Raw genomic sequence first — 129,504 nt, 5'->3', positions numbered from 1 at the left:
AAATAAAATACGCTCTTAATGTAAATCAAGTTAGTAATTTGATATGACTTTTGTATCTTGAATGACCTCTTGAAACCCCTGCCCTTTTTCAAAATCAATCACACCTGCCCTTCTCAGAGAAATATCAATGATAATATTGAGGTCAATAAAACAAAAGGCTGTTATGAAATTATGCAGGACTTTCCCAGCTGTCTTCTGCTGGATTCATGAGGGCAAATAACCTCACAACAATCAGAGATAGAGAGAGAACATGAGTGTGTGTGTGTGTGTGAGAGACAGAGAGAACATGAGTGTGTGTGTGTGAGTGTGTGTGTGTGTGTGTGTGTGCTTGCCTACAGCCTCAGGCATACGACATCCACACTGAGATCTATCAATCTCCACTGTCCTGATCCAACCAGTGCTTATACAACTTCATCAAATCCTTTCACTGTGACACTTTTAAAGTCCAGAATATAAGTTCATCCTGCCAGTGTGTCTTTGGTAATGAAATCCCCAGCCACTGTGCTTCATGCAATGGTGCCCCAGGAGACATGGAAAACCTCACACTGTAAAAAATATTTTCAAGGTTTGTTATCACAACATATTTTCTTTTGTCAAATCAACTTAAATAATTTATTTAGTTCAGATAACATATAATTTTGAGTTTCTGATGGTTAAATTAATCTCCTTCATTGTATTAACTCACTTTTTCCAGTTCAATGAACTTAAAATTTTAAGACAACCAGGTTACTTACTTTTTTAAGTTAAACCATCAATATTTTTTTACAGTGCATCAAATCTGGTGTAGTTGGCCAGTATCAGTGTTTTATTATGATTATCCTGTTTTTTTATATTTTTATTTTATGAGACTTTTATTTTGACATGCTATCTGTAGGGGGGACTATATCTTCTCTGTGTTCGCACGCTCACGCGCTCACTCATGAACGGTGTGAACGCGGGAAGCTATGATATGAGACAATGCATGTCTGAGGTCGAAAAATATTAATGTAATCTTAAACTAAAATGTTAAGTGTTATTCCTTTGTTTGGCAGTAAAGCTAATTCACGAAGTTTGTCCAAGTTAAGTTAAATGGTGGCAGAAACCCCCCTGGATCACTATTAGCACCCTTTGATATGCGGAGCGAGGTATGTGGTTCATTGTAATGTACATTTGCATACTAATTCATTTAATATGTTTATGTAAATAGAATGAGATTCATTTTGTGATGATTGTTGCCTGCTATGCTGTTATCTATCTGATGCTAGTTTTCTAGCATATGTGTATTTGTCAAAGGATTATTTGTATCAAGCTAAACTGCCTTTGTTATTTTCCTTTTAAGTTTTCACGGTGTTGATGCTATGCACACTTGTCGGAATAAAAGTACACCCGTATGGAAACACTCCCAAGCCTGTTTATTCCAAGTTGAAGGGCTGCTACATCTGGCTCTGTCTTTATCAAGTTATCTATTTTAGATCAATTACCAGGGAAACTTCAGGATTTTTGTTAGTCTTTGAATTACAAATGGTCAAGGACAAAGCGTAACTCACAAAACATTGAAGACGTATTTGATGGCACTATGTACAAATCTATCGATGCACTAAATGACCCAAAATTGACGAATATTTCCGTGACATGGAAGATGAATGGTTTTCCAGTTTTCAAATCTTCTCGTCTTTACATCTGGCCACTTCAAGTTACAATCAACGAGCTCACATAATCTATGTCACCTTTTAGCTTAGGATCTTATCTTTCAAATGAGACCATTTTCACGTTTCTGTGAGCTTTCTTTGGTAAGAAATACCTTTTCGCAACATGACATCATGACTTTTGCGTAAACATATACGCCACTTTCGAGTCAGGTGGCGTGTTATCTCCACGCATTTTGAGCTATCCGCGTGTATCCGCGTGTATGCGTATATGTCTACGCCATTAACGTCCGCGTCATTCCGCGTGTCTGTACACGCAGTCAAATCTCCAGTCATAAATGCCATTAACCCCAGTGACGGTTAAGTTTAGGGATGGGGTTGAGGTAAGTCATATCTTTTTTTTTTCCTAGGATGGTAAGGGAACAGTCATAAATGCCATTAACCCCAGTGACGGTTAGGTTTAGGGACGGGGTTGAGGTAAGTCATATATTTATATAACGTTAAGTCAACGGCGTTCATAAACACGCTGAAAGGTGATTATGCGTCTTGATGGCATGCCAAAAATGGAAATACGAATTGGCGTGTCATACACACGCTACTTCATGAGATCAGTCTGCTTTTCGAATGAACTGAGAGACGACGCGCTCTGAGCGGGCAAGGCGCAGGCCCCCTGAGGTCTCCAAGCCATCTCGCGCCAGCTTACTTGTGCCACTGCAAAGACACTTCCATTTGGTATACACATCTAACCGTTCCTGACGCGCAGACTCAAACCGATTCAAACAGAGCTTGACGACATAGATGTGACGCGAACAACCCGTCTGTCTTCTAGTGGCTGTGGCATGAGAAATCTGAATCATTCCCTTCCGAAACTCACAGAGGCGGAGAGTGTGAGTAGGAGCTGTCCATGAGCGAGGAGAAGGAGACAATTCTGCTAGGTATTCTGATTAATTATTTTGTCATTTTACCTCCACGTTTCCCCGATTGCGCGCGAGCTTCTCCTCCTGTGCATACGGTAATCTCTCTACGTGCGACAGAGAGTTGCTTGGGAATGGCGCAATCGTTAGCCTACTTTCACTAAAACTGCTTCTACGGGGCCATAACATAAGCTACAAGGTAATGGAGCATTTTATACATTGTCGTGTTTCTTTAGAAATAAATAATGGACAAATGGAGTCATCAAACGCCTCAGATGTAAAGTTATTCGCTGTCAAAGTGACGCCAAAATGAATGGGAGTCAATGGAAATGCTAACGCAAGTGAAATTCTGGCAGCACCCGGCCGGCTTCAACTTCCGGTCGATAGATTACCCCCTTGATTGAGAAGGGGGTAATCCATTTTATACACTTTCAAAAATGAATTTAAAATGAAAATTTAGAAGAATATCAGTAACCAGGCAGTTTCTGGTCTCATTGACTTCCATAGTATATACAGTATTTTTTCCTACTATGGAAGTCAATGAGACCAGAAACTGCCTGGTTACTGATATTCGTCTAAATATCAGAAAATCGTCTGAATTGATTCGAAAACGGTAAAACTCAACAGTTTAACTCTGGGGGAGTTGTAAAATGAGCCTATTTCCAAAAAAGTGGAATATCCCTTTAAAGGATTAGTTCACTTTTGAAAAAACTTTTGCTGATAATTTACTCACCCCCATGTCATCCAAGATGTCCATGTCTTTCTTTCCTCAGTCGTAAAGAAATTAAGGTTTTTGATGAAAACATTCCAGGATTTTTCTCCTTATAATGGACTTCAATGGGAACCAGGTCCAACCGAGGTCCAAACGACAGTTAATAACAGTTTTAGATGCAGCTTCAAATGCCTTTAAACGACACCAGACGATGAATAAGGGTCTTATCATTCGAAACGATTGGTTATTTCAAAACTTATTCCAAAAATGTAACTTTTCTAAGGACAAATGCTAGCCTTGTAATATATTATGAGGCGCGTTTGCAACGTCACGTAATACATAATTACGTTCAAAAGGTCACGGGCGACGTAGCCGGAAGTACAGAATCAAAATCGTCCGACATCGTTGTTTTACCTTTTAATTCCTTTTTTGTAAACGGCGTTTGAGTTAGTTTTCACGTTCAACCTTTGCGTTCAACTTGTAAACACCCTGACTCTGTACTTCCGGCTACGTCGCCCGTGACCTTTTGAACGTAATTACGTATTACGTGACGTTGCAAACGCGCCTCACAGAATAGAGCAAGGCTAGCATTTGTCCTTAGAAAAGTTACATTTTTGAAATAACCGATCGTTTCGCATGATAAGACCCTTATTCATCGTCTGGTGTCGTTTAAAGACATTTGAAGCTGCATCTGAAACTGTTATTAACTGTCGTTTGGACCTCGGTTGGACCTGGTTCCCATTGAAAGTCCATTATAAGGAGAAAAATCCTGGAATGTTTTCATCAAAAACCTTAATTTCTTTTCGACTGAGGAAAGAAAGACATGGACATCTTGGATGATATGGGGGTGAGTAAATTATCAGCAAAAGTTTTTTCAAAAGTGAACTAATCCTTTAATTCAGGTATTAGGACATGATTATTCATGTACTATAATTTTAAAGTGTTACCACTGTTACTGTCCTATTAAGGACTGTGTCTTCCATGTCACCCAAGAGCTGGATATACAGGGGTTGGACAATGAAACTGAAACACTGGCCAATGTTGGAGGTTTCACATCTATATGCCTGGCGGCCAGGCATATAGACAATCCTGATTGTATTTGATGGACACGACACTGTCGAGGACTACCAAACCCTTCTGGAGGATCATGAGCACCTGATGCTCAAACCGCATGATCATGCACCAACACACACAGCAAGACTTGTGACAGAAGGGTTTGATGAAGATGAACATGCACAGTCACCAGATCTAAATATTATTGAGGTGTTTTGGAGGAGTGAGTCCACCAGTATCATATAGTGACCTGGACACTGTTCTGGAAGAGGAACGGCTCATAATCCCTCTGGTCACTGTGAAGGACTTCTACCTGTCAATTGGTGCTGTATTTGGATGCAAAATGAGGCCCTCACCATTCTAACAATTTATTGTGTTGTAAAACCAGGTGTTTCAGTTTCATTGTCCAACCCCTGTATGTTCCATAAACAGCTTTCAAAACAACTGGGTTTAGAGCGACAGGCTTGTTTTACACGCGCCCCACCAACATGCTCACATCTGTGTCACTTACATGTCTGGAGGTCAGATTAATAATAACAAAAATATGTATAATAACTTGGGTATAGTGGATACAATGATAGTGGCTCTAAAAACAATGAAAAAAAAAACATTGTTAACGTACGGATCTGTCTGAAACACTGATTAATTAAACAGGAAGTGTTTGTCCGAACCCAAAAAAGTTTTGAAGAAATAAAGTAAGACTCAAGAGTTTTATAAGTAATATTCCAGAGTTATGTGGCTCCTCACTTGTGTTGTGTAAAGTGTCAGGGGAAAATAAAGAGGATTCTCCAGTTGATAAATGAAACCTTATCATGAAATCTGCCGCTGGTTACAGCAATGCCACCCTGACTGAAGATGCCAATGAGAACAATGACATCTGTCAAGCGGACACTGCTGGAACAGTGGATATCAGTAATAAGGAACATAGTTATGCAGATTCAACTGATATATGTGCAAAACATGACTGCTTTAACCTAGAGCAGGGGTTAATCGCTGACACGCAAGCAAGAGCGAAAGAGGTGTATGTATTTAATTCAGATAAAGTGGCCTACCTCCCACCTGCATACAGATACATACATTTTGATTAAATAATTCCTTGTAGTAAAAGCTTGTTTTATTAAGTTAGGAGTTATTAATACTACTAAAGTGTGAGAATTAAACTGCACAAGTCAATGAAAGCCTACAGCTCTAACAAACCATTGGCGCGACCACTGCGCACCAGTGCAAACAAGTTATCCAACTGACAGCTTACAGCTCGTTCCCTTTGTAAAAAGTTAACGCTAAAAATTTCAACCAAGTGTAACGGTTAGTTCCAATTCTTGATTCTGATTGGTGACCGCTTCACCCAATGGTTCTATTTATCACTGTGCCCTTAGCAACACCCTTAGCAACCACACGTATCAACATAAACATAGAAAAAAACCAAAGAATTAAAAAGGCTAAAATGTTTAAAGTAAATTTCGATTTACTAGGTGGCATGACGATGGATAAGTGGTTTGAGGAACAATTTGTAGAGACTTCTACAAATATGAGCCGTCATGCTGAAGTGCTGAAAAGTAACATTGATCCATTCGAGAAGACCGTGCAGCAAACCCAATGGGCAGGGAAATGCTTTGGTGACTGAAGGGTTGCAGCCTAGATTTTAAACAAATCACCAAGACGGAACTCAACACAATTCTCCGTGACTTCTACGGAACTGTACCATAAAACTGTACCACACACCTGAAGGACTCGTACACAAAGTCTGGTTTGACGCACAGCTACACTTCGGACGTAGAGGAAAAGAGGGGAACCGAGAACTCATTCCAGACTCATTCCGCATTTTAACAAATAGAAATAACAAATAGAAACAGAAATAAGGAGAGCAGGCGTGGCTTCATGTTCCAACAAGCTTGGAACCCGCTTTGTCCCGTCGCCTCTCTAGAGAAGTTTGTTTCTCTTCTTCCATCTAATCCACTGCTTTTTACCTTCATCCCAAAAAGCAAAACCTTTCTAAATGATCACGCAGCGGCACATTTTTGCAGGGACACAAGAGTGCCTATGGGTGTGAACTACCTCGTAACAATGTTGCAGAGAATGTGTAAAGCATCAGGCACCTCCAAGGTTTACACAAATCACTGCCTTCGCTGCACCATTCGCCTTATTCACCTGGCGGCCATTTTGAAAACGTGACGCCGCTGAGGGGTACACTCACCCAGAAGTATGCTTGCGACGCAGCAGCACATGCGAGAGCGCATCATAGCGGCTCCGTTTACAGATATGACTGCGCTGCTGCAACACGCATCACCTCAGATATCGCTGAGCATCTCTTCAGCAAGCCGACATGCAAACTGCTGCAAAGGAAACTGAAAGTTCAGCTTGCACACCGAAGCTCAACACATAATTGTCTTCATTAAAAGTAAAAATTAAACGCAGCTCATATCTTGCTTTCATTGACGTGAACGTGTTTCCGAGGGCTTTGAATTCAGGCCCAAAACAAAAAAAAGCAAGAACAACAGGAAAAAGCTTAGAAGGCAATGCCACAAGTCCGTGCGTTTAACAACTCATGTTGAAAAACTGGTTCTATAAGTTTACTGAAAAATTTCTGGTTGAACAGGTTTATGTTTAAGTTTTAACTCCACAGTCTTTTACGGAAATACACGTTTAAATGAGTTTCAAAGTAACTTCTGCTCAAGACAGTTCAAGTTCAGTGGAGGAACGAGCAACACCACATCGTCATTATTCATGGTTAGTAAATACTATTTTATATACTAATGCTAGATATAGATTTAAAAGTGTCATGTATCCATTCACATTGATTCAGACTTAAAGGAACACTCCGACTTTTTGGGACTTTAGCCTATTCACCTTACCCCCCAGAGTTAGATAAGTCCATGCATACCTTTTTTATCTCCGTGCGTGCTATAAGTCTGTTTGACGCACCCACCGCTAGCCTAGCTTAGCACAAAGACTGGATGTGAATGGTTGCAGCTTTCATACTAATCCAAATGAGTGACAAAATAACGCAAACGTTTTCCTATTTACATGTTGTGGTTTGTATAGTCACAGAGTGTGCAAATATCAAGGCCATATGAGACACAGACATCTTTTAACCGTATAAATACTATATTTTCTGAAGGCGAAGCACTGCTACTTGGGCAGAGTGATAACCATCACCTGAGACGCACCGTGACGAGGAGCAGAGAGTTCGCTTCGCTCAGTGTTGGAATAAAGAGTCAGCAATTACTAACGTTAGATAGAAAAGCATAGTTTATCATGGGTGTTTGCTAATTATTGTATGAGCTGTGACAATAAACAGGGGAGACCAGGTAATACAGTACCATGTTTCATTGATTTCCAACCAAAAACGCACCCAGATTTATAAATATCACAGAACATGAATAAATAATTATTATTACAGGAATCAATATATTTTAAATGCAATTTATTAGCTGAACCAAATGTATTCAACAGTATATAATATACAGTATTGCATTACTATAGGATAGAGTAAGGGGAAAGTAATAGCACAAATTGTTTTTGCACAATGAACTCACAGCCTATCGTACCCTTTTGCACGCTCAAGTTCGTTATTTTCATGGTTATTTCAAATTTAGGCTAGCAGCTACTAGGCGCGCCGCGCGCAGGGTGCAAGTTCAACGCGGTGAACGTGCTTGTTTTTTTCCAAGCGCGTCCGCACCGCATCAAGATAAAAACATATTCATACCCTAATCATATAATAGTGTCACTAACGTTACATTAGATCTGGCTAATGGCACTGTTACAGTAGGTCATCTAAAAACACTTACCTCAGCCGCAGGTGATCCACTTGTCCTGTGCTATCGATGGGATGGCCGTATCCTTCAGCACATTATGGTCCGTGTGGCAAATTCCATTTTTTCAAAATAGTCGTCCTCATTGAAATGTACCGAGCAAACATAATGTCCCTTGATAATCTATTTAGTTGTGTTTGGATCAATATCCAGAGTAAGTAAGTTAGCCATTTCTTCATCCAGTCAGCGTTTTTAGTTGGAATTCTGTGAAACATGGTATTACCTCCCCTGTTTACTGTCGCAGCTATTTACAATAGAGCGAAAACCCATGACTCTAAACTACGCTTTTACTATTTATAAATTGCTGACTCTGTTACCCAAACACCGAGCGAACTCTCCGCTCCTCACCACGGCGTGTCTCCGGTGATGCGGTTATTACGCCGTCAAAGTAGCAGTGCTTCGCCTTCAGAGAATAGTTCCCAGGTTTTATACGGTTAAAAGATGTCTGTGTCTCATTTGACTTTGTTATTTGTACATTCTGTGACTATACAAATCACAACATGTAAATAGGAAAACGTTTGCGTTATTTTGCCACTCATTTGGATTAGTATGAAAGCTGCAACCATTCACATCCAGTCTTTGTGCTAAGCTAGGCTAGCGGTGTGTGCGTCAAACAGACTTATAGCACGCACGGAGATGAAAAAGGTATGTATGGACTTATCTAACTCTGGGAAATAAGGTGAATAGGCTAAAGTCCCAAAAAGTCGGAGTGTTCCTTTAATAAACAGCATTGACACATTGTTTATATACAGTTTTGTATTGCTTAGCACTAACAACTTTAGAGTTGAGCTTGACCTGAGTTTGTGTGGCTTTTATTGTTTGAATTTTGCATAAAATTAACATAATTTGAAAGTTAAGACTTTTTCATATCAAAGTAATCTACTCTGTCTCGTCTGTCAGTGTCAGTGTCTTTGTTTCATGATTTTTTACTGCGTGAGAATATGGTTGTGTTGTAAACTTGTCTAGACTTTGAATTAAACTTTTCTCCCTGAATCAGAAGTGAACACCAAGAGACACCATGTTATTATTAATTATAATATGTCAAAACAATTTATTGGTTTTCATTAATCAATACACAAAGGTTGGGCATTTCTTCATTTGTCAGTTCTCAAAAGGTTGGGCATTTATTTGCTGACCAAAGGAACTTAACATTATCTTTACAATGTAGAGAAACGTGTGTTCATGTTTAAAACTGAATGTATATCTCATGCTACACAATCCTCCCAATACTTAAATACTTCAGTCAACATATGTGTCAGTGGAAACTATGCTAGATTGCACACATTCCTGTGTGTTCAAAACTAACTCCTCTCAATGTCCTTGGCATGTGATCCTCACACACACACTTATTGACAGATAAACTCGAAAACTTTGAGTATCACGTAAAAGATCATGTATTTCAGTAATTCAAATTAAAAGGTGAAACTAATATATTTAGTATATATTTCCACGACGCATGCGCGAGAATTGCGATCTGAAGTAGTGTAAGCTGGTGTAAGCAGATCGCAAATCTTGCGCATGCGTCGTGGAAATCTAAGGAAATCTCGTTTCTGGCCTACAAGGAAGAAAAGAAATAGTCGAATAAATTCGTTATTTTTGTTTGTTTTTTCGCACAAAAAGTATTCGCGTCGCTTGATAAACATATAGTTGAGCCACGGTAGTCACTTGGGATATTTAAACATTTTCTTCATTGACTTTCTGGGCCGTCAAGAGGCAGTCCTTTAGGAGCCAATGTGGTAGTTATACAGCTCTCAAATTTAATCAAAAATATCTTCATTTGTGTTCCGAAGACGAACGAAGGTCTTACGGGGTTGGTACAGCATGGGGGTGAGTAATTAATGACTTAATTTTCATTTTTGGGTGAACTAACCCTTTAACAGAAGATTTCAAATTCATAGGCAACACTACAATAAGTAAAAATAAAACTTTTTATGGCCTTAAATAAAAAAATTGGAATTTAAGACTTTTTAAGGATCCACAGGAACCCTGACATTTTGTTGTGTGTGTGTGTGTGTAACTGCCTCACATTCTTAGTTAAGTGTATTACTGTTTTTTGGTTCCTACCTGAAAATAATAGGAGACCGTAGAGGCAGAACTAATTAGCGACGATCTTGTGTCGGCACGTAACTAAAAGGGTACAACACCTGCAAGCAAAGCATTACCATAACACAGCAAGTGCTCTCCAAGCTAAGTAAATATTTAGAATATAAACTGTAAGAGCCATAAATCATTTTTCTTTATATAGATGTGGAATACATATTGTGTGCATTAAGCAATCAATAAATAATTAGCAGTGAATAATTTTATATGTGTAATATTATATTTTGTATTAACAATGATGTCATTTCCGGCAATGATGGTTAGTTTTTCTTGTGAAGCAATGTTGGAGCGACACAGTTTTTTGACTGTGCAGCTTTTTGACTTTCCAGTTAATTTTGTTATTGAACTTGACCGAAAAGAAGTTGCTGGACTATGGTATGTTATTCGAGTTCAAATTATGCTCAAACAAAGATGAATATCAAGATGGATTGCTATCACATAAACATATTTAGACGTATATTATCAGAAGGCAATGAGGAGGACTAAGATTTAGCCCCTCTTAAGTAGAAAGCAGCCTATGAAGTATGTTTCTTTTGTATCCAGTTTTCTGTGAGTATATCATGTGCATAGCTTGTGTTAACAAGTGTGTAACCATAACGGTTATAGTTGGACATACATACGCATTGTATTCATATTATCTTTTATTTTTTTTCTCCTTCAACCCAGTTCTCATGGTTTGAGGGTTGACATGATATGTTGGAGAAATAAACCCTTTATTTAAAAACAAGACATCGTGTTTCGTGTTGACTACTGGGCGAACTACAGTGTGTGTGTGTGACTACTGGAGGGAGCTACTGTGTGTGTGTGTGTGTGAGAGAGAGAGAGAGTGAGAGAGAGAGTTTGTCTAAAAGTGTGTGTGTGTTTACTGATTAACTGTCACTGTGTTTGTTTTGTAGTGGGGATCATGGAGGAGAGATAAGGATTAAAGCAGGACTACGAAAATGTATGTCTACACTCACACACTCACACAAACCATCATTTACACATACTCACACACACACTAAGGGGCAGAGCGATGTGTTGTCAAGGCTCGGCCCCCCTGCTGCCCCCCCCCCCCATCCCAACCTCAAGGCCCCACCCCCTGTCTGAGGAGGGGGGAAATAAATTTGATAATAAAAAAAACCTCCTGAACAGAAACGGTCTAAAAGAAGCTGAAATGTATGCATTATTATTTTTTGATAAAGTCATTTGTCCCTTACGCTACAAGCCTCATATTAGCGACATTGGGTCACGCCCCCATCAACAGTGCAAGACATTAAGTGCCTGCATTGTAAGGCAGAGCTTCTACTTGGAGTGTGAGTGTGATATCCCGGACGAGCCCCCAATTGTTACAAACCCTAACCCTGCACTTACTGATGTGTTTTCTCTCCATTAGATTCTCATCAGTTCACCCCCCCCCCCCCCCAAAAAAAAAAAAAACACACACACACACACTCACTGATGTGTTTTCTTTCCATCAGATTATCGTCAGTTCACTCTGGATCCAAACACAGTGAATAAAAACCTCCGTCTTTCTGAGAGGAACAGAGTGATTACTCACACTCACACAATCTACAGTCCGTATCCTGATCATCCAGACAGATTTAATAATCCTCAGGTGTTGTGTAGAGAGAGTGTGTGTGGACGCTGTTACTGGGAGATTGAGTGGAGCGGGATTGTGTGTATATCAGTGTCATATAAGAGCATCAGCAGTAAGGGATCGGGTAATGACTGTGTGTTTGGATTTAATGATCAGTCCTGGAGTTTGAACTGCTATTCCTCTGGTTACACACTTAGACATAATAACATAGCGACTATACTCCCTGTAAAGTCCATCAGCAGGAGAATAGGAGTGTATGTGGATCCCAGTGCAGGAACTCTGTCCTTCTACAGCGTCTCTGACACAACGAGCCTCATACACACAGTCCAGACCACATTCAAACACACACTCTATCCTGGGTTTATGGTTTATCCTACATCATCAGTGAAACTGTGTTGATGAGTGAGAACAGACTGTAGAGAGACTCTACCCATAATGCTTTGGGCCGCATGATAAACCAGCCACAGTGAGATGTTTTAGAGTCTCTTATTGTCTCTTGATTCCAGTAATACTACAGTAAAATAACATCAGAATAAATGTGTGTAATGAATCCTCATACAGACAGAAAGATCAGTGTGTGTGTGTGTGTGTGTGTGTGTGTCACGATCAGTGATAGTGTGTCTGTGCTTTTCTCAAACTATATTCAGATGTTATTGTAGTGTCACACAAATCATTTTTATTATTACTATCAAAATTATCTTTTAATTAAATGTATCATTCAATAAAACATGTTATTTGTTGTAAAATTGATACATGTCAATGTATTAAATGTGAAAAAAATAAACCCAAATGATCTGATCGTACTGTAAACACGTGATCAATTATAATAATAAAATCCAGTTTACTTTAAATAAACCTCCTGAACTGAACAGCATTTATAGACCTGGTGTTATTGTTAAAATGTCTCATCTTGAAATATTGGTCATTTTGCCAATCCCACAATGACATATAATATTAACATTTCTTTTTTAACCCTTGTGCATCCTTATGGACATTTTTGTCCTTTTCAGTTTTGTTTTTTTGATCACTTTGCCTGTGTTAAAGCTAACTGCAAAAAACTTGGCACAGGTGTGTATTTTTATTGGAATTTTACTATTTCACCGTCATTTTCTTAAAAAAATATTTTTTGCATTAGGTACAAAAAATACTCAACATTTTCCTGTTTTCTGGTTCGGCATACTATAGAGCCAACTGGATAAATTATGCAACAATATTTGTGTGGGTGTGTTGGTATGGATGTCAGAGTGTGGTTAGCATGTGGGTTACAAAAAATATGTGTGTGTGTGCGCATGTGTGTGTTTGTAATAATGAGAGAGAAAAACTGCAAATTCAAATCCAATCACTGTGAGCTCCAGTGGGGTTTTGCTGGCACCCAATGGGGAAAATATGTTACTACGGCCAAACAAACTGTTACCGAAAGCTCATTTTTTGAGATATCATCCTCAAATTTGGAACACAACCTATTTAGATTTATGGCTTTGATTTTATTGCAGTTTTGAGTTCAACCCGATTTATAAAATATATATTTTATGTAAAATATTTTTTATAAATAATTTTCATAAACTTCTAACTATATAACTTTTTTTGTATTTACTTATTATTATTTTTTTACTTCAGCAATAATCTGCAAAGGGTCTTCTTTAAAATGATACCAAACTTAAGTCTGTGCTCCAAAGCGTCACATTTTTATGACAGTTTTTTGACATGGACATTTTTGTCCTCTTTTTACCTATGTGTAACTTTTTTTAATTGATGCACAAGGGTTAAATCATCTACTGTTTTAACATGTATTTTTAACTTGTTAACTACAATTGTAGCTATTTGCATATTTCTAGCATAAATGGTTTCTGCACCCAAACATTACAGTTTTCCCTGTATAGTTGTATTGAGGATTGAGGAAGTGGCATAGTTGCAATCGTTGTCTGACGTGTGTTATGTGGGTAAGCTAATCACTCAATAAAAAATAGGCTCATGGTACAAATTACGTTTTGTTAGATGAGCTTGCTGAAATATTTCAAAAGAAGAAGAATCAAGAAGAGCTTCAGCAGGTAAGCTAGTCACATAATCAGTTGTTTGTTAGCAAAAAGAAAAATGTTACACTAGGCTACCTATTCATTAAAAAATGGAAAGTGTGCCATCCAACAAAGTCCTTTTAGGCAAGTCCTGCCACTCGGCCGCCATCTTGGCAACGCCTCTGGGCAGCTATTTCAGACTAACAAGACCAGGCTCCTATCTAAATGAATGGGCAGAGTCAGAACTACACTTTCACTGGTCACCAGGATTATTTTAGCTACGCGTTCACAGTATCTAATAGAATGTCAAAGTATAGTACCCATATAAGTATAGTCTGGCTATGTGTAAACCCACTTCTAGCCTAAATAACATGGCATTTTTTACAAAATAACTTGCGAGATGTAAGATATTCCATCATGTTAGCAAAGTCAACTGTAATTAAAGCTGCAAACAGCGATGGGCGGGCCCTCACACCTGTAGCACGTTGGGGTGTGAGGCGGCCGCATTGCATATTCTGGAGCTCAGCCGGTGCAGCTGTGAAATTGCTACACATCCAAATCACCCAAAAATTTACGTAAAATTCAAAATGGTCACTTCCTGTTCCCAGCAGGTGGCGCTTTGACTGTGGTCTAATTTTGGCATGTGCATGTGTTCAGGGCAGGACTGTTGTATAACGTATAAAATTTCGCTCAGGTCTGAGGATGTACACTGAAGTTACAACAACTTCCTGTTTCATGGCGAATCAGACGCCACGGACACGCCCACCGACGAAAACACGCAGATAGCACAACTTTACATCATCAATGCCTTTAGAAGGCACAGCAGAAATTTGAAGTCGATCCAACAAAATCCTTAGGAGGAGTTAGTTAAAGTACGTAATGAGTAAATCATCCAAAAATGGTGGAAAAACTAGAATGGGCCGACTTCCTGTTGAGTTTAGGGCATCGCTCCAAGAGACTTTTCTGTGCGTCTGGACATGGTAGATGTACCACAGAAATTTTGTACATGTCGGTCAAACATGCGGCGGGGGCTGCTTTGTTAAACGTCACTTCCTGTTGCCAGCAGGTGGCGCTATGACTGTGGGTGAATGTTGGCATGTAGATTTGTTCAGGGCGGGACTCTTGTCAAATGTGTAAAATTTCGTGCAGATCTGGGCATTTACAGCCAAGTTACTACAACTTCCTGTTTCATGGCGAATCATCGACGCCACGGACACGCCCATCGACGAAAACGCACAGATAGCACAACTTTACATCATCAATGCCTTTAGGAGGCACAGCAGAAATTTGAAATTTGAATCGCGGACTTCCTGTCAAGTTTAAGGTATGGGTTCTTGAGGCTTTTTTGTGCGTCTTGATATGATACACGTCCCCACCAAATTTCGTGCATGTAGGTTGAACGTGGACGAGGGGCTAATTTTTTCCAATTTCCTAGGTGGCGCTAGCGAGCCATTTTGTCACGCCCATCCTCGAAACCCACAAAATACGAAATTTTTCACCAGTCCTGACAGGCGTGCCAAATTTGGTGAGTTTTTGAGCATGTTGCGGCCCCGAAAATGGCGTTTACTTTGCAGAAAAAAGAAAAAATAAATAAATAAAGAAAAAAATAAATAATAATAATCCCAACAGTTTCAATAGGGCCTCGCACAGTTAGAGCTCGGGCCCTAAAAAAAAAAAGAATCCCAACAGTTTCAATAGGGCCTCGCACAGTTAGTGCTCGGTCCCTAAAAATAACCCTAACAGTTTCAAGAGGGTCCTCGCTCTATTAGTGTTCTGGCCCTAAAAATAATCCCAACAGTTTTAATAGGGCCTCGCACAGTTAGTGCTCGGGCCCTAATAATCCCAAGGAAAACAATAGGGCCTTCGCCCTTTCAGAGCTTGGGCCCTAATAAGCTTTTATAATAGATTTATTAGCTTAGAGAGGGAACATTGGCATGCAAGCTTTCAGTTAATTGCAACAAGAAAGATGACGTTACTCAGCATATAAAATGGGCATCATTCATGAAACTTTTGTAAATAAATTCAGAGCAATTTACATGTAAACTGTCCCAAAAACTCAAAATTAATTCACACTCACACATTTTATCTGATGTAATTTGTTTTTGTTAATGAATTTCAATTGTTCTATTCATAAACAGGGTGCCCATACAAGCTCATTCAAAATCAGCAAATTCCCCATTAATGAATTAGTACAATAACAGGAATTATGTGTTCGAGCTCTTCTCAGGTTTGGCTTCAGGATGCAGAAATTATTCAAGTAAAGTGTTAAATAAAATACAAATACTATTCCAAAGTATACTAGTAATAAAAAAGAAAACAGACTTGCTTGTTCATAAAGGGATTTTCTTTCTACATTTAAATAATTACCGAAATTCCTCAAATAAAAACCGGGCCTCTGATAGTGGCCGGGTGCGTGGTCAACGCGGACAAATAAAGGCCGGTATCAAATTAAGGCTGGGGGAAATTAGTGTGGATAATCTCCTGAATGCCTTTCATTGAAGAGATGTTACACATGTCCACTTCATGCGTGTTCTGTGATCTGATCGTGAAAATACCAGGTATAAACGCAAGAAGTGGCCAGGTGTAAACAGCCCATAATGTAAACGAACCTGACAGTCAAGCGGGTCTGGAGGCTTGAGGGTGGGTCTGCCACGGACTCCTTTGCTGTGTGGGGTGCATTCAAGTTCATCGTAACGTACAGCCAATGGATGGTAGAAATAGACGCAACACAGATATAATTTAGTGCTGCTAGTATAACTGTCTTTTCAACAACTTTATTGAAAACGAAATTGTCTTGAGGAGCATGGAACCCAGACGGAAATTTGATTTAGCTTTTTTTTAAATAAAGGCCTGCCTCTAATAAAAGCCTGCTTCAAATAAAAGCCTGGTCCTTTCTGCAGTTTAGGTAAATAAAGGATTTTATTTGAGGAATTACGGTAGTTACATTTTTATTTTATTTTTTATGTATATTCCAAATAAGGCAATTTTGGGAAGATTGAAACTGCCGGTGCATAAGTAGCCACTCACCTCGAGGCAGCATCAGTTATTTCAGTATCTCTCCATTGGCACAATTACAGCAGCATAATTTCTTGCCATCCATACTTGGCTTACAAGCTTGTTTACATTTTAAAAATACAAAAAAATTAACAAATTTGAATGTATATGATTGATTGTGTACTTGTGTTCATGAATGGGACCAATGATCAGTGTTAATGTTAATTCATTTTAAATTCAACAAGCAAAATGCCATATTGTTTCAGTTTGATACCAATTTCTTTTCTTTTTTGTGATGTGAACTATTATGATAAGCTGTCTGATTTTTGCATGTTTTGTTTTCATATGTATTAATCACGCTTTAGATCATCAAACATGATTATGCAGTTCAAGCAAGGGCTCAACTATTGTGGCCAACTGTGGGACACGGTGGAAAGGCACTGGAATGCCTTCAAGCCACTATTCACCTACAAAGAGGGACAACTTTCAAGGTTGTCCTTCCGAGGTCTTTTTAAAGTTGTCTGGAGTGAGGAGGTTTCCAACAGGCGGGAAGCAGAGGAGGGCACAATGTTTTCTCGGGAGTGTCTTCTCAGTTCAATTGAAGGTACTTTTACACAACATAGTTTTTAGCTAACTTCAAGGCTACTTCACCTACAAAATAAAAATTCTGTTGTCATTTACTTGGTGAACTTTTTATGGGTTTGGAAAATGCATGTCTGACTAAATGACAAAATGTTCATTTGGGTGAACTAATGAACAAACATATGAGCCTCCAAATATTTTAATTTGTTTGTTTGCTTGTTTGTGAACAACTGGGGTTCCTATAACTTTCTAAACATTAGGATTTGCTTATTTTCGGGGACTGTACATTCTCAATGTCAGTTAGATTGTGAAGTATTACTGCACTATGGCATATAACATTACAAATAATAGGCAATAAATTTGGCAATTCTTTGTGTTTAGGCCTAATTAATGTTTAGTACATTTAATAGATTACTCTTGAAAAGAAACTACTGAGAAATTAAACTGTATTTTTGTGATGTAACTTGTAATGTACAGAAAAACGGGTGCAGCTGACCTTTGAAGACCTCCTTACATTTGTCACTGGAGCAGATGCTGTGCCACCCACAGCAGCCTGAAATTCAATTTTATGACCAGGAGGTTGAATTAAAACGGTTTCCCTATGCCTCTACTTGTTCTACTGTGCTGTACCTGCCTAGAGGTAGCTCTTCTGAGGTTGAAATAATTTTAGAGGCAGTTCGTGGATCGGCAGGTTTTGGCAAAATTTAATTTGAACTCGTGTGATGCAATTCACTGTCAAATGTCTCAGTTCATCATCTCGTTATCGTCTCATATCGTCTTAGTTGTTGCAATGAGATTATTTTAACATTTATGAAGTTTCTCATTAAATGCATATTAATCTTCTTGAGAACCTATGGAAAATATGAAAAGTTTTTAGAAGAGACAAAGTGAACATTTATGAAGTTACTCAATAAATTAAATCACGCTCCGGATCACTGTTTCAAAATATCTGCGCTTCGGGATCTCGCAAAGCTTCGGAACGTCTGTTTCGCGTCAGCCATCCCTAGTTTTCCCCCCTTGTGGGTTTTTGCTTTGTGTTTGTTTTGTTTTTGTAATAAATTATCTTTTTTTTTTTGGGATGCACCGAAATGAAAATTCTTGGCTGAAACCGAAAACCGAAAAAGAGGAAACCAAGGCCGAAAACCGAAAGAAATTATGCCAATTATTAGTATCATGGCGTTTATGGCTATGACTGTCTACAAACTTTACTAAAATCAAGGCATTGCAATTGCATAATTTAATATAACATTTTCAAAGAATAAATCAATTACAAATTATGCAAATATATTTATTTAGCACAATGCACAGAATAAAATAAAACTCAAACTAAAATGTTTAAATTGACCCCACTAATGTGTACATTAAATAATAATCTACGTAATGGCCTGCAGAAAGGTTTTAAAATTAATTGTTCTCTCATAAAAACAAAGCCGAGCACGAACTTCTTACTCCATCACACCAGAACCCAGTTTACACGTCTAAATTAGTTGCTTATATTTTTAAAAAAAATGCATACAATAGCATAAAAAGCCTTTTTAATGAACAAAGGTGCATGTTTAATACAAATGTTCATGAAACTTAAAGAAATATGATTAGTGAAATTAGAAAATATTTAAGTGAGCATTAATTGAGTCGTATACATACATGTTCCCATATACATATTTTTTGTAATGTCACAAGTAATGATCTCAGGGTTTACTGGGTTTTAAATGATTATTTTTGTACTGGTGGTGGAATACTAAAAAATAAACAGTGTCATGTGTTTATCTTTCTTCTCAATAATTCCTGATGGTTAAAGGACATTTACTTGCGTGCCGTCATTTCAAGGAATAGTACAACGGCAAGCACATCAAGTATAAACGCCTCGACCGTTTGGAGAGGTGCGCACGTTGTCTGAGGAGACTAAGACTTCCGTCACCTCGCAGGTTCAGATATACTGAAATACGTCCACGCCGCAGACATGTTGCTTCAGACAACCTCGTGCAGGTCGCGGTTTCAGTTTGCGTCATCACAACATTTCGGATAAAAGTCTTTTGGCCACCAAAAATTATCGGCCAAAAATGGCCCAAAAGTGCATTTCCGTTTTTCGGCCGAAAATGTTCGGTGACCAAATATTCGGTGCATCCCTACATTTTTTCTGTACTTGAGTCCTCACCCCCCTTTTTTGTTGTAACTGTGCCCTGACAGAACGATCCGACCAAGATGAGGACTCAGCAGAGAAGAGGGGCCACGCCAGAGACACGTCACGTCTGTCCAGCCAGAGACGGTTCACGTGACAGAACGACTCTGTCACACGGAACTAGGTGATATGACTTTTAACATCTCTTCCCCAGCCACCGAGCAGGAAAGAAGAGAGTTTTTCAGGGGGACCCGATTGGTCAAATTTCGTGTAACCCGTGGAGGCCGCAGTGGAGGAGGTGGTCGAGACATGATTTACGTCCCGTCTGCCCAGTCAGAGACTGTTCACGTCACGTCTGCCCAGCGAGAGATTGTTCACATCCCGTCTGCCCAGTCAAAGACTGTTCACGTCCTGTCTGCCCAGTCAGAGACCGTTCACGTCACGTCTGCCCAGAAAGAGACTGTTCACGTCACGTCTGCCCAGTCAGAGACCCTTCACGTCCGGTCTGCCCAGTCAGAGATGGTTCACGTCATGTCTGCCCAGTCAGAGACTGTTCACGTTCCGTCTGTCCAGTCTGGTACAAGAGATGCCCATACGCGTGGCCGCCAAGGCTGTGCTAGACTATGTGGAGTGTCTGGCTCGGATCCTGAACATGCCAGTGGCTGCCGTTCCAGAGCCGGAGGCAGAGCCAGTGCCTGTTCCAGAGCTGGAGCCAATGTCTGGACCAGACCCAGTGTTTGTTTTTGTGTTTGTCTGTCCTTTTGACCATTTCTGTTCTAGTGACTGTTCCTGAGCCGGTGTCTGCAGTTCCTGAGCCGGTGGCTGCTGCTCCAGAGCCGAAGAAAGAGCCAGTGCCTGTTCCAGAGCCGGAGGCAGAGCCAGTGTTTGTTCCAGAGCCGGAGGCAGAGCCAATGTCTGTTTCAGAGCCAGTGTTTGTTCCTGTGTTTGTGTCTGTTCCTGTGGATGTTACTGTTCCTGAGCCGGTGTCTGTTCCTGTGGATGTTACTGTTCCTGAGCCGGTGTCTGTTCCTGAGCCGGTGTCTGTTCCTGTGGATGTTACTGTTCCCGAGCCGGTGTCTGTTCCTGTGGATGTTACTGTTCCTGAGCCGGTGTCTGTTCCTGAGCCGGTGTCTGTTCCTGTGGATGTTACTGTTCCCGAGCCGGTGTCTGTTCCCGAGCCGGTGTCTGTTCCTGTGGATGTTACTGTTCCCGAGCCGGTGTCTGTTCCTGTGGATGTTACTGTTCCTGAGCCGGTGTCTGTTCCTGTGGATGTTAATGTTCCTGAGCCGGTGTCTGTTCCTGAGCCGGTGTCTGTTCCTGAGCCAGTGTCTGTTCCTGTGGATGTTACTGTTCCTGAGCCGGTGTCTGTTCCTGAGCCGGTGTCTGTTCCTGAGCCAGTGTCTGTTCCTGTGGATGTTACTGTTCCTGAGCCGGTGTCTGTTCCTGTTGATGTTACTGTTCCCGAGCCGGTGTCTGGTCCTGAGAGGGCATCACCGCCCAGGCCGACCGAGGGGTCTTCGCCGCCCTGGCCGCCCGAGGGGTCTTCGCTGTCCGAGAGGTCTTCGCTGCCCTGGCCGCCCGATGGACTATCTGTTTCGCCCTGGCCGCCCGATGGACTCTTGCCCTGCGATAAGAGAGAAAAACTGGTCGGTAACCGTTGAGTTTCATACTCACCATTGTGTCCTATGTGCATAGAAAGCCGGCTGACTGCGGGATTCGATCTGCTGTTGTCGAAGAACCGAGGAAACTTGCTAAGGGGTCCTGCAGGGGAAGAGAGCACACGACTGTGCTAGAGTTACGAGCCAAACCATCCATTCTACGCTGCTTACCTTTCACCGCCATCCGCTGCTGCCCCTGCGACTCCACGCTGGCCAGAGGCCCCTAGAGGGAGAAGAAGAACCCAGTTACCCCGAGACTGTTTTAAGTGCTATTAATCCTTGAATAAAGAAAAGAGATTTTATATAGTTGTCTGTGTCCGCCTGATTGGTGTTCTTGGTGACGGCTCTTCCGGAGTGTGGTTCTTGCCCCCTTGGGAATCGGTCACAGTTTCTCACCTGTTATCTCCAACTGCGATCCTTCCTGCAAAATAAAAGCATTAAACTTACCATCTTGTCTGATTCGTCTGTGATCCCTGACACTACTTATAATAATACATAAAATATTAATAATAGTGGTTGTAACAAAACTAAACATCGTAAAAGAAAAGCTAATGGTAAATGTTGAATATAAGCACAATAAGACTTTTATTCTCAATAATGTTTCCTCACTTTTGTATTTTCACACACAGAGATCGTAACACAATATTGTTGAAAAATTACACCTTAACAATTGAAGATTGAAGAAATGTGAAACTGTGTGAAAGAAGCAACAGATTTATAAGATAAAACTCTTAATTCACTTCACATTTATTTGTACAGCGCTTTTCACAATACACATCATTTCAAGGAAAAAACACACATTATAATCTAGAGATCTGTTATCAGAGGAAACTGTCTAAGTTACACACTTCAGAAACACACACATACACAAATCACAGTTAGTGGAAAATGTGTTCATTTAAACAATAATTATTATAATTATATACAATGATCTCATAGAATTAATCAATACTTGTTCGTTAACTAATGATTATGATATTTAGAAGTGTGTGCATGTGTGTGTGTGATGAACTAAACTAGAACAGGAGTGTATAGATACACACAACAATAATCAGAAACAGGGAATAAAGATCAAGAGAAACTCAAATATGAAGAAAAACAGCAAAACTAAACATAATCCTGACAACAACAACAATAATAACATGATAAATGCTGTAAATCAAGTGAGAACCACACACACACACACACACACACTTGACTTTAATTGTTGCTTGTAACTTTCTCATCTCTGTGTTTTGAGATGATCTTTCAGAGTGTTTTATTTCTTGAATTTGCACAACAGAGACGAACAATCAAAAGATAAAGCAGAACTAATAATAAAAGAAGAACAGCCACTAACAGGTTTAGTCCAGTACACACACTATATATCAACAGAGCCGTCTGTAATAATACACACATCACCCAGAGCAAAGTAATGGTGTTTTAAACTGGATCCAGAAGTGAAGGGGAGGAGCCTAACACACACATCTATGAATGTCTGAAAGTGAAAGTCTTGGATTGGCTCGTATCATCAGACATGTTTGCAGTGAGTCTCATTGTGTCTCATATTTCCTCTCTCTTCTCTGTGTGTCACTGCCTGTTCTTCTGGCTTTCTCTTTATTTCACTGACAGCAGGTCAGCTGTTATTACTGGAATCAAGAGACAATAAGAGACGCAACAACATCTCACTCTGACTGCTTTATCATGCGCCACCCAAAGCATTATGGGTACAGTCTGTTCTCACTCTTCAACACAGTTTCACTGATGATCCATTATAATGAACCCTAAACCCAGGATAGAGTGTGTGTGTGAATGTGGTCTGGACTGTGTGTATGAGGCTCGTTGTGTCAGAGACGCTGTAGAAGGACAGAGTTCCTGCACTGGGATCCACATACACTCCTGTTCTCCTGCTGATGGGCTTTACAGTGAGTTCAGTCATTATGTTATTGTGTCTTAATGAGTATCTGGAGGGATAGCAGGTCAAACTCCAGGACTGATCATTACATCCAAACCGACACTCTTCACCCCATCCCTTCCTGCTGATGCTCTTATATGACACTGATATACACACATCATCACTCCCCTCAATCTCCCAGTAACAGCGTCCACACACACTCTCTCTACACAACACCTGAGGATGATAATCAAATCTGTCTGGATGATCAGGATACGGCTGGAGTGTGTCAGTGTTAGTAATCACTCTGTTCTCCTCAGACAGATGGAGGCGTTCATTCACAGTGTTCAGATCCAGAGTGAGCGGAAGAAGATCTGATGGAGAGAAAACACAACAGTGTGTGTGTGTGTGTGTGTGTGTGTGTGTGTGTACTGATGAAGATCTGATGGAGAGAAAACACAACAGTGTGTGTGTGTGTGTGCAAACATACATTTGTGTAGTCCTTCTGTAATCCTGATCTCTCCTCTATGATCCACACTACAAAACACACAGTGACAGATTTACTAAAGTTATTCTGGCAAATGCATCCATGTATCATTCGTTCAGACGTTTTTTTATTTAATATTGAAAGTAAAAAAAAATAAAATATAAAAAAAACATTCTGAGGTAGAAAAATGAGCAACAGCTTGAATATTCAATTTACTGTCTATGTTTCAATCAAAAGAAACACACCAAAGGGCAAACCACGCACAGATTAGCAGGAAGTGTGCACTCGCCGGGAGATCGCCGTCACACCAACACTGGAGAGTTTGCTCGTCTCGAAAGAAGTTGACAAAATCAGAGATGACTAAAGGAGTGAAGAATTGACCCTTCGCTAAGCCCTGCCCTCCCTAGTTGGTACGCCTGTCAAGCTTTCGCGGCTGGCACATCTATTATAGTGTGGATGCACCAAACATTCCCAGTGAGATAATTAGTAATTTTCAGCGAACAAGTGAAATATCTGAGAGAGCAAGACAAAAGGGACTGCAGTATTCCATTCAAGGGATATATTCACAATATAATATGCAACCGATTAGAGAATAATTTCTTAAAAATTGAAGCTAAAGCCTAACGTTATAGTCACAGCGCAAGCTGCAACCGCCTCACATGCTGACCATTCAAATGAGAACAACACAAATTGAGGAACAGCTATGCTCGTGCACAGCAGGGTTTGTAAAAATAATCCTAATAATTATAAATCAAACAGCTTATCCACAAATCTTGTGGAATAACACTAATACCGGTAAAGCCGCGATCGGATTGGGTTAAAGTTAGTCAGGGGTAGTAGGACGTCGATTAACAAAATGCTGAAATATATTTCAAAGTTTGTCAGTGAGCCTTTGTCTTGTCTTTAATCGTCTTATTTTACGTTATATCATTATGACCAAAGAACCGTCAATATTTCCAAGCAATAGGTTTTTTTGTTAATCATGTCGATATTTACCGGTAGTTGTGAATGTGTCTCCCACTGCTTGATCACACCCATGATTTCTCCCCTTGGCTTTTAGATTTTCTGGAAGGAAAACAACTCCTCTCCCCCGTCCTAAATTTTGGTATACTGGTATCAGATATGCACAATCCATATGTACAATGCTTCAGCATGTTTCCCTTGTTCGAAAGCTTGCCAGACCTCCCGCGCATAGTTACGGTTGCTAAGACACGATTGGCCAGTGGCGGATTTCGGGCGTGGCTTAGCGAAGGGTCAATTAACTTGGCTCGGAAGTGAAACCATATCAGCATTCTGCCAGCGTCCTCCTTTTATAACCAAGAGGAGGGGCGGAGTTGCGCCATGCAAATACCACAGACCCATGGAAATTTCTTTTCCATTGGCTCATTTTGTAATACTCGAAGTTGATAGGCTTCTAAACGAAACCCCATTTGTCCTCATTCGACAGAACTCGGAGTGACAACGAAAGGGAAGCTTTATTGTTAAGTTCTGCCAGGAAGACTGAATTGCTACGTCACATATTACCTTCTCATCTATCCAATCGTGTCTACTACTTGCGGTATAAAAGACCGGTACTTACACATGTTTGAGTTCGCAGATGCTGACGCTTTCATTCATGCTCTCGTTCAGTCGCCAGCCAACATGTGTCAGGACAAGCATATTGTTTACAATTATCGAGATCCGACGATGTCCCGTCGTATCTCCTGCTGCACGTCGAGGTTCCCGCGTTCAGTGCCGCATCTCCCCGTAGGCACAGCGGAGAGTTCCGGTGAGCTCACCTTCAGAGAGTTTCGATCAGCCAAGGCCTCTCACGAGACAACCCGGCCCCATCCCAAGACGTCATATAACTGACGTTTTGGGACGTCTTTTGACCGGGATCAAAAGACGGGATCGCCATCTAACGGCGTTTAAGGGGGCCCTAAAAAGGCGGATATTGACGTATGGTCAAAAGACGTCCCAAGACGTCAGTTATATGACTTTTTAGGATGAGACTGTGTTACACGAGAAGTTCTGCTCCTTTAGGCCTAAAAATCTGTTGCTTCTTACATCAATGGCTGAGTTCATATTGGTGTCCACGATGACGTGGCGTGATCTGATAATGACGGCTGATCTGCAGACTGCAGAGTGGCCGGATAGCTCGCCTTAATTATCGTAGCAAGTGTAAGCAAAGTTTTGAGTTACCGATATTCCACAGTTCAGTGGTAATCCAATAATATTAGCGTTGTCAATACCACGCTCTCATTTGCAGTTTGCAAATACCCACTAACAACTGCATAGCTGATTAGAAATCAATTAACTTTAAGAGTCTTTAAGAGCTTTATGCATATGCAATTTCACTTTTCGCGCTCTTTATAACGTCTGCTCACTCACAAAGAGTTCGGTTGTGTGTGTGTATAAATAAATAAATTAAAATAATAAAAATACAATAAAACCTGAGCTAAAGAGAGCAAGTTTGTCACTCGGCTGTTATGCATATACTGCAGTGGATATCTGTCAGGGGTTTGTGCAGGTGACTGAAGACGAGGGTACAGAACTGCAGTATAGTTGATTTATTTTCAAACTTCACTTAACAGGAACAAACGAAAGTGCCAGGAAATCAGGACACACAAAACAATTCAAAGACGACGACCAACAAACACTGAGAGAAAACAAAGGGCTTAAATGAACAGGGACTGATGGGATAATTAACTGAACACACTAACAGGACTAAACCAAATGTCACAATGACTGGGGGAAACAAAATCACAAAACAGACTAAAACACTCTGACACGTGACAATATCTCTACAGTATTAGTAGTAGTAGTGTGTTGTTCTGTATGAACATTCTGCATTTATTTGATATAAAAGTTGTAGTAAAGTGACCCCTTCTGTTCAAAGTTGGGTATTGCATATTATATTGTTTAAGTCTTTATATGATGACATCATAAATGTGAGCCCAGCAGCAAAGAAGAGCATGTGGTCATGGCTACTACTGCTCCTTCATTTAAGTTGTTTTTAAGGCACTTTCGGTATGTAGATGTTGCTACATTATAACTCCTATGCATATTTAAATGTTATATCTTATATCCATAAGTTTATATCATCAATTTAGTTTTCCTTTTTTTGTGAATGCACAATCTGTTTCTTTTATAGTTGCTAACTACTTTATGCAATGTAAAGCCTTTGTAGTGTTAATGCAAAACATGTAATTGACTCTGTACTGTACATTTAGGATTCTGTATTTTGTATTTTTACAGTTTTACATTATTCCTTGGGCAACAGTAAACCTTGGAAACGATCCGTGTCTGTTGTCTTTGGGAGGCGTTATCTGACTGCATCAAGCAAGCAAGGCATTTGAGATAAAGGGCAGAACAAGTAGTAAACCCTTTATTGCCACTTAGACCCCATTTACACCTGGTATTAAAATGCGATCTGTATCCAGATAAGTTATCCGGATAATAAGTACCGATTCCATTTACACCTGGCCACATAATTGTGTTTTTGCAAAACGGATATAAATCCGATCTTAAACTCCCGCGTATGCAGATTTAATGGATTGCACGCCACCAAAAGCAACAGATTTGAGCTTCGTTGATCATCAGCTAATTTCCAAATCAAAGACATCAATAAAAGAGTGGCAACAGCGCTGGTAAGATAATTTCGTTTCTTTACTTGAAGATGATTGTGTGTTAAGCGTCTGTGACTTACTTTCACTTTTATTTGCGATGTTTGCACGTTGGCTCGATGAATAGACGCTCAGCTGCTCATCTGCGGTGATGGGTGATCCGTGTCGCAGTAGCGCCGTCATATCTGACTATAACATGACATATAGCCTATATAACAAGCTCACTCGTTTATTTTTTGCCTTTTTGGGGGGAGTAAAATATATATATGTGGTTTCAACAACCAGATTGCGTTTACACCTAGTAAAGATCCGGACACAATGCGAGCCAGACTACCTGCAGATGTGGTCAGGCAGATCCGATCGCGATCCGATCACAACGCATTTACACCTTGCATTAACATGCGTTTTTTATTATCCGGATAACTTATCTGGATACAGATCGCATTTTAATACCAGGTGTAAATGGGGTCTTAATCACAAGTACCGGTGAAATTGGCCATCAACCTGTCCATACAAACATATATATGATATGACAAATGGATAGACAGGACAGGAAGACAGGCAATTGATGGAAAAATACAGCATGACATGAGGAGAGGTTAGGAGAAAAAGGCAACCCCCAGACTATGCTCCTGTGAGGAGTACAGTGTGGGAACATGAAAAAAAACCACCTCAGCAACATTAGCACAATCAGTGCATTTTACAACATAAGCAAAACCTGCAACAAGGGTGGGGAGTGGGGGATAGAGGTAGCCCAGCACAGGTAAGCAGCCGTCCGGTCCTGCAGCCATTCTCGGCGCTGGTCACAGACCCGCCTGTCAAAGCGGCGAAGGCGATGGATGGGGTGTGGGCCGGGTGATTGCATATCTATATAGGTATATATATATATATATGTATATATATATATATATATATATATATATGTAAGAGTTCATGTATGTGTAGGCCTGGAGAGTCGCTATGCCTCGCATCATAATCTAGGTGCCTCAGTCCGCAGGATTGTCATAGCGATACACAGCAAGTTGCCATGGAGACAACCTTGATCAGGTCCCAGACAGAGTCAATAATCACAAGGTGGACAGAGTCAACAATCACCTGGGGAGTCGGGGAAAGAACGCAAGAGCGGCTCACTGCAGTGCTCTCCGGGGGAGTTGTTGTTCCAACAGTAGCCTTGGCCAAGGCCAGTGCTGGTTGAGGCCGGCTGTAAACAGATAAGATTGGGATTGTTTGGTCTTGGGGCAAGTAGCCACAATCCAATTTAAACGGCTATTCTCCTGCTCCATTTTGGTCTCTCTAAAACGATCCATTTGCAATCATGACAGGCAGCCTTGTGAGGCTTTGGACAGCTATCACCGTCATCTTAATTCCTCAATAAACCAGGGCAATGCCTAATCCAATCAGCAGAAGACCTGTTATCATGGTTACAAATAGGTAGATATCTTCAACATCCTCCACGAAAAGAGCCGCCAGACACACGACCTGTCACCTCTCCCGTGCATCCATCGTGTAGCCAGCTGCGAACGTTCCGGCAGTACAGTCAGGTTCCCCCGAACCCAAGCTTCTCGTCAAGAAGATGGTGTCAATTGCATTAAGAGACCAGTTGATCAAATCCATAATTTCTTAGTTTAGAAATTAGACAGTAGACTAGACGTGATGAGAGGAGCAAAGCAAGGGAGGTAAGGGGAGGGAGAGAAATGCGACCAACTTGGTTGAGTGCCAAAGAAGTTTCAGCTTCTTCAGAAGACAATAGCAGACAATGGCAGTTCAGTTACATATTTACATGTGTAATAATAGTAATTTCACAAACTATTTTTCACCATATTTAAGCCTACTTAAAATTTATTTAAGTCATTTAATACTTAAAATTAGATCTACAACATTGGAAATGTGTACAATCGCTGTGATAATCCACTGATATGTGTGATGTGATGGGAATAATTTATGTGAGGGGTATTTCCACATTAATGTACAGAGAAATGCAGACTAAGGATCAATGCAGTTGTGTGGCTCCGGTCAAAAGCCACATATACTTAGCTAAAAACTGTTAACTAACAGTCATATTAGTTTTATCAAGTCAAACCAATAACAATAACTAATCAGTGAAGGAGATTCAAGTGACATTGTCTTTCCTCAACTGTATGATTTACAGTTTACAGTTGAGTCAAATAAAGAAAAATAAACATGATGCGCATTTTGCTTTTTCTCTGTCACTGAAGTTAATTCTGAAACGCATCCGAAAAATGAACTGTAACTCAGTAAATACTTGTCACAGAGGCACAAAAGATTTCTCTTTATGAAGCTGAAATTCTCCTCTTTCAAATGAAGTAATTCATATAAAAAACAACTATTCTCAGCTGAAGTAATCTGCATGAAAAGAGAGTTGTCATTCTTTTTTCTTTCACCTAATTATAGCGTAATGTGACCGCGCTCAAGTCAAGTCAAGTCACCTTTGTTTATTACAGATTGTATCAAAGCCAAACCAGCCAAAAAGGAACCAAAACTCCGTCAGGGAAAGAATGGAGAAAAAAAACCTTGGGAGAACCCAGACTCAGTCGGGGGCCAGTTCTTCTCTGGCCAACGAAAGAACAGTGATTACAAAACAAATTGGATCAAAACATTAAGAGTATTTGTCCATTTCCATCTGTTTGGAAGTCGAAGTAATCACGCCGGTTTGGAGATGAGATGTTGAGGATCAGTGCCGATGGCTGTCGTGTCGATGAGGGCGGCACTTAAGGATGAGTCGGGATGGGTCCAGGCGCAGGTCCACAGTAGAGGGTCCCTCGGTCCCACTGAGAGCGCGCGCTATTCAAGCGCTAATGTTGAGGCAAGCCATGAAAACACCCATGTCAGCTGGATAAAACATCCAGTTTAATACAAATCTTACCTTGTCCTTACCTTTACCTCGTCTTGCTGCGCTGTGAGGAATAATGCTATTTAATAATCCTGGAAAAATTACCTCAGAAGTGCTGTTTCATTACGAGGAGCACAGATTCAGCTGATGTAGTAAGTCATTTATTATCAAGTGCTTTGTTCTAATCGCGTTATTGAATAGTGTCTGTAAACTGCACAAAGACTGTTTCAATATGAAATGCATGTCTGTGTGTGAATGAATGAATGGATGGATGAATGAATGGATGAATTCACAGACACGCACGCTGTGCCGTTCTTTCACTTTAGCTCCTACATTAGCCGTTCATTCACTTTAGCTCCTACATTAGTAAACATTATTTTACATGAACACATCCAAACTATATTGCTATAGCCTACTGAGATTTATTCTAACCGCGATATAGAACAGTATCTGTAAAACCAAAAAGACTGTTTAAATATGAATCGGGTGCCTGGGTGTGTGAATGAACGAACGCACAGATGCATAGCCTATTGTTACAGATGAAATAGATTATAAAGTTTTTACTATATTTGCTATAAAATAGACATCAAATAAGCTTTTGTTAGACAGTTTCTGTTCATATGTTAAATATATAGTATGTTTTGTATGAAATAAACTAATCAACTGTTATCCAATGCAAGCTATATCAAAATAATGAATCCTTAACTTTGAAATATGTATGGTAAAATGTATTAGCCTACTTTATATATAAAACGAATCGGTTACCTAACGTAACCTTGGTTCTCTCTAGATGAGGGAACGAGTATTGCGTAAGCTAGCTTCCCCCACTTCTCCACTCAAGAGTCCCGGGGGGACTCTTGAGTGGGGAATATATGTATGTACGTGTGATAAAAAAGGCCAGCAGAGCGGGCCGGCGATTGTGTAGCACGTATAGGGAAGAACAAAGCGGCAAGGCCGGTCTGTGTGTGTCTCCCAACAGTGCAGCTCAACCAGGAGAGCTGAAGTATATATAGCCTGCAGGGCAGGTACTTCCAGATTGTAAAATCTAACAAAGGTGGAGGGGGAAGCCCATCCCACCGCCACACATATATCATGAATGGAAATGCTGCTGGACCATGCCCACGATGAGGCTATGCCTCTAGTGGAATGAGCGCTGATGCCCAGAGGCCATGGCAGGTCTTTAGACCCATATGCGGTTGCAATAACATCAACTATCCATCTGGACAGTGTCCGTTTCGAGGCGGCTAGACCCTTAGTGCGCCCACCAAATGAAAGAAAAGCTGCTCAGAGCGCCTGAACGGGGCAGCGCGTGTAGTGTACAAACTCAGTTAATCTCAAAAATAACTTTTGTAAATGTGGTAATGTGAGTAATAAGTGAAGATATTGAAATGCTGTTTTTGGAATTGTTTAAACAACTCTTCATGCTCTACATACTTGAGTTTTTCCAGTCTGTAGGTTGGATCCTTGAGTTTATCAGTGAGCAGCTTGACTCCTGAATCTCCTGGGTGGTTGTAGCTCAGATCCAGCTCTCTCAGGTGTGAGGGGTTTGAACTCAGAGCTGAAGACACATAACCACAGCCTTCCTCTGTCACCATACAGCCAGACAATCTACAAAGACATACAGCAACAGTCCACATGACATTAGTTTGTCAATTAGACTTCACTATCACACACTGATCTTGGCTGTGTTTCCCAAAAGAATCATAAGCCTTATTTGATCGTATAGACCATTGGTGGCCATTGTTCTAAATTCAACTTAAGATGCTTTTAGGAAACTCAGCCCAGTGCAGTTCTTATTTGCAACTGTTATTTTCTTTAGATTCAGTTACAAAAGTGTCAGGAAATGTACCTGAGGAAATGTAAATGTTTGATCACATTGTTGAAACCTTTGACATTCCAACTGATAAAACAAACACATGAACCACCTGACTGTGACACAGTGTCTGGTTGTGCTCACTAGAGGTCCTCGTTCTCACGGTGTCCTTCACATTGACTTCAATTCCCAGCATTCTGTCTGTAACTGTCACTCATCATTTCACTAATCATTGTTCCCAGCTGTTCTGTGTTAGTCTTGTTAGATATGTGTTTATTCCCTGTCTCTGTTAGTATGTGTATGGTGTCGTTGTTATATGTCCACACTTCCAGTCTGTATCTGCCCGTTCTTGTTTTGTCTTGTGCCTTGGATTGCCTATTTGGATTTTGACCCCATGCTAGAATTACTACGAGTTTGGATTACCCTTAATTTAATTGAAATTACTGCACTTGGATTTTTCCGGCTCCTGTGTGTGTTTCGTGACAGAACGACTCCATCCTCATAAATCCAGCGGTAGATTTGAGTTTTTATTTTAGTTTATTTCATTTTATTTATTTTTTTGGAAGATTTCGTCCCCAGTCACCATGTGGATTCCACGTAGTGAGCTTTCTCCCACCTAGAGAGAGAATGGCATCTCGTCACTAGAATATTTTTCTAGATGTGCATGAAGGCATGAGGAGATCAGGGCAGCTGAGGCTTCACCACTGGTCTCATGGAGCGCTGGGACTTCGTCGATGGTTTCGTCCAGTTCAGAGGGGGTACAAATTTGTCTGAAAGGACGGACGAGGAGAAGGAGACCTGTGTCTGCCCAGTCAGAAACTGTTCACGTTCCGTCTGCCCAGTCAGAGACTGTTTACGTTCCGTCTGCCCAGTCAGATTGTTCACATCACGTCTGCCCAGTCAGAGACTGTTCACGTTCCGTCTGCCCAGTCAGAGACTGTTCACGTCCCGTCTGCCCAGTCAGAGACTGTTCACGTCCCGTTCCATCTGTCCAGAGACTGTTCACGTCCCGTCTGCCCTGCTGTTCGAGAGCCGGAATCAGAGCCAGTGCCCGTTCCAAAGCCGGAGGCAGAGCCAGTGCCCGTTCCAGTTCCCATTCCAAAGCCGGAGGCAGAGCCAGTGCCTGTTCCAGAGCCGGAGGCAGAGCCAGTGCCTGTTCCAAAGCCGGAGGCAGAGCCAATGCCTGTTCCAGAGCCAGAGGCAGAGCCAGTGCCTGTTCTAGAGCTGGAGCCAATGTCTGCTCCAGAGCCAGTGTCTGTTCCAGCACCAGTGTTTGTTCCTGTGTTTGTGTCTGTTCTTGTGGATGTTACAGTTCTTGTGGCTGTTCCTGAGCCGGCGTCTGTTCCTGAGCCGGCGTCTGTTCCTGAGCCGGCGTCTGTTCCTGAGCCGGTCTCTGTTTCGCCCTGGCCGCCCGATGGACTCTCTGTTTTGCTCTGGTCCCCGATTAAGCCCTTACCCCTTGTTCCTGTCTCCTTTCACAGACCTGGCCACCATCCGTTCCACCTCCATCCCTCCCTGTCTTGTGTCGTGTTTTTGTATGTTGTCGTGGAGCGCCTGGTAGCCGCTCCGTAGAGGGGACATTGACTTCAATTCCCAGCATTCTGTCTATCACTGTCACTCACAGTTCATTGCACTCAGCTGTTCTCCGTAATCATTGTTCCCAGCTGTTCTGTGTTAGTCTTGTTAGATATGTGTATTTATTCCCTGTCTGTGTTAGTATGTGTATGGAGTCGTTGTTTTATGTCCACACTTCCAGTATGTATCTGCCCATTCTTGTTTTGTCTTGTGCCTTGGATTGCCTATTTGGAAATTGTATCCAATGCCTGAATTACTACAAGTTTGGATTACCTTTTATTTAATTAAAATTACTGCACTTGGATTTTTCCGCCTCCTGTGTGTGTTTTGTGACTGAGCATTGAGTAAGTTAAAGGACATTGGTTACAACAACAAAAAGATAAATGTTGAAAATATGAATGGTGTGACTTTCTTCTGAGATTAAGTTAAAGGACAAAGAAAATGCAAAAGGAAAGAAAAAATAGGCATAAAACATGTACTACATATGTACGAACACACAACACAAACTTTATCTCCACTGAACTTTCAGAGAGAGCTCTTTAACAAATTGTAAAAATATTAAGAAATAGGGAACAAACCACAGTTCACAGACTGCATATAAAATTGTAAAAAATAAAAGGTCAAAGTTTCATGGTCTGTAAATGTTAATAATGCAAAAAGTCAATAAAGTCTGATACAGCGTAGACCTTTAATGGCATGCAAAAAGGATGTTACCTATATGACTCCACCCACGTAGGCCTACTGCCCCGAGTGGAACATTGTCCAAAAATAATCTGTCATTACCTGTAACCACAGCAGCTATACCTAGCTTGAGTGTTTGGGTTAAAGCACGGTGGTAAGGAACGTAGAAACGATGTGGGGGGTGTCAAAACTGTATGAAAGGCGAATCTGCAGGGATACAGTATCCTGAATTTGACACCAGCTCTCTGTAGTTTAGCCTTAACTGATTTAAACTGATCCTGAACCTTGTTTGAGTCCTGCAGAGAAGTCTGTAAAGATCAAAATCTTGGAATCTCGCGTGACAAGTGTAAAATTTCTTCCCTGGTCGGAAGCAAAGAAATCTTATGATGACGGCTCTCTGTGGTGCGCCAGATCATGGTGCAAGGGACCGTTGTCCGTGCTCACAATTCCTCAGGAATTGTTTTTGTCAGGGCCGGGAATAAAACTCGGGTCTCTGGCGTGGTAGTCAGACTCTTAACCCCTGAGCCACTGAAGATGGTGAACCTAACAGTAAAACGCACTCACGTAGTAGATGAGATGCAGAAATAGTTTTAATTCAAATAACAGAAATCCACAGCTGAAGCAAAAATCATCAAAAGTAATCCTCAAAAACAAAATCAGTCCAACAGGGTTTTTCACAAAGAATATTCAAAAAATATTCCCACAGGTATTCAGCAAAAAACTACATAGGAGAAAGTCCACAAAAAATAAAACAGAGCAGGGAACAATCCATAGGCAAGATAAATTAAATGTCTCAGTATTAGAGGACACTTACTTGGGCTACCGACTTTAGCACAACTAAACACCAAGCAAAGAGGCTATATAAAGAGGCGTTTAGACGAGCGTTTTGTGTGGGAAATCCGCGTGCAAATGGAGACGCAAAAGTGTGTGAAATTCAATGTAGTATGCACTTCAGGCGGCTAGGAGTGCATACTACAACAACACCAAGTCCACGCGCCTGCGTACAACTTTCACTGTCATGCAAACTTTTGCGTTTTTACCGTTTACACGGGAACGCGGCGGTGGAGCGTTTTAAAAATTTCCACTCTGGAGGTTGGTTTCACTTTTTTGCGTTTTTAAGCCTCAAAAACGCTGTCGCCGTGTAAACGAAAAGCACATCCGATAAAATATTTTTACGTTTTCACCCGCGAGCGTTCTCGTGTAACCAGGGCCTTAAATACACACATCTGAATGACACACATGTGAACCTAATGCCACTAATTACAAATTGAATAAGCAGGGCACGATAGCACCATGAGGACCTCTAGAGGCTAAAACATGATATAACAGCTAAAACACTGACAGTTGTGGTAAGCATCTCTTTTAAAAGAGCTGGTGTAAACAGTGCTTCGAAACTAGACGGTCATTGGATAAATGCTGCGATTATGTCCCGCCCACGGACACTCAGCGTCCCTGGGAGTGAATGGAGAAATGGGCTGGCCTGGACTCCGGGCGTCTGCATAATAATTGGAGAGTCTGTCGAAAGACTGCATCTCCTTTTTATGGACAGTGATTTTATACTATTAAAAGTCGCTGATGCTTAAAGTATTCAAGCTCAGTCCCATCGCGGATTTTGCAAGTGTAATCGAAAGACAAACTGCTGTAACCTATTTCTTGGTATTTGCTTGGAGAAATTGCTTGCCAATTTTCATCATACATTTCACCACACTCACAATATTGAGATACAATACAACGCTCCAAGTAGGCCTACCAATCATTTTATGCATTTATACTTTTCTACAGTTCAACTAATACAGAATCAGATGTTTTCAAACCAGGGTTCAATAAACCTCAGGGTCTGCTTCAGTACAGCAATATTAATAACAATAATTGTACTGTTCTCGCTGAGGTGTACCAACTCCAACTAAACAGTGAGCTAAACTCTCTCTATTCATGAACATGAAGAAATCCTGAATTCTTCGTATGCAGTTTTATTTCCTTCACATTATTTCCTTCATATTATTTCCTTCACATACTATATCCATACAAATGAGATGATGAGAGAGTGAAACTAAAAAACAAACAGCAAAATACTGAAATTAGCTAAGCCAACTAGCTTTCATGAACATAACTTTTACAGCACAAATTCAATATGCTTAAAAGATAACTTAAGTCAGAACAAAGATTATATACATTGTAACAGTCAAAACTGTGTACATGTTTTTTTGTTTGTAATTGTACTACACACCTTCAGGGGGCACCAAGGGCTAATACCATCAGACGTAAAGTAGGTGGAGAGAGTAGAAGAAGGAGATGGATAATGGAGGAGTAAGCATGTCTTATGAATTCAAATGATCAATGGTCCTGATTAAGAAACTAAATGTTTTATGCTCAATTGGAAGTAAGCAGTGGTTTCTTTTTCTTATGTTGACTGGTGGATGTATATGAATTTATTTGCCTAATTTAATGATTTTGTTTTGTAGAAGGACTTCACGTTCTGGTGGTTTTTTGTCCTTCTGTTGCTTATGCCTGACTGAGTATGTTTGAAACTACATGAAGTGAGTTGGGAAAGTCATATGTCTTACCCCTGTTGATCCTGAAATTGGATTATACCTGCACAGTTGTGGATTATGAAACTGTTTTACATCATCTATGTGATTTTGGATCAACAATAAGATGGACACTGGGAAGATGTGGAATTTGTATTCTTTGTTCTGAGATTTCCTGGACATTGACTTTGAGAAAGTGATCAATGAACTTTCAACGTGATTATCTTTGGCATCTCTCCTTAGTCATTATCGTCATTCAAAAACAGATAATACTTTCATTTATATGTAACTGGTTATTGAGTAAAAAGAACCTGTAAGAAGTTTTGTGTGTCCATAAGAGGGTTACAAAAGATAAAAGAAAAATACAATGAATGAAAAGTATTTGTTTATTATTGTTTTGCATGTCATAGATTGATAAAAAGCCTGGGTCCTGTCTACCTTAAATAACATATAGCTAGTGAAAAAACCCACCCTATAAAAACAGATTTATGACTAATTCTTTTGTGAGGTGAAGGAAACAGTTATAACATACAAGCGATGCTTCTACTGGGAAGTCAATGGGCAGGATGAATTTTCTCTGGCGCAATGACCGTCTGCATTTTTTAACTGGTCTGCTGTTTTTTAATGCGGCTTCCTACTTTCGTTTTTAGCTCAGTAAACAAATGTCAAAATAAGAGTCTGAAAGTATACCAAATAAAAGCATATACCAAATTAAACTTAAATGCCTGAAGGGCAGAACAATAATAACATAATAACAATCCATCGTTGTTTCATATTAAACTTTGTTATTCTCTTAACTAAGACTCTTAACTCTCAACTAAAAGCAACGGACAAAATATTTCAACAACGTTTTGGCTTGGCACAGCTCCTAGAAGATTTACAACTGTCAGACTGTCGTCACGCTCAGTTTGAGCCTGCGCAGTCGCTCAGACATCAGACAGACATTGAAATCAATGGGGTCACTCTGTCCATTTCTTTTATTGTCTATGAAGAGAACGCAGTGCCGGATGATCAGCGCTCACTCACATTCTACGTCTTCATAGTTTACGATCTCTGTCAGTCATATCTAATACTTTGTTTGACAGAACTGGAGGCTTCAGAACTGGTAATCAAATAAAGTAAATGGTACCTATGTGAAAAAGTAATGCGTTTGCTTTTATATCATTTGTAACAATCAGCCTAAAATACTTTCTCATTTACCGTCAACATTCAGCAAATGTGCAGCTACATAATTTAAACAAATCTCTGAATATCTAATAAACATTTAATTTCACAAACCTTGCAGATTTAATCGAATCCAGCGGTGGTCTCTTGTGAAGTGTGCATTTGTGGTTGGCATAAACGTGTTACTGCGAGTGACGGTCTGCGCGCAGTGAGTGAATGCGAACACAAGATCAGCTTCACAGCAGACGCGATTTTTTTTATCCTTATTGAAACATTTAAAATTTTGAACATTTTGTCTACTCCTGATGAAGGTCATGTGACGGAAACGTTGTGTGTGAGTAGACTTCATTTTAAATTGCAAGTAACGTTAGTGTGCGGGATGTCCTTATCTGCTAAAACGACTGGCTGCTCTGGTCTTATTATCCGATGCACCTATCACCTGCAGGTGTGCGATGGAGTTTGGTTACTAAATCCTCTATTTCAAAATATGCTGTGCTTTATCCAGTTCATGTCGTTCTCTTTCATAGGTTCACTCAACGCTGCGGATAACGCAGTGGGAGTGGGATATTCTCTGAATGTGCCGATTGTCTGAAGCCCAATAGAATCATGGCAATTCATTGGCTGATAGCGCTCGTGGAGTCTGGTCCCTCCCCGATGCAATCACGTCGCATAATCATATACGCGCGTGCGCCATCTTCCACTCATAGACCAGGTTGAAATCACAAAAATGTGCCTGAATAAAAATCTTCAGGCATTTTTGAGTAAAAGTTGGCAAATAGACTATTCTAGGGGTATTTTTTATGCTGAATCCATTTTTGCTGTTTGCCAAGCTCTATCTCTTACGTGAAACTCAGTGGAGTGTAAAATTCAAGATGACCGCCTCATACGCCAAAATGACCAAATTTCTCAGCACTAGCTCAAAGATAAACAGTTTTTATTGTGATATAGCATTTATTGAGTAAAGGAAACAAACTGAATAGTCAGAACTTACAATGTTTCTGGTAAACACTGACCTGTTATTTTGTGTATTTGAGTATGGCCATGTAAGAAGATCAACATCATACTGGTGGCTGCAAAAGGCCTATATCTTAAACCATCATCCTATTACATTATGTTAAGAGTGTTTATTACTTTTCAATATTTACATGTCCATGTAAACAAGTTTAAGGCCTGAAAATTCAACTAAACTCAACTAAATTTTCTTTTGGGTTATTTATGGAAAAGATATTACCAGAAAGATTGGTTGTAAATATTACAAATTGAGACAAATGACCAAATTACCAACACATATCAAGGTGTCACACCACACCACTAACATTAGCTTTGAACAGATAAAGGAAATACAGGAAACTTGGCATAAAATTACCTTATGAAGTTGGACAGTAGCTGAATACTAACTAAAATATGAACTGCATGGCATATAAAAGTGAATGTGAATTTAAACAATGGAACGACAAGATTCTCAAATATGATCACAACAACATAGAGCAGTGCTCTTATTCAGTTCAGCAACTGCTACATTCTGCATCACTTTTCTTGCACTTGCATGCAGCAGAGCAATGCAGACGAAACTTTTTACATTTACATCGTGCACTCATACATCTTGAGGAGCAGTTGCAGCTGATCAATTCCAAACAGTAGTCTGGGACTGGAGGGAGTGACATCAAGATGGGCAGCAGCGTAGAATCTTCCAGTCTTCACCCCACTGGCGGAGGAAGACATACCGCTTGTTTGCTTGAAGGACCTTTGCCTGCCCTGGACCCTATGACAATGCAGTGCTGAAGTGCCAACTAGCCTCTCCCTATGGAGGATCCCTATTCCACTCTACTGATAAAGCATTGTGGGAAATTCGGTTCGCGTACCAACCCGAAGTGATAAAATAAAATAAAATTCTGTATCAAAATTATAGGCAAGACAAATAGTTTATTTAGGCATGATTTGTAGGGAATTACAAACCTGCGCACATATATTCAAATGCACATAACTATAGAATCAATTTTTAATGCGCATGTGAATGCCATCAGCGTTTATCACAGGTTCAGTTTAAAGTCTGTTTAGAGAGAGCGGCGTCGTCTTAGCGGACCCTAATTTGAGTTCCATATAAGCTTAATTTAAAGTGCTTTGTCAACTGTAAGGACCACGTGTTGTTGACCGAGTGCTGTTGCAGTGTGCCTGCATCTCTGTATTACTGTGTTGAGTAAGTTCATTGGGGGAAGCTTGTACAATTGGCATATAGCCAATACTTGTGACCTCTGAGTTGGTCGGGAAGATTGTCTGATTGAAATTGGTCTAACCTGTCTTAATATCTGCATCTTGCCATTTGATGAAAAACGCCATGTCCTTGGAAAGTGCTACACATGCTGATAGATTATCAAGGAGTTCTTCATTGTACCATTCCTAGTTGGTTTGTATAATTGATCCTGGTTCTGTTTTTCCTGACACAACTGCAGCTGGAGAACGTTGTTCCATGATTTCAGGAACTTGAAGACTAGTCTTTGTAGATGGATGGAGATCATTCAGTCCCATGTCTTCTTCTGGACCTCTGCCATCCAGCGACTTGAGTTGTATGAAAGCTGTTTTTACCATCAAAACTGCCATCATTGATGTCAATATTGTCACATGTGAAGTGCACAAATCTGTTGGGTACAAAGTTTGGTGGAACCACTGCTCCTGTATCCACGTCCATTGTAAGAAGTGCTCTCTCCTCCAAAGCTGTATCAACCTGTTTTAAGTTGTTGTAGCTTATGAAGTGACCAGCCATGTGAAACAGCTCAACCAGTTCTTTTGATCTGGTAGCTTGGTGCAATGTGTTTGCTAGACCAATATTGGAAGTCCAGTGTTTACCACAACTGAAGTTGTACACTAGGTCTTGAGCAACACTTCAGAACCTTACTTTGAGTGTCATCTTTTTTATTTTGAGCAGCACCATCATCATGATCCACTTCTAAGAGACCCTGTCCACCAAACAATAAGCGAAGGAACATGAAAAGGCTCTCTGGATTGCATGATATTATTTTCTCTTCTCTTACTACAAAACAATGACATTGACCGGCCAGACTTCAAACTACACACAGCTTCCATATTGGTGTGGTGATCTTATAATCTGACCAACTTCATGGGTACAATTCCACAACTGGAAATATTTTGTGTCGGTTCATGTTGCTCTTTAGATATAGAAATTAATTCTGATGAAAAATACGATGTGTGTGGAAATAACTGCAGAAAGTAATAGAAATAGAAAGTAGAATAAAAAACCTTATTGATAACTCCGAACTCAATTTTGACCCAAAGACAATAGCATGTGACTCCAAACAAATGACTACAATGAGAAATAATTCAATTATCATTGTCACATACAAATTACCTTAATTCCCACCTAAATAAACTTTATATACTCATTAATTGATGTTGTGTATGATGTTAAGTTTTAAAATATGGAATTTCCTGACATTTTAGAGGTCATCTTGGACTTTGCGCTCTACTGAGTTTCACATAAGAGATACAGCTTGGCAAACACCAAAAATGGATTCAGCAGAAAAAATACCCCTAGAAAAGTCTGTTTGCCAACTTTTACTCAAAAATGCCCGAGGGTGTCACATTATCTGAAAATCGACCTAGTCTATCAGATTTCTCTGCCTTCACGAAGCGATCACATTGTCCTTCGGCTCGGATTTTATAAAAGCCTATAAACGGATATATAAATGGATTTTTCTTGCACTTCAGCGACTGCATAAGTGGAACTCAGTTCTCCTTCCGGTGAAGCTGCAATGGAGTATCGACGTTGCTCTCCGCCATGTGCTCGCTTCATCGCAAGCGACGACCCTCGCAGTAAGTGCATCAGGTGTTTGGGTTTCTCACATGCGTGCGAGGCCGTTCTAGGATCTTCTACATGTAAATTCTGTGATAATTTACTTCTAAAAACTCTCCGCTCTCGGCTCGCGGTTTTTGAGACGGATCCTAAATTCGCCTCCCCCCGTCGCGCTCCCGAGGCCTCTCGAGGATCCGCGACCTGGGGTTCGGATGTTGAGCTCGAGGATGTTGAGTTTGCATCGAGAGATTTCCAGATCTTGGAAGCAGCCTTTCTCTGCGCATCTCACTAATGCGGCAGCTGCTGATTTCACCAACCTTGTGGGTTCTGTGGAACAGGGCTACTCCGCCATTCCAGCTATTGAGGATACTTTGGCCAGCCATCTTGCTCCGTCGTCGGCGCCATCTTGGAAAGCATGTCCTCTCCTTCCATCTAAAGCATGTAGAACTTCTTCCTCTCTCATCGGAATATCCTACATGGCGGCTGGTCAAGCAGGCATGACTCTTCACACTATGGCCATCCTTCAGGCCTACCAGGCCGATATCCTTAAAGGGATGGATGAGGGTAGCGGTGTCACTCCTGAGGTTGTGAAAGAGCTTTGTAGGGCCACCAAACATACCGCACGTGCGGTGGGCCGCTCTATGGCTGGCGCAGTTGCTGCGGAACGCCACTTATGGCTCAACCTCACTGAAATCCGCGATAAATAGAAGGTTTTCCTCCTTGATGCCCCTATCTCTCAGTCAGGGCTGTTCGGAGAGGCGGTCAACACAGTGGTCGAGAAATTCCGTTCCTCCAAGTCTCAATCAGCCGCTTTTAAGCAGTTCATGCCCAGGAGAGTTAGGGAATCCCCCGCTCCCTCCCTTGCCCGAAGACCTAGAGAACGTCTTTCTCAGAGAGAAAAGACCGTTCCCCCGTCAACGACCTCACAAGCGTGTGCAGCTGAAGCGATCCGACAAGCCGTCCGCTCCAGCTGCCTCGTCCCGCTCCTGACCCTTTGGTTAGGAAAAGGAGAGCTCCTCCACATGCACGAGGTTGGGACAGACCACACAAGCGTTTCTGTCTACCTCCAACCAGCTCTCCTTTCCTTACCCTGTCTCCTTCGCCACCCAGGGTGTTTCGAAGAGCAGGCCCTATTTTACCGCTTCTACTCAGCCCGGTGCGAGAGGAAGGAGACACCCTTGGTTCTCTCCCCTCCCCACCGACACACTCTTTAACTGCCGGTCACGTCCTCAGAGACACTCTTCCTTTTTTTCTGGAGCAGGCAGGCCCGCTCACCCAAACCCCAGCATTGTCACCTCCCATCGGGTGTCAGGACGCCAAGTGCTCTCCTACACGGACAACCTCGCGACTCCACGATCTTCAGCACGACATCCTCTGTCAGGTATGTCATCTGCATTGCAACACCCCTCTTCCTCTTTCACATTTCTTTCCAGAATGGGAGCGCTTACAAGGGGTATCGCCGTGGATTCTTCGCACAGTTCGGTTCGGCAACACTCTCCAGTTTTGCCGCAACCACTCAGGCTTCTATGCTGCAGCAGGAAATGTCTTCCCTCCTTCTCAAAGGTGCGATAGAGGAGGTTCCTGCTGAGGAAACCGAACAAGGCTTCTACAGCCGTTATTTCCTGGTTCCGAAGAAAGACGGCGGCCTGCGTCCCATTCTGGACCTCCGCCGAATGAATTTCGCCCTTTTCTGAGGGAAATTCAAGATGTTGACGTTGAAAGCCATCATTTCTCAGATTCGGCCAGGAGATTGGTTCGTGACAATAGACCTCAAGGATGCCTATTTTTACATCCAGGTCGTGCGGCGTCACAGAAAGTTCCTCAGGTTCGCCTTTGGAGGAAGGGCTTTCCAGTACAGGGTCCTCCCCTTTGGCCTCACTCTGGCGCCGAGAACGTTCACGAAATGCGTGGATGCAGCACTGGCCCCCTTGCGGCTCCAGGGCATTCGTATTCTCAATTATCTGGATGACTGGCTCATTCTAGCCCAGTCCAGGGAGTTGGCTACCCACCACAGGGACACTGTTTTGTGCCATATTCAGTCTCTCGGTCTGAGGTTGAACGGGGAGAAGAGTGTTCTTACTCCAGCTCAGCACACAGTTTTCTTTTTTTTGTGATCAATTTTTTATTGAATCAGAGAATATTTGGTACAGAAACAAAGGTAGACATAAACAACATTTTGAACACATTCTCTCTTTTCACCCCCCCTCCCCCCATATTCCCAAGGCAACCAAGTCCCCCCACCCCCATCTCCTAATAATGCATTCAGAGCAATTACACTTTAAGAGCAGCACAGATCACATTTCAGATACAATAGATCAAAATAAAAATATGAGATATAAATCTTAAAGACGTTCCTTAATTTTTGAAATGACACTTGACCATGACAAAATAGTCTTATAGCACACAGTTTTCTTGGGGGTGCACATGGATTCAGTTTGTATGCAGGCCCGTTTGGCTCCTGCACGGATTTGCAGTTTGATGACATGTTTGGCCCATTTTTCGCTAGGCAATCGTGTTTCTGTGGGCAATTGCCGCAGGCTTCTGGGCTTAATGGCTGCAGCCTCCCCTGTGCTACCCCTGGGTCTGCTCCACATGAGGCCCTTCCTGTGGTGGATGAAGCTCTCAGGGATCCGGCCCACTGGGCCAGCCTTTCGCCTGTTGAGGGTGTCGGGCAGTTCCCCTCGCGCCCTGTCAATTTGGCGGGACCCTCTTTTTCTTCAGAAAGCGGTCAGCATGGGGACGGTATTCCGTCGCCAGATGATTACGACGGATGCCTCTCTAACCGGCTGGGGAGCAGTTTTCAAGGGCAGACCAGCGTGTGGGGTCTGGACGGGCGAGACCCTCGCTTGGCACATAAACTCCCTGGAGCTGAGAGCTGGTTTCCTGGCTTTGCGTCATTTTCTCCCTTTTCCAAAGGGTCACCATGTCATTGTCAGGACGGACAACATGGCGGTAGTTTCCCATGTAAACCGGCAAGGAGGTTCTCGATCTCGCACACTGGACAGGCATGCGCGTCATCTTCTCTTATGGTCTCAGAGCAGGTTCCTTTCTCTGAGAGCGGTCCATGTCCCAGGGATTCTAAAACCTCGCAGCGGATTTCCTATCGAGGCAGAAACTAAAGTCGGGGGAATGGATGTTGAACCGTCAGATAGTGCCCCAGATCTGGCAGGTGTTCGGGGAAACCGGAAGTGGACCTCTTTGCCTCGCAGGAGTCATCCCAATGCCCACTCTGGCTCTCCCTGAATCCTCCAGCTCCGTTGGGGATAGATGCATTCGCCCACCCTTGGCCAATGCAGAAACTCTACGCCTTTGATTCCGCAGTTGATTCCTCTGCTGGAATCGTCCCCCTGAAAGATTCCAGTCAGAGAGGATCTGCTGTCCCAATTTCAGGGCAGGATTTGGCATCCTCGCCCAGACATGTGGAAGCTGTACGTTTGGCCGATCAGAGGCTGTCGGCATTAGGCTTGGATCTCCCGACTGAGGTTCAGGAGACCATCGCTAGTGCTAGAGCCCTTTCTTCAAGGAGACTGTATTCTTCTAAATGGAAGGTTTTCGTGTCATGGTGCTTGGCACATGATAGGAACCCAGTTAACTGCCCTGTCTCTTCAGTATTGGAGTTCCTGCAGGAGAGGTTTACTTCCGGGGCGGCTGCTACCACCCTCAGAGTCTACATTGCAGCCATTGCAGCACATAAAGAATCAGACGAGATTCCCTTGGGTAAACTGAGGTTAGTTTCGGCCTTCATGCGTGAGGTTAGGCGCCTGAAACCAGTTCGCTCCCCTAGAGTTCCCTCATGGGACCTTTCTGTCGTCTTGGAGGGTTTAAAGGAGGCCCCCTTCGAACCCTTGGAGTCAGCCCCGGTTCGGATTCTGACTCTTAAGGTTTCACTTTTGTTGGCTTTATCTTCTTTGAAGCGGGTAGGGGACTTACAAGCTCTTTCTGTTAGCGAGTAATGCTTGGACTTCACTCCCGGTTTAGTCAAAGTTTCCTTGAGACCTAGGCCAGTCTATGTTCCTAAGGTTCTCTCCACAGCGTTTCGATCTCAGGTTGTTAGCCTTAATGCTTTCCACCCTCCTCCTTTTTCTTCTGAGGAGGATAGGAAGCTTAATTTCCTCTGCCCAGTTCGGTCTTTAAAGTTTTATGTAGACCGCTCCAGCAGTTGGAGGAAATCTAACCAGCTTCTGGTTTGTTTTGGTGCTGGCCGCCGTGGGCTTGCTGCGTCAAAACAGAGGATTTCTCATTGGGTCACAGAAGCGATATCTATGGCTTACAAGGTGCATGGTTTGCCTTCGCCTCTTGGCATTAGAGCACATTCCACTAGGAGTGTGGCATCCTCTCAAGCTCTTTTTAGAGGAGCTCTCTTAGAGGACATTTGTGTTGCGGCCGGCTGGTCCTCTCAGCACACTTTTGTACATTTCTACAATTTGGATCTTGATATGACTCTGGGTTCCCAGATTCTTTCTGTTTGAACCGTTTATAGTCATTATCTCATCGATACCAGTCATTACAGCGCTCTTTGCTTGGCGAGTTTGGTATCCCGTTCCCACTGCGCTATCCGCAGCATTGAGTGAACCTATGAAAGAGAACGTCTCTGGTTACTAGCATAACCTATGTTCTCTGAATAGGGAACGAGACGCTGCATTAGCGGCCAAGCTCCTCGCGCTGCTGACAGTCTTCTTTTCGGCAGAGAAATCTGAGGGGAAGATGGCGCACGCGCGTATATGATTATGTGACGTGATTGCGTCGGGGCAGGGCCAGACTGCGCGAGCGCCATCAGCCAATTAATTGGCGTGATTCTATTGGGCTTCAGACAATCGGCACATTCAGAGAATATCCCACTCCCACTGCGCTATCCGCAGCGTCTTGTTCCCTATTCTGAGAACATAGGTTTAGCAAGTAACCAGAGATGTTTTCACTGTGTGCTGTATGTAAAATAAGCGTTACCTTGTCAAAAGTTGTAGGGAAAAAAAAAAGTGTTTGAACCACAGACTGTGTGGAACCACATGTTTCTCTGATAATGTAGTTGGGTTTTGTTTTGTTTTTTTGTCAGCATATATAAACTGAAACTCTTTGTCTAAGACAGAGAGAGAAATGCCTGAGATGCAACAATGAAGTTTTGCTTATGTCTTATATAAATATAAGATATATTGGCAAAATGACTGGTGTCTGTTTCATGAAATTAATTAACAAGGGGAAGCAAGAATTTTAAATCTACAAAACCAACTCTCCTGTCTTTGATAAATGCCTTTTGTGATTTTATTTGGATATTTTTGCTCTATTTGATTTTAACATTTCCTTTTGTTGTCCTTATATTTTCTCTTTGACATTTTTAGATGTTTTTATTTGACCTTTTCGGGAAACATTCACCCTCCTGGCTTTTTCTATTGACCCCTTGTAACAATTGGAGTTACAGTTTTGGAATAACTTCATACAGTGGTTTGAATAAGTGTTTGCCCCCATGCTAAAGTTGCCTAAAAAGAGGAATAAAAAATCATCTTTTGGATATTGATCTTAATGCCTTAATTAGAAAAATGAGGAAAACTCCAACCTTTAAGGACACAAATTTTCTTTGTAAATGAATAATATATCATAAATAAATAAATGTTTTTCCTTAAAATACAGGGTGCATAAGTCATTGCCCCCCTATGTTAAATTCCCATAGAGTCAGGCAGATTTTTATTTTTAAAAGCCAGTTATTTCATGGATCCAGGATAATATGCATCCTGATAAAGTTCCATTGGCCTTTGGAATTAAAATATCCCCACATCATCACTCACCTTCCACCACACCTAGAGATTGGCATGGTTTTACTTCAGTTAGCCTAATAGCTGGTTTGATTTGCATTGAAAGATGATCTTATGGAAAGTACCCCATGCCAATGGCAATGGCCAAGTACCCCAAGCCATGGCCACCCCCTGGTGGCGCAATTGGTCCTTACAGTCAGAATGTATATATTTATGAATACATCACAACCTTCAGGCCAACAATTTTGATATTCATACTAAGCCATATCCTGTTCTCTTAAAAATGGGACGTTTTTTTTTAATACTAACAATGCAGTCAACTGATAAGTATCACTGTAAGTTAATTGCCATTTTGTGTAGTGTTAATTTTGAATCCTGGCTGAGATGCTAACCGTGTCCTGTGCACAGCCACTAGATGGCGCTGCAAACTTCAGTGCTGCCAGAAGCAAATCATGCATGAAATTAAAGCAGGTTTTTTTTTTTTTTTTTTACAGTTTTAGTAACTGTTTAAAGCCATTTTGAAAATTCAATCTTCATATAGTCCATTCCCTTCCCTTCACCCCAAACAATATTTACAATGCTGTAAAAAAATTTCACATTCTTGCAAATGTTTTGTCTCTCTGAGTCTCCGCTTACCTTGCTTATTGGTTAAGTCAGCCTCTGATTATAGCATAGTTCGTTATTGTAAAACATTTACCTCAGTATCTCCAAGTGACAGTTTGGACTCTTCAGTCCATCAGAAAGAAGCTTCACTCCTGAATCCTGCAGGTCATTGTTACTCAGGTCCAGATCTCTCAGGAAGGAGTTTGAGGATTGCAGAGCTGATGATAAACTCTCACAGGCCTGAACAGTGAGATTACAGCTGTGTAGCCTGTATGGAGAACAAAACAAAAAGTTTTAGTAATGCTTATTTGCGTTTATAATCTGGAGCTTGAAAAAAACTTTAAATGTAGTGAATTATCAAAGCTAACACAATTATCTCTTCATAAAAAATCAAACCAGCATTTATTTTCACACGCATTACATTTATTAATTTTTATGAACAGTCACTCATTGAAAATGAAGGCAATTGCAAAAGACTAAAGCCCGGAACACACCAAGCCGACGCCAAAGAACTAACGCTGATGAAAGCAAACTGTGTTGTCGCCTGACGTCCGTTCTCGTCGAGGTAAAAAGCTGCACTTGAACACACCGAGAGAACTGCAGGTGACTTTCAGCTAGAATGTGTGTTCTGCGCCTGTGTGTAATGAGACAACTGTCTATTTCTGCGGATATATTAGTCTATATTCGTCATTCAAAAAGGAAAACCGGCGCTGCCGGTTGCAGATACACATAACGTAAACAAAGCAGCGCGTGCTTACCGTTTTGAATATCAATCCTGCTAAACACTTTCTTTATTCCACTCCGCTCATGTTAATATTGAAATATTCGCCAAGGAACAATCAGGTAAGAAGACGTAACATAAGAACAGCCTTCTATCTTTACCGTTTTGACTTCTTTGCTCGCTGTTTTGCTTTTATTCTTGTGCACTGACTCTTTCACTAAGCTGAACAGCCAATCAGACTTCTCTCTTTCCCTAACGGCTCGACGCCTATTCAACATGTCGAATCGGGAGAAATAAAGCCAACGAGGACTATTTTTAGCCAACGGCACGGAACCGTGCGTATCACACCGAGGAGACTTAGTTGGCCAACGTACAAAATCTGCCAGACATCCGACCGTCGGCTTGGTGTGTTCAGGGCTTAACAGTGTTTATAAATGAATGTAAAGTAGACTCTTACAGTGCTCTTCTGGTGTTTTTGATGACTGGCAGTAGTCTCATCACTGCTTCATCAGATCTTCTGTATTTCTGCAGTTCAAACTTCTCTTGAGTCTCTTCTGACATCAGGAGCACGTACACCAGACCAGACCACTGAGCAGAGGAGAGATTCTGTTCTGAAAGATTTCCTGAGCTCAGGTATTTCTGGATTTCCTCCACAAAGTCATCTTTCAGTTCACTCAGACAGTGGAAGAGATTGATGGTCCTCTCTACTGATTCTTCCTTCGCTATTTTCTTTTTTATATAGTCAACAGTGTTTTTCATGTCCCCTGTTCTGAGCTCCAGTCCAGGCAGTAGTCCCTTTAGGTCACTCTGATTGGACTCCAGACCCAGGAGGAACCGAAGGAAAAGGTCCAGGTGTCCGTTCTCACTCTGTAAAGCTTTCTTGACTGCAGCCTTATGAAGCTGAAACAGTGGCTTTTTGGACAGTTTCCATGCCAGTTTTCTCCAGAATTTAAGAAATAGGTCAGCTTTCCCATCTTTGCCCATCATAAACACATAAAGAGCAGCAAGGAATTCCTGTACGCTGAGATGTACAAAGCTGTAAACGTTTCTTGCTGCTATCTTTTCCTCCTGAAACATTCGAGTGCATAACCCAGAGTACAGGGACCCTTCACTGACATCGAGTCCACACTTCTCAAGATCTTCTTTGTAGAATATCAGGTTTCCTTTCTCCAGCTGTTGAAAGGCCAGTTTCCCAAGCTTCAGAATAATCTGATCAAAAGACACTGCATTGGCTTTAGGTTCAGAGGCACCACAGTATTTTTTTTCCATCTGTTGCTTCTGAGAAATTAAGAAACTTGTGTACATCCCTGTGAGAGTTGTGGGTGTTTTGTCATTGCTCTCTTGATCGAGTAGAGGCTGAAGAACAATAAGAGAGATCCAGCAGAAGACAGGGATGTGGCACATGATGTACAGGCTCCTGGATTTCTTGATGTGACTGATGAGGTTTCCAGCAACCTCGGGTCTGCTGTTTTTGATGAAGTATTGCTCTTTCTGCTCATCGTTAAATCCTCGCACCTCTGTCACTTGATCAATGTAGTCACGGGGAATCAGACTGGCTGCTGCTGGTCTGGAAGTGACCCAGATGAGAGCAGAGGGAACCAGATGTGCCTTGATAAGGTTTATTATTATATTACTCACTGTTGTTTTTTCATTCACATTTGTAAATATGTCATCTTCTTTAAAGTTCAAAGTAAAGCGACATTCATCCAGCCCATCAAAGATGAACATAACTTTACCATCACCTTCAGGAAGAGAGGTCAATTCTTCAGGACTTTTAGAGAAGTATTTGTTGAGCAGTCCCATGAGACTGTACTCTTCTTTAATCAAATTCAATCTACGGAATGGAAGTGGAAATATGAAATCTATATCCTGATTTTCTATTTCCTCAGCCCAGTCAAAGATGAATTTATTGACAGAGACAGTTTTTCCGACTCCTGCGATCCCCGTCGTCAGCACTTTTCTGTTTCGACAATCCCTGTCACACTGGACTTTAAACATGTCATTACACTTGATTGGCTTCTCCTTGGCAGTTAATCGGTTGTGATGTGATTCGATCTGTATCACCTCATGTTCGTTCACTCTTCCTCCAGTCTCATTCTCCACTACATATAAATCAGTGTAAATATCGTGCAGGTATTCCTGATGACCCGTCTCTGAATTACCAACCAATATCCGCTTATAGTCCTCTTTTAATTTGTTCTTCAGTCTGCGGCTGGTCTCTGTGTAATCATGAAGAGTAGCTTTTCTATCGTCTGTAGTTGAGCCTTTAAGAAAGAAGGGAAAAGACAGCAAAGACTAAGTGATTGTGTTTTTCATAAATTCCTGCTTCTACTATATTCAAATGAATCACACTCTTACTGCAATAATGTTTACAAGGACATCTTACAATGATATATACTTACTAAAACTTTTAACTTTTATTTGTTTTATTTGTCCGTACGGCGATTTGTTTTGCAGCAAGACATAGACACAGATACAAATACAGATACAAGACCGAAATACAAAGTACTTAATGTTACAGGCACTGGTTGTACAACAGAGAATTGAGAATAAAGATAGGCCTAAGTGCTATAGAATAAAATGCTCTATTTCTAAAATGGGCCTCCATTTCGACAGCCACATATTAAAAAGAAACAGCTGACACTGTTAATCATCAAAAACAACATAGCAACACAGAAGGACATTTCCATGCCAATCACCATTTCATTGACAACATCATCAACGTCAATACTATACATATTATAGCAACCCCATCACTATTTATTTATTAAGTTTTATCTACTCCTCCGGGCTGAGTTTAGAAGAGAGATGGCGGTTGGAACGAATGAGTGATTTTATCTATTGCTCTTTACTGGGGGTAATCTAAGCCGAGAACTAGAAGGTAAGATCTGAAACTGAAGGGGTTGAGAGCTATCAGAAATAACTGATCTGGTCTTCCTAACTACCTGTCTGTTATACAGGTCAGTGAGGCTACACTCCTGGATACCTATAATTTTACTGCTGACCTTCACTATATAGGAAAGAGCAGTTTTGGCCTTGACAGTGAGATTACCATACCAGCAGATTACTGAAAATGTTAAAACAGACTCAATGTTTGATTTATAAAAAAGGGTCATGAACGTCTTATCGGCTTGAAACTTGTTGGCCTTTTTTGCAGAGCATCTCTGTGTTGTAATTACAATTCAACTTATTGTAAATAAAACTGTCGAGATACTTCTTTGTTTCTACGAATCCCACCATCTACCCATTGATGATAGTGTTCTGTGGAGTTGATGACTTGCGCCTAAAATCAATCAGCATATCCTTTATCTTTTCTACATTTAATTCCAGTAATGCCAGAGCACAAAATCATCAACAACAGCACCATGATCACTTTCCTCAGAGGAGAGGAGACTGACAATAGCAGAATCATCTGCAAATTTTAAAATATGTCTATTTTCATGTTGGCTACGGCAATCATCAGTATAAAGAATATAAAGGAGTGGTGAGAGTACACACCCCTGAGGAGACACCATGGATGATGACATCTTCTCAGACAAGCGACCATTCATCCTTACTCTCTGAGTTCTGTCAGTTAAAAAGTCAAGAATCCATCCCACAATGTTAAAATCAAGGTCAAAGTTCTTTAAGAGCTTATCAACTAAAATGTGTGGTTGGATTGTATTAAAAGCAGATGAAAAATCAACAAATAAAATCCTTGCATGCATTTTGCTTCCTTCGAGATGTTTGAATAACAAATTTAACAGAGTGGTAGTGGCATCAACTACCCCTCGCCTAGCCCTGTAAGCAAAAAGTGGGTCAAGGAGATTATCTGTTTTTGTGAGAACAACTTTTTTAACCAGTTTTTCCAAAACATTTCATGACTAAGGAGGTCAGGGCAACCGGCCTAAGGTCAATTAATATCTTGGGATGATTATGTTTGGCCACTGGAATGACCATAGACTGTTTCCAGATATTCAGCAATCTCTGTTGCTCTAGAGACAATTGGAAAATATAATGAAAAATTGGGCATAATTGTTCTGCACCAGAAATGAGCAGGCGACTGCCTATGTTGTCAGGCCCCGGGCTTTGGCTCTGGAGTGTTTAAACATATTGACCACTGTTTGTTCATCAAAAAAGGGGGACAAGACCATTCCCTGATAGGTGGGATTTCTGTTCTAGAATAACATTTCAAAAATTAGAGGTATCAAACCTCAAATAAAACTTTAGCCCTCCAACACAACCTTAACCTTCTTTTCTCTTTTGGTGCCGATAACAGTTTTCATACCACCCCAGGCTGAACGTAGATTTCTTCCACCAAAGTCTTTCTCTATTTTTTCTTTGTAACCCTGCTTTGCTCTCCTTTCTTATTTCCTTTTTCAGCCTGTTCAACTCTAAGAAGTTGCCTTCCCTAAATGCCTGCCTCTCTCTGTTTAATAACAGCTTAAGTGGTTTTCTTACCCATGGCTTATTACTTGGATATACATGTACAATCTTATCAGGAATTTCATTATCAACACAGTAGCATGCAGAACAGCTGATACCATTTGTAAGATCATTAATATTGGTACAGGACTCCTTAAACATGCCCCAATTGGTGCAATCAAAACAGCCCTCTAGGCTCAGGATTGCATCCTCAGTAACTTTTTATGCGTTTAAAAAGAGTTTTTCCCCTCTTTAAGGCCGTGCGGTACGACGGGGAGAGCTGAATGCAGCTGTGATACAACATAAATGCCAAATGCCGTGATTAATACTTGAATGCAATTGGAAATGGATTTATTGGATTGTCACTCTTGTACTCATATCACTACTGGACACTAAAGACAGTTATTGTTATTTACCCCTGATCTCTTCTGAAAGTGCTCCAACAGCGGCAGATGTCTTCATATTGCCTTCAGCCTGACTTGAGTGTGTAAGAGAGAGAGGATCACTCACTGGGAAACAAAGACCACACAAACTCATCAGCAGAGAAAAGTTTAAGTCAAACCATTACATTGGTAAACAGTCAATCACTTTACAGTCACAGTGAATTAAACCTCACCTTGCTTGTGTTTGTTCTCCAGCTGCTCAGCCAGATGATTCTGGTTCATCTTCCTCAGGATCTCCACCGTGATCTTCACTGCTTCTTCTGGTCCAAAACATGCTACCATCTTATCCACAGTTTTCATCCTATCTGCATTCTCCATATCACACTTTTTTATACAGGCATTATCATTCTCTAAGTGCCACTTAAACGTCTTCTGTTCAGCTTCCTCCAGGTCCATTAGTGAGTTTTTCAGCCGTTCTTTAACAGACGCCATCGTCCTTCACAGATTCACAGCTGCAGGATAAAAAAAGTAGTTTCACTCTTGACCTAACCACTCGCTAACCATAAATGTTATTTGGATTATGAAATTAAGCTGTGATCGGATCAGGATTCTCATCCAAACTAATCTGTTAAAGGGGTCAAATGAGTACCCTAGCAACAAAACAGCAACACCCTAACATCCACCCAGAGTACCCTAGCAACCACCCCAAGTACCATAAAAACCACATAGTAACCACCCTGAGTACCCTAGCAACCATATTAAGAAACCACATAGAAGCACCCTAGCAACCACATAGCAACACACTAATGTCCACCCAGACTACCCTTGCAACTACCATAGAAACCATATAGCAACCACCCATAAGGTCCTCGCAACCAAATAGCCAACGCCTTAGGAACCAACCTGAGTACCCAAGCTACCATCCTAAGAAACCACATAGCAACAGCAACCACTGCAGGTACCCTAGAAACCATATAGCAACACACTAGCAATCCCCCAAGTGCTCAAGCAACCGCATAGAAACATCCTAAAATCCATCTATCTATCTATCTATCTTGTCTGTTATTCTGATAGACTGTATAGCTTTCAAAAACTTCAAACTTTAAGCATTTAAATTATCTTCATGCTTTCAGGTGAAGACTAACATTTTAGTGTTTAATTTTTTTGTTATATTTTTCTTTATTCATTTGCATAATAATTTAATAGAAGTCAGACTATGTTTGTACATGTGTGCTGAGCAGAGAGATGGAAGAGTTATGTACAGTATTCTGCTTAAAGGTATACAAGTAAAATGCATTGTTCAATTAGCAGAGATGTCCCAATGATGATGATCCTTCAAATATGTACAGTTGGTATGCTCTTTGCACGGAAAGGAATGTTTCAACTGATGCAAATGTACCATTTGTATACCACTAATGTATACACTGAGAAATAGATTCTTAATTTTTAGTGAAAACACATTAGGCAAGCGGAACGCAAGTACGACGTGATGACGTCACGACTATGCTAATTAACGTATGATGTTATCTAGCGACATTTAGCGATTTTTAGGGAAGACGTTAGCTACTTTCATTTGAAAATAGTTGGCAACACTGGCTTGGCTCCAAAGAAAAAAGCAAATGGTGCGTGCATCTACTTCCGTTTTTATACCCGCTCCACGGGGCGGAGTGTGAGATGCATATCTTACACGCCAATGTGCATTGGCTCGTTCAATAATACTGGAAGACAATAGGCTCCCTGAAGTGATCCCATTCCAGTCGACCGTCGACTACATCCACCCCTTATTCTCTGTTTTTATTTTTTTCCCTTTAACAAATGTGTTGTCTCAACATTAAGGCAGTCTATGCTCTAGTACTGTTACTCTTACTCTAAACGAGTTGTCTGACTGGTTTATCATTTTGATTCTAGAATTGATTACTTCAATGATGCGTCATACTGTGATAGTTAAGCAGTGAGTAATGTTGTTGTACAGAAAACATAGTTTAGATTGTTGAATGGCAGGGCTGTCCATCCCCAAATTACACAAACATTTCATTAAAATGTCTACAAAACTACAAAACTGATCCGAGATCAGGTAAAAACCATAAACGCTGGTTTACTGGGATCGACAGCGAACCATTGAAATTTCAAAATATTTTGAAACAGTTGTGACGTAAAAAAGCCTTTATTACAGAATTAACGTGACGAAAGTGGCCATCAAAAATTTGATTGAACTAGATGCAAACTGGAGTATAAAGTCAGTATCTCTTGGCTCTGCCTAGGCACTCGAGAATTTAGAAGAAATAAAAGCATTTATTCATGGGTATAACATCTTTATAAGCATTCATATATCCGCACAGTAAGTGTGTGTGAGGATCACATGCCAAGGAGACATGTAGAAGAGTGAGAGGAGTTTAACCACACAGGAGTGTGAATGCAATCTAGGATAGTTTCCACTGACGCATATGTTGACTGAAGTATTCTCTTTAAGGAAGGAGGATTGTGTAGCATGAGATATACTTTCAGTTTTAAACATGAACACACGTTTCTCTACATTGTAAGAATAATGTAAGTTCCTTTGGTCAGCGTATAAACGCCAAACCTTTTGACGAATGATTCTGTGATTTGAGGAGAAAGTTAAATAACTAGTCTAGACTTGTGGCAGGTCTGCCAACTCTCAGGCATTCAGTGCGAGACTCACACTATTGACACAGTTCACACACTTACTCACGTCACACAACCATATTCTCACGCAGTGAAAAATCACAGAGCAAAGACACTGACACCGACAGATGACACAGAGCAGGGTACTATGATATGAAACAAAGTCTCAGCTTTCAAATTCTGTCAATCTTATTACAAAATTCAAACAAAAAATACTGTTTTTGCGCTCCATAATTCTCACACCAAGCTAAACTCAAAAGTTGGCAGCCCTGCTAGTACTAAACTAAAATGGTTAGCATTTCCTTATCTATATAGTTGTATGATTCATTAGTCAAATAAATAAATTCATCAAATAAATAAAGCTTGCTTTGACTGATAGCAATATTTATTTTTCTAAGATTTCTAGAGATATCACAATATATTTTTATCATGAATTATTTTGGCCATGACAATCGTGTACTGAAAAATCTGATATTGTGACAGTCATAATCTGATTGAGTTGTAATACAGGTTGTGAGATGAATATGGTTATTTATGAAGAGAGAAATATGAGGCATCAGAAAGCTGTGTTGTTTAAATCTGCAAAGCAAAGAATTGCTTTGAGATTTGTACGCAGTCAAAAAAACTGTATAAACAATGTGTCAACGCTTATTAAGTCTAGATCAATGTGAATGGAAATGACACTTTCAAACCTATATCTATCATTATATTTTATAAAGAAGTATTTACTAACCATGAATAATGACGATGTGGTGTTGCTCAATCCTCCACTGAACTTGAACTGTCTTGAGCAGAAGTTACTTTGAAACTCATTTAAACGTGTATTTCCGTAAAGAATGAAGTTTCTGAACTTAAACCTGTTAAACCAGAACTTTTTCAGTGAACTTTTTTTTTTCCAGTGAACCAGTTTTTCAAAAGGAGTAGTGACTTTTTTCTTTAAACCTGCATTGCCTTCTAAGCTTTTTACTGTTGTTCTTGTTTTTTTCTCTGAGACTTCAGTTTGTTTGTTGTCTTCCTGAAAGCAGTCATGTTTTGCACATAAATCAGTTGAATCTGCATAACTATGATCCTCATTATTGATATCCACTGTTCCAGCAGTGTCAACATAACTCTGTATTATCACTTCTAAAAATAGAGTCTCACCTTATTTTCTAAACTTTTGCAGGTTCAGACAAACACTTCCTGTTAAGTCAGTGTTTCAGACAAATCCATACGTTAACAATGGAGCTGTTCAGAGAGTTTTACTTTGTTCTTGAACTTATGTATAAAGAAACACTGACAGTTCTTATTTCAATGAGTTCAGTAAAGTAATTCACAGATCCGAACTTATTGTTGTGAGTGAAACTATGAAGATATTTTTGGTCCAAAACTACTGAACGCCTGTGACAGAGGGATTTGAAGTTGTAGAGAAAATCAACAAATGTGTATCAGTATCTTCCACAAACTCAACACAACAGATACACCTTCTCAAATCCTTCATTACAGGTGCACAAAAACTCGAACCCTCACATTTTTGCTACAACTGCTGCAGTGAATATGGTGCAAAACGCATTTACATGGATAAGTTTTGCTCATCTGCAAATCAGTATGTGAATTCATCCGATGAGAGCTGCACACTTGTAGAATATTTTCTCACAAATGTCTTGTATATATTTTCTAGCACAAACACAAGTACAAAACTACAAATGCATGAATCTGCTGCGACAAATCTCAAACAAACACTGTTTTTCGCGTTCAAGTGATAAGTTTTGCTTGCTCTCCCTTTTGCACCAAGTGCACCGTGAAGATGAACGGGCCAATCAAATTGCCAGGGGGGGGCTTTATACGATGATGGACAGATGAGCTGCAAGGACGTAGCTGCTAATCATCACGTTATCAAAGAGCGCTTTATTGGTCTCCCTCAGAAATGACTGCAGCTGGAGAATTGAGATGTATAGATTCCGCTGTCGCGTCTGTTAAAAAAATAAATCGACAGTGTATTAATTTTAATAGACAAACAGAGAACTGCAATCAAGGCATTTGTCGATCGGAAAGATATTTTTGGCGTCCTTCTTACATGATTCGGGAAACGTGTAACTTATCAGCTGGCTCTGACGGTCGTTAAAGAGTAACTAAACCCCTGGTCAGAGCCTGACTCCACCCACTAGCAATATTTGAAAAATGCTGAAAAAATGGGCAGACCCCAGCGGGGCCAGGGGGCGTGCACCTGAGACCCGCCGTGAGTGACAGCTGCTGTCAGACTCTAAAATAGAGAGAGACTGGAGTGACGCAAGTAGCTTGCTTTGTAACAGAGCGGCCATTTGAAGTCGAGGACTTCACCTGAAGTGGATGAGGGTGAATTGTATGTAGACACAGGGCCAAATCCATTCGAGCCGCTGGCTCAAACTGCGGTCTTAACTCCCGCATCGCGACCGGCATCTGATGAGTTTTGTCGTCGAGTTGATCTCAATAGCGCACGCTCTGTGGGCATATATTCATATTGATATTCTGCCGCTATGTGAAAAAATCCAGCAAAATGCGCCGGCTCGTTTGTCGACCCCAGAGGATTAACTTTATCCTAACCATAAATTGTGATTAAAATATCCATGATCACTCACATCAAGACGCCGCTGCGGTGGAGGAGTCCGTGTTTGGCACTGCGTGTGGAGAAGCCCATGTCCACCTCTATTCCGTTACTATCCTGATCACTGTACTAAACACTGATAAATCTATGCTAACTTGAAGCTATCCTAACTGTACTATGCTACTAGCTACACAAAATAATCTAAATTATCTATATAATGCTATGCTAAATAGATGCAACAATACTCTATCCTGATCGTTTTCAAAAATAATCTAAATAACTATATAAATGCTATGCTAACTCGATGCTAATATATGCTATCCTGATCGTTTTCAATACTCATAAATCCAACTCCTGACTCGCTACAGTAGTTTTGACGGAACCAGATGCTTTTATACCAGGGGCTGCCAAGGGCGTGGTGAGCTCGCACCAAGGGCGTGACAGAGTGGCGTCTGAGAGTTCCCTACGTCAGAAAGTACCCCTACTGCAGGAGCTTTCCGTTCAACCTGAAGAGGGCAGCACTCAGACGTTTTTACACCATATATTTGAAAATCAAAACACTTTATACTCAATTGTCAAAAAATGTACTCGAATCAATGAACAGCATTTATGAAGCTCCATTCTTACAGATCATTAACTAAAAAAAGTTGTTTTGGTGTTTAGTTACCCTTTAAGAAGATGGGACGTAATGAAAAGCCTGTGGTCGTTGTGGTTTCTCCTTTGGTCGCACTCATGGAGGAGTAAGTAAAAGAAGCAACAATCGTTATTTAACTTCTAATCTAAAATAAGTAAGTTCTGTAGTTGAAAACTGCGCTATACAAAGGAGTTGACTTATGCGTTGCTCTGATTGGTTGGTAGGTTTACCGACTATTGAGTGCAGAGTTTTTTTTTTTCCTGGTTCGGTTAAGACACGCCTCATAATCAAAGCCCAACGGAGCGGTATCAGACTTATTTTCTTATTAGAAAATGAGTATGACGAAGTCAGGCTAGGGTAATCTATCAAAAGCCACTTTTTTTTTAAATCAGGCACAGATACTAAACCCAATTTGAGCTAAAATCACAAAACGACTTGCATATAAGGAAATGTGATTGACTACATTTATTAACAGTGAAACATTTTTAATAGTGATGTGTCGTTCATGAACGATTCGTTCATTTTGAACGAATCTTTAATATGACTCGGGACTATCGAGTTGTCTCAGGGAGTGATTTGTTCATGTTGTGTTACCCGCGCATGCGCATTGCGCAACATATGGATTCTGAATCTGTACTGGAAACAGAAATGATTAGTTCATCTCTCGAGTCTCGAGTTCGGGTTCGGGGCGAGTCCGAGTCTTTCGTTCTTCCTGTCAGTCCCATAGAGCCTATGCTGTCAGTACCGGAAAGAGAAATGATTAGTTCATCTCTCGAGTTCGGGTTCGGCCGGGTCCGAGTCTTTCGTTCTTCCTGTCAGTCCCATTGAGCCTATGCTGTCAGATCACCGGAAAGAGGAATGATTAGTTCATTTGAGTCTTCGGGTTTGAGTCCTTCGTTCTTTAGTCACGTGAATTGTCACCGTATTGAATACCCAAATTCACAAACTTTTTACAAACTAATTCACAAACCTTTTACAAACAAGCACGTAGATGATGTATAATATAATAGTAGTTAATTAATGTACAATATATAATAAAACACACCACAGATGCATAATATAGAAAAGAGACGGACAGGGACAATAATAAGGAATAATGGACGTTTATAATGTTTATTGAACATATTTTGTATTTTAATGCCTAGGCTATATAACACAATATTCAGACGCAGTCAATAATACGAATCTAATGTTGTATTTGATGCGAGACCCGTGGCCACGTGAGAAAAGAACGACGGACTCAAACCCGAAGACTCAAATGAACTAATCATTCCCCTTTCCGGTACTGACAGCATAGACTTAATGGGACTGACTGGAAGAACGAAAGACTCGGACCCGGCCGAACCCGAACTCGAGAGATGAACTAATCTTTAATCTTTCCGGTTCTGCTATATCGCGTGGCACGGCCCAGCAGACAGCACAGATCAGAGTCAGACACTGACGAGTCAACAGCTAACGTCTCGAGACATGAGAGGAGGAGAACAAACCTGATAAATATGAAGTTGCAAAGCAAAGAACGTCTCGGATCAGGAGGTGAGGTGAACTATAACAGGGTCAGACTGCATAGCCTGAACTTGAGACCCAGCAACTAATTAATAACGTTTCAGTTATTTCAGTTGCTTTTGGCTTTGGCTGCATTACCCTATTATGTTATTTTTACAAATGTAATTAAGATTTTCGTAAGTACTAGATGTTTTGGGATATTTAACATGACATTTTAATTATATAATTATGAAATGACCGAAATGAATGAAATGACTCGATAAAAGATTCGTTCATTTTACTGAACGAGACTCAAAGATCCGAATCAGTAAAATGATCCGAACTTCCCATCACTAATTTTTAAAGAGTGCCATTGAACACAAAATATACAAATTAAACAATATAAATTAAAGAAATTTCAATGACCAATGTCTATTTCAAACTTTCAGCAGTGCTGTTATGAAATATAAATAATCTGTAAACAAAATGCACAAATAATAAGGAATAAATAAATAATATACAAACTTTCAAGGACATTGGGGAACTGTGGAAAAGCATATATGTTTCAATAAAACGTATTTGTGTAATGCAGTTGCAGTAATTATTTGTAAATTATGAAAGATATTTTAATTGAGCTAAATAGCTATGCCATGCATGTCATATCATATATATATATATATATATATATATATATATATAAAATTTGTGTGTGTGTGTGTGTGTGTGTGTGTGTATATATATATATATATATATATATAGGTGATGTATGTATGTATTTGTGTGTGTGTGTGTGTGTGTGTGTGTGTGTGTGTGTGTAGCACATATTTCAGTGTATTAAAGCATATAAAGACAAACTTTAAAAAGACAAACTATATGTAAAAAATATAGTGACTATCTTGGTCTTGATGGACAATATAAATATTAAATCCTATATATGGGAATTTATTGCCTAATATATCACATGGTACATTCCAATATACTGCAATATATTTTTGTTTCGTAAGGGGAGGTCTTGTCTTCATTAAACTAAATAAAATCAAAACAATTTAGATCATATCAGGTACGTATCATACCCTCTACTATAACTGCCACGTCTTCTGTGAGTTGTTTGGCTATAGGAGGATCTTTTGTGACGTCATTGTTTACGTTTGTCGCGTTGCATCATGGGAATCATGTGGCAAGAAACACCACTAGATACCTGTAATTTGATTGCTTTGCACGTTTGGAGGAGGATTTAGAGAAGAGGATGGTTCACTCTTGCTGTGTGGTCGATTGTACGGTTTGTTGGGGGCCTGATAAAAAGTTTTTCATTTCATTTTAAATAAATAAGAACACTGATCAATGAAGATTTACCCGGCTTTGCAGTGAGCAGTGATTATTTCTCCGTTCTGCGATCACCCACGGGAGATGCGATCACGCTGTGACTTTCCTTGGCCAGGTCTAACCTCTGCTTTTACAGACTGATCTCATGAAATGCTGCATGTATAACACGCCAATTCATATTTCCAACACGCATATTCGCTTTTCAGCGTGTTTATGAACGCCATTGACTTAATGTTACATTACTGTATATAAATATGACCTACCCGTCCCTGGGGTTAATAGCATTTATGAGTCTTCCCCTACCATCCTAGGAAAAATATATCGCTCCCCAGATGTAGATCTACATTTTGCTTCGTTTCGCTTCATTTAATTGTAGAGACATACACGCATAGCTCAAAATGCAAAAAGATAACACGCCACTTGATTTGAAAGTGGCGTGTATGTTTAAGCAAAAGTCATGATGTCATGTTGTTTTTAGCACTATCACTGCTTTCTGTTTGAAAGAAAAGATCAGCGCAACTTTTCGAGAAACAAAATAATCATAGGCCTCCCGACTTTTGAAAGCCTTTAATCTTTCATGAGTGAAGGGTCCAGGGGTTTCTATTAAATAAGAATAAATGTCTCCCCAGCAGATTATAGTGGCCAAGACACGGGCGAGTCGGACCGACGTTTTTTGACATCCCAAATCACATATGGGCTTTGAATAACTTCAATTTTGTCACCAATACAAATTTTGAGCTTCTCTCCAAACCTCCTCCGGTCGTCAGATATTAAAGTGCTTATATATTATGGCTTAAAAGTGCTTGTCGCGTCTTTACAGCCGGTCATTCTATTGTTTTCTTGCCACCCAACGACTCGCGCATGCGTACACTGATGTCAACAAAGATCCTCCTATTCAAGACTGTTTAAAGATCTCCTTGTCACTCATTGACCCAGCATAAAGCTGAGAGACAAATGTGACTGCATCATTTGGCACTCTCCCAATGAGGCCTTTCATTGTGCAGTGAGATTTGTAGTTTGAGGACATTCCCTCTGGAGTAGTGGGGAGGATGTTGTCTGACATCTGAGTTCAGTGCAGTCAAGGATCACCTGTGTGTCTGGGAAAGCACTGAACTCTTCAGGGAGGTGAGCTTTGACTTGAGCTGGTGAAAGCCACACACACACTGATCCTGACTGTGAGTAGAGGTAGTTTGTCCATGTTGAAATTATTCTGCTCACCATGGATGGGTGCACATAGAAACGGTGTCCCAAGTGTCTCTACTTCAAACCCACCGACAGATGAGAAAAAGAAAAAACTCATCAATTGGCTGCAGCTGCTGTCTTTGGAAAGATAAAAACATGGATGAAAGGTAAGTTTGTATTATGTTATTGTAACCCATTAGTGGGATTTAACACCACAAAAATAAAAGGAGGAAAAATATCTCCTTGGGTATAGCTCACCAAATACTTATATTCACTGTTTATAATAGTATCTGGAGTCCCGGGTTCGGGATCTCACACCTTGCATTAAAAAAAAAAAAACTTGTTTAAATTAATGTCTGTAGTACTAACTTAAATGAAAATAATATTAAGTAAACCAGTGAATAAACTTAAATATGAAATAGAATGAATTAATAAATTATAATGAAATGAATTAACATAAAATTATAATGAATTGAAAAATCAGATCACTGAACAGAAACAGTTTACTGGAATTTCATTCCTCTCAATTTGCACGGATCACTTTTCACACATCACATGCGAATCCCCTTTGACAAATCACCATTTGAAAATAAAATCAATGACAATAAAAGAAAAATTAAATATAATAAGAAAAATAAAATTTTAAAAATCAGTTCGTGCACACTAAAGTATAAGTGCTATGCAAATGACTCAGTTTAGTTTATGTGAATGTGAATTGACACCACACTGCAAGGTTATGCGTTTAAAAAAATTTTAAACCCCAAAAGTTTAAACATTTGTTTGCTCTAACCTATTTATGTACAATTTACTTGTAAATCGGATTTTAAGATCACACACAAAAAAAAGTCACATTACACAAATCAATCATACTTCAGCAAGGACACATTAAAGTAATCAAAAAGTGAACGCAGTCATTTATAATGTTACAGAGATTTTTTATTTCGGATAAATCTACTTTGAATCTTCTATTCATCAAAGAATCCTGACTTTTTAAAAAGAAAACATTAATAATAATCAGAAATGTTTCTTGGGCAGCAAATCACATCAGCATCTTATTACCTCGGTAATATTTAATGTTTTCTTGCGTGGCTGGATGTTGAGTTTGTGTGGGCTGTGATGGATTATGACCGGTGTCGTGATCATTCTCAAATGTAGTGTTGCTGGTGTAGTCAGTGGTTAGATCAGTAGCAGTCTATTCTGCCCTAAAAAGGAAAAGCGCAGTAACTACACATTTGGTCAAAATTGAGTTAAGACTTGTAATGGGCTTTATGACATGTGTTCTGTCTTGTGAAAAAATATCTGGGTTAAATTATGTCCCGTTTCGGAGAGGCATTACCACATAATCTATCCATAACGTGTTTGACTGGCTGGTATAAACTTTAAAGGCCTTTTTCTCCGTTTCTTTGTTTGCGTAGTTAGTGCACTTTGCCTTTGTAGGGCAGTATTTAATCGGGACAGTTGGCATGTGAACGTATGATATTAGCAACATGTGTTTGTTGTACAGCCGCGGATCAGTTATTCACTGTGTAAAACGCATCATAATACGTGAACGCACTAACAGCACGCTCCTGCACCGCAACACACACTGCAAACGGGTGTGAAACGGACGTTAGATCCACTACAGTTCTAAGAAACTTAGATGTGTTTAAGAACTCTTTTTTTTTTGTACAACAGCAGCACTCATCTTGTTTGTTTATTAGTGGATGCGGATGACCAGTCGTAGACCGGAAACTGATATGCCGACTTCTGACAAAAGCGGAAGTTCGAAACTACGGTTGTGCACATAGCCTATTGTTAAAGACTGTTCATCTGTTACCCGGACGCCTTCCCGCATCCTCCGGGGATTTCCTGAGCCATACGTGCAGACGCTCTTCAGTTGTCTGTTTTCTAAGAAGCTTTCTGTTTGTTCTATTTCGCCTGTCGGCTCCTGGTTTCTGATTTTTGCCAAACGGCCATCTGAGTTATTAAAGAGCAATTTAACCTGCCTTTGCATTTGGGTTCTCTCTCGCCACACTCATCATGACATCAGATATGTAAAATAACTTTAATGTGCGCATTTCTTTATACTTAACTTCAAGTTCAAAATAAAACTTAATGAACCGCTCCATTGTTAATATACAGAGCTCTCCGAAACACTAACCAGGAAGTGTTTGTCTGCACCCGGAAAAGTTTAATTATTAAAAACTAATAATACAGACCTAAGTGTCAGGGGAAAATAAAGAGGATTCTCCAGTTGATCAATGCATGCATGAAATCTGCCGCTGGTTACAGCAATGCCACCCTGATTGAAGATGCCAATGAGAACAATGACATCTGTCAAGCTGACACTGCTGGAACAGTGGATATCAGTAATGAGGATCATAGTTATGCAGATTCAACTGATATATGTGCAAAACATGACTGCTTTCAGGAAGATCACAGCTACACCTAGAGTCTCGAACAACAGGAAAAAGCTTAGAAGGCAATGCCACAACTCCAGGGGTTTCAAGATGTCACAACTCCTGGTTGAACAGGTTTAAATTCAGAAGAAAATAACTCCACAGTCCTTTACGGAAATACATGTTTAAAGCAGTTTCAAAGTAACTTCTGCTCAAGACAGTTCAAGTTCAGTGGAGGAACGAGCAACACCACATCGTCATCATTCAAGGTTCGTAAATACTACTTTATAAAATACTAATACTAGATATAGATTTAAAAGTGTCATGTCTCTATTCACATTGATTTAGACTTAATAAACAGCATTGACACATTGTTTGTACAGTTTTTCTTATTGCTAAGTACTAACAGGCTGCCGACTTTTGAGTCTCACTTGGTGTTGAGAATTATGAAGCTGTATTTATTGTTTGAAATTTGTAGGCCTAATGAAATTGACAGAATTTGAAAGCTGAGACTTTGTTTCATATCATAGTACCCTGCTCTGTGTCGTCTGTCGGTGTCCGTTTCTTTGCTCTGTGATTTTTCGGGAGAAAAAAGGTTGTGTGACGTGAGTAAGTGTGTGATCAGTGTCAATAGTGTGAGTCTCATACTGAATGCCTGAGAGTTTGCAGCCCTGGCACAAGTCTAGACTAATGATTAAACATTTCTCTCCGAATCACGGATGCGAAAACCATGAGATCTCTTATTTATTATTATATGTCAAGACATGGAAATTAAGAAAGACAATTTACTGGAGAGGTGGGCAATTTACTTCATTCATCAATACACAAAGGTTGGGCATTTATTTGCTGACCAAAGGAACTTGCATTATTCTTACAATGTAGAGAAATGTGTGTTCATGTTTAAAACTGAAAGTATGTCTCATGATACACAATCCTCCTTCCTTCAAAGAGAAGACTTCAGTCAACATATGCGTCAGTGGAAACTATGCTAGATTGCTTTCACACTCCTGTGTGGTTACAGTTTTTTTCAATTGCTAACACACAATTTTGCAAACTAGTCAGGTTTCATCAAAATGCTTTACACAATTTACAAAACCACACACACAAACTGCAAAATACCTCATATATCCTGCAAAATGAAGCACTGCAACCGAAACTACACATAGCATTATCAAAATCAAACTTTTGCATGAAATGGCACACAACTTCATTCATATTACCAGATTTTTGCCTAAACAACTACACACTGTTGGGCATAATGAAAAGCACTCCTATCTTTAGTATGCTTTGCCATAATACTAAAATATGTCTCAGATTGTTCACATGCACAGAGATATTTGCAGATACACACATGCTGTTGAAACTTCATTTTACAGTAATCTATTTCTCGTAAACAAGTCAGTGCAACGTATGCACAACAGAAATATTTACATGGGACTGAAAAAAAAATTACTTACAAAAAACAGTAAACTAAAAAAGAAACTTCCAGAAAATATATTACAGTAAAAAAAAATAAAAAAATGTGGCAAGAAATTTTTTTTTTTTTATAGTTTTTATAGTGCTTACATCCTGATTGAAGTGTTAACAATTAACCATTGAGGTGTTTGGCCAGGTGGCACATGTAATTGGCCAATTAGCTCATGTAGTGTCATTTTGAATGGTAGTGTTTAGAAATGGCAAACATGTGGCTTTATGTCAGATTGTTGTGTCTTATGCAGAGAACTGTGTTCAGTGCATTTAAAAAGTGGCATTTTAAAATGCAAAATGTGTGTAAAGCAGAAAATGTGTTTAGACTTTTGGAAACTTGAGAAGAAGTTTCCTCTCTGTGTGTCCGTTTAAATAATTGTGCTGTGCTTGTCATTTCAGTGTGTTAGCAACTGGAAAAAACTGTAAACTCCTCTCCATGTCCTCTGCATGTGATGATCCTCACACACACTTGCTGTGCAGATAAAAATAATGCAGCAAAAATATTCTTTATACCTGATCTGTACAGGATACGTAGAAACACAATGGTTTCAACATTCAGTTGTAACTTTTAACTTGAATGTGCCATTTATATTTTATTTGACCTTTAATGTAACGTATTGGTATTAAATCATATTTGTGAAAAACAAGCAGTTAATTAAGAAGTCACCAAATGAAGCACATTTTAGGTTACCTGATATTTTTTTCCAGTGCTGTTAAGTGTACAGTCTTTACCAATAAATACTATGAAAAATAATTTACAAAATCTTTTGCAGGACAGTTCAATTCTTTACAATAAAAGAATATAGTAAGAAAGAAAAGTAAGCTGTTACACTGAGATGGTTTGGGAAAACCATAAAGTGTTTTTGTACAGTCAATGAATTGTGTACAGGAAGAATTAAACCATCGAAGTTAGATGATAGGCCTAATATAACCTAAACAATACCTTTCTTAGATTCTTTATTTAGGCTCATAATATAATACAAAAGAGGGCTAATATAATATAAAAAAAATGAATTGAAGTATTTGAAGTGATATAATATATCAGTTTAAATGCTTCAATTTGTGGACATATTATATTATTATAATATGAAAACAAACTGAAGCATTTAAATAGATCTAATAGCTAAATATTTTTAAGAAAAGTGAATATGCGAACTCTTTAATAGTAACCATACCTAAAACTCCCCCACCACACAAAAACATTGATATTTTGACTTCACGCGGGTGGGTGTGTAATTGTTACTGTTCTGTGTCCATCAACCGTTATTTCCACCACTTCAATCAGTTTTCACTCTATAGCAGTTGACCAGAGCACTGAAATTATTTCTCACTTAAACTAAATCAAATGGATTTCCACACATTTCGTGTCGGTCCTCTGCGTGGCATTTTCTTATTTTCTGCGCGGCAGCGGCTTCAGAAGTGCAGCTCAGAGGGAACTTTAACACACACACACACACACACACACACACTTCGACACGCGTGCCTGGCGTCTCTCTCTCTCATGCGCACATGCACACACTCCAGCTTGAGAGAGAGAGATGCCAGGCGCGCGCGTCGAAGTAAGTTTGTGTGTGTTAAAGTTTCCTCTGAGTGCGTGCACTTCCGAAGCCGAAGGGCTATTTTGAGCCTTGTTAGTGGTATAAACTAGCGATTTCTTTTTACTTACTCAATGCCCCCATTACTAGCATTATACGCTAAACAGTTTTTAGAGATAAAACTCTTTACATTCGATTATCATGAAAACAAATCAGATAACGGTTGACTACCCAGATAGCAAACTGACATTGAATCAACGTGGAAACGACGTCTCTCATGACATTGAAACAACGTTGATTTGCTCATCGAATTAACGTTGAACCAACGTCAGACGCGGCATTCTTCAAAGCTAAATGAAATCGAAAATTGGTTTGCTTTCATAACGTTGAAACAACGCGTTGATTTCAAGTTGATTTTCCGTTAGTTTTGAAAGAATGACGCATCTGACGTTGGTTCAACGTTAATTCGATGAGCAAAACAATGTCAGATCAACGTTGTTTCGATGTCATATTTCCACGTTGATTCAATGTCAGTTTGTTATCTGGGTAGGTACCGATGTTTTATTAGATCAAAGGTTCATTGTTCGCTGGAGTTCTCCTTTAAGTTACTACAACAGTTTAATAAACAAAAATTTAATTACAACTACAAAATGTAACAGAGTAATGTTATATATGAATGAATAACAGCATTTAAAGAACCTCTGTGCCAAAAGGGTTCTTTCTTGTCATCATAGAACGTTTTTTAGCATAAAAGTCTCTTTGGAGTTGAGTTAAGAACCCTACCCAGATAGCAAACTGACATTGAATCAACGTGGAAATATGACATCGAAACAACGTTGATCTGACATTGTTTTGCTCATCGAATTAACGTTGAACCAACGTCAGATGCGTCATTCTTTCAAAACTAGCGGAAAATCAACTTGAAATTGTTTCAACGTTATGAAAGCAAACCAATTTTTGATTTTCATTTAGCTTTGAAGAATGCCGCGTCTGACGTTGGTTCAACGTTAATTCGATGAGCAAAATCAACGTTGTTTCGATGTCATGAGAGACGTCGTTTCCACGTTGATTCAATGTCAGTTTGCTGTCTGGGTATGCTTCATATAAAGAAACCCAATGATCTCTTTTTTTTCTAAGAGTGAAGTGCATCTTTCTGCAACAGGTTAATAACAATTTATTTGTTTTTATATGTTTTATTCATAGATATTTCTAGTTTGCGGGAGTCCCACGAATCATTTTATTCTCCCTGAACCCTCACACAGAGTGAGTGCATTACAGCCTGCACTCGCACTCGGCCGCACTCTTTTGCGTTGGGAGTGCACGTCTCTAGATCAAAGGCCCGGCCCGGCCCGAGGATAGTGATATCGTCCCGACATCGGGCTCGGGGGGAGAATCTAAAGGCAGAGAAGGCATCTATCTAGGTGAACTGAACAATGGTGTAATGATTCAGTTTGACTCCCAAGACAAGACGATTCGCACCCAACTGGCCAATAGGAACGTTCCAATAGGAAAAAAAGAACGTGGCCCCGCCCATGACAAAATCCTGACTCGAGAGCAAAAAATTGCATTCAAAATTTCAATTTCAATAAAAATCAAATCTCAATTTTTAATGTTCTATGAGAAAATAATTTCTCTCAACTTTTTTTAGTCTCAAATATTATTTTTTTGCTATTGATATGAAAACTTTTTCTCTAAAATATTATTTTTTCTCTCATGAAATGCTTTTTTGCTATCAGTGTGATAGCAAAATCACTTTTTAGCCTAGATCTAAAGAGGTATTTCAATTATTGATTTATTTCCCGCATTAGTGGGTCGTATGACTGGCATACACAAAAAAAGTGGGTCACAGTAGGCAAAAGGTTGATAAACCCTAATCTAAGGGATGTTTGTCTCCATGAGTTAGAGATGAGAGAACGTCTCCATTTCAAGCTTTTTTAGCATCACTGGACGATGTTGTGAAGGAGTAATTTTCCATTTGTTTTTTTCTTGATAATAACACTTGTTGGAATTTTACTGGTCAGACAAAGTGTAACATCTGGACGAAGTGAGCACTGAAACATACCCAACCAAGATTATTGAATAAACTCTGCACTAAATTTGCATGAAGGTACACTACAGCAACATCACATTTTTGCTTCCACTCAAAAAGGGGCATTTACAGGATAAGATGATAAAATAGATTTAAAAACTACATCGAAACCAGCTTTGAAGTCTGGTTGAGAAAGCCTGACCAGAAAGTTTGAGGTTTTTGAAAGCAATAAAGTCGATCAGAAAAACAGACGAGATAGATAGATTGATTTTTAGGGTGTTACTATGTGGTAGCTAGAGTACTTACTTGCAGTGGTTGCTAGGGTGTTGCTATGCGGTTGCTATGGTACTCGCAGTGGATGCTAAGGTGTTGCTATGTGGTTGCTAGGGAATTCTGAGTGGTTGCAATGGTACTCGCGGTGGTTGCTAGGGTGTTGGCTATATGGTTGCTAGGGCATTCTTGCTGGTTGCTATGCAATATTTAAGATACTTGGGGTGGTTCCTAAGGTGTTACTATGCAAATGTTAGGGTACTCTGGGTGGACGTTAGGGTGTTGCTATGGTATTCTGGGTGGTTGCTAGGCTACTCATTGCTAGCATATAAATACCATGGAAAAAAGAGCATTATAGGACCCCTTTAATAGATGAGTTTGGACAAGAGTCCTGATCCGGTCACAGCTTCATTTCATAATCCAAATAACATTTGAGCGCTCAGGTCCATATGTTAAGATTTAAACTACTTCAGATATTTTTCTTTTTGTCCTGCAGCTGTGAATCTGTGAAGGACGATGGCGTCTGTTAAAGAGCTGCTTCTGAGCTCACTGGAGAACCTGACAGAAGATCATCTAAAGAAGTTTCAGTGGTACTTAGAGAACGATCATGAGTGTATAACAACGTCTGATATGGAGAATGCAGATTGGTTGAAAACTGTGGATAAGATGGTAGCATGTTTTGGACCAGAAGAAGTTGTGAAGATTACGTTGGAGATCCTGAGGAAGATGAACCAGAACAATCTGGCTGAGCAGCTGGAGAACAAACACAAGCAAGGTAAGGTTTAATTCACTGTGACTGTAAAGTGATTGACTGTTTACCAATGTAATGGCTTGACTTAAACTTTGCTCTGCTGATGTGTTTGTGTGGTCTGTGTTCCTCAGTGAGTGATCTTCTCTCTCACACACATACAGGTCAGGCTAAAGGAAATATAAAGACATCTGCCGCTGTTGGTTTCTTTTCACTGGTCAATTTTGAGATTTTGGGCTATTTGTCTTCAATAATGTCTTATTTCAGACTTGTGGTGAAAAAAATTCCAAAATACACATTTAGGTTTTTATTTTACTATACTTTGTTTGTGTCTGTACATTTCTCCTTGTATAAAATCCCTGTTGAACTCTTAATTTGAATTAATCTGTGACATCGCTTGTGGGCGGAGTCGGGACATGTACAAACAAGTTCATATCTGCAGCTGTAACGAGACATCATTGTTTGTTTGGATGTGTGTGCGTTCTTGACAACGTAAGTTTCCTATAGTGCATCATGGGCATGTGTATAAGTAGATGCATGTATGTTTATTCAATGCTATATTGTTGTTTGTGGTGATATTTATGCACATGCTATTTTAAAAAGAGAGTTTCGATTAACAGACATGCACAAATATACAGTCTCACTCGGTGTTTATTGCAAATGCATATATTAACCATGCTGATCTTGATTGCTGAAATATTTGTGTGATGTTATTTAGTATTCTATTTACAGTTTGGGAGTGTTGTTCTAAGTAATTTATCATTAGTAGGCACATTTGAATTTGTTCAGCACCAAATCTTGTGACCCTGTTATATTCTGGAGCAAGAGCTCCGCCTAGTGGTCATTTGTTTACTTTCATTTAATACTGCAATTCCCAAAGTTAGTATTGCTTTATTATGGCAATATACCAGCATTGTAGTTAAATATTTTACGTTTATTTAATTTATTTATTGTTATTCATTTATTACAGAAACCACACTCATGAACCTACATGTAAACAAACTACTTGTGGAGTTGTTGGAATAAATCAATGCTTGGGAACTGAAGCTGTCATGAACTTATGTGCTTACAAACCTTCTGATCGAGGTTGAGGATGATATGTTGACAACCAGTCCGCTAATGTACATACATCTTTAACACTCCTAAATTCAACAAAAAGTTGTCGTTCTAAATCAACATGCTGCTCTGCTCTGCGATCTGCACCATCATCACATAAAAAAAAAAAGCTCTCTCTCTCCACGTTGTTGTCGGATCCAAATATGGTCATTTCCTTTTTATCAGCAACCAATCGTGAAAGTACTGTGGGCATTTAACTCTAAAACCAAAACCTCATTGGCTGATGTCAATTTCTAACAATGTGATTCGTTCAGATGCATCACGTGACGTGCATTTATATGTGTCTTTATGAGGTTTAGGTTTTTGGTTTGTATTGTTGTTGCTAATGATTTAATAAGACATTGTCCACTAAAAAAAAGGTATGGATTTTTACATTACAAATCTTTAAATGCTGTTTTCTAAAAATGAGTTTTTTTGTCATTCTCCAGTAGAAACATCTCAGCCTGTGTAGCACCTATGTACACCAAACTTTCCAGTTATACACTTAGCGGTATTCTGAAGATATTTCAGAGGGATTTGTTTATAAATAATTCCTGGCCTGATTTATGTGACATTTTAATCAAAATGTTAATACGGCGAGAATTTTTTTTTTTTTTTGAAGACTATGGACAGTATATTTAGATTTTCTAGATAATGAAAGCATATATCCTGAAATCCCTCTGAATTTTTTTTTCATCTTGTGTGTAAACAAAATGAAAAAAATATTTTTTTTTACACCTGGCTTTATCATATGTCCAGATCTATCTACCGAAAATATATGCAAAATTTTGCATATTTAATGAGATAATGCCTAATTTGCATAATTAAACATACAAATTTCAAAAACTTGTAATATATTTATATATATATACTTGTGTAAGTAATCAACTGAGAAAGTTTCATGGTGATATCTATTTTTTTTTTTTTATCCCTTTCATCTGTAGTGTCTCGCCTTAAAAAAATTAAACCAATTGCATTCGAGTCAGGGCATTTCCATAACCATTTATATTGTCAGCTTCAGCATAACCAATGTAAGATGTGTATGTAAACACTACTGAAGTAAGAATGTGATTAATTTGAATATAGTAGAAGCATGAATTTATGAAAAACACGATCACTTAGTCTTTGCTGACTTTTCCCCTCTTTCTTAAAGGCTCGACTACAGATGATAGAAAAGCTACTCTTCATGATTACACAGAGACCAGCCGCAGACTGAAGAACAAATTAAAAGTGGACTATAAGCGGATATTGGTTGGTAATTCAGAGACGGGTCATCAGGAATACCTGAACGATATCTACACTGATTTATATGTGGTGGAGAATAAGACTGGAGGAAGAGTGAACGAGCACGAGGTGATACAGATCGAATCTCACAACCGACCGACTGCCAAGGAGACGGCAATAAAGTGTAATGATATGTTTAAGCAAAACTCAAGGGTACTGACGATGGGGATTGCAGAAGTGGGAAAAACTGTCGCTGTCTATAAATTCATCCTTGACTGGGCCGAAGGAAAAGAAAATCAGGGTATAAACTTCATATTTCCACTTCCATTGCGTAGATTGAATTTGATTAAAGAAGAGTATAGTCTCATGGGACTGCTCAACAAATACTACTTTAGTAGTCCTGAAGAATTGCCCTCTCTTCCTGAAGGTGATGGCAAAGTTATGTTCATCTTTGATGGGCTGGATGAATGTCGCTTCCCTTTGAACTTTAAAGAAGATGACACATTTACAAATGTGAAAGAAAAAACAACAGTGAGTAAGATAATAATAAACCTCATCAAGAAACAACTCGTTCCCTCTGCTCTCATCTGGATCACTTCCAGACCAGCAGCAGCCAGTCTGATTCCCCGTGGCTACATTGATCAAGTGACAGAGGTGCGAGGATTTAATGATGAGCAGAAAGAGCAATACTTCATCAAAAACAGCAGTCCTGAGGTCGCTGGAAAACTCATCAGTCACATCAAGAAATCCAGGAGCCTGTACATCATGTGCCATATCCCCGTCTTCTGCTGGATCTCTCTTATTGTTCTTAAGCCTCTACTGGCTCCAGAGAGCGAAGGCAAAACTCCCACAACTCTCACAGGGATGTACACAAGCTTCTTAATTTCTCAGCAGCAACAGAAGAAAGACAAATACGGTGACCCTGAACCTAAAGCCAATGCAGTGTCTTTTGATCAGATTATTCTGAAGCTTGGGAAACTGGCCTTTCAACAGCTGGAGAAAGGAAACCTGATTTTCTACAAAGAAGAACTTGAGGAATGTGGACTCGATGTCAGGGAAGGGTCACTGTACTCTGGGTTATGCACTCGAATGTTTCAGGAGGAAACTGTTTCAGCCAGAAGTGTTTTCAGCTTCTTTCATCTCAGCGTCCAGGAGTTCCTTGCTGCTCTTTATGTGTTTATGATGGGCAAAGATGAGAAAGCTGACCTATTTCTTCAGTCCGGCAAAGAAAAACTGACATGGAAACTGTCCAAAAAGTCACAGTTTCAGCTTCATAAGGCTGCAATCAACAAGGCTTTAGAAAGCGAGAACGGACACCTGGACCTTTTCCTTCGGTTCCTCCTGGGTCTGTCACTGGAGTCCAATCAGAGTGACCTGAAGGAACTACTGCCAGGACTGGAGTTCAAATCAGAGAACATTAAAGACACTATTGATTATATCAAAAAGAAAATAGAGAAGGAGGAATCAGTAGAGAGGACCATCAATCTCTTCCACTGTCTGAGTGAACTGAAAGATGACTTTGAGGAGGAAATCCAGAAGAATCTGAGCTCAGAATATCTTTCAGCACTGAATATCTCCTCTGCTCAGTGGTCTGGTCTGGTGTACATGCTCCTGATGTCAGAAGAGACTCAAGAGAAGTTTGAACTGCAGAAATACAGAAGATCTGATGAAGCAGTGATGAGACTATTGCCAGTGATCAAAAACACCAGAAGAGCACTGTAAGAGTCTCCTTTATATTCACTGATACACAGTGTTAGTCATTTTAGTTGCCTTCATTTTAAATGGGTGACTTGCTGGCCTAGACAGTTCAGAAAAATTAATAAATGTAATGTGTGTGAAAATAAATGCTTGTTTGATGTTTTATGAAGAGATAATAGTTTTTGCTTTGCTTTATTCACTACACTTAAAGGTTTTTTCAAGCTCCAGATTATAAATGCCAATAAGCATTAAAGGGTTAGTTCACCCAAAAATGAAAATTCTGTCAGTATTTACTCACCTTCATGTTGTTCCAACCCCGTAAGACCTTCGTTCATCTTTGCAACACAAATTAAGATATTTAAGATATTAAGATCACTCCTGCATACTAGTCCATAGGCTTCTTGAGGGAATGACTCTTGCTGGCATCGAAAAGTTATTAAAGGCATCGTTAAAATAGTCCAAGTGACTACAGGGGCTCAATCTTAACTTTATCAAACGACAAGAATACTTTTTGTGCGCCAAAACAAACAAAAACAACGACTTTATTTCAACTATTCACTTCCTTCTCCATGGGCCTGTAGTCAGTTAACGTAGTGTGATTGCGTAAAGCTACGTCACATGAAGGCTCACTATTGGCCGACGCTGGTCATGTGTGTGATGCGTGTGACGTACAATAACAGAAGCTTACGCTATTAAACTAGTTACCTGACTCGCGCAGAGGGAGAAATAAACGAATAGTTGAAATAAAGTCGTTATTTTTGTTTGTTTTTGCACACAAAAGTGTTCTTGTCGTTTGATAAACTTAAGATTGAACCCCTGTAGTCACTTGGACTATTTTAACGATGTCTTTAATGACTTTTTGAGGCCAGCAAGTCATTCCCTCAAAAAGCCTATGGACTAATATGCAGTAGGGATCCAGCTCTCAGATTTCATCAAAAATATGTTAATTTGTGTTCCGAAGATGAACGAAGGTCTTACGGGGTTGGTACAACATGAGGGTGAGTAAATACTGACAGATTTTTCATTTTTGGGTGAACTAACCCTTTTAATACTGCTCTTTGTGTTGTTCTCTACACAGGCTACAGTGCTCTAATCTCACAGCTCAGTCCTGTGAGAGTTTATCATCAGTTCTTCAATCCTCAAATTCTGTCCTGAGAGAGCTGGACCTGAGTAACAATGACCTGCAGGATTCTGGAGTGAAGCTTCTTTCTGATGGACTGAAGAGTCCAAACTGTCAGCTGGAGATACTGAGGTAAATGTTTTACAATAACAAACTATGCTACAATCAGAGGCTGACTTAACCAATAAGCAAGGTAAGCTGCCAATAAGCAAGCAAGGTAAGCCGCTTAACACCACGAGAGACAAAATATTTGCAGGAATGGGATATTTTTTGATATTTATACAGCAGTATGACCCACATGGACTGCATAAGTCTAAGAAAAATAGTGTTTAGTGTGAGGGGAAGGGAATGGCCAATATGAAGATTGAATTCTCAAAGTGGCTTTAAACAGTTACTAAAACAGTAAAATGCTTCGATTTCATGCATGATTTGCTTCTGACAGCACTGAACAAGCTAGCTAGTTAATTAGTGGCTGTGCACAGGACAGAGTTAGCATCTCAGCCAGGGTTTAAAATTAACATCACATACAGTAGGTTGACAACCAGAATGACACTTGCCGCAGTAAATTCACCGTGGCAAAAATAAACCAGCCGTATTTCAAAGTCGTTCGCGAAATGACCACCAGGTGGCACAAAGGGACATTTAGCGAATGCTACATTTTAAATAGAATATAGCAAACTTTTATAGCAGAACATTTTATTAATCAAAAGTTAAATAGGCCTATCTCGCAGTCAGTGAAAATAAATTGGGTGCTTTCAATGACGCTATTGAGGAATGCGAAGATTAAAGAGCGCTTCTCTCTCGCGCGCGCACACACTGACTGCTGAACAACCGAACTTCTGGGCATTTCTCAGTGGGAAAAGTTGTGATCGAGTGGTAGAACTTAGGTTCAATCATTTTGATGACACTGTTTCAAATCCCGAATAAACATGGTATTAAAATGACCATGCATTTCCATTTTACACTATGGGACAAATCTCTTCCAACAAAAGCAGTTATGTTAAAAAAAAAAAAAAATAGAAAATAAAACTTAATGGGGTTCCATGTAGAATAAAACAAAAAAACAAGCTAAGCAAGGATTTGCCGACAGTAATCAATGCTATAATTAGCCTACATAGACAATATCAAATATATATATATTTTTAAAATTTGCAACACGCATGTTTAAACACAAAATAATCAAATCTGAACCAGCGCTTCTGCTCCTGTATTGAGAGATAACATGCAGCACGTTTCAGTTTCAATGGCCTTAATAAATTAATTCACAGCTTTTTAAAATGTCAGGTGTTTTGAGGTGGTTTTGAACGAAATATTGAATTTTATAATTGAGTATTTTGACACACCACGCCGAGTGCGTAGGCCTATTCTAAAATCGGGTTTTATCCTGGCATTAATTAGAGTTCGACAAACGCGGCGGTGCTCACTTGAATTTATTTTTCTCATAACAGCTAAAATAAAATCATCTTTTAAAACTGTAAAATGTGTAATTTTTTCACGAAAAGTAGGCCTACACTCACAATAGATTAACGACAAAATGTTTTTTCGCTCATTTGAGCAAACACACTGGAGAACGTTTGAGCATTTCGCCGTGAGTTAAGACGTGGCCGAGTGGTAGAACTTACGGTTCGAACATTACAGTGACATGGGTTCGAAGCTCAATCAAATATGGACTAGTTCAATTTTATATTTAGGTATTAATGCAGAAAAATGTGTCTATTTCTGTTACACCATTTAGTTTTTTTTGCTTATATGCATTTCCATTTTACACCAAGGAAGGAACAAATAGTATCCAACAGAATGACTTCTTTACATCTATAATAATACCAAACGTAATTTCTGTAAAAAAAAAAATATATATATATATATATATATACAGTATATATACCACAAATTTAGGCCTACTGAAAAGAATGTATCGAATCGCAATTTCGCAAAGTAGCCTAATGTTAAGAATTCAATTCAATCAACTTTATTAACATCTTAAAAACAAAGGAGATGATTGTAGATTTAAGGAGAAGGAAGAAGACACCGTTAATCCCAATCACCATCCATGGGAGTGAAATGGAGATGGTCTCCAGTCACAGACATCTCGGTGTGCAGCTTGATGATAAGCTGGACTGGAAGAGCCACATGGAGACATGTATAAGAAGGGTCAAAGCCGACTTTATTTTCTAAAAGGGTGAGGTCATTTAACATCTGCCGTCCTCTACTGTGCAACGTCTATCAAACGGTGGTGGCAAGTACTCTGTTCTTTGCTGTGGTGTGCTGGGGAGAGGGTGCTAGCATGGGAGATCTACATCGAGTCAACAAATTGATAAAGAAAGCTGGTTCGGTTGTGGGGACTGAATTTGATATGATCCAGCATGTGGCTGAGAAAAGAATACTCTAAGTTAAAATCAATCATGGACGATTCCTCCCATCCAATCCATGCTCTTTGGGTGATCAACAAGAGCACCTTCAACCATAGATTGATTGCTCCAAAGTGCAAGTCTGAACGTACCAGGAAGTCCTTTGTACCAGTGGCCATCAGAATGTTTAATGTGTTATGAATATTCACATGTAACTGAATATACTACATTAATTAATTTTTGTTATTGAATATTCTGTACAGAATACGCATCTGTTACTGATTATCCTATATAGGTATGATTGTTAAGTATGTATTGTTATTGAGTGTTAAAGCTGCCGTGACAATATAATTTCCTGCAAAGGATCAATAAAGTATCAACAAACAAACAGTAATATTAATTTTAAAAAAAACAGTACCGTTTATCGCTTCAAAGATAATACCGGACTCTCAAGGCAGATTCATCATTGTTACTGGTAAACTTTATGATAATTTGATCACATTAGTTAATGTATATGCGCTCAACGTTGATGATGAACGATTTATAAACTCATTGTTATCAAAAATACCCAACATGGATTCTCATCAATTGATAATTGGGGGAAATTTTAATTTAGTACTTGATTTTGACCTTGATAGGTCATCACGTAGACCGGTTAGTGTGACTAAAATGGCAGAAAGTGATAAGAAATTCATGAATACTTATAAAATAATAGATCCATGGAGAACCCTGCACCCCAACACACAGAATTATATATTACTCCCCAGTTCATCAGACTTATACACCAGAATATATTACTTTTTAATAGACGGTAAACTGCTTCAGCAAATGAAACCTTGCAATTATGAAACACTAATGTTGTCAGATCATAGTCCTCTAACTATGCATGTAGCCTTTGGATATAATCAAACATCGAGGAGCTGGAGATAACAGCATATCATAATAGAAAGAAGGAAATGAAGTTTGTATTTATCATTTAATGACATTTAATAAATTTGTATTTATCATTTAATGACACTCCTGACGTCACAAAATCCACCCTCTGGGAGGCACAAAAGGCACATATTAGAGGCCAAGTAATTTCATGGAAAAGCCTGAAAAATAAGCAACAAAGGGAAAGAGAAACTCAACTAAAAGAAGAAATAACAGAAACGGATAGACAACATTCATCTAGTCCTTCAGTAGGTCTGCATAAGAAAAAGCTGGCTCTGCAGACAGAACTGGAGTTAATATACACTACAATCTTACCGACAATCATTTTACAGGACCAAACTGGGTATATCAAAAACAGACAGTTGTTTTTTTTAATATAAGAAATTATTAAATATAATTCACTGTCAGGACAAAAAGAATCTACATCCTGAAATTTTACTATCATTGGATGCGGAATAAGCTTTTGACAGGGTCGAGTGGGATTATCTATTTTCAACCCTGTCAAAGTTTGGATTTGGCTCAAAAATTATATCTTTGGTAAAATTATTATATGCTCAACCCCAGGCTTCAGTGTGGACTAACAATGTGCATTCAAATTATTTCCCTCTTAGCTGATCGACTAGACAGGGCTGCCTGCTCTTGCCATTACTTGCAATAGCCATTGAACCCCTGGCTCTTTTATTACGTGCAACGGATGAATGCAGTGGGATTAAAAGAGGAAAAACGGAACGGACAATCTGTTACTTTTTATTTCAAACCCTGCTAAATCTGTTCCTGTAATGGAAATTATCCAAAGGAATTTGGAGCAGTATCGGTTTACAAATTGTACTTATCAAAAAGTACCTTATTCCCAATTAATTCTAAAGTCTGTATGAAAACTAAAGTGTTTAATATCTTCCCCTTTTCACTATCAACTGAATTTAAATATCTTGGGATAAATATTACGCAGGAATTTTACGGCCTCTTTTAGCACAACTATTTGAAATTATGTGATCAAACGAAAAAGGATATAGATACATGGAGGAACATACCAATTTCATTAGCAGGTCGAATAAATGTTATTAGAATGAATATTCTGCCTAAACTTCTGTTCTTGTTCAAATGTATTCCTATTTGGATAGCCAAGGCATTTTTAATAAAATCGATTCCCTCATGTCATATTTTATATGGAATGGAAAAACTCCAAGAATCAAGAAAGTGTTCTTGCGAAGACCAATTTGTCTGGGAAGAATGTGATTACCCTGTTTTCGACGTTATTACTGGTCATGTAATTTCCGCTCTATGTCCTTTCGGTTATCCGCTCAGGGGGCTGATTGGAGTTGAATGGAGAATGAAAGCTGTTATCCCTCCTCGTTAAAAGCATTACTTTATTCAGCTTTGCCTATTTCAAAACAAAAACTTGAGAACCAGTAGTTTCTAATTCAGTTAAAATCTGGTCCCAGATTAGAAAACATTACGGATGGAGAGGCGCATCTGCTTTAAGTCCATTGATAAATAATCACACATTTTCACATCAGTCTTAAACACAACATTTCTTCAGTGGAAACATACGGGTATTTGGTGTATAAAAAGATTTATTTATTGAAATATATTTCCCACATTCAAACAATTACAGAGCAAATACAAATTGGAAAGTAAAGATTTCATCAAATACCTACAGATCCAAAGGGGGAAAAAAAGTATTTTCACACAATTTCTTTATACAAGCAAATTGTATTATAGCCATGTTAAACATTTCTAGTAATTGTGTGGTTAATTTTCATACTGTACTTTCAGAAAGTTTTGGAATATACCCTCTCCCCAAATAACTAATAATAAACAATCACTAATAAAAAACTATAATAAATAATTGAATGAGAAGGATTAAGATCTATTAAGATTTTTTTTTACATCTACCTTGTAAATATATATTTTTGCTGTTTTATTAAAAAATGTTCACATGTTACAATTTAAAAAAAATTCTTTTTTAAATCTTTCTTTCTAATCTTTCTAATCTTTCTTTTTAAAAGTATACATTTTATCATACATATTTCAAAGTTAAGGATTCATTCGTTTGATATATTGAAACAAACACTATAATAACATCTTAGGTGATTAGTTTATTTTTGACAAAACATACTATATATTTAACATATGAGCAGAAACTGGCTAACAAAAGCTTATTTGATGTCTATTTTACAGTAAAAACTTTATCTAAAAAAACTAAATAAAACTAGTCAACAAAAATCTGTAACATAATAAACAACAGTATGTTTTTGTGCTGTTCATTCATTCACACACATGATTCATATTTGAACATATTCATGTTCTTTTTGCGGTTTACAGACACTATTGCATATCGCAATGAGAACAAAGCACTTAAGAATAAAAAAAAGAAAACATACTATTTAAAATCCTCAACTGGATCCGATGCTCCTTGAAATTATACTAAACCAGCACTTCTAAGGCAAATTTACCAGGATTATTCCTCACAGCCTCGCAAGACGACATAGTACTGTAATATGATTAAACTTGGTGTGTTTTATCGAGCTGGTGTGGGTGATTGCATGACTTGCCTTAGATCATTTGCGTTTGAATAGCGCTCTCTCCGTGGGTGTGGTCACATTAACAGATAACGAGCTGTAATGAGCTGAAATTAGAACAACTTACATCTCTCTCTTTTTATATTGATTACATAAACAGAGGATATTTGTTTTAGTATTGAATTAGATAATTTAAAAGTACACTCTTAAATGGTTATAAAGATATATTGTTCATGCCTTGGTGAATAGTATTCAATGAGTTTTGTTTTGTTTAAATTTAGAATTGTGCTCCAGAAAAAAAGTTCACGGAGAAGGAGAGACAGAAAGCACACCCTAGTCATTCTTTTTTCATATTTATTAAGTATGTATGACCAGGAATTTAGTATTTTAAGTCTATTTTGCTGCTAATGCGCTGGTGCGTTTGCCGACCCCAGAGGGTTAACCATGACTCTGGCTAATATAAAGGCACCAAATTACAATGATGAAAATTTTATTCAGAAAATAATCTCTCCCTGACCTAAATTCACATTACCTTATTATGTGAGGTGATTTTAATTGTTCTCTGAACCCTTCTCTAGACCGCTCATCCACTAAACCTGCTCAACTCTCTAAAACTGCAATTACACTTCAGTCACTTTTAACTTCTTGCAGTCAAGCTGATGTATGTTTTTTCATTTACCACAGCACGGCAATACAATTTTTTTTTCTCTCATGTCCACCATAATTACTCTCATATTGATTACTTTTCTTAGACAATAAATTGTTGTTTAAAGTGAGGGCCTGTTCATATGGCAGCATTCTTATATCTGACCATGCTCCACTTTCACTTTCTCTTCAGTTTCAGGATAAGATGTTTGGTTCTAGAAGTTGAAGATTTAATTCTCTACTGCTCTCTGAGAAATAATTTTGTGTTTCATTAAAAACCTAATTAGATATCTTTTTGGAGATACTTTCACCTTTGCTTTTTGCATTGATAATTGAACCCTTGGAAATTGCTATTCGTAGTAAGCAAGCCATACAGGGAATTAGGAGAGCTGGTGCTGTTTACAAAATTTTATTATATGCCGATGATGTGTTGCTCTATATCTCTGATCCGTATGTTTCTTTACCCAAAGTTTTGAGAATTATTAATTCCTTTAACCTCTTCTCTGGTTATATTTATTCATCGAATTTACTGGACAAAAGTGAGGTTGGCAAAAGTCAAGCCTGGTGTTGATCCTCTTTGTGGTCGTTGCAATCACACCCTTGCTGATTTATTACATAGGTTTTGATTACGTCCATCCTTAACTTCTTTTTGGCTATCAATCTTTAACTGTTTTTCTTTAGTGACAAAGAGACAGATTGAACCTTGCCCTTTGGTTGCACTTTTTGGACTTTCTCCAAATGTCACTGGCTTGTCTGGAAATGGCTTCTCGACATTATTAGCTAGACGGCACATTCTTCTGCTATGGAAACAAAACTTCCCTCCATGCTCCATCCTTTGATGACTGGCCTAAAGATGTTATGAGTTTCATATTTTTTTTCCCCTTTTCTCCATTACATGTATCCTGGTATTATTGTAAAAGTTCAATAAATATATTAAACAATTTCTTTGAAGATATTTACGGGAAATTAAGAATTTATTAGCAACTATAATTCATTGTAAATTAATGCATTTTAAATACTTGCAAATAATAATTTATTTTAAGATTCACTCATTCACTCTTATTTGTATGACTGTTAATGTTTCTTGTCTAAATGTAAATTATATATTTTAAATTCAACTTGAAATTACTGCTAACAGTTAAAAATAAGTAATACCTAATGAAAAGCTGAAAAGCTGAATCCAAAGAAACAGCTCCAGAAGCCATTGTAAGTTGATTGTAGAACAACTGTCACATATAGTCTCTACGATCATCTTAAACTTTTGATTCTATTGGGAAACGCTGCCAAGGTCAGTGTGTGATAGTAACATCTGTTTGCCAAACTAATGTGATGTGGACTGTTGCTGTATGTCTTTGTAGATTGTCTGGCTGTATGGTGACAGAAGAAGGCTGTGGTTATGTGTCTTCAGCTCTGAGTTCAAACTGCTCACTCCTGAGAGAGCTGGATCTGAGCTACAACCACCCAGGAGATTCAGGAGTCAAGCTGCTCTCTGATAAACTCAAGGATCCAAACTACAGACTGGAAAAAGTCAAGTATGTAGAGCAGGAATAGCTTCCATTAAACTTCAAAAACAACATTACAATATTCACTTATTACAAACTAGTTACACTTTATTATAAATTACATGACTAGGAGTATGCAGCCTCCACACACACCCTGGTCTATGCAATCATGCTGCTTAAATCCCCACAGCTTCCTCCAATCACGTCCTCACATCCTCCAATGTACGTCGCTCATCAAAAATCCAGACTGATCTCATGAAATTGCGTGTGTGTGACACGCCAATTCATATATTTTCATTTTTGGCATGTTATCAACACGCATAATCACTTTTCAGCGTATTTATGAACCCGTTGACTTAATGTTATTACTGTATATATAAATATATGACTTACCTTAAGCCCGTCCCTAAACCTACCCGTCACTAGGGTTAATACCATTAGTCTTCCCCTACCATCCTAGGAAAAAAAATATTGCTCCCCAGATGTAGATCTACATTTTGCTTCGTTTCGCTCGGACTTTTAACAGTGTGTACATACACGCGGAATCACTCAGACATTAATGGCGTAGACATACACGCATACACGCAAAATTTCAAAATTGGTGAATTTAAATTTTTTGCAGAATCTGTTGAAATCATGAAGACGCCTCTCCATGTTTGAGATAGCAGTATTGGTATATTTAAAAGCTTACATTTTGAGGTTGAAATCGTCTTGTTTTCGGAGATTCTAGCATGCAGTAGGTGTGTACTTCCATACTGGATAAGCCGGCGCTTTTGCCATCGCACTCCAAGTGAACAGCATGGCTACTTATTATGCTGCGCTCTGGCCGGCTCTATCTGATATCAAAATTCAATGAAGATGGAAGCTGCAAAGATTGTCGCAGACGAGCTGAACCATGGCAGTTACACCGAAAATGTTTTTAAGTAGTACTTCGACAAGCCGCGCTGAAAAAGTGAAACTGTTGTGCAAAGGGGCCATAGAACCGGCTGTAAAAGCCTGACTCGCTCAGAGAAGGAGGTACCGGTTCTATGGCCCCTTTGCATTCTGATATCCCTGGAATCGCTTTTCATGCCTTTACATGTACAGCTAGGGGCAGAATGGCCTCCGGGTTCCGATCGCCGCACTTTGTGGGCTCGGTAAACTGAACCAGAGGTATGGGCATGGCGCGCGCACCCTCGGTGCTTGAATACGGCGGCTCAGCTTGCTGACAGCGGTGGCTGGCTGTTTCATATGTGACATCCCGATTGAATGGAGAACGTTTTGTGAATAGGGAACAGACTTAATAGACTGGCAACAATCTCCATAGAACATGAACTGGCACAGAGAATCGAAATAGAGGATGCCGTGAAGACCTTTGCTGCGATGAAGGCCTGCCATGCGCGCTTCTGAAACGTAAGTTAAGCTTAATTTGCTCTTTAGTCGTTATTTAAGATGCTGAATCTGCTGATGATATAATGTGCTTAGGGATGGGGCCGATCCGATCCAGTATCAGTATCGGGGCCGATATCAGCGTAATTCACGTATTGGATTTTCCCGATCCAACCTGCAGAGATATCCGATATCCATGAGCCATGTCTGCGCTTTGACGTTGTCTGCTGAAATGACTGAAATGACTTGTCTTCTGAACAGTGATTCCCGCCGGCTAGTCTGCTAGCTGGCTGCCAACTGCGGAATGGATTTCCTGAACAGAGGCGCGGCTCAATGAGACACACAGACCCCCGTTCAGGAAATCCATTCCGCAGTTTGCAGCCAGCTAGCAGAATAGCATTGAGCTGCCAACATGTTCGCCGTGTGCGGAAAATCCTATGGTGTGTGTGTGTGAGAGAGAGAGAGAGGGAGATAGATAGGTGCCACAGCACGCACAACACGACAGCCCTGCTTAATGAGTGACGACAGAGGACAGAAATAAATATTCAAACGTAGCCTATATGGTTACACTTTAGATCTGTGATATTTATATATATGATTTTATTTTAGATTTTGGTTTTCAAAGATAATAGAATATATTTGAGCTGAGTTAAAACCATTAAAAAATATAGCCGCATCCTGTCTAGCGCAACTTCCTTCTCTTCGCCTTAAAACTCAAACTTTAAGACAGAATCAGCACGATCAGTGATTATTGTAAAATGCAGTCTCTACTGTTGCTAAATTGCGGGAAGCGTTTAATAATAAAAAGAGCGGTTATCTCATGTTTAGTCCATGTTTAGACCTTCCCTTACCTACGTATTGTTATTGGCTAACTCAGGAAAGAAAAAAAGCTGTAAAGCACAGGGGGGAGCTTTACAGGGGGTATGGCTCATCTAAATGAGATGTAAATGAGCCCTATTGTCACTAGCAGCAGAGAGAGGTGAGAACTGCACAATCTTTAGAGGTCCTTATCTACTGTAACCTTTTATTTTTTAAAGTGCCTACCTTCAAATGGCCACAACTTCTCCAAATATTATCAGATTTCCACGTGTTACACATTGTTGGAAAGCTTGGAGACTACACTTTCAGAATCTATGAATAACTAAAAATGCTCCAAAACCGACTTGTGTCCCTAGTTTCTGTGATCACGTTTCAGAATGGACTTCACTGACAGGGAGAAGGCAAAACTCGCATCATGTTTATTTTTCTTTATTTGACAAAAAGCACAACACTTTGTTTTTATTGTGAGTATCCACACAAAAAAACACACTTAACAGGATCTAATGATGTACAACACTTATATGTAAGATCAAAATCAACAGTCTCTTTTGCACTGATAAGGAAAAAATCGAGCTCGTCGCGCTGGCGCGATAGCCGACCCCAGAGGGTTAAGACACGGGTATAGTTCTTTGAGTCAAAACATCAGGAAGCTCTATGAAATCTTCAGCACCCATGCCAGACACTTCCAGACCTGACAAAACATGAGCATTCACAACCTTTCTTTAGCCCATTTTTCTCAACAAAATGCTTGTCTTCTTACCTTGCAAATTTAACCTTTTCACCATGGTTTCTGTAGAGAATGTGCCGGAACTGCCTGAATGTTGCCTCAGTCTGAATGTTGGAACAGATAAAATACCAGCTTCTGACCTCAGAATCATCTTCCACACCGGCCCCAATATGGCCACACGTCTGAAAGGTTACGGTCGAATCACTTGAAAGGCTCACAGGATGTTTGGCTTGTCCTACAGATGTGCCTTTATCCTGTCTTTCTACATGAAGGACCCCGGGGTGTTTCTGATGACATACATGGCAATCCAATCGACTCCTACATTCATTGCTTGTGTGGCCTTCCTTCAGGCAACCAAAACAAATACCTTTGTCCTTAATGAAGTTGATATAGTCCTGGTGTGTCTTGGCTTTAAACCGTGAGCACTGACCTAGTGTGTGGTTTCTCTACAGGCAGAAAAGACTAGGCAGAAATGGAATATTCCTCCATTTTTCTCTTAGTTTGTAAGGAAGTTTTAAAATGATACTTCGCATGTTAGCTGGTAAGTCCAGTTCCCTCATATTCCAAACATACCCGGGGAACCCAGAGGAGTCAGTCTACCAGCATCACTGAACGGCTGACTGGAATGCCTTTCCAGCTCCTCCTTTGTTGTCTCCAACTTCCCACTCCTCCTATCCTCCAGCAGCTGCCTTGCGTGTTTGAAGGGATTCTTGAAGAAATCACTCCTCTCTTTCTCCTTTCATTTCCTGTGCTTACAACAAAGCGCAGGAAACGAAACGGAAACGTTGTCAAACTGTGTAATCTGTCTTTTATATTACTGTAGCATATCAATTTCAGCACTTCTAAGGCCGATTTGAAACATGTATCTTGCATTTTTTGCTGTTGGATGAACTAATTGTTAAAAGTACTAAACTGAAAGAAGATCACACTGTTGTGTTTCTGTGATTAAACCAAATGTTCTTATTGCATATTACAATAATCTTGTGTTTGAAACGATTATGTGGACTGAAAACATGTGCAACTGTCTGAAAGCATTACATCAGGTTTTGAAAGAATGACTAGCTGCGTTACAAGTGTGATCAGTTTGGATTTTTGAAGAGTTTTGAAAATGTATTATTACATTTTTACAAATATTACTTATTTGTGAATAAAAAAAACTGTAATACGATCGGTAATTAGATAGTTTTAATTTGGAAAGCATTGAGATACGTCCAAGTCGAAGTGTCATGAAAAATTTAAGGCCATTCATAAGTAAAAACAAGACTTTTTATGGCCTTAAATTTAAAAAATAAAATTTGAGACTTTTTAAGGATCCGTGGGAACCCTGAAGTGTGTGTGTGTGTGTGTGTGTGTGTAAGAGAGAGTGTGTGTGTGTGAGAGAGAGAGAGAGTGTGATTACTGATTAACTGTCACTGTGTGTGTTTTGTAGTGTGGATCATGGAGGAGAGATCAGGATTGAAGCAGGAGTACGAAAATGTATGTTACATGTACACACACACACAAATACACGCAAACATACTGTCGCTCTCACTTACACACACACACACACACACACCCTCTCTCTCTCTCTCTCTCTCTATATATATATATATATATAGTGAAATTGACACATGCTGAAATATTTGGGGAAAGTGCACTTCTGATGATCCTGAGTAGGGAAACATTACATTGAGACGTTACATTGTGACGACGAATGGGGTTTTGCTTAGAAAGCCTATCAATTTCAAGTATTAAAAAACGATCCAATGGCAAAGAAATGCCATGGGTCTTCAGAATTTGCATAGCGCATCTCCGAGGGCATGCATGGTTTGAGTACCCGACCACCTACGGTGGTGGCTACCATCACATCAGCTAGAGCATTGTCCACGAGACATGCGTATCCGTTGAAGTCGAACCTCTTTGACAGCTGATGCTCTTCTCGTCAAGCATCAGCTGACGAAGAGGTTCGACTTCAACGGATAGGCATGTCTCGTGGACAGTGCTCTAGCTGAAGTGATGGTAGCCACCACCGTAGGTGGTAGGGCACTCAAACCAAGCATGCCCTTGGTCAGGGAATAAAACAGGTCGCAAACACGGCGGGAGTGTAGAGCACCTTGTTAGTAGATGTACGCTACTGTCACGGTATTGTCTGAGCAGACTAGTACTTTTTGACCCCTGAGCAGCGCAAGAAAGCGGTGCTGAGCAAAGCGTACTGCCAGCAACTCGAGGCAATTGACATGCCAAAGATGCTGGGGTCCTGTCCAGGAGCCCACGGGAGCATGTCCTTTGCACATGGCGCCCCAGGCCATGTTGGAAGCAACTGTTGAGACAACAACATGCCTGGAAACTCATTCCAAGGGCACTCTGGCCCGTTGAAAGCTGAGGTTCGACCACAGCGTGAAGGTCTGACGGCAGGTCGGAGTAACTGGTACTCGGAGCATGCCATGTTGCCTTGCCCACCTCGGGACTTGGTCGCGAAGCCAGGATGAGTGGCGGTCTCATATGAAGTAATCCAAGCGGTGTTGTTGCGGCTACGGATGCCATATATTCCCCAGGAGGCTCTGAAATAACTTCAGTGGAACTGCATTCTTGCTCTCAAACTGTCTTAGGCAAGTCAGCAGTGACTGCGCGCACACGCTCATAAGCTGCACGGACATGGCGACCAAGTCAATTTCCATATCGAATTCCAGAAGAGATCCTCTGCACGGGGCAAAGTTTTCTCTTCTCTCAGTTGACCTGAAGGCCCAGAAGAGCTAGGTGCCGGAGCACTAGGTCCCAGTGTTCGCAAACCTGGTCTCGAGAGGGAGCTAGGATTAGCCAGTCGTCGAGATAGTTCAGGATGCAAACCCCGGGTTCTCGTAATGGAACAAGGGCTGCCTCGGCGATCTTCGTGACGATGCGAGGAGACAGGCCGAATGGGAGAAACGGTGTCGAGGAAGAATAGAGACATGAAATTAGGCCTCCTTTAGGTCGATCGCTGCAAACCAATCCTGCGGCCGCACACATTCGAAAATGCGTGTGGCCATGAGCATCCTGAACGGTAGCCTAAGAAGGGAGTGGTTCAAGACGCGCAGGAAGTAGGAGCTGTAAAACCTGGACCTCCCTTTGGCCGGAGGGACAGTCTCGATCGCACCCTTCGCCAGTTGGGTAGCAACCTCTGCTCTCATGATAGGGGCATTGCCACCAACCATAGTGAGTCTCTCCCCTGAAGCGGGGAGGAGACCGTGTGAACTGAATCGCATAGCCAAGTCTGATGGTTCGGGTAACCCAGGGGAACAGGTAGGAAACTCTAGCCAGGCTCCCAAAAACTGTGCCAGCAGGGTCAAGCGAATTGCAGACGTCCCCTCTGTGGTGCCTGACAGAGGAGGCCAGGGAAGGACCAGTATTCCACGGGGGCCTGCTCTGCCAGAGGTCTGGTGACAGAGGGAGACGAGAGTGGTGCGGCCCCTGGGCGGCACACACTGTCATCAGAGAACTCTGTGACATAGGCTGACGAGAGTGGCGAGGCCCATGGGTGGCCCATGGCCAGATCAGAAACTGTAAAATTATAAGGTGTTACACCAGAACAGCAAACAAGATCAAGAATATGCCCCTTAGTATGAGTGGGCAGTGTGTTAAATTGTTGCATACCAACACAATCCAAACATGATAAAAATTCACATGTAAATGCATTACTGACATTGTCTATATGAATGTTAAAATCACCCAGAAAGATTACATTTACATTTACATTTGGAGACATGGAAGATAGATGAGTCAAAAGTTCAGATAGTTCATTTAAAAAGGCATTATTGCTCTTGGGAGGACGGTAAATAGTTGAGGATGGTAGGAATTGCACCATTGATTTTTTAAGGCAATTATTTCAAAAGAGGATTATGTAGCCAAAGTTAACTGAGACACTTTCAATTTCTCTTTATAAAGTATTGCAAGCCCCCCTCTCCATCCAGTATCACAGGATTTACAAACGTAACTGTATCCTGGGGGAACAGACTGGTTTAGGTGAAAAAAGTCATCTGGTTTCTGCCATGTCTCAGTTAGACAGAGAAAGTCAAACTCGCAGTCAGACAGTAGATCGTACACCAGGGGTCCTTTATTGGAGAGAGATCATATATTAAATAATCCAAAAGAAAACTTTTCTTTAGTGCTTTATTATCGTTGGTTGCTCAAAATCCTAAATTAACTTGTCAGATCTGAAATTAAGACTCAAGATATAAAGTTTCTGTAATTCACTGATGTGTTTCTGTAATTCACTAATGTGTTTTCTCCCCATCAGATTCTCATCAGTTCACTCTGGATCTGAACACAGTGAATAAATTCCTCCGTCTCTCTGAGAACAACAGAGTGATTACTGACACTCGCACAGAGCTTCAGCCATATCCTGATCATCCAGACAGATTTGATGATGAGTGGCAGGTGTTGTGTAGAGAGAGTGTGTGTGGATACTGTTACTGGGAGATTGAGTGGAGTGGATGCGTGTATATATCAGTGTCATATAAGAGCATCAGTAGGAAGGGATCGGGTGATGAGTGTGTGTTTGGAAATAATGATGAGTCCTGGAGTTTGTTCTGCTCTTCCTCCAATTACTCATTCAGACACAATAACGTAGAGACTAAACTCCCTGTAAAGCCCATCAGCGGTAAAATAGGAGTGTATGTGGATCCCAGTGCAGGAACTCTGTCCTTCTACAGCGTCTCTGACACAACGAGCCTCATACACACAGTCCAAACCACATTCAAACACACACTCTATCCTGGGTTTAGGGTTTATTATGGATCATCAGTGAAACTGTGTTGATGAGTGAGAACAGACTGTAGAGAGATTCTACCCATAATGCTTTGGGCTGCATGATAAACCAGTAACAGTGAGATGTTTTAGAGTCTCTTATTGTCTCTTCATTACAGTAATAATACAGTAAAATAATGTCAGAATAAATGTGTGTCATGAATCCTCATACAGACAGAAAAATCAGTGTGTGAGTGAGTCACGATGAGTGACAGTGTGTATCTGTGCTTTTCTCAAACTATATTCAGTTCTTATTGTACTGTCACATAAATCATTTTTATTAGTAGTATTAAAATGACCTTTCAATGACATGTATCATTCAATAAAGCATGTTATTTGTTGTAAAATTGATAAATGTCAATTTATTAATAAATGTGAAAAATATAAACCCAAATCATCTGGTCATTCTGTAAACACTTCTAATATAATCCAGTTTACTTTAAATAAGCCTACTGAACAGAACTGAATTTACACACTTGGTGTTAATGTTAAAATGTCTTATCATGAAATATGATTTTGGTCATATTGCCAATCCCACAATGACGCATAATATGAAAATGTATTTAATAATTCATACACTGTTTTAACATGTATTTTTAACTTGTTAACAACATTGGTAGCTATTTGCTAATTAATTAGGGGTATGACAAGACGCTTATCTCGAGAGATGAGACCAGACACAAGATTGGGTTCACGACAACAAGACGAGACAAGATTTTTGCACAATTTTTCAGAAATCCTCAGTTACAAAATTCATGACTGGAAAAAAAGTATGCAGGTGCATTTTGAAATCTTTTAACTAATAATGCACTAATGCATGTCATTTCAGGTCTACTTTATGAGTATATGAATTATCAAATGCATTGAAAGAAAACAATATACAAGCACTGTAAAAGGTTTTTATTGACTGGCGTTTCTCCTGTTTGATTTCACATGAGTCTCTTCTTCAGGCCTTACTGTACATTTAAAGGGGTCATGAACTGGCTTTTTAAATTGTATTATATTTTTGTCTGAAGAGAACTTATGACGTTCGCTTGGTTTTTGCATTCAAAACCATCAAAATAAATAACTAATAAGCTATTTTCTACCCTAGTTTTCAGCACAGCTCAGAAAAGCTCAGTTTTTATAGGCGTCTCGCACTGAAGACCTAGAAGTAAACGACGGGGTGGTGTTTTATCCTATTTGACGTCATAGTTCCCCACTTTGAAAAACGAGTCGTTTGCTGGGGCTGGTGTCAATAAAAGCTTATATTGGACTAACAAGGACATTTTCAGTTCTGAAACTTACAGGATATTCTTATAATATGATGACCTTTTAGATGTCAAAAGCTCAAGGAAAATTTGATTTCTCAGTTCATCACCCCTTTAAGAGCTTTAGTCCAGTCATTTTATGAAAAAAGGTTGAACAAATTGCAACAGAAGCAAACTCAACTGATTTTGTATCCTCAATATGTCCTGAGTAAGGAAAAAAAGCCCCGAAGAATCCCATTAGGGGAAAGTTTCGAAAAAGACCCAAATATATCCCATTCATTCGCATGTTCATTCTTTTTCTCACGTGAATAGGGTAAAAATTTTAACCTTTAGATATCATCATGAAAATCACTGAGTTGATTACTTGCATCAAGACAAACAAAAAATGTATTACAAGTTTTTCAAAATTGTTTGTTAACATGGATAAACGGTGTATAATATAATTACGTATTAGCTAATTTGCATAATTACCCAAACAGATCTAAACATTGGGTATAGCAGATGAAAATGTTTTTTTTGAATCTTGTTGACATATAACAGTAAAAGACTTAATGTTAAGGTCTGATTGGAACCCATTTAGGCTACCCATGAACATTAATACAGGAAGAAGTGCTTTAAAAACCAGCCTTTATATGGCAGAGATGGGGTTTGGGCACTGAGTGCATTGTGTACGTAATTAGATTTTTTGATCCAGACACTTTTTATTTCACCCACCTTTTGTCTTCTGTATTCTCCTTCCCCATGTCTCCTGTTCTTCCCTCAGACTCATTCCCCAGAAACAGTCCCACTTGTAAAGCTTTTGTTCGTAATATGAAGGAGTACTCAAGGAGGCTCTGGGTGCACGCTGAATTCGTTTATTATGAAGATTGATTAAATCAAATCACACAGGCAAAGTGTTCACTCGTGTCGTGCTGGATGCATACTGAACTCTCCAGAGCTATCATATGACTGACATGTGACATGGCCAATAAGAACACAGGATACCATATCCATAGCATACGATAGGTTCTTAGCAGAATGTAAGAATACTACATCCCCCTTTTTCTGAAATAAACAATATAAGGAAAAGTATTGCATATCACCTTAACTTAAAAGAACATTCAGCTTTCAAATGGTCAAATGCACGAACTAAGCACCAATAGATTATTCTACTGAAGAGTTAGCATAATGTGTTCACATATGAATGCATTGTCACATATAGAAAACACAACTGTTTGAACATAGTGGACAATTTTTTTTTTTTTTTAAGGGCAGCGATCCGCCAACACCCTTGTACAATCACAGATCCAGAATGACTCTGGGCTTTATCTGGCGTCCATATCTGGTTCTGTAAGGAATGGGCAGATCACCAGTGTGGTCAGGTGTGTGTTTACCATTGTGTGGTGCACTGTTAATGTGTGTTTCACACAGCTCAGCACCATCATGCCCTGAGAATATGTCCGAACTGTCCTGGGGTTCCTTTGTGTCCAGGAGGTGGCGTCTGTTTCGTCGATATTCCCGTCCATCAGGAGTACGCACATGGTATGACCTCTCAGTGTCAGCTGTTCTGACAATAACGGCTGGTTTCCAGTATCCTTGCTCCCGTACTCTAACTGGCTGTCCTTCCTTGAGCTGAGATAAGGGTCTAGCCGATCTGTCGTAATAGCTTTTCTGATTCTGCTGTTTGTGCAACCTCCTTGCTCTGACATCCTTCCTGCTGACGACTTTGGGCATGAGCTGCTGGTGGGTATTCGGTAAGGTCGACCGCAATCGGCGACTCATCAACAGCTGGGCTGGGGACTTGAAACCATCAACCGGGCTGTTGCGACACTCCAAGAGACTGAGGTGTGGATCACTTTTGTCAGCTTTAGCCTTTTCTAGCAGCATCTTTGCAGTTTGCACAGATTTCTCTGCTAGCCCATTGCTCTGGGGGTAGTACGGGCTTGTGGTGGTATGCTTAAATTCCCACGTTCTTGCAAATGTTGCAAACTCACCCGAGCTGTACTGGGGGCCGTTGTCTGAGATGACAGTCTCCGGAATGCCATGACGGGCAAAAGCGGCTTTTAGTTTGTCTATTACTGCAGTTGAAGTTGTGCTGCCGAGCTTGTCCAGCTCAAAAAATCTGCTGTAGTAGTCTACAGTCACAAGAAAATCCTCATTGTTCCAGGTGAACAAATCGGTAGCCACAACTTGCCATGGCCTATCAGGGACTTTGTGACTGATCATGGGCTCTTTGGTGTTGGAGGGGCGGTGCGTGAGACAGATTGAGCATTTCTTAACTATGTTCTCTATTTCCTTTCCCATCCCAGGCCAAAACATGACGTCACGGGCCCTCTGCTTGGTCTTCTCGATGCCTAAGTGACTGGCGTGTACACGTGACAGCATGTTAGAGCGAAGGCTTGTGGGAATGACAATCTTTTCACCTTTGAAGATTATACCATGCAGGCACGAAAGCTCGTCACGGTGATTCCAGAATTCTGACACACTCACGGGACACTTTCTCTTTTCCTCAGGCCATCCTCTTAGAATCACTCCTTTCAGTGTCTGGAACTGTGGGTCCTTTTCACTTTGACTTCTAATTTCCTCCAATTTTGAGTCACTGACGGGAAGACTGCTGTAAACTGTGTGCACTTGAATGTCCATACCTTCACTTAGGCTTGTGTCCTGGTCAGACAGCGACTTTCTGGATAATGTGTCTGCAACAGGGATATCCTTGCCTGGTCGATGTACGATGGTGAAATTATATTTTTGGAGCTGGAGGATCATCCTCTGTAGCCTTGGGGGAACTGATGCCAGGGGTTTCCGCATTATGGACTCAAGGGGTTTGTGGTCACTCTCAACAATGATTTGACGGCCATAAATGTATTGATGGAAGCGCTTGCAGCCAAATAGTATGGCAAAGAGCTCTTTCTCAATTTGAGCGTAATTGACTTCGCATTCAGAGAGCGACTTTGATGCGTACGCGACAGGTCTTCCATCCTGTAGCAGAACTGCCCCGAGCCCGTACTTTGAAGCGTCAACTTGTAACCTTATCTCCTTTAGAGGATCGAAATAGGCCAAGACTGGGCCTGGTGCGCATGTGAGGAGCTCTTTTATCTTCTCGAAGGCTTTGTCATGCTGGGCATCCCAAACAAACTCACTTGACTCCTTTAGGAGCTGTCGCAGCGGTGCGTTGATTTCAGAAAGGCCAGGTGCAAATTTGGAGAGGTAGTTAATCATACCTAGCACTGTCTCGAGTTCTCCCTTGTCGTTGGGTGGCTCCATATCTCTCACGGCAGCAATTTTGGCAGGGTCAGGCTTCACTCCCTCAGCAGTGAGGAGATGACCAAAATAGCTCACCTCTGTAGCACAGATGAGACTCTTTTCTGGATTGAGTCTGACTCCTCTCTCTCTGGAACGCTGCAGCATACCATGGAGATGTTCATCATGTTCAGCTTTCGTATTCCCATAGATGAGAATATCGTCAACAATGGCCATGACCCCATTCAGACCTTCATACGTTTCATCAATTTTCCGCTGGAACTCGTCTTGGGCTGAAATAAGTCCGAAGGGAAGGCGTCGGAAACGTTAACGCCCAAAAGGTGTGTTGAAGGTGGTCAGCCTTGAAGATTCTTCAGTGAGCTTTATGGCCCAATAACCCGATCTAGCATCCAGGACACTAAAATATCGGGCACCAGCTAACCTGGATGTTATATCCTCGAGAGTAGGTAATGGGTAATGAGGTCGCTTGATGGCCTTGTTAAGGTCCCTTGGGTCCAGACACACCCTCAGCTGACCTGTGCGGGGTTTCTCAGCCACAACCATAGAGTTAACCCATTCAGTAGGCTCGACGACTTTAATGATGACATCCTGTCTTTCCATGCTCTCAAGCTCCTCTTTAAGACGACTGCGTAGTGCGAGAGGAACACGTCTGGGTGGGTGGACTACTGGAGTTGCGTGCGGATCTAAGTGTATGGTACACTCACCAGGGAAAAGTCCAATCCCTTTGAAAACATCTGCAAACTCCTTCAAGATTGGCACTTCCATCTGTGCTTCTGTAACAGATAGTACTAATTTAATGAGCCCAAAGTCAATGCATCCTTTTAGACCTATGACCGGGGGTGCGTTTGTGTCGACTACATAAAAAGTCATTGTCATCTCAATGTCTTTGTGCTTGCATTTCAGTTCACATTTGCCTTTTACCGCCAGGCGTTCACCACCATAGCCAACCAAGGGGCGAGATGTCGGCTGCAGAGTGCACTGAGTGTTGAGCTTGTCATATTCGTACAGGGAAATGACGTTGGCAGATGATCCAGTGTCTAGTTTGAACTTTACTTCGAGTTGTCTTGGACCTATTTTTAAGTACACAAAAGCTTGCTCTGTCTCTGAACTCGATCTGCCCTGTGTCACTGAGTCGATAAACAGCTCTTCATACTCATCAACTTCGTCTGAGTGTTCTGTGCTTATTGCATGGACAGTTTTCTCACAGCTGGAACGACAGACTTTTGCGAAGTGATTAAATTTACCACATATTTTGCACACTTTTCCTTTTGCAGGACAATGAGATCGATCAGTGTGAGGTTTGTTTCCACAGTAGCCGCATCTTTTGTGGTGCACTGGGGTAGTATTTCTAGGTTGCAAACTCTCGCTGTATTTCTTTGTGTGTTTATCGTTACGCTGCTTTGGAACTGCGCCTTTTGATGTATGGCGGGAGATTGCGTGCACTTCGTGTTCACGTGAAGCACTCATGCTGCTTGAAATCGTCTTTAACTGTGCCTGCGCCACTTCATGAGATCTGGCGACATCAATCGCCTTTTCGAGCGTTAACTCGGAGCCCACATTCAAAAGTTTCTCTCTCACTTTCGGTGAATGTATCCCGAACACAATGCGATCGCGGATCATTTCATCACTGTTTGCATAATTACAGTCCTTGACAAGCAAACGCAGGTCTGTCACAAACTGTTCAAATGGCTCTTGGCTTCCTTGCATTTTTTCATGGAATTTATAACGTGCGAATATCACGTTCGATTTGGGCTCGACGTATGCCGCGAAGCGGTCGTAATATGACTTTAAAATCTTTGCGTCATCTGCAGACAGTGACCATGTATTAAAAATATCACGGCCCTTTTCACCGACCCACAGGAGAAAGTAACTACATTTCTCACTCTCACCCTTTGCCTTCAGTGGTCCGCTGAACATCAGCTCCGCGTGCTGTTGAAACTTGCGCCATGCATCAGGCAGGTTAGTTGCTTCCCAGTTCATCGTGGGCATTGGAACTCCAGCGATGTCCATCCTTGTTCGATCCGTTTACTCTGACACCATGTAAAGCTTTTGTTCGTAATATGAAGGAGTACTCAAGGAGGCTCTGGGTGCACGCTGAATTCGTTTATTATGAAGATTGATTAAATCAAATCACACAGGCAAAGTGTTCACTCGTGTCGTGCTGGATGCATACTGAACTCTCCAGAGCTATCATATGACTGACATGTGACATGGCCAATAAGAACACAGGATACCATATCCATAGCATACGATAGGTTCTTAGCAGAATGTAAGAATACTACACCACTGACCCAGCCCCAAACCCCATCTCTGCCATAATTATTAATAAAGGCTGGTTTCTAAAGCACTTCTTCCTGCATTAATGTTCATGGGTAGCCTAAATGGGTTCCAATCAGACCTTAACATTAAGTCTTTTACTGTTATATGTCAACAAGATTAAAAAAAAACATACCCAATGTTTAGATCTGTTTGGGTTATTATGCAAATTAGCACGTATATGTAATTAGATTATGCACCATTTGTCCATGTTAACAAACAATCGCAAAAAACTTGTAATACATTTTTTGTTTGTCTTGATGCAAGTAATCAACTCAGTGATTTTCATGATGATATCTAAAGGTTAAAACTTTTACCCTATTCACATGAGAAAAAGAATGCATAGGCGAATGAATGGGATATATTTGGGTCTTTTTCTAAACTTTTCCCTAATGGGATTCTTCGGGGCTTTTTTTTTTTTTCCTTACTCAGGATATATTGAGGATACAAAATCAGTTGAGTTTGCTTCTGTTGCAATTTGTTCAAGGTTGACCCCCATTTTGGCATAAAATGACTGGACTACTTCCAGAACTTCTGATTGAGGCTGTGTGTGACCTCATAACTAAACTCATTGAAGTCTGAAGTGTAAACAATGAGTGCAAGTGTCTCGGGTCGGGGAGGCTGGACGCCAGATGACCAGCCGTCCCAACCCCCGACTCACGTACCACCGCAAGGAGCCAACACCACAGAGGACACAGAGGCAAAAGTAATTCATAAAAACACAGACTTATTATTGAATAAATTAGGTTAAAACAACCTCCAGCAAGCTGAAGGAAGGTGAGGTTTCAGCATTATAGTTGGCTCTTCTCAGAACTCAGGCAGACAGAGAGCAGGTGAGGATTCACAGCAGAACTGGTTCTCTTCACAGGGTTCGGTTGGACAGAGCGGACTGTAGTGGGACAATTTTAATATTGACATGTGCTCTTTATCTGTATTCCTAAATTACGAGAACAGAAGACCTGTTTTCTGTTGATGCAGCTGTGGAGTGGGTGTGAGACCCTCAGGAGGTTGTTGGGTAGTGACCTCTGACTTCAAAGGTGTCTTAACGTAATCAAAGATCCTTTGTTACAAGAGATAAACACTATAAAGGTGCTGAGATACCCCTCCTCGTGGTCTCATTCTGTCTCATTATATTCTGTCTCATTCTGTCTCATTCTCATTATATCTTTTATATACAATAGGAATTGGTGTCTCTTACGCTGTGATGCTGTTTGTTAGTTATTGTTTTTGCCACAACATACCCACTCATCACCAGACCAACCAGAATAACATCACATAGTGCTACGCTGATAGATAACATATTCTGTAATATCTTGGACAATAATATAACAGGTGGTTTGTTAGTGAATGATGTCAGTGATCACTTACCAGTGTTCATGGTATATGATCTTAACTGTAAATTATCTAAAACTGTACAAAGTGAATATTACCGTAGAGTCAAAACTGACCAATTAATTATAGCACTAAAAAACGAGTTAGCAAGCCAAAACTGGGAATCCATTTATCTATTGTGTGATGTAGACGCAGCATTAAATGCTTTTCTTGATATTTTTATTACACTTTACAATAAACACTGTCCTATTAAAAAATGCACAATAAGGAAACATATTAAAACACCCTGGATAAAAAAGGGCTTGCAAACTCGTGTAAAAAGAAAAATGTTTTATATAGACAATTTTTAAGGTATAGAACTAGTGAAACTGAACATAAGTATAAAACATATAAAAATAAATTAACTAGTATATTGAGAGCAAGTAGGAGAGAATATTATACTGATTTATTGATCAAGAAGAAATATGATATTAAAGCAACTTGGAAAGTGTTGAACACCGTTATTGGTCGTGGTTCTAGCAGTTCATGTTATCCGGGATAATTTTGTGGAAAATGGCACAATTATACGAGACAAAACAATGATCGCGCGGATAGATTAATTTTTTTGTCAATGTTGGACCTGATCTGGTGCATAAAATTCCATCCACTAATGAGCAAATTAAGGGACTAATTGATATAAATTCCAACACCATGTTCCTCACTCCAACCGATGAGAGGGAGGTTATGAAAGTAATCAGGGATTGCAAGAACAAAATTTCCCAAGACATATATAATATCGGTATGAGAATTATTCGTAATGTTGCAGAAGAAATTATAAATCTATTTACATATACTTGTAACTTATCCTTTCAATTTGGTCATTTTCCATCGCAAATGAAAACTGTTTAAGTCATACCAATTTTAAAGTCAGGGGACAAACATTATTTTAATAACTATCGGCCTGTTTCCCTCCTGCCACAGTTTTCCAAAATGTATTCAAGTATCAAAGTGCAAGTCTTGGATGCAGTTATGTTGTTCCCACCTTTTTATAGCTGACGCCCATGTTAATCTTATAAGGCCAACATGCCTCACTAGTCGGGGTACCCTTCAAGTGTATTCTCACCGAGTACCGCCTGCAGAAACACTGCATCCGTAGGGGCTGTCATTGTAGTTTTGTATATGTTCGCGGGCTATGTGTCGTCAGAACTCGTAACTGGGAGTCACGGGTTTGACTGCCGTTCCAGTGCACTTTCACGGGTATAAGGTTGGAAAAACAAGAGTTACAGGTTGCCTGGAACGTGGCATAATAGTAACAATACCAGCAAGAGAACACAAGGGGGAGACAGAGAAAGAGAGGAGCGAAACCGAAAGAAAGAACGGGGATCATGACATTTTGTATATAGTTACACATTTATTTACATTATTGGTTATTATCTATATACTGTATCTGTATTAATAATTTTGTTATTTGTATATTTTTTAGGTGTGTGTGTGTGCGTGCGTGTGTAGTGTTTTTGTATAACTACATATTTATTCACCTCATAGTTTTATAATCTGTATAGGCTACAGTATTTATCATCACGCTCTATAGTTTATTAAATTTTATATAACAATAGATTTGTCCCATGTATTTTAAACCACTGAATCATTGTAACTTTTTTTTAATGAATTGTGCTTTGCGTATATGCGTTTGTGACTCTTCCGTTCGAACTCGTTTATCAAAATGAATGAATCTTTTTCCGAGTCAATTCGTTCTTTTGATGAACCAAATGACTCTGAAAAAGATTCAACCAGATGAACTCTCGAACAGGAGAGTTTCAGTACCGCGATGTCTTACCTGGAGATTCAACCAGATAACAATAGTCTGGAAACGACACCTCTGGCCATTTAATTGCTGTTTTTTTAACAAAATATACACTGAAAATGCAGAATTAACTTTTTTTTTTTTATTATTGTTCACTGCTGCGCAGTCATGTGATTTAGTCAGCTTGATTAACATTATTACAATATATTCCTATTTAACACAGATGTTATTTGCTAATTACAGAACCTATAAGCTCAATTCATAAGTATAAATATATATTTATATGATGTATAAGTATATATCATTTTTATGGTCCTCAAATGTGTTAGAATATTTCACCAGTATCAGCCTTTTCACTGCTTGTATCACTCTGCTTGTCTGTGTTTGCCCAACTTGCAACATTAAGCCATTAGGTGGCGACAAGTGACTGTCACAATTGAACTTTAATTGAACTGATTAGTGCCAAAAACATTGATTAACTTGCGAAAGAAACTAGTTGCTGAAACCAATCTTTAATGCTAATATATAAATTGCTCATTTGCCTCTGGACACAAAAAGGTTGCACTGGTGTTTGATTGAAATGTAACATCTATGCAAAATAATCCTTGGAAGATTTCTCATTTAAGGCCATTCCTGTTATGTGAATGTGTATTGTCAACAATAAGCAGAAACATTCTGCATTTCCAAGTGTGGATCATTTCAACATTTATCCTCATTTTCATATTTAAGAATCTGTTATCTGCTCGACAAATAATGCATGCTACTGTCCACTGACTTGCTTTTAAAGCTATTGTTATCTCATTATAATGACCTTCATACACCTTAAAATGCACACATGTAGGTCTGAGAAATGCAGATATTCTCGCAAGAGTTTATATGCCCCTGAACCCCCAACTACCTCACATTTGAATTTGCGATTGCGGTAATGTTGGCTGGTGTGGTTACATATAAAAAAAAGCAGTATTGCTGTTGGGCAGTTATACAGCTGTGGTTGTGTAGTTATTTTCTGATCAGTCCATATTTAGTGCATGATTGGAAACACATAGATGCGCAAGATCTCCTCATTTGTAGTCGCTTTGGATAATGCAGATTAAATATAATGATTTAATGATTGAATATAAAGGTAAATGAAATAAAACCTGATTAGTCATTTGGCTTTGGCTACTGTACAATCATCGACTGCAGCCAGGTCAATTTTAATTTTAATTTCATAAAATTGTTTCATGAAATTCACTTTACAAAACATTTAAGGTCTTTATAACAATATTTTATTTCTAGCAATAATTAGTTCTGATTTGATGACACACCAAGTGTCAGCTTTCAAATGAAACCATACTTATGCTTGTAGTGCAAAGGCTTGATGAACTGTTAATATTTGTTAAGTTAACTGTTAACTAACCTCTATATATGCTTCAATACTGGCACATGCATAAACTTGAATATTTAAATATTTCTCCCAAGTAATGAAATACTAAACCCAATTCCTATATATATATATATATATATATATATATATATATATATATATATATATATAGTAGACAGAAGACTGTAGGGAAAAGCAACGTGACTTTTATTATGGAGTATGTAAATGACGTCATAAGGCTGCGTCGCGCTCCTGCATCTGTTGAGATTCGGCTGAGGAAAGGTTTGTGTTTTTAAGCATTTTACTGTTTAAATCGAGACAAACCGTTTGGGCATTTTTATAGTTTTACTTATGATGTAGGATAACCTAATTATTAAATTTAACATTGTAATTTATAGCCGTCTAATCACTCTCGCGGTACTTGGATCTTTAATTAACTTACTTATCCACCGAGTGGTCTAGTGCAGGGCTGGTTCAAGTCGAACAAGCCTCATGATCAAAGTCATTCGATGACATAATATAAGATAATATAAGGTTTTGAATTACATTAGGGTGATGAATATAATAAGACATCTCTGTTATGATAAGATAAACCCATCTGACTCTTTAGTTGAATTAATTGTTTCGAAAAAAATGAATCAGTGATTCGAATCGCCGCATGCTGACGTCACCAGCTGCTCATAACGGTGCAAATATACAAACTAAACATGTTTTCTTAAAAGTGACGTGTAGTATTAAATATAATCTGCAAATCAATAAATATGAAATGTATTAGCTACAAATGTTTATTTTCGTCTTTTCAGATCATTTAAGTTCATTCACTCTGACCAATGAACTGAACTAGAGCTGATTGAGACGGGATTTAGTTTGGTTTGACTTGTCTTTCTGCTAATTATTCTCATCTTAAACAGGACAAACACACAGAAAAAACCCTAGTGAAGTGACTGAGATCCACGTGACGCACAATTATAAAGATGGAGTTTATTAGAGGAGGCTGAAGACATGAAGATGGAGTTTATTAAAGAGGAGAGTGAAGAGGTGAAGATTGAAGAAACAATCAGAGTGAAACATGAAGAAACTGAGGAACAAACAAAAATGGCGTTTATTAAAGAGGAGAGTAAAGATGTAAAGATTGAAGATGCGTTCAAAGTGAAAGATGAAGATCCTGAGGAACAAACAAAAATGGCGTTTAATAACGAGGAGAGTGAAGAGGTGAGGATTGAAGACACATTCAGAGTGAAACATGAAGATCCTGAGGAACAAACAAAGATGGTGTTTATTAAAGAGGAGAGTAAAGATGTAAAGATTGAATTCAGAATGAAAGATGAAGATCCTGAGGAACAAACAGGTTGATTTCATTCTCAAATCTGAACTCAGATATTTGATACTTATTAACCCTTGTGCTGCATTAGGGACATTTTTGGTCATTTGCAGTTGACCATTTTCATTTGCAGTCAATTTCTTTGACCATTTTGGCTGTTTTAATGCAAATGGTATGTAATTTGGCAAAATTGTGACTTTTTGGATTCATGTAAAAAAAATTTATCCCATTTTGCAAAATATGAATAGCACACACTGTGTAGATAAAATAATGACCAAAAATAGCCTATTGAAACCCATTAAAACGTTGTAAACATTTATTATAGGCGTACCGTAGTGATTCTGGATAAGTCAAAAACACGGTTTGGAAAATGGATTCATGATGTAGCCTACTCGTTCATTTTGATCATAAGTTACGGACTGCAGCAGCGGATACAACGGCGTTCTGTTGCGCGAGCGTCCACTCGCACATATGCGACCATATTAAATTTTAACTCGCACATTCTCAAAAAATGGTCGCAGTCTGAAACCCTGTATTTGTTTCTTTATTTTATTTGTTTTTCCCTGAACATAGCACACACCGAAACTGTGAACCTAAAACCGTGATACAGACTAACCCGTGAGCTATTGGAAACGTTGCAGGCCTAGTACAGCGTCACAGTCGGAAGATGATTCAGAGTGAGAGGTGTGTGTGGTGAAATGGTGGCGAACAATGAGCCACTGCCACTGTTGTAGAGATTCGTTTAAGGTCGTTTAAATAGATTTTTAAATAATACACTGGAAATTTGTAGAAATGTGAATATTTGGTTAGTATGTTGATTTACGGTGTGTGCTCCTAAATTTTCTGGTTAAAATTTCAGTTGGGGGCCACTGTGCTCGTAGTGAAAAAAGTTAGTATGGAGCCCTGTATAGATATATTTCTCATGCCTGTGAAGTAGCCTTTACACTGAGACTCGCTCCAGTTCATGAGCGAAGCTAGTGATGTCCTGATTATATTGTCAAGTCACCTTTTTTTATATAGCACTTAGGGCTGGGTATCGATTCACATTTCAATTTCGATTCGAGTTCGATTCGATTTCGATTCTCGATTCAATTTTCGATTTCGATTCCTGATTTGATTCTCGATTCGACTATAATGAAGATGTAATACAAATCCTATATTTATAAAAAAGAACAGTGGACATAAGTTTACTAGTGGTTAATTAATACAAGGAAATTAAGAGCCATAAACCTGTATATAAAACTCTTTTTATTTTAGGTACACTAAATGCATACAGAGAATAAACAGGATTTTGATGCAATATGCAAAAAAAGTCAGAACAGTCGCACAGCTTGATCAAACAGTATCATGTTATTTTATGTTTAAGATAGATATAGATAAATAAATATTTAGACTTTTTTTTTTACATTGATCTTACCTAAATGGTAATGTAATGTTTTGTTTATTTTTGTTTTAAGAGTTTATGTATGGAAGCTTGATTTCAATCTTTGAATTAAATTGAAAAAAGTAGCACAAATAAATACAATAGAATAAAGACACAAATTAAGAGACATTTTGGGGTAGTTTTTTGGGTATGTCAGAAATAGTAGCTACAGAAACTGACTAGGTAATCCAATGTAAAATAACACTGGATAGTCTTTTTAGTCATTACAAAGGCTATTAATTCTGATTGCTTACAATTAATACTATATTCTGTTGTTATGACAACAGAATTAATGACTGACACAAATGGCTGCGTTCACTTTAAGAACTAGTGCGCGAATCCATTACTGTTTCATTAACTTTCTGTCACACACGTTTAATGCTAATTTAAGACATTACCGACTGTCTTTACGAGGTTACTCACCAAGACCAGAGTTTTGACATAATGTCGCGTGTTTTAACTGTTAAAGTGATATAATCCAGGGATAAAACTTTTGTTTCTGGCGAGCTGTTTGTGAGGCGGATTTAGGGCCGGTTCACATATCGCGTCTTTTGCGCGCTCAAGTTCGTTATTTCAAATGTAGGCGCGCGGTATGCGCGCTCATAATGGAAGCGGTGCGGTCGCGGTGCGACGCGCTCCTTTTTTCCATGCGCGTCCGCGCCGCGTCGAGATAAAAACATCTCAACTTTTCAGAATACCGCAAGCGCACCGTACGCACACAATAGGTCATGTGACAAGAACCAACTGAAGCGCAACCGCCCTGGCGCTTTGCAAAATAGAGAATGCGGCGCGCCCAGCGTTTTCTACGCGTTTTTAGGCGCTATATGTGAATCCGGCCTTAGGCTGTAACGTTACTGTGCACACAGTGAAAGACATCTCTGAGAGTGCGCAAGCACGGGATGGTTTAACATTGCTTGTAAAACTTAAAAAGACGTGAAAATGATAAACGTTAGTTACGATCATAGGTTACGATGCAATGCTGGCCCGATTGTTAAGTGAATATTCCGTCATGTCCCGACTCCTGAACGCGTGTGTGTATCGACAGCTGCAGCGCTTGGCGCTTGCGTAGTGCAGAGAGACGAGAAGATGCAGCACCGCGTCCGCGAGCCCTTTATATGGAAAAAAATCGATTCCGGCCGTTGAGAATCGATTTTGAATCGAACACATTTTAAAAAACGATTAATCGAAAAATCAATTTTTTTGCCCAGCCCTAATAGCACTTTTTACAATACAGATGGTATCAAAGCAGTGTACTGTATGTTGCTTTGTGCCATTAAAGTGGGGTTAACTTGAATTTTTCCTTTTTAGAGACGATGGCGCTGAAAGTGGAGACTGACGTACTCAATGAAATTGAAGAGAAAGATCAATGTACGAATCTTAATGATTTCACAACTGGAGAAAAGTCTTTCATTTGCTCACAGACTGAAAATACTTCCTTACAAAAAAGAGGTCAAGGGGCAAGGAATGGAAGTCCCTTCATCTGCGAACAGTGTGGAAAGAGTTTCAGTTTTAAAGGAAACCTTAATGTCCACATGAGAGTTCACACTGGAGAGAAGCCTTTCACATGTCCTCATTGTGGAAAGGGTTTCAAACAGAAAGGAAGTCTTAATCTCCACATTAGAACTCACACTGGAGAGAGGCCCTACACCTGCAAACATTGTGGGAGAAGTTTCAGTGATACAGGAAACTTTCATAGGCACATGAGAAATTGCACTGGAGAGACAATCGTTCAAGGCAGGAACCCCACTAGAGAGAGCCCTTTCACCTGCCAGCAGTGTGGAAACAGATTCACTCATCAAAAAAGCCTTAAGAGGCACATGAAAATTCACTCTGGAGAGAAGCTTTACGCATGCCCTCAGTGTGAAAAGAGTTTTTATGAAAGCGGAGACCTTAAACGACACTTCAGGAGAATTCACTCTGGAGAGAAACTGAGAAACCCGACGTGTGCATTCAGTGTGGAAATCGTTTCAATCAAACGGGACAATTTTAAGACGTCTTAATAATTCACTTAAAGGAGTAGTTCACTTTTGAAAAAACTTTTGCTGATAATTTACTCACCCCCATGTCATCCAAGATGTCCATGTCTTTCTTTCCTCAGTCGAAAAGAAATTTAGGTTTTTGATGAAAACATTCCAGGATTTTTCTCCATATAATGGACTTCAATGGGAACCGGATGGTTCAAGGTCCAAACGACAGTTAATAACAGTTTCAGATGCAGCTTCAAATGTCTTTAAACGACACCAGACGATGAATAAGGGTCTTATCAAGCGAAACGATCGGTTATTTTAAAGCTTATTCCAAAAATGCAACTTTTCTAAGGACAAATGCTAGCCTTGCTCTATTCTGTGAGGCGCGTTTGTAACGTCACGTAATACGTAATTACGTTCAAAAGGTCACGGGCGACGTAGCCGAAAGTACAGAGTCAAGTTGAACGCATAGGTTGAACGTGCAAACTAACTCAAACACCGTTTACAAAAAAAGGAATTAAAAGGTAAAACAACGATGTCGGACGATTTTGATTCTGTACTTCCGGCTACGTCGCCCGTGACCTTTTGAACGTAATTACGTATTACGTGACGTTACAAACGCGCCTCAGAGAATAGAGCAAGGCTAGCATTTGTCCTTAGAAAAGTTACATTTTTGGAATAAGTTTTGAAATAAGCGATCGTTTCGCATGATAAGACCCTTATTCATCGTCTGGTGTCGTTTAAAGACATTTGAAGCTGCATCTGAAACTGTTATTAACTGTCTTTTGATACTTGAACCATCCGGTTCCCATTGAAGTCCATTATATGGAGAAAAATCCTGGAATGTTTTCATCAAAAACCTAAATTTCTTTTCGATAGATTACGGCGCACTGGCTTGGTCCCACTAACGTAATGACGCAAAGACATGCTCGAATTTCCCGCGGAAACCCACCAGTACCACTGCAATTAAAATCATTATTACAAGCTTACTGCTTTGAATCTAGCTTTGGCAAGCAGATAGTTTTGACCACCACTGGCAGAATATGTGTTTTTTTATATATAATTATTTTGGATTATTTTTAACTTGGAAAAGTTACGGACAGCAGCTTTCCAGATATCCAGATTTACATGTTCTGTCTGCTTCTTTATTATTAGCTTTCTCCTTATTTGTCAGTTCTGACCAGTGGTGGAGGAAGTACTGAATCTCAGTACTTAAGTAAAAGTACAAATAACCAGATAAATATTTACTTTAGTAAAAGTAGAAGTAACACAATGACAACCATACTTAAGTAAAAAGTAAAAAGTGCCTGATTTTAAATGTACTTTAAGTATTTACTTGCATAACAATTTATTCTCTTAATGTCTATTTTCTAATGATTAATAAAACATTTCATTCTAACTCATTCAACCTAATACTCCTATAATGATGTTCAATAATGATGGAAAAAAATGTCGTCACAATTTCTGAAAAAAGCTTGCAATTAGGCAATATAAACCATGCTTATCCTTACTATATGTTAACTATGTTTAACAGTAAACGCGATTAATTTATGGTGTAATTCTGAACCTCTTGGCTTGCCATAATCCTAAACAAACGCATCTGATATTACACACAGTGCGTTTCCTATGCACGTAAAAACTAATTTTCACGTATAAATTGCACGATAAACACACTGCGTGCGAGACGCATTTAGTTTATGTATCTATGGCAACCAAACGTCACTTGGTGAGACAAACGTGCAACGAACGGGCGGTCAGATTACGTTTTGGCAGGGGAAAAACTGATCAGAAAATGTAATGAAAATGTAACAGAAGTTGTAGAAATGTAGTGGAGTAGAAAGTAAAATAATTGCTGCAAAATGTAACGAAGTAAAAGTAAAAAGTATGCACTATTTATTCTACTTAAGTAAAGTAAAGATACTTGAAAAATGTACTTAAGTAAAGTAACGAAGTATTTGTACTTCGTTACATTCCACCACTGGTTCTGACCGTTTTGTCATGTAGAATAGTAACACAAGGGTAAGCATGGAAACTTCCTACTACACAAGATGCATTGCAGGGAAAGAAATGAACATTCAATATCATAAAGCGTGTCTTGTTGATTATGATTTGCCTCAAGATTTTAAACTGCTCTCAGCGACTGGAGGTCATTAAACTCTACGGGCCTATCTTGCACCCAGCGCAATTGACTTTGTACATCGACGCATGTATCATCCTTATTCGCACAGCAGACTTTTCCCTCTAGAGACACACGTCGGGAAATTAGGGAATGAACTTGTGCTCCCAGGAGCGGTTCAGTGAAAAGAGGAGGCGTGTTCTGGTAAAAAAAAGCAGCATATTCAGTTTTCAAATAATCAGTACAGGTTTATGGCCTTATTTCAGTGACTTGCTTTTCTTTTCTTTCACAAACCACGCATAAATGTCACTTTCTCAAAACAACAAACTTTTACATACATGCTGCTCAGTTAGTGATGAATACAGCATTATCAGAATTTAGCTTAAGTAAAATTTAATTGACAGAATTTAGCTATTTTATAAGTAAAAACAAGCACAAATGTCAGGGCATGTCAGAACACCTCTGACCCCAGAGGGTTAATGTTTTGATTGTCTGCGTTGTGCCTGTTCCTGGATTATGACTGTGGATTACCTTAAATAAAAGCTGCGTTTGGATCTTCAACCTGTGCTTTACAGCTGTTTCATAACGCATTTTGAAACAGAATATGCTACATTTTCCTCATTCCCTGCGTTACGGCAAGAGATAAACAAGGCCCTTGAAGGCAGATGTGACATTTTGTCATGAATGGGTACATTCCTGTACAATTGGGTTTTCAAATATTTCATTACCTTGCAGTACCAATGAAGAAAGACAGAAAGAATTCAGACCAGCTGAGCAGCATTATACTGTATGTGGTTATGCCGAAGGCTTTTGACTGTACATAACATCTCACGAAAAAAAAATAAAAAAATACACACCATGAGAGTATACACTGTTAGCTATAAAGAAGATTGTTTTAGCTTTAGGTGGCATGGTTTGGTCATCGAGGACTATTATCAAGGTTCAGCTGAAGCCATAAACCTCCACAAAATACAGTTAAAGTTCACAATTTTGCTATTTAGAGTTGATTTGACTCTTCTTAAGACAATCTTTAAAAGAAATGATTTTAGGCAGGATTCTTCAGATTATTGTTTGATTGAAAACCTTGCACAAGTTCAGAGATACACAGCAGCTGTCATTAGTGTGTGATTGTGTTTAGATTCATAGGGCCTTGTTTAACGATCTGAAACGCAAGTAACTTTGTGCTATTATACCGGCGGGATAAATGACTCTCGTGCCCGACGCAAATCTAAAATGTGTTGGTCTGAAGTTGCTACATTACTCATAGATGAAATAAGCAAATTGTATGTGTGTTGTGCACACGCTTCATTATGGCCAATCATGAGCATTTAAAATATCATCTGATTATCGCGCTTTAGACTCGGTTTGTCCTGGTGTGTGGCAGAATTGTTTTCTGAAACTGCAAAATAGCACCAGGGAACCAGGTTTGCGTCAGGACACGCCTCCTCTTTTCTTTTTCTCAAGATAGGCCCGTAGAGTTTAATGACCTCCAGTTGCCAAGAGCAGTTTAAAAGCTTGAGGCAAATCATGATCAACAAGACACGCTTTGTTGATCACATCTACAATGACATTGCAGTATAGCTAATAATAAAGAAGCAGACGGAACATGTAAATCTGTAAATCTTAAGTAGATATATCAGTTACCCCCTCTTCAAACTTTCTCAACTGCCATTTCAAAGAATGTTTTAAAGTTTTCACTTCTCATGATATCAATGCATATAAAACACTGAAACGCTCCACATATGATGCATAGAGCATTGATACGAGAGGGATACACATGGGATATCATTGTGTGTCTTTTAGATTACAGAGAAAATGTCAGCAGCTGGAGCAACAAAAGACATCAATAAATGACATAAACTCTTGCATGCTAAAATCACAATCAGGTCACAAAAGTGAACCCATACTGGAATGGGGTCTATGAGCAGAACACACTCATGGCATCTCATTTCTGAGACTCTAGCACACTGGATGACCAAGGACCGCCCTAATCCTAACCTCTTAACGATTTAAAATTGATAGACAGAAAGTAGTATTTGTGTGGAAGAACTGCAGAACTGTAGAAATGCCAAACACCAGTTGTCTTTTTCCTCAGAGCCGGACAGTTTCTCTCTCTTACAGTGGCTATTTTTTTAACGAGTGTGTCGGAGTTCTTCAGGATGAAGCTTCTCTGGCCGATGTTGGTGTTACAGCGCTCGCCCGCGGTGGTCGACCAGTGTAGCCTCAGCTATTTCCCCTGAGAGAGAGAGAGATAATACCTGAAAGAGCAACACAGGTGTGACTGCGTCTTTTTCAAGATGTCATATCATGTGTTTCTGGATGGGGTCGTTCCCTGGGGCGGGCTGACGGTCACAATCACTGCATCATTCATCATGCTGAGGCAGTGTTTGTGGATGACTCATGTTCTCACTGCGCACACATGACCATTGTGATGTAACAGTGGAGACTTCTCAAAGCTCACATGCTCAGAATAAATGCAAAAAAATGCGAGGCGTCTGCGAGCGTTTTCGCTGCGTTGTTGGCTCTTTCATACTAACAGATTGGCAAGCGTTCATCGTCCACTAATCCCACCGCGATTTGCATGCGGTAACACCCTGACCTGTCGGCAAGCTCAACGATTTGCAAATCGGGCTTAAAATCCTGTAGTGTGAACTTGGCTTTATGAAACCCAAACCCACATTCATCTTGCATGCTTTCACGATGAATGGGAAAAAAGGATAATCCTCATCTCATCTACAATCCTAGTTAAAACAAAGAGATTAAAACTTTAAATCTTAGATCAAACTTTAAATCTGAGGGACTAGACATATTTCTCTTGGTTGTTTAGTTTCCGTAACTTTATATCATGGCGCTGTGCTCAGCGCGTCGAATATTTTTTTCTGTTGTTAAACTAGCAAAAGTGGATTTGGATACACCATAAGTGCACTTGCGGTGTGCACTTTACACCATGCTCTTAGATCCTTAAAATAGGGCCCTTTGTGTTATGTACCTGATTAGTATACTATCTGTAGGAAAGATAGCCTACCTTTTTAATTGCAGGTCAAAATCTTTTTAACACAGTTGTGCTTGTTATTAGACTTAGACTCTCTGGCAGCACAAAATCAAACCTGCCTAAATGTCTTGCCCTTGTGGAAGATAAAATTCACTCTTCAGACCTTTTACAACAACTAGAAAACATGAAAATGTTAAAAAAAAGAAAAAAAGGTGGAAATATTAAAGAATGTTATTTAAATATTTAACTTTATTATATTATTTAAATTAATATTAATTACTGATATTTATTTCAATGCTTTACAGGCTTTAGTGTGATGTTTCATTTAATGCTCAAATAAACACACGTCTGTTACGAACTGGATGTTTTAGCTTTGTTTATTATTATTATTTCATTTCAAAATGTATTTATAAAAACTGCCACCGAAATGCGTAACAAATTACTTTTTAAAGCATGTATTTTGTGATCTGAAGAGAAATACATTTTAAAAGTAACCTTCCCAACCCCGATTATAAGTATAAAGCAATGCGAGTCGCTTTGGATAAAAGCATCTACCAAATACATACAAACAAAAAAACAGCCCTGTGAAGCTGTGGTTTACAGTGATATTACAACAGATAAATATCAAAATATTCAATATCAATGCTGGAGTCTGAAATCTTTAAGTGAAGACAAAAACATACAGCCAGTTTTCTGTTAACTTTGCACTCTAGCTGGTTTTTCCAGTAATTTTCAGGGTGGGTTTCAGGCATTGCTGCTGAAATGACTCTTGCTTCACATTCAAACACATACAGCTTCATTACCGACTGCAAACTGGTACGTATCCCTCTTTTAGTTTCCTGAGTTAATGATCTTCTGATCAATATATGTATAGATTTAACTTAAATTGCCTGCAGGTTGATAAGATGATAAAATGAAAAGTTATCAATGAAATATCCTCATTATGATTTCCAGTGGCAATGCATGTGTGTGCTTTTCTTCTGCTGAGCTTTGCTGTGGCTCTTGGTCATGCATCAGATGTAAGTTAGATACGGTCATTGTCCACATTGTCATTTATAAAGCAATATACACCTGTTTTTTTTAAGGCTAAATATTTTTCTTTGTCTTGTTTTTTATATCTCATGTTGTCAGAACCCAATTGGTAAGTACAGTAAAGTCACATTCATCTGTGGTAAAGTTATTTTAATATGTTTCCAGGATGAAATATCCTGTTTTAACTGCACTGTTAGACCTTACCAGGTTTTTTTACAGTAAAATACTGGCAACACTGTTGCCAGTTATTTACTGTAGAAATGCACTAAAACTCGAGTGGACTAAAAAAAATACAACTTATTAGTTTTAGTGCATTTTTACAGTAAATAACTGGCAACAGTGTTGCCAGTTATTTACTGTAAAAATGGACTAAAACTCGAGTTAACTAACTTAACTTGCAGAAACAAACTTAAAAAAATCAACTAAATGTATAATGCACTAATAATGTGAGCAAGGTATTATTGTGAACTTATTTAATTAGAAACAATAAAAATTAACTTTTGTAAACAAAGATTTCCACCGGATTCTGCAACTAACACAGACAGTGCCTTTTAAATTAAGCAACATGCAGCATATCATCAATGTTTGTAGATCTTCTCCTGGACTGAAGCTCAGGCTCTACACTTCAGCACAACGGTGACCCAAAAAACAAGATTTTACAGTAAACTACTGGCAACAGTGTTGCCAGTATAAACCTGTTTTATAACTTACAGTTTATTACTGGTAAAATACATTTTGTGGGAGTGTCTTTTTTATCTTACACTGTTAACCCTTTCTACCCCACAGGAAAATCCACACTACAAAGAGTAAAAAGTAACATTGATGCAGTGTTGCAGTGAGATAATTAAGGGAATATGTAAGTGATTGTTGAGCATGAACACCTGCTGTTAACAAGCAGAATCACTGAAGGAAAGAGGAACAACAAGAACAGAAAATAGAGAAACACAAGAACTACAACTGACTTCAGCCATTACACATTATTACACTTATTATTAACCAGTAGGGCTTTATTTCTGTCATACATCTATAGAAGATGTTGTTGAGATGTTTAATTAAAAATGTTTGGTTTGAAGTTACCATTATAGAGATCAGTGTTTGCTTTAGTTGAGATGCTGACGCTGTAACACGAGACTTTCTTTAGACGCTGTGAGCTGTGTTTAAGCAAGACACTCTTGTGCAGACACACAGTTTAGTAATGATTTGTCAAAACATGACAATCATCATATGGTCTGTTCTTTTACTAAATAATTAATTTTTACTCATTCAGAGTTTAAACCTCAACCAAAAGTGTTACATTACCACCACCGTGAAACCACAACAATTAATTACGACTATTTGTTTTTAATATATCATACATAAACCAAAACAGCGCTACAGTGTTGTTGAAACACCAATATATCAAAATTTAGCACATTAATCTTAATAATGGTGGCAATAATATCTCAATAATAATAATTATCTCAATAATAATTTTTTTTATTCATGCAGCAGTGCATGCTGGGAGTTTTATACAATCCTGGAACCCAGCATGCACTGCTGCATGAAACTTTTGAATGTTACCGTTGTTGAGATGAATATTATAATTGTTGATGTCTGACTTTAGCAGGATATTATTTAAACATTTTATATGATTACAATATTATTCAGAAGACATGATTAACCAACATATTGATTTCATGTTGTTGATTCACAGATTTTTTTTATAATCATAACTTAATGTATATTTCATATATTAAATACCCATTTATTCAAAGAGTATAAACAGGAAAGATCTGAAAATCAGACATATCCAGAATGATCATGACATCATCACAGAAGCCAAAAACACCAGATCAACTTCCTCTTGACTTTTTCTAGCTACAACAAATGTGTTTTAAAACTCACTGTTACAGCAGTCAGAGAAAGATAAATGTAACAAGTCCAGGGATAAGAGACCTACTAAAGCAAATACTGATCTCCATTATGGTGAAAAACAAACTTTATTATTAATTAAATCTCTGTTAATTCTCAAGAAGAGCTTTTGTACATGTATGAAATAAATAATGTTAAACTGGTTTGTAAACTGTTTTCACACTCAGTGTTGCTGGAAGTCAGTTGTAGATCTTGTGTTTTTCTTTTTCAGTTCTTGTTTCTCTGTCCTTCAGTGATTCTGCTTATCAGGTGTTCATCAGTGTCTCAATTCACTCACTTCTTTTCATTCAAGTGGACTATATTAGTGAACTAATGTAGGGAATAGTGAATGAGGGTATAGGGTGTGATTAGGAACACAGTCTCTGAGTGTTGACTTTGAGATCTGTTAATTCACAGTATATGCCTGTAGGCTAGTTTTGTTTTCTACGGTATATTACTGTTTTAATGGAAAATGGTATGATAGTGTCAGAATTTGGCCTGTTGCCAGTATTTTACTGTAAAATACCTGGTAAGGTCTAACAGTGTGCTCATTACTGCTTGATGATGTAATTGCTTGTTTATCGCTTACTTTCATATTTGTTAAATGTACATTTTGTCCAGCACTCGATGCACACAATGCTCTTTCCCTGTCTGTGTCTTTTGTTGACTTCAGTATAATTTTCTCCAAGACATTTTTTTAAAATTTATACAAAAATAATCAGTTTGTTCAAAGACAGTGAAAATTATAAGCTCAAAGCACCCTATTAAATATATTGCCATTAATATTGTATAAATATATTTGTATAACGTTTTCTCGAATGTGTGTCACTTGCAGTGTTGGGGAGTAGTTAACTACAAGTAGCGAAGCTACTAACTTAAAGGATTAGTTCACCCAAAAATGCAAATTAAGTCATTAATTACTCACCCCCATGCTGTACCAACCCCGTAAGACCTTCGTTCGTCTTCGGAACACAAATGAAGATATTTTTGATTAAATTTGAGAGCTGTATAACTACCACATTGGCTCCTAAGGGACTGCCTCTTGACGGCCCAAAAAGTCAATGAAGAAAATGTTTAAATATCCCAAGTGACTACCGTGGCTCAACTATATGTTTATCAAGCGACGCGAATACTTTTTGTGCGAAAAAACAAACAAAAATAACGAGTTTATTCGACTATTTCTTTTCTTCCTTGTAGGCCAGAAACGAGATTTCCTTAGATTTCCACGACGCATGCGCGAGAATTGCGATCTGCTTACACTACTTCAGTTCAGTTCTCGCGCTTCTAAGTCAGGCCAGTGATTAAATATCAACTTCACATCGTTTTTTTTAGTAGGATGAGAAAAAAACTCGTATTTAAATTGTGAATTATAATCAGAAAGAAAGCGATCAAAGAACAATCTTTCCACTCAGCGCGAGTTTATCTGGACACTTGCTAAACTGACGCACGTTACTCTGCACAACGAAGCTCCTGCTGTATACATGATCGTGTCTGCATTGAAAGCATCAGAGAGTGCAGAAACTGCATTACAATGCTAAGATCTTCATCCTCGCGATCGACAGACTGTCCTCTGCTGCTCAATGCTCAATCACAGCAACACTTTATGTGATGGGAATAAATCTAAATACTTCAAAAACATCTCACGATTCGTTAATCTGGATAGCTGTAATAGTAAAAACCTATAATAGCTGTAGTAAAATTATTCGAGAGAGTTTCACATGTGATACATAGCTATTTCATATGCAAGCATGTCAGCCAATCACAGCAGAGGCCGGTTACACACAGCAGACACGCCCCTTCAAACAGAGTGTTTAAAGCAGACGCTAAAATCAGGCTAGGAAAAATGCCTTTTATTTCTAAATTATGACTATTTTTGATCTAAAAAAACATACTAACATTATAAGGGCAACCCAGGAAACATAAAATAATTTAAAAAAAACACATTCTAGGCCACCTTTAAAATGCTCATGTCGAGATCAGGAAAATCGAAATTTTCTCGAGGGGCGCCCAACCCCCTAGAAATATAATTTATGGGACCTGAGTATTTACAAAACTCTACGTAAGCCCCTGACATGCAAGAACACTAGTGATTCTACATGTTATATATTCAATACTAATGCAAGACTAGTAGTCTTACATGTCACTGTTTGCAACACAGAGCGTTCATCCTTTGCTGGGACACTTAAAAACATTATTGGGGACATAAATTACACCACTACATCACTGATTGTATGTAAGACTAAAATGAAGTTGCGGTTGCTGGATATTTCATCCGGACCGATATTTGATGCCAGGGAGACCAAGGACTATTGTGATGAGCTGAAGTTGTAATGCATTGATTTAGTCTCAGTATTTGTTTGCAGATTCCTCCATCTCTTTCCTTGACCACTGTAGTTTTGATGATGAATCTCTGTGTCAGATGAGTGTCTGTTCTGCTGCTGAGTACGGCTGGCAGAGACTGTCCGTGAGTGACATCAATGTGACTGACCACAGCTACTTGGGCAAAGAGCAGAATGGTGAGAAAACCCCTTGACTTCCATCCACAGTCACTGTCCACCCAGTTCCCCAAACCACACACCTGTCTTCATGCCTGCAGGGATGTCTTTCTTCATGCACTTCAGCACTGAGGGCAGAAACCAGGGGGACTCGGCCAGATTGGAGAGCAAGACACTGACCCCTACAAGAGACTGCAAAGTCCAGTGCCTGCAGTTCTACTACTATCACAGCGGCGATGAGTCTGACCAGCTCAACATCTGGATCCGAGAGTACCAGGATGAAGCAGACAGCAGAGGAACTCTCAGACTTATGGATCGGGTCACAGGTCCGTCTCTTCCTGCAGAACTCATATAGGTCTTTATTTCAGTGTCACTGACCGCTTCTTTTCTTGCAGAAACCCCTGGTAATTACTGGAAGCTGCATCACGTGCAACTGAACGCAAATACATCTTTCCAAGTTGTATTTGAAGGCCGTAAAGGAGCTGGAAACTCCAGTGGAGGATTCTCACTGGATGATATCAATGTTTCAGAGACCGAGTGTCCCTTCACATTGCAGATAAGGGACTTTGAGAAGCTGCTGAAGAATGATTCTGGTTTATTTAGTCCACAGTATTACTCCAGTGATGGTTATCGCTTTTTGGCACTGTTGTTTTGGTCAGGGAATTCTCTTCATATGTGTTTTTATCTGCTCTCTGGTGCAAATGATGAGCTGTTGCAGAGACAAATAACTGTCCAGATCCTTGACCAGAATCCACACATACAGAAGCGCATGTCCGTTGAGCAAAGCATCACCACTGACCCTGAACTGACTTATTATGGTTAGATCTTTAATTCAATAAGATTATTTTTCTGTTATATTTTTTTGTAATTTTTCATGAGTTTATATGCAACATTTACTTGAATGAAAATCAAAGTTATTTTCTGTTGCTTTTAGGGTTATTTTATGAGCAATGTTTTGTTCTTACAGGTGGCCTGGATAATTGTTTGCGCCTGACAAGAGATGATCTTGCTAGAAGAGAGTTCATCAAGGATGGGGACCTCATACTTCTCCTCTCCATGCAAGGTAGGATTTATGAAGTAACAGAGAACAAGTTCAACTGCTGTATTAATAGCAAACAGGGTTTTATTAGAATGATGTTTGGGCATGAATTACATTTCCATTGTGGTTCACTTTCTGAGAGCATCTTTATAAATGTGTCCCAATCCAGATACCTCAGGACTTCTTGAGAAAGACTCTCTACCCTGCCCTAAAGTTACAGTGAAGAACTTCAACGTTTCTACTGACACAAGTGCACTGAATGAGGGACCGTGTGCCTCAAGGTGAATATCCTTTTGAGCCCTGTTCTCATTCAAAATACACAAATCTAAGAAAATATCAAAGTACGTTAAAAATAATCACTATATATTTTAAAGGCACACTATGCAGGAATCCCGTTTTCGTCGAACAGCGACCCCTAGAGTCGCTGTGGAGTACTTGTATTTAACGTCACTGTCGTAAATACCACTCGCGCAGAGCGTGGCGTTACATAGTATACAATTGTACATTGTGTTTAATTTGTCGTTTAATGAGATCTAATATATGTTGTTAGTGGTGAGAATTTTCCCGTGATTAAATACATAGATCCGATAAATATCCCCATGAACTTTAATGGTCCAGAGGCAGAACTTTTGCCAAGTATGTCAGAGGTTCTGGGTTCTAATCCGCATGAGTAGAATAGTTTATTTTCCTCATCAAAACTGTTTATTAGTGGTTGTATTTCAAGCAGGGACACGGTTTTTTGTGCATTAGGTTTTGTGATTTCCCTGTAATAAATATAGAGAGTCTCTCCTTAAGGGATTGAAGCACGTGTCCGTGTGAAGACTGTGTGCGTCACAACAGAACACTGTAACGGCACCACTGATCGCAGGGGCAACAAGCACTTCGGTCACTTGATTTCAAAAACACACTTCAGATCGCCTCTTATTTAACAAAAAAAACTAAATGAATGCTCAACTAGAGTTAAAGGCCCTTATTCATCGTCTGGAATCGTTTAAAGCCCTTTGAAGCTGCACTGAAACTCTCATTTGGACCTTTTGGTTCCCATTGAAGTCCATTATATGGAGAAAATCCTGCAATCTTTTCATCAAAAACCTTAATTTCTTTTCGACTGAGGAAAGAAAGACATGGACATCTTGGATGACACGGGGGCAGAGATGGGAGCAAGTCACACATTCAAGTCACAAGTAAGTCATGAGTTCATGGGTGGAATAAAAATATGGCAGGACTTTTACTTTCTGACCCCTGGACTAGGGCTGCACGATTAATCGCACAATATTGTTATGAGCATCTAATCAGTAAAGTTGGTTCCTTGATTAGTAGTAAATCACCTTCACCTGCTTTCAGATGGAAGATATGATGCAGATATGAGTGTTAAATGAACATTCAAAAGTGTTAAAGTTAATGAGATAATTAAGTGATTAATTTAGTGATGATTGAGCATTATTGAAGACACCTGATGATAACAAGCAGAATCACTGAAGGAGAAAAATCACAAATTGTAAGTCACCATTATGGAGATCAGTGTTTGCTTTAGTTGGACTCTTGACCTTTGTATTATAAACTTTATATTTTAATTGGCTGTTACATCTGAGTTATACCTGCCAGATAAACAAAGAAAAAAAATCAAATGGTGTTGGTTATATTCTGACAATCATTATTTGAAATTTATGTCTGTGATTTATGCTGTTGGTTACACTATAACTGAGATTCTGCATAAATATCCAGAATTTGAGCTATAACATAAAGGATTTCTTAAAAGTTGTAAAAAAAAAAAAAAAAAAATCTTTCTTTTAGCCACACACAGATATCAAGATTCAGTCAATGCATCTCAACAATGGTGATGAATATTCAAGTAGGAAAAGTAAATTACATAGACAATTCAGATCATAATTTATTCATACCGCAATGCATGATGGGAGCCATTAATGAGTTGTGATTGGTGGCAACAAGGATTATAAATGTCACCACGGTTGAGATAGACAGGCTGATTATTGATGTCTGTGTTACTAAATAAAGACAAAAATGATTTGATCAGAATCATTTTTATTAAATGTTTTAGTTTATACTCTAAATACCAGATCATCTGAATGAGTTTCCTTTTTCAGATCATTGCATGATTATGTCATTACACAACTGACACTATTAGATCACAGATGTCTTTGTTCATTTGACTGTTATAAATCTATAACAGCAGACAAACAAAGTTTAAAGTGAAAGTACAAGTGTCAAGAGCCCAACTAAAGCAAACACTGATCTCCATAATGGTGACTTACAATTTGTGATTTTTCTCCTTCAGTGATTCTGCTTGTTATCATCAGGTGTCTTCAATAATGCTCAATCATCACTAAATTAATCACTTAATTATCTCATTAACTTTAACACTTTTGAATGTTCATTTAACACTCATATCTGCATCATATCTTCCATCTGAAAGCAGGTGAAGGTGATTTACTACTAATCAAGGAACCAACTTTACTGATTAGATGCTCATAACAATATTGTGCGATTAATCGTGCAGCCCTAGTCCAGGGGTCAGAAAGTAAAAGTCCTGCCATATTTTTATTCCACCCATGAACTCATGACTTACTTGTGACTTGAACGTGTGACTTGCTCCCATCTCTGCATGGGGGTGAGTAAATTATCAGCAAAAGTTTTTTTAAAAGTGAACTGTTAACTGGAGAGACGGCCACCATTCAACCCGAAAGAAGTCAAATAACTATTTCAATAACTCCAACGTGCTCTACTGTCAATGTTGGGAAAGTTCACTTTCTACATGAACCTAGGAAACAAATTTAGGTTCTGGGAACGTTAGTTTTTGGTTCCCAGAACGTTCCTAGACAGGGTCTGAAATGACTTAGGACTCTTGGGGGGTCCCCAAAAATGTATTTAGGCCTAATTATTAAATGCTATAAAAATCTCGAAGGGCGAACAAATTTCCCAAAAATCCCATAGACTTAACATTGCGAGAAACTTTGACGACTCATAGCTCCGAGAGAGGATTTCACAGAAGCCTGCGATTTACCACATTTGAAGAGGCTGTCAGGCTCTGTAAGAACATACCTCACAATGGGGTAAAAGTTGCACCTCTGGGGGGCAGGAGCTGCCCAAATTTTCCCCCATTGACCACAATGTAATTTATTATTTTTTTCAACTTCTGTGCGTTTTTTGGCATGCTACTCCTCCCGCAGCTTTTGTCACAGACCCATGGGTGAGGCGTCAAATCGACCGGCTCATTTAGGAGAGGTGTGCTATGACTTTTCTAAGAGATCGGGGGTACGATGGTCGCCCCAGGGGCGAAAAACGGCCCAAAAAATCCCATAGACTTAACATTGCGAAAAAATTTGACGAGTCATAGCTCTGAGCGAGGATTTTGCAGAAACCTGCGATTTACCACATTTGAAGAGGCTGACAGGCTCTGTAAGAACATACCGCACAATGGGGTAAAAGTTGCACCCCTGGGGGGCAGGAGCTGCCCAAAGTTTCCCCATTGACTTACTATGGTGAAGGATGTCCCATCAAATGCATGTGTTTTTCCTACTATGGTAAATTGCATAGGGATTTTGTATTGAACATAGCTCTGGATCACAGTGTCGTAGAGACAAAGGGGCGGGCTCATTTTACTCAGACGGCCAATCAGTCTCTCAGGATAATTGTGAAGCCATCAAGCCACGCCCTAGCAACCATTTAGAGCACCTTAGCAACAATTTCCATAGACTTCCATTGAAAGAAATTAAAAGGATATCTCCGGATAGAAGTGTCATAGAAACACAATTGTGGTCTCGTTTGACTCGGGGTAGCAAACAGCCAATCATGAATCACCTCAAAAATTTCTGGCCAACCCCTAGCAACCATTATCGAGCACCTTAGCAACCAAATTTTAAAGAGGGATATCTTCCATTCTGAATGTCGCAGAGACATGGGAGTTGTATTATATCAATCATACTGACAAGCAGCCTTTGGAGATTCATGATTGGCAGCTGCCAAGCCACTCCCTAGCAACCAAACAGAGTACCCTAGCAACCATTTTTCAAGACCTACATCTCTGCATCAGAACATCGTATAGAAATGGGGGTTGGTTTATATTATTCATACTGACAAGCAGCCTTTGGAGTTTCATGATTGGCAGCTGCCAAGCCACTCCTTAGCAACCAAACAGAGTACCCTTGCAACCGTTTTGCAAGACCTATATCTCTGCGTCAAAACATCGTATAGAGATGGGGGTTGGCTCTTTTTACTCATGCTAGCAAACAGGACTTGCTACATGCTACACATGCTAGCAGTGAATAGCTACATGCTAATATTGATTAACTAAGTGCTAAATCATGCCATGAACATTATAAAAACTCTATAGTAACCATATGTGAACACTACCAACCACCTAGTAACACCAAAGTACCCACCCAGAATACCATAGCAACACCCTAAAACACCCTAGCAACCACCTAGCAACACCATAGCAACCACCCAGAACACCCTAGCAACCACCTAGCAACACCCTAGCAACCGCCTAGCAACCATCCAGAACACCTTAGCAACACCCCAGCAACCACCCAAAACCCCCTAGCAACCACCTAGCAACACCCTAGCAACCGCCTAGCAACCATCCAGAACACCTTAGCAACACCCTAGCAACACCCCAGCAACCACCCAGAACCCCCTAGCAACCACCTAGTAACACCATAGCAACCACCCAGAACCACCTAGAAACACCCTAGCAACCGTCCAAAATACCTTAGCAACCCCCTAGCAACCACCTAACAACACCCTAGCAACCACCCAGAACACCTTAGCAACCACCTAGCAACACCCTAGCAACCACCCAGAACACCTTAGCAACCGCCTAGCAACCACCTTAGCAACACCCTAGCAACCACCTAACAACCCCCTAGCAACCACCCAGAACACCCTAGCAACCACCTAGCAACCACCCAGAACACCTTAGCAACCACCCATAATACCCTAGCAACCGCATAGCAACACCACAGCAACCACCCAGAATACCATAACAACCACCTAGCAACCACCCTGAACACTGTAGCAACCACCCAGAACACCCTAGCAACCTGGTGGTGAGTTTTGCTACTGCAAGCACCACTTCACATTTTCTTCTGGAAATGTACATTCTAGTTTTATTTAATGTTCTAAATTTCATTTCAAATTATTACATTTTATTAATACATTCAATTGTAACTGAGTTACTAATTTAGTTACTTTTTGGAAGAAGTAACTAGTAACTGTAACTAATTACTCTTTAAAAGTAACTTGCCCAACACTGGCTGTTACCAATCAAATTAAATAATTTACATTAAAAAATTATAACTGTATTAAATGAGATCAGATTGTTTTAAATATTTTTTCTAATATACAAATAATGAATGCTGAAAAGAATGATAGTACTTTGAAACTAAACCGCCAGTAGGAGGCGGCAGGCGGCCTTTTAATGAGCGAGTCATTGAGTCATTCATTTAAATGATTCGTTCAAACGGCTGATTCATTCCGAATGAGGCAGTTTAATAATGGGTAATTGAATCTTTGACTCGAGCGATTAGTTCAAAACGCTGAATCGCTCAGTAATGAATCATGGGTGAGTGTTGCGGTGAGATGCGCTGTTGCTTGGAACTATTTTCGCTGCTGAAACAGAACAAAAACAGTCATTGCGTCTAAAAATGTAAGTAACTTAATATGAACTATTTTAACTATTTGTCTATTGAACTTATGAAATCAATATCTCGGTTTCAATTGTGATGGCATTCAGGCAAACAGCACGCTGGTCGTGTGTAGCCTATTTATTGTTTCTTAACTGTAAATTATATGTTATAAATAACTGCACGAGCCTCAACAGCGCAACTTCGTTACCGTCCGGACTCCGTACATCAGCGGCAGCACCACAACAACAATCTCTGTATAGACCTTATGCACCACAGAAACGTGGGCGCCGTCATCTTTAAAATATTGTCTTTGAACTTCCGGTTCTGTATGTTTCTATGGCATCGCTGTTAGCTGGTGAAGTGGATTTACTTATTGTAGAGTTACCAAAAGTTATCATGAGCATTGTAATGTTTATCATAAGCATTCTAAAGCAGATGTCTTAACAAATGTCGAACGGGAATTTTTTTACGAGCAGTTCATTCATACCTATGCAAGATCGCTGTGGAACTACAGACCGGAAGTCAAAAGACAACGAGCGCAACGCTGAAAAGGGGCGGGGCTACATAAGGTCTATAGGAACCTAGGAACTCACTCGGCTATTAGCTTCCCTGATTGCTGCCTCACGCTAGGAAATAAATTGATTACTGTTATAAATATAAAATGTCACTAAAGACCTATAATTTTCACAATCATTTTTAATGTTAAAATATTTTTTGTCGGGGACCGCCCAAAATCCAAAAATTAATTCGTATGACTTATGGAGGGTCTGGGACCCTGAACTATCGCTCAATGAATGTGTTCAGGCACAACACTGTCCACTGTATGAATAAAAAAATGAAAAAAGCAGGTGAAGCATGACTTGCATAATTTGCAAAAGGTGTTCAGAGTGAAACTGATGTATTTTTGTTTGTTTCTCAGAGCACCTTCCACATCTCAGCCGATCTCAACAAATACAGAATCTACCAGTACAACATCTAGCCCTCCAGCATCTAGCACTACAAGGTCTAGCACTACAAGGTCTAGCACTACAAGGTCTAGCACTACAAGGTCTAGCACTACAAGGTCTAGCACTACAAGGTCTAGCAGCACTACAGCTCCACCAGGCCCCACTGAGCGGTAAGACTACAACATTAGTTTAAACTAATTCATGAATAAACCATAAATAGGGCTGGGTATTCACACACACGTCCCAATTCAGTTCTGTTCCAGCTCACACGCTTTGACTAACTTTGATTTGATTATGATAATGGATGTGTTGAAGTTACAATCTCTATTTCTATTTTCTTCATTTATGAATTGGTTTTAAACTACAGAGTACATCTAAAAATGTTTCCAAAGCGATTGAGTGAGTTGAATTAGAAAAGGATTTGTGTCCTCCGAGTGATTCAAACAGTCTGTCATTGATATTTACTAACAGAACTGCCTCAAAAAAGATGTTGTTTATTTGTTGAGTGTTTTATTCCATGCACGTTATAAATATATATATGTAATTAAATCTGTATTTTTCTATTTCCTTGATAATGTTGATCTTCCCATGTGTTCCTCTTGTAGTGAATGTGTGGACATCTTTTGCAACTCCAGTGCCAAGACTGCTTCCTCTCTGATTATCTTGCTGCTTTGCTTTCTTTTGCTGGAGATTTGATCATGACGAATTCCCATTATCACGGCTCTATGTCTGACTGCACAAGATTTCAGTGTCTTCAGCCTTAAGTGTGTATTCTTAATTAAAGGAGATGCTCTCATATAATCTACAGTCAATCAGCTTTAATCATAACAGTTACCAATATATTGTCATTTTGAGATCTTATTGTAATCATAATGTAGGATTCATGTATTCTCTCTAGAGGTGTTCAGGTAAACATTTAAAAATATTTGAGTCTTTTCTACGTATAAATCACTGCATGAATATTATCGGTCAAGGTTTGATTTTAATATTGGGGGGTAGTTTCATGTCATCAACAGCTTGATGTAACCAACTTGACTCATAATTAATAACATAATTTTGATTGTTAAACAATTACTTTGTGTACTTTATTGATATAATATCTAAATAATTAAAGGTGATGAGGACATGTCAAGGATCTAAAGGTTTTCATTAACAACATGTGTGTTTTACTCTCAGAAAGCAACCATACATTGGTCCTGTTTTTATTTCCTTTTATACTGTATTTCACAATTATTAGTAATTTATGTAGTCATTTTTCATTTAACATATTATTATTTGATTTACACCATTTCTTCATATTGTTGGATTGACTTTGATTGTCCAGTATTAAAACAACACCAGTTGTGACACTAAATAGAGATATTCCCTGTAAACCGAGGTCGGTCAATCACAGGTCATCGAGTGTACCGACACACAGACACTGCACCAGGTATCAGACAGCGGTGGAACGTTTTAACACAATTCATTCAAAAACACAATTTTATAAATTACACAGTTGGTCTCTTTAATATACAAACAGTTAAACAAATACATCAATCACATAACATTTGACACACACACTTCCACCGCAAACAGCAACTACACGTGCACCTCACACTCGGGCTCTTGCTTTTATTGTCTCAAAAGCCTAAGAAAGTGATATGATTTCAGCACAAAAAACATTGTGGAATAAAATTGCATGATTGGTCATTAAAATATTGTGATCTTGATTTAAACACCCATCCAAACGTGCTCCTAAACTTGCGGTTCGGCTCGGACCGGTAGATTAAACATTTGAGAAGTACGATCACAGCTAACATTCAGATCTGCGTTCTGAGCCAGAAAGAGCCGTTAATCTATGAAACACAAAGTCTTTTAAACACTCAGTATCATAATTTTGGCTTTGTGGTCAACCTTCTTAGGCAAAAACAGGGTATACCCAGGTAGCAAACAGACGTTGGGCCAACGTCAATTTTGGTTGGTTACGTTGGCCCAACCTATACAACAGAAATACAACATTGGGCAATACATATAGGCATACAAGCCACAGAAATAGATTATGTACATGTATATATATTTAAGCACACACCTACATATATACAAGCATTTGCATACATACAGTACCTAGAGATGAGGATATATAATGAAGCATATAATTAACATAATATAAAAACAAATTATAATAATACAAATAAAATAAAAGTAAAAAAACAACAACATATAATACAATTGCCTTTCTTGCTGCAGAGTGGTGGGCTTAATGCGAGGTCGTTTGCCATGCCACAAAAATTTAGTTATTGTTGACAAGTTCAAGAGCAATGCAATAAGTGCACTGTGACCGCGCCATCGCCAGGTCATGATTATATTCAATTGTCTGCTATATTTGCTTCGTATTTATTAAATACAGGCAATTGGTTGATTAAAATTAAGATACAATGTATACAAAACGAAATTTTTTTTTTTTTTTTAAGAAAGGCTTTCTATAGAAAGTTTTGTATACAAAACTTAATGAAGTGGTCAAAATCCTGTCTGACCAACTCTGTGTGTCCCGATATATTACACATCCTATACTCATGCTGTTCACTTTTCATAATCAACACAGATGGGAAGAAAAACATTATAATATTTACAAATACAAATATGAAACTAAACGCGCTCATATATGGCTACAACACGTATAGGCCTACAGACTCTCTATTTGTACAAATTGCTGCACATTCATTTAATTCTGAATTTTGCACACATAAATATATGATATGATGTCGAAATAACTAGATATTATGTCGAAATAATGACTTATGATGCTGAAAATAACAAGATATTATGTCGAAATAATTCCAGAAATTATTGTTGGGGGTGTTAACGGTGTGCTTTGGTCTTTCTTGAGGTGCTGAAGCAACCCTCCCTAGCGAGTCGCTGTCCGTTTGTCAAGTGCTGAAATGTCACCTTGAA

The 129,504-nt window shown here is 39.4% G+C and overlaps 5 protein-coding genes across 6 annotated transcripts; 4 read left to right on the top strand and 1 right to left on the bottom strand.

Annotated features, from left to right (window-relative positions):
- Positions 1 to 11,092: 11,092 nt before the first annotated feature.
- Positions 11,093 to 12,376, top strand: LOC148969315 (stonustoxin subunit beta-like; the record flags this gene model as incomplete). Its single annotated transcript, XM_089126784.1, has 2 exons — positions 11,093 to 11,159; positions 11,677 to 12,376. Coding segments are annotated over 2 exons (585 nt in total), but the record flags the coding sequence as incomplete, so codon positions are not given.
- Positions 12,377 to 22,125: 9,749 nt separating this feature from the next.
- LOC120478347 (NLR family CARD domain-containing protein 3) lies at positions 22,126 to 56,885 on the bottom strand. Its single transcript, XM_039670201.2, has 8 exons — positions 56,777 to 56,885; positions 53,634 to 53,912; positions 53,434 to 53,526; positions 49,071 to 50,877; positions 47,987 to 48,160; positions 31,411 to 31,584; positions 23,524 to 23,570; positions 22,126 to 23,407 (listed from the first exon to the last, which is right to left on the bottom strand). Exons 2-8 carry the CDS (start codon positions 53,890 to 53,892, stop codon positions 22,887 to 22,889), a joined length of 3,075 nt encoding a protein of 1,024 aa, XP_039526135.2. The 5' UTR covers positions 53,893 to 53,912; positions 56,777 to 56,885; the 3' UTR covers positions 22,126 to 22,886.
- An 8,744-nt stretch (positions 56,886 to 65,629) lies between these two features.
- On the top strand, positions 65,630 to 92,810 carry LOC120478346 (protein NLRC3). The gene is made up of 7 exons (XM_089126867.1): positions 65,630 to 65,874; positions 71,403 to 71,681; positions 73,903 to 75,691; positions 76,750 to 76,923; positions 84,598 to 84,771; positions 89,085 to 89,131; positions 91,908 to 92,810. The coding sequence occupies exons 2-7, from the start codon at positions 71,423 to 71,425 to the stop codon at positions 92,426 to 92,428; spliced, it is 2,964 nt and encodes a 987-aa protein (XP_088982993.1). The 5' UTR covers positions 65,630 to 65,874; positions 71,403 to 71,422; the 3' UTR covers positions 92,429 to 92,810.
- Positions 92,811 to 103,910: 11,100 nt separating this feature from the next.
- LOC120478334 (uncharacterized) lies at positions 103,911 to 108,571 on the top strand. The gene is made up of 3 exons (XM_039670188.2): positions 103,911 to 103,985; positions 104,615 to 105,051; positions 107,756 to 108,571. Exons 2-3 carry the CDS (start codon positions 104,706 to 104,708, stop codon positions 108,445 to 108,447), a joined length of 1,038 nt encoding a protein of 345 aa, XP_039526122.2. The 5' UTR covers positions 103,911 to 103,985; positions 104,615 to 104,705; the 3' UTR covers positions 108,448 to 108,571.
- An 8,817-nt stretch (positions 108,572 to 117,388) lies between these two features.
- On the top strand, positions 117,389 to 127,699 carry LOC120478370 (meprin A subunit beta). Of its 2 annotated transcripts, XM_089126928.1 has the most exons (7): positions 117,389 to 118,960; positions 119,041 to 119,265; positions 119,335 to 119,757; positions 119,907 to 120,002; positions 120,148 to 120,259; positions 126,546 to 126,743; positions 127,179 to 127,699. In XM_089126928.1, the coding sequence occupies exons 1-7, from the start codon at positions 118,864 to 118,866 to the stop codon at positions 127,267 to 127,269; spliced, it is 1,242 nt and encodes a 413-aa protein (XP_088983054.1). In that variant the 5' UTR covers positions 117,389 to 118,863; the 3' UTR covers positions 127,270 to 127,699. The 2 variants fall into 2 exon arrangements, with proteins under 2 accessions (XP_088983054.1, XP_088983055.1); XM_089126929.1 differs by lacking the exon at positions 117,389 to 118,960 and having other exon boundaries at positions 119,031 to 119,265.
- Positions 127,700 to 129,504: the final 1,805 nt, after the last annotated feature.

The sequence above is a fragment of the Pimephales promelas genome, chromosome 24, assembly GCF_988280905.1.
Source record: "Pimephales promelas chromosome 24, fPimPro1.hap1.1, whole genome shotgun sequence".
NCBI lineage: Eukaryota > Metazoa > Chordata > Actinopteri > Cypriniformes > Leuciscidae > Pimephales > Pimephales promelas.
The sequence above is the reverse complement of the archived record's forward strand: the minus strand, read 5'-3'. Positions and strand labels throughout refer to the sequence as shown.

What these genes read in the sequence shown, in the direction of transcription:
- LOC120478347 (XM_039670201.2), bottom strand. Translation starts at nt 53,892, where the DNA reads ATGGCGTCTGTTAAAGAACGGCTGAAAAACTCACTAATGGACCTGGAG. An exon ending in GGAGAACAAACACAAGCAAG is followed by an intron (nt 53,527 to 53,633) that starts GTGAGGTTTAAT and finishes TTTGTTTCCCAG; the next exon opens with TGAGTGATCCTCTCTCTCTT. An exon ending in ACTTTCAGAAGAGATCAGGG is followed by an intron (nt 50,878 to 53,433) that starts GTAAATAACAAT and finishes TCTTTCTTAAAG; the next exon opens with GCTCAACTACAGACGATAGA.
- LOC120478346 (XM_089126867.1), top strand. Translation starts at nt 71,423, where the DNA reads ATGGCGTCTGTTAAAGAGCTGCTTCTGAGCTCACTGGAGAACCTGACA. An exon ending in AAAAACACCAGAAGAGCACT is followed by an intron (nt 75,692 to 76,749) that starts GTAAGAGTCTCC and finishes TTCTCTACACAG; the next exon opens with GCTACAGTGCTCTAATCTCA. An exon ending in TGAAGCAGGAGTACGAAAAT is followed by an intron (nt 89,132 to 91,907) that starts GTATGTTACATG and finishes TCTCCCCATCAG; the next exon opens with ATTCTCATCAGTTCACTCTG.
- LOC120478334 (XM_039670188.2), top strand. Translation starts at nt 104,706, where the DNA reads ATGAAGATGGAGTTTATTAAAGAGGAGAGTGAAGAGGTGAAGATTGAA. An exon ending in AGATCCTGAGGAACAAACAG is followed by an intron (nt 105,052 to 107,755) that starts GTTGATTTCATT and finishes TTTCCTTTTTAG; the next exon opens with AGACGATGGCGCTGAAAGTG.
- LOC120478370 (XM_089126928.1), top strand. Translation starts at nt 118,864, where the DNA reads ATGAGTGTCTGTTCTGCTGCTGAGTACGGCTGGCAGAGACTGTCCGTG. An exon ending in CCCTGAACTGACTTATTATG is followed by an intron (nt 119,758 to 119,906) that starts GTTAGATCTTTA and finishes TTGTTCTTACAG; the next exon opens with GTGGCCTGGATAATTGTTTG. An exon ending in GAGGGACCGTGTGCCTCAAG is followed by an intron (nt 120,260 to 126,545) that starts GTGAATATCCTT and finishes TTTGTTTCTCAG; the next exon opens with AGCACCTTCCACATCTCAGC.